At 42.9% G+C, this 143,874-nt stretch overlaps 5 protein-coding genes across 11 annotated transcripts; 3 read left to right on the forward strand and 2 right to left on the reverse strand.

Annotated features, from left to right (window-relative positions):
- Positions 1–7,160: 7,160 nt before the first annotated feature.
- Positions 7,161–9,430, forward strand: ARL11 (ADP ribosylation factor like GTPase 11). The gene has a single exon (XM_030474134.1). The coding sequence runs from the start codon at positions 7,443–7,445 to the stop codon at positions 8,046–8,048; it is 606 nt and encodes a 201-aa protein (XP_030329994.1). The 5' UTR covers positions 7,161–7,442; the 3' UTR covers positions 8,049–9,430.
- Positions 9,431–20,350: 10,920 nt separating this feature from the next.
- KPNA3 (karyopherin subunit alpha 3) lies at positions 20,351–74,031 on the reverse strand. 3 transcript variants are annotated; one of them, XM_030474107.1, is made up of 17 exons: positions 73,813–74,031; positions 54,001–54,045; positions 39,902–39,991; positions 39,663–39,692; positions 39,515–39,567; positions 39,330–39,425; positions 36,894–36,979; positions 33,939–34,025; positions 33,380–33,549; positions 32,227–32,271; positions 29,552–29,683; positions 28,112–28,240; positions 26,926–27,030; positions 26,719–26,790; positions 26,461–26,623; positions 25,440–25,534; positions 20,351–22,925 (listed from the first exon to the last, which is right to left on the reverse strand). In XM_030474107.1, exons 1-17 carry the CDS (start codon positions 73,894–73,896, stop codon positions 22,827–22,829), a joined length of 1,581 nt encoding a protein of 526 aa, XP_030329967.1. In that variant the 5' UTR covers positions 73,897–74,031; the 3' UTR covers positions 20,351–22,826. The 3 variants fall into 3 exon arrangements, with proteins under 3 accessions (XP_030329967.1, XP_030329984.1, XP_030329975.1); XM_030474124.1 differs by lacking the exon at positions 73,813–74,031 and adding an exon at positions 66,909–67,064; XM_030474115.1 differs by lacking the exon at positions 29,552–29,683 and having other exon boundaries at positions 73,813–73,967.
- Positions 74,032–103,310: 29,279 nt separating this feature from the next.
- Positions 103,311–117,170, reverse strand: SPRYD7 (SPRY domain containing 7). 2 transcript variants are annotated; one of them, XM_030474201.1, is made up of 5 exons: positions 117,016–117,158; positions 115,621–115,737; positions 112,412–112,578; positions 110,742–110,844; positions 103,311–106,724 (listed from the first exon to the last, which is right to left on the reverse strand). In XM_030474201.1, the coding sequence occupies exons 1-5, from the start codon at positions 117,119–117,121 to the stop codon at positions 106,693–106,695; spliced, it is 525 nt and encodes a 174-aa protein (XP_030330061.1). In that variant the 5' UTR covers positions 117,122–117,158; the 3' UTR covers positions 103,311–106,692. The 2 variants fall into 2 exon arrangements, with proteins under 2 accessions (XP_030330061.1, XP_030330052.1); XM_030474192.1 differs by having other exon boundaries at positions 106,412–108,198; positions 117,016–117,170.
- Positions 117,171–124,800: 7,630 nt separating this feature from the next.
- On the forward strand, positions 124,801–134,020 carry TRIM13 (tripartite motif containing 13). 4 transcript variants are annotated; one of them, XM_030474166.1, is made up of 2 exons: positions 124,801–124,852; positions 130,120–133,461. In XM_030474166.1, exon 2 carries the CDS (start codon positions 130,123–130,125, stop codon positions 131,350–131,352), a length of 1,230 nt encoding a protein of 409 aa, XP_030330026.1. In that variant the 5' UTR covers positions 124,801–124,852; positions 130,120–130,122; the 3' UTR covers positions 131,353–133,461. The 4 variants fall into 4 exon arrangements, with proteins under 4 accessions (XP_030330026.1, XP_030330015.1, XP_030330032.1 ...); XM_030474155.1 differs by lacking the exon at positions 124,801–124,852 and adding an exon at positions 125,100–125,422; XM_030474172.1 differs by lacking the exon at positions 124,801–124,852 and adding an exon at positions 125,181–125,592 and having other exon boundaries at positions 130,120–134,020.
- KCNRG (potassium channel regulator) lies at positions 132,964–135,919 on the forward strand. The gene is made up of 2 exons (XM_030474181.1): positions 132,964–133,563; positions 135,439–135,919. The coding sequence occupies exons 1-2, from the start codon at positions 132,986–132,988 to the stop codon at positions 135,689–135,691; spliced, it is 831 nt and encodes a 276-aa protein (XP_030330041.1). The 5' UTR covers positions 132,964–132,985; the 3' UTR covers positions 135,692–135,919.
- Positions 135,920–143,874: the final 7,955 nt, after the last annotated feature.

Below are 143,874 nucleotides of genomic sequence, written 5' to 3' on the forward strand. Positions count from 1 at the left end.
ATCCCTGGCTGTGTCCAAGGCCAGGTTGCATAGGGCTCTCTCTAGAGCAACCAGGCCTAGTGGAAGGTGTCCCTGCCCTTGGCAGGGGGTTGGAACTAGGTGAGCTTAAGGTCCTTTCCAACCCAAACTGTTCTATGATTCTATAATTTTGTCTCTTTACAGTTCTGTGTTTACACCTGCAGAGCTAGTACAAGACAGAGCTGGGGGAGGATGCAGGAAAGGGAAGATTGGAGACCAGCCCTCCCAAGAGAGCTCTTTTGCTACCCGAAGTTGTTACCAGGAAATGCCTTCTGCTTTTCTTAATATTTCCTTATTTTCCTGACTGTGCACAGGGTCAGGAGGCAGCTGAGGTTTGCAGCAGGAGGGGAACTGACCAGTCTGGAACATAAAGCAGTAGGGCAGAGCCCACTGGAAGTATCAGTTTATCTTTAGGGGCGGTCAGCATAGGAGAAGGCTGTTTAATAAAGAGATTATAATTTTAAAAAGGGAAAAAAAAATCAATTTCATTACCCAGGAATCAAGTGTGGACGGGTTGCTCTGAGAGGGAGTCAGTGATGCTGAAGAAATTCTGCCCTGGAATATGAGGTGAGGAAAGCACAGCGGTAGGTCCGGGGTAAAAAGAAATGTTCCCTGCCAAATTCCTGCTTACTGCGCTCTCGAGTGACCTTAGCTGGCATCAGGAAGGCACTGCTGAATAGGCTGTGCAAATTCTGGAGCAACAGAAAGAGAAGGCATAAATAAGGAGATACGTTGAAAAGTGTCATCAGAACCTCCATGGGAAGCCCTAAAAAAGCCAGAATGGGAACATGCACAGCGCTTAGTTTCAGCTTGTGTTTGTAACTCCACAGAGGAATCATCAAGAACAACTGCCTTTCCTGACAGTGCTAGGGAATGGTGCGAAGGTGGAGCTGTGTAAACAGAACTTTGATCCTATTTAGTACCTGTAGAACAGACCTGCTTAGTTATGATACACAGAAACCTGGTTGTTTTAGCAAGTACTGGAACACAAGCCCCCAGTCAGGTTTTTTATTCATGTGGGTTTAAGTTTCTTGTTATTAGTTGTCACTAATCAGTTTTTACTGTGTGCAGTAGGGCCTTAAACAGTAGTTGCTGGCAGTTTATACCGTGTCTGAACTTTACAATTGGCTGAAACAGCTAAAAAATTGCTCTGTATGGAGCAGAAGTAATTTTATAATCTCTCAAATAACTAGTTTCAGTTCTTTTTCTTTCAGTTTGGCTTTTTGTAAAAGCTAAGAATAAAAAACAACCTCCCCCCACCAGTTTTTCTTGAAGGAAAGGGATATGAAACCTTATATCCATCTTGGAAAAGTTATGACAGACTGGAAACATTATGAAAGCATTAAATACGCCAACTAGGCAAAGCCATGATATTCAGAGGCAAGTTTTGTGGAATAAAAGGAAATACTGTTAAAGACCATATGAAGACGATGTGTGTAACTCTTGCTGACTTTGGTGGGTCAGCTCAGATGCTGATCCCTCTCTCTTACACTGACAGTCTCAGCTAACATCTCTTTTTGGTAACAGTAGCAGATGACTTTGACGTGCTTTTCTCAAGTGACTGAACTGAGAACATTGGAGATTCAAAATGGACAATAGCTCAGCGTGGAACTACACCCCAAACCTTAATGCAACTTGAATCAGTAGTTTCATTCCAAGTATACATTGTCCAAACTGGAGATCACAAAGGCGTGTGTAGTCATAGATAAATCCAAGTTTAGGAGGATTTGTAATCTTGCCAGTTGTAGATTGAAGGGTCTGTTCTGTATGGGCAGCTCTCTAAGTGACCACAGTGAAGAGTCACGATGGCAACTGTCAGTGACCCGTTAAAGGATATTATAAGAAGAACGTTATTCAAAGTGTTTCTCTCCTCATTCAGCATTATTTTTTCCACCAGTTGGTTAACTGTTTTCACTCAAACTGCAGAGCCCTAGGATACGGTGCCAGCTAAATCTGATACGTAAACTGTCTGGAGCTAAATGCCACCTGCATGGAGCTGGCATCTTAATTCCAACTCTGTTCTGCAGTCCTCACCATCAGCTTTCTGTGGATGTGAAAGAACAGGTACACATACAGCTGTTGTTCAGCAAAACCTCTTTCAAAGTGATCTTGCTGCAAAATGGTTCCAAAGGCCTCAGGGCTCGAAGTTCTCCTCTAATCAAAACAGGAACTCTGACATCTGCCGTTTGGCAGGAGCTGATTCCACTGATGGTCTCTCCATTGAGAAATGTGTGGGATAACATTGACACTCTGTGGCCAGCCTGATAAAATGCAATCTCTGGATTTTCACAAATTTTCTTTGCTTTCATCCATTTTACCAGGTAGTAAAGTTCAGTTTGTAGCTTTCATTCTTGTTGATAATTTCCAGTATCTTTTCAATACCTTTCCTTTATTGTTAAAAAAAATGTCCTAAACATGTAAGCTAAGATAAAAACTAAGACCAAATGATAAAACTAAACCTTGCATCCAGAACCCCTGAATCTGAGGAGCGCTCAGAGTGAGACTCCGCTGTCATTTTGGAACTTGGCAAATTGTAGGAAGTGCATTTTCAGGTCCATGCTTACATCGTTGTCATTTTAATCACATTTTTTTTCCTGTGGAACTGGAATGAGGGAAGGCCCCTTAAGGGGAACTGGATTTGTATATTGCAATTTCCTCCAGACTAATCTGGAGAGATGAGCTTTGTCAGTGTACCTCCAAGCTGTAATTTTTACTTCTTAGAAGTAACAGATATTACCTGTATTATATATAGTGCAGGTAGGCAGTATGGTTAAGCACCATTAGATAGCCCCTGTAGGTCTTCCTCTTGGTTGCAACTGAAGGAATAGTAAAAGAAAACAAAACACCAGTCGTTGGTTCATAGCTTTTACATTCAACAGGTGGAGGAGCAAATACTAAAATACATGAGTGGATGGTTTTGGCACACATAACACTGATACTTTTGTAGATGTACCCATATTTTGCTCTTCTTTTCAACTAGAAACATTAAGAATGATGGGAGAATTGAAATTAAAGCATTTCAAGATAGTCAGAGCTGTATTTTAACTAGTTTCTAATGTGAAAACAGCATATATGCAGTATGTAGCATAGATGAATGTATGACCTAAACTGGGACAGAGATCAGCCATAAGAGGAAGAGCTAATGAATAGTCTCAGAAAAGGGAGCGATGGTGTTAGGATAGGTGAGGAAACCAGAGATGCTCAGTTTTTAATTGCCTCGAGGAGACAAAGCTGAGATGTTAGGATTCAAGGAGGCAGAGACCTGTGAATTAAAGACATAAGAAAAAGGACCTGGAAATGAGAGTTCCAGTGGTATAGACAGAAGACAGAGCATTACCAATTTATATTATATTGTAAAAACTAAACCAATTTTGGTAGCACTTGAATAGATGAGTCTACAGAGAGGACCTGCATCCTAGTAAAATTCTAAACAGCTTTGGAAATGATAAATTCAGAGATTGGAATAACAATATTTATTAAAAATATTCTTCAGTCATATACAAAAGACACGGTAGTTCAAACGGAAATCAAAGCAAGGCAAGTACTTTTCCTTTCCTTATCAGCTGCAGCACCTGCCAGCTAAGGGATGAGAACATGAGGGAAAAGTCTTTGGTCTGTGCTGTATTTCTCCACATCTGCCTCATTGTCAGGGTGCGGTGAGGGCTCCCAAGGGGGTGTCACAGCAGAGTCTGGCAGTCAGGACCTGTCCCGCTGTCCCTAGCCAGGGAGCAGACAGGCTGGGGGCATGCAGGGACAGCACAGAGCAAAGACTTTTCCCTCATGTTCTCATCCCTTAGCTGGCAGGTGTTGCAGCTGATAAGGAAAGGAAAAGTACTTGCTTTGCCCTGGACATCAGGTACCCCCTTGAGCATCAGGTGCCCCCTTGAGAAAGGGGGTGAGCTGTGGCACTCAGTGCCCTGACATCTTCTCAACAACTTTCTCCTCCAGCTGTATGAAGCATACAGAAATTGAAAAACAGGGAAGTGTTCATTAAACAACACCAAAAAAAGCAGGAAACCTTTCCCAGATACCCTGGGAAACATCTTTTCAGGAGGGCTGAGGGCAAACAAACCAATGCCATGTCATGGTCGACACTGTTTCAGGCAGTGCTAGTCGGTCACAATGAGGAGAATATCACACATGAACATTCCAACAGAGACTCTATTTGGACCTGTCTTGGGCTCTCCTGACATTTCCAGGTACCAGGACCAGCTCATTGTGTCTGTTCAACCTGCTGTGAACACTGAGCCCAACCAAAGCAGGAGCTGAGCTTCTGCCGCACCACTGAACTTGTCACAAGCAGGAGGCTGCTGGAGGCCATAGCCACATGTAGGGAAGATCTTTGAGACTGTCCATCCTGTAGTTTTCAAATCCAAACCTGTGATATGGGGGCTGGGGCAAACTTGTGTGGTTGTGCTCCAAGGCAGAGCTCAGAAGTAATAAGCTCTTCTCTTCAGAGTTTAGCCATGGCCAGTTTAGTGCTGCTGGCCAAACACCCTGGGACAAGTGGTAAGCACCAGAAGCTGTCACAGGCAGGGACACCTTCCACTAGACCAGGTTGCTTAAAGCCCCCTCCAACCTGGCCTTGAACGCTGCCAGGGATGGGGCAGCCACAGCTTCTCTGTATCAGTGGTACAGAGAGACAACTGTATCAGTGTCTCACCATCTTCATAATAAAAAATGTCTTCCTTATGTCCAGTAGAAACTTCTTGCAGTTTAAAGTCTCTTTCTTCCTGCTGTCTATGCGCCTGGAGTGAGGGCAAAGTGCTTTGACAGTGAATACAGTGATCAGGACAAAATTCCAGTTACTGGAATATTTAGGGCATGGGGAGGAGGGGGATTCAATACTAGTCCTGATTATTGCTCTTTGTGATGAATACCTAGGAAACAGGGAGATGCATGCCTAACAAACAGCAAACAAATTGACTGAAGTTCTGTGAAATTGTGAAGAGCGTTAGCAACCACTGGCTTTGACCCTGTGAATTCAGAGACATGCGGCAAGAACCTTAGTTCCACCCATGTAAGACGTAGCTGGGGTAGGGGCTGTCCTCATCTCTGAACAGTTTCTGAATTATTTAGCGTATGGTCTTTCTGCTCCAGCAAGAGACTCACTCAGAGCTCATCTTGGCTGCTTTTACTTTCTTTTCTTTCATTCTTTCTTAAACAGACTTGCAATTGCTCCTATGTATTATTTATTGGAGGTACTATGCTTTTATAACATAACTGTGGGTGGAGCAGAGTCTGTAGGCACAATTTGCACCCTACGTTTGGGATAATTGGCAGGAAGAAAGAAAATAGGCTGCAGTTCAGTATGAGAATTGTATGAAAATGTAAAAAAAACCAAAAGACTATAGAGTTGCCTCTATTTGCCCATGAATTACTCTATTCTGTGCCATAGAAAACCCAAAAGCAAAGTTCAGTAAAACTGTATCCTAGTTGCAATCCTTTCTCTGGCTTTATTTCTTCTTTTTATATCTTTTTTTTTACAGAAGCAGCCTACTTCTGTAGCCTGTTAGAGAGCGATGCAATAAAGACTCCATCACATCATATTTCAAATACTCAATTATTCATCAGGTGGTAGAATCTCCACCCTTGATTCCTGTATCCATGTTTTAGTTTACTTAAAAGAAATTACAGTGCTAAGAATGTCTGGTCAGATGAAACAGATGTGTACCACAGCCACCTGTCAAACCTCAGAGAAGATGAGCAGTAGCAAAGGCAGGAGAAACATGAAAAGATCAAGAGACAATTCACTCGAGCTACTGGTACATCAGAAAATGCCAGCTATGTTGATCTTACAGTACCATGCGGTATGGGCAGGAGGGTTTTCCCAAAATGGAGAACAAGCAGATTAAGGAGCCAGATACCAATGTAACTTATTGTAAAAAATGAAGAACGCAGACAAGTGGGTAATCCTTAGAAAGAAGCACACGCTTCAGAATATATAAAGAGTCCCCTGAAGGGCTAGGATATGCTGCACACTGTAGTTGTCTTTTTTTACTCCCATTTAGAGAGTTTTCTGCCCTTTTTGCACTTACAGACTGGTTTTAGAAAAGATCATACGTGGGCATACACTGCATGATGTATCAGATGCATGGTGGTGCATTTATACTGTCAGATTACTCTGCGACAACTGCTGTAAACAAGCATTAGCTTTTGAACTAACCAAAAGCCTGACGATGATAACGTAAGTGATGTGGATGATGGGATCAAGTGAACCCTGATGAAGTTTGCTGATGATCACAAGGTCAAGTTGGACGGGCTTTGAGCAACCTGTTCTAGTGGAAGGTGTCCCTGCCCATGGCAGGGGGGTTGGAACTAGATGAGCTTTAAGGTCCCTTCCAACTGAATCCATTCTGGTTTGAGGTCCTTTCAAAGGTGGCTGGAGAACAGCTCTGCGTTAATGCCAGGACATGAGATCTGCAGCTGCTTTCAGTTCTGCATGTCTCTGAGCAGCCTTTTAGGAACAAACCCCAACCAATAAAGAAGGTAAATACCAGCTTTGCTGAGACTCTGCCTGGCTGCTGCTCTTGCACAAGCGACTCTGGGAGATGTTTCAGCAGCACATTTTTGCCTCTGGCGTGTAAAGTTCAAGCGGTGCTGCCTTGTTAAACATTTTTTCCTTCTTTTAAAGAATTCTTTTTCCCCCTCAGCCACTGACTGACGTGGCTTCACTTACAAAAGTTAAAATGTAGTAAATACCTTGTAGATTTTCACCTCAGGGAAGGCGTTTTGACTAGTTGTATTTCAATGAGACATTAAAAAACCATGTGTGTGTGCATTTTTTAAAATTGCTGTCATTTCTCTCTGCACGACAGGTAGTAAAAGCTGATGCTGCAGAGATTGATTTTGTACTTTTTAACGTAAGACTGGCAGAAAAATTGTCAGTTCTCTTGTTGCTCATGTTTAAATCCACACCCTTAAGCTGTGATTCAGCAAATTCCTAGAGTAACGCTGGTCTGAAACCCTGGTTCCTCCTTGTCCTGTCCTGCCGGGGGTGGATTTCCTCTTGAGAAGCCAATGAACAAAAGCTCATTTGTTTCTGGACGTGGTGAAGGGGAAACTTCCTCCAGCATCTCTCCACCTCTTCCTGCAGAGTCTTAGCTCTCTTTTGCACTGATCAGGTCATGAATGAAAATGGAAGTGAGCGGCAGCAGAGCTGGGGTATAAAAATTGTTTCAAACGGCACTCCCTGGCTCTGTTCCACACCTCAGAAATAATAAGTCTCATCTCATTTTAGCCACGAAGACAAGCAAAAGCAAGCTGACTGTGTCTTTAGCATTTGCTGTGTCTTCAGCAAATCTAAAGTGCTCTCTCAGAGAGGCAGGACTGAGCACTCTCTTATTAACTGACATTACCAAGGAAATACACTTGCTTTCTTCTTTTGGCTGCAATTTTTGCGCCACAGTTGCGACAGCATCTTGATGGGGAAGCTGATCTCCAAAGGCCGGCGCAAAAGAGATGCTCGAGTTGTCATGCTGGGGCTCGACTTGGCTGGCAAATCCACCCTTCTGTACAAACTCAAGAGCGGCCAGGCTGTGGAGACCTGCCCGACGGTGGGCTTCAACGTGGAGTCTCTGCAGACACCCTGTGGTGTATCCTTCACCCTCTGGGACATTGGCGGACAAGGCAGCCTGCGGGCAAGCTGGCCTGACTACCTGGAGGACACCAACACCCTCATCTTCGTGCTCGACAGCACAGACACAGCGCGGCTGCCCGAGGCGGCGGCAGCACTGGAGGATGCCCTGAGCCACCCCAGCATGGCTGGCATCCCCGTCCTCCTCCTGGCCAACAAGCAGGAGGTGCCGGGAGCGCTGGCGCCAGCCGAGCTGGGGGAGAAGCTGCGGTGGGGACAGCTGGCCAGGCGCCGCTGGGTGCTCCGGGGGTGCAGCGCCCACACTGGGCAGGGCCTGCAGGAAGTCCTGGCCATCCTGGGATTGCTGCTGCGGGGTCTGGAGCAGAGCTTTCCATCCCAAGAGCAGCCCTTGACAGGGCTGGTGGGGAGCAGGGAAGCCCCAGAGCAAACCTGAACCTCAAGTGGACCCTTCCCAGTCGTTGCTGCCAGCAAGTTTGTTGTGGAGGATCCTAGCCTCTGGGTACCCCCTAACCTCAGCAGATCTGCAGCTGGCCCGCACCATGGAACACGCAGCCACTCACCACTGAAACCCACCAAGACGACCTCCAAGCAAAACTCCCATAGTGGAGCATTCTTGGCCCCGTCTCTTGGACTCTCACCACCGGCTGCAGTTTGTCTGCTTTTGCCAGGCTCTGTTCATTCATTGTGTGCGTGTCCAGTGCTTCAGCAGGATGCTTTTTGTCAGATCGATATAAACTATAACAGAGATGTGCACAACAGACAGAAGAGGTTTTCTTCTTTCTGTGGCTCCCAGCCCGGATGCAGCTATCCTGATGGGGTGGTCCCCAAAGGGGGGTGTTTGAATGTGTCCCATGCTGCTTCTCTCTCAGCTTGAATCCTGCATTCATCAGCTGGAAAAGCAAACAGCCTCTAAAAGGAATGGCTAAATGGGAGCAGCAGAAGCACAGGACTTGAAATATCTAACAGCTAATTGGTTTTAGTGCAGCATCTACAGGTATAAACTTCAAGCCATGGAAGCAAGTAAGGATTCAACGGTGTAATGCCGTTTGAGGATGTGTATATATTAATTTCTGCATTTCTTGTTTTGGGTCTTTCTTTTCCACTTGTTATTTTTATCCAATACTGATTTAATGGAAATGGTACCTCATTTTCCTTGTATTTTATTTAAATATAAAGATATCAAACCTGACTTGTAGATGGTTGGAAACACATCTGCGTGGCCAGTCAACCTCTAAATATCCTCATGATGGCCTGAACAGCCAAGATGAAATTCCATCTCTCAGACTTTTTGAAACTGGACAAGACCATTCTACATGCAATGCTTGATAACCATTGGCACTTATAGGCACAGGCAGGTTGGTAACCAAGGGGCTCTCCACACTTAGCTGCATCAGGGCAGCTGAAATGCCCCTGGCAGCTCACGACAGGGTTGGGTGGGTCCCTTATTGCAGTGATGGTCTTTGATCTTGCTCAATCTACCGTTGGAAAGACCAGTAAAATATGTGCCCGAGGGCTCCCTGTACCCAAAATGCTGTTTTTCAGGGTTAAAATTAAGAAATGTCATAGTATTCCCTACTTCGTTATGATATGAATGAAAGTGGTGGGGGAAGAGGGGAGAAAGGACACATTTTCAGGCAGCAGAAGTCAGCTGTTTTCAAGGAAGAACATATTCAACCTAGAAACACCAAGGAGAAACACATGACAACTTCTGTTCATACCACAGCATTTTACAGTTGTTAAGGAATTAATCACCCAGCTGTTACTGGTGCTGTTATTAGCCTCATTTCATAGAAGGCAGCAGCTGGAATAGAGAGCTTAAATGGTCATGAAGAAATAGAATCTGACATTTATAGGAAGATCTCAATAAAAGAAATCCTTCCCAATGGAAAAAGTCTTGAAGGTTTTTTTTAGCTGTGTTAGTGTAGAACTGGTATATGCTGTAAAATAGTGCTCCTGTGTTGATCTGTCCTAAGTGATCATGGTTATGGGTATACTTAGCACTGAATTGTATAATTCATTATATGACAAACCTGTGCTCATGGTAAGGAGGACAAATCACGTCTTTAAATCTTTGCAGTTAACATCAGGTTGATCTGCCTTTGGCTTGTTGTAGGTGTTCTTGTTTGTTTCTAACACACAAGTCTCAAATGCACATGTTGAGTTTGACTGTCAGAGCCAGACCAAGCTGGTTTTGTGAGACAAACCAAGTGCTAATACCTACACATAAATGAACAAACTCAGGTCATCTATGCAGCCTGGTTGCTGGTACATGAAACAGCCACATTTTCTCGGTGGCCTGTCTGGCCATTTTGAACACCAGTCCCATGGGCACAAAGCAAAACACTCTTGTGTTGCATTGTCATGCCAAAAAGAAATCTCCCTGCTGAACTCACTGGTATTTTGGTCTTGTGTCTCACTGGTACAAGGTAGAGTATTGTACATTAGCATGGGGGATCAGCAGTAGTTTAAACTCAACACAGACTGAAGGGTAGTCCTGATGATGTTTTACTCATAATTGACTCTTGATGTGTGTATTTGACTGTACAGGACTGTCTGATGGTGGTTAAAAAAAGTACTGAAGCCTTCCCAGTACCCCATGAGTGTTTTTTAAGCCCTTTAAGGAGGAAAAATAGGCTCTTCTCACAGTGAATAGAGGTAACCACCAGTCTTTGGTAGATACCACCAATTAAAAATCAAAATAGCAAGGTAGGAGGTGGGGAAGAAGGGTTTGTTCTTGGCACTGGGATTCCTGAATGCCTGAAACTAATGAAGCAACATCCTGGTTACTGAAAATGTTCTCACTTCCCCTGAAGCAGTAATTTGGCAAAATACCCCTTCTCATGGGGCATCATGTGATTTACCATCCTTGTTTTCTGGAATGGGGTTTTTCTGGACACCCGGTCACATTACTCAGTTCATTTATGCCATTGTTGGAGACTGTCAAAGCGATGATGGGTCTTAATATCTGAAACAGCAACACAGAGTTTACTTCTAATTATTTTATTTTTTCTCCTGCGTTGAAAGCGTGTTAAAGCAAGTCAATCTAATGAGACCTGCACTGCTCTAGTCAACAGCTTATGGGATGCTCTGCAGCAGTACTTAAATGCTTCAGTGTCAAAACTGCTGCCTGGTTCAAAGGGAGCAGCATGGAGATTTGCAGGAAGAAGCCACCTCTGGGGCAGTAAGTTTGTTACCTCTTTTTCCTGGTAATTCTGCAAGAGAGCCTCTGCCACACAGAGCAGTATTAATCCCTTAAACATCTGTGCTTACAGACTCCAGCCAGGAGGGCACCCTCAGACTTACAGTCTCCCATCTTCCATGTGACAGATGTCACAGCCTCTGCGCCGCTTTCTAAAATAACACAGCTTCTCTCTTAGTAGCAGGAAGAGAAAAATCCTTCAGACACTTCCTTGTTTCAGGTTCCTCACAAATTTGAAGCATCATTTGAGTTATTGGCCCCAGAGCCCACTCTGGTTGCTCAAGATCCCCTTTTAGTGGCTTTTCTGGATGCTAACTCCATCATAGAATCATAGAATAGTAAGGGTTGGAAAGGATCTTAAGATCATCTAGTTCCAACCCCCTGCCATGGGCAGAGACGCCTCGCACTAAACCATGTCCACTTGCTATCCCTGATGTTGGCTGTCTCAAAGCCAAAGGGAGAACTTTAGAACAGCAGCCTGTTCTCTTTTATTTCTGTCTTATCTTTTCTTCCTTTCTCTCCACCCCTACCCTGCCCCCAGCAACAAGTATTTGCTTGGGAATAGTTTCACTGCTGGTTTCCCACCCCCCACTTGTTGTAACTGGCATCCCACCTCCAGATTCTGCTAGTAGCTTACTACAGCTTCATCAGCTCTCTTTAACAGAGCTGGTCAGTTTTTAGTTGTTAATGTGGTCTGCTTTTCTGTGATCATGAATCTGGTGGCTATGAGCTAAATGTATTGGCAAAAGCGGCCAACTCATAAGATAGCAAGGTTTGGAAAGAACATCTGGTCCAACACCCTGCTTAAATCAGGTTGCTCGATGCCTGGTGCAGCAGTTTTGAATGTCTCCAAGGATGGAGGTTCAACAACCCAACACTTTTAGAGGCTTTTGCAGTACCAATCTTTACAGTAACATAACAGGAATCCATAACTGTGCATTACTCTTCCCAGCCACCAGTCCACTGAGAAGAGCCGTACTGGGAAGTATCTGCCCTTGCTTGGAGCTGTCAGAGCAGCCACCTTGCCCAGGGCCATCAGCTCTTCCAGTCCTGGGACCTCCCATCCCTTCTCCACCTTGTGGGGATCACTGCAGTGGGAGCTGCTGCCGTGTCCTGCTGCCTCATTGAAAGAAACCGAGACACTTCAGCTGTCTTTCACACTGTTTATGGAATCATAGAATGGTTTGGGTAGGAGGACACCTGAAAGATCATCCAGTTCCAACCCCCTGCCACAGGCAGGGACACCTTCCACTAGACCAGGTTGCTCAAAGCCCCGTCCAACCTGGCCTTGAACACTGCCAGGGATGGGGCAGCCACAACTTCCCTTATGAAAGGGCGTAGCTGATTGCTCACTGATTCACTAACCTTTCTGAGGAGCTGGATTTTAAAGCAGCTTCAACAAACCCTTTTCATGACTCTGAACCCAGCACAGATTTATGTTTGAATTTTTGACAAGAAGTTTTCCATTTTCCCCCAGAGAGAAGGAAACGGTGAGCTGCTAAAAAACAACAAAACAACCACCAGTGTTAAAACCAGCACAGGAAGGACAATTCACCTTTTCCCCTTCCCTTCACCAGTACAGGAAGAATGATTCACCTTTCCCCAGCCTCTTCACAACTTCCATGTTTCAGCTATTCCGTGACACAAAATGGTTTCTCTTTGCACATTAGCTGAATTCTGCTCCTGGCACCATTTCTTTGTTCGTGGATGGACCTACCTGCCACCCGACCTGCAGTTACAGATGGAGCTTCTCTGCTGGGTTTCACCACGGCCTTGCTGAGAGGCCTGAGATCAGAGGGGAACCATGCGATGCCAGGGCTGCAGGGCGAGCGCATGAAAGGGTGACAGTGAACTATTTAAAGAGGGAACAGGCAGTGAGAGAGAGCTGTGACCTGCTGTAACGCTGGGAAAAGAGTGTTAGGGCAGCAGCCAGAGACCTGGGAAGCGCCTGGGGAAGAAAGGGCAATAAGAACTTAAAGAAAAAAAAGCTAAGAAATGCTCTCTTTTCAAATGCAACATGAAAAAAAAAGATTGAAAATATAAACCTTTATTTAGGAGACAGGCTGTATAATGCAGTGGAATGTCTTAATTATCGCTTTAATACACCTAATGGCTGTAAATTAAATTCCTGCTCTTAGAGAAACCCTGAAATACCACCTATAAGGATTCACCACATCTAACCGACCAAGAAAAAACAAGGAGCAAAGCCACGTGTGACACCACATCTTAAGAAACATTATTAGTGTTGCCAAATGCTATTAAAAACCAGTCATGCAATTATGACTGTGGCAAATGACGAACTACAGTTTGAGACACTACCCCCTTCCAGGGGTTAACTAACTGGCCTTCATCTAAACTTTCCAATACTTGATTTTTTCATGATGCATTTGCTTGACTTACAGTCCTGAGCTTGTTGTCCAGATATTGTTAAAAACACCAGGTGAGGGCTGGTGTTTGGGTTAGGACCTCAGCGATGCATCCATGGCTGGGAGCATGTCATTCCCCCACCTCATACTTCACACAATGAGATTGGTGTAAAATTCCTGCAAAAGGAAAAAAAAAAAAGCTAAATCAGCCAACTGCTGTGAAAGGTGACACCAAGCTGATGATGGGTTGGAACTAGATGATCTTTAATGTCCCTTCTAACCCAACCCATCCTGTGATTTTATGATATCAGCCTAAATTTAATAGAAGAAAGATTTGGCCCTTAAACATATGAGAGAAATTTGAAAATGTGAATCCTACAGATTTAGAAATGGAAGTTTGTTAAACTCTATGATTCTTCTTGATGTAACCTGGGGACTGCTTCTCATGCTACAAGTATTCCTCAGAGCCCTATGAGTTTTTGACTCTTACCCTAACCCCAACCACCTAAACAAGGAGAAAAGCTGCAAGTGTTAAAGTGTTAACACTGAGGACTTGGGGGCTCTTTTCTTCTCCCCTCTCAGAAACCATCAAAAGAACAGGTTGCTAAACTGCACCAATGTCAATGTTCCTTCCGAGCTGAGTTTGTGTGGGAGCTAAACATGGTGGAAGAGAGGCAAAAGCTCCTCACTGGGCAGGTTTCATTGCCCAGTGAGGCAATGAAAGGCTCTGTGCCTTGGGTTGGCCTCCCAGGTCAGGCTATTCCCCTCTGTTACAGCCGAGAAACTTACTTAGTGTGTGCGTAACTTCCTCCTGACTTACTCAGTGTGTAGTTGCTTGGAGTTGTGAAGTGGGTGGCTGCATGGAGCACTGATAGTTTCTGTTTCTGGGAAGATCTTTGTCCTGAAGCTACAGCATGGAACATGTATTGCTGTGTTGGCTGCAGCTTATTCCCGTGCACTGTATGTGCTGGGTTCAATTGCTGAATACAGAGATGTGCAGTGCTGGGAACGCATGATGCTCATTCCATAATGCTGTATACCAAAACTAGGTATAAATAAGCCTAAATTCAGGCAGGACATGATGAAATCAAACAGTCTGACACCAACTTCCTAATTTTCTTGAGTCAGTAGTTTATGACTTGAATGAGGCAACCTGGTTTGGGTCTAGCTTTTGTTTTGCAGCTGAAACTTCCTGCACTGTCCTTTGTTTATTGGGTTTGGGGGGATTGTTTGGCTGGATTTTTGTTTTTTTACAGAGGTATATTTGCATTACTGCTTTACTTTTTTTTTCCTTTTTAAAAGGTTTACATGACTTTTAGTGCAGTACTTGTACTAGTGCCATGGGTATAACGCGCTGACTTCAAAGTCACAGCAAGTATGTTCTCAAAAGCTCCTTCCTTGTGCCTGTTTTCTTTCTTGAGGCACATCACCTTCAAGAAAATGGCAAGAAGCTCCATTAAGTTCCAGCACCAAAATGAATCTGAAATCATTTATTTAGGGTGCGTCTCCCATGAGGAGGATGACAGGGGCTGTGTGGCTGGAGCACTGGTGGCCATGGACCGGGCAGCTGGAGAACCGTGTCTCAGCAGACTGCTGCTCACTGGTGATGAGATCAAAGTGACAGGCAGGAGCTGGGCAAGCCAGGGCCAGCCCTGAGGATGCAGTAGGGCACAGCCTGCCATAAGCCAATCTGTGGCGTTTTTGGCTTCTCCCTCTGGTCAAGGCCTTGATCTTTCCCAGACAGTTAACACTCCAAGGTCCTGTTCTCCAGCAATTTTCCTGCATTAGTACTTTCCTGTCAGCAGCAGCACATGAGCTCCCATGCAGTGCTGAACATGGCTAATGGGGTCTTCAGCTCTGCGAGGGGAGGCAACAACAAGGTCATTTGTTACTTCTGCTGATGGTGCTGGGGGGATAAATAGCAATGTGAGGGATTTTTGTTTTAATGTAGGTTGAAAATAGTGTGCAGAAAAGAACAACAGAAATATCGAGGCTGTTTTCTATATTGAAGACAGAGCAGCACCTGATTGAAGGCAGTCACAAGTGCTTCTTCCAGGGAGAAAATTCGGGAGAATAAAGGTCTCTCTAAGGGGAAAGCTCAGTGGGAACCAAGGGACTGAAATAGTGCCTTCCTGCCAGGCTGTGGTGCCCGTACTGCCCAAAGCCCTCGGGTTGCCTGCAGCCATCTCCACCAGGACACGTCCCCAACCCTCCCAGTCATTCCCATGCGCTGCCTTTGAAGAGGTATTTTTCCTCAGGGGCACAGTATATTTTGTCCCCATCTCTCTTGGGCAGCTCTGGAGGCTCAGGACCACTTTCCTGCTCTTCTCTGCTGAGCTTCCCTTGCTTTGCCAGTGACAGGTCCATCCCATCTTGCAGAAATGAGGCATCCCTGGGAATGGTCTGTCATATTTTGCCTTGCTGTTGACCTTCCCGCAGGAAGAGGGGAAGCTACTTCTCCATCCTCATGAAAGCTTCACCCTGAGGTGTGCCATGCAGATACCTTACAACCGGTGCGGTGCTGTAAGGCTGCTCCAGCCCTGTGCTAACCCAAACCTCTGGAACTACTGCCTCTGTTGAGGGATGGACTTTTAGCATTGGTGTTCATTTACACTATTATCAAAGAAAAGGACTACTGTTAAGAGCTGTCAAAAGCCAGAAAATAATGATGTGTAAAGTGCATGCCTGTGAGCAGAACAGACCCTCTCCTGATCCTACATCCCTGGAAAATGAGGGCTCCAGCTCTGCTCTCAGCAGGTATTTTTCTTCCCGAGGAAACCTCCAGTTTGTTCTTTCCAAAGTCCTTTCCCTCCATTTTCACACCTCATGTGGGCCTGTGTGAGCTTGTCCTCTCACTGCAGAAGCCAGTGGCTTCGTTCCCCCACCATGCTTTAGTAAAGCAGCACATATTGCTCCTACATCTAAGACAAAGCGGAGCGTTGCCGCAGAGCCACCAATTGCCAAGCGGTTGTTGTCTGTGCAAGTGGTTGTGGCCTGTTGAAAACAGCCACATTGCCATACCCAAATGTGGTTAGCCAGCGCAGGCCAAAAAAACCTTAATAAAAATCCAAGGCCTAAGAGAAAATGTAAGAACAGTTCATCAGCTCTGGGAGCGATTGTTCCTCACAGCAACCAGTAGACAGGACATTGATGGTGCCAGACTGATTTAAAGCATTAGAGCTTTGGAGGTGACAAGTTTCAGACTGGACTGGAGCAGAAGTTTATGCTTCTGATCCAACCACAGAGAGCCAGGCAGGGGTGAGGGCAGAGGGGGACACCTTCCACTAGACCAGGTTGCTCCAAGCCCTGTCCGGCCTGGCCTTGAACACTTCCAAGGATGGAGCATCCACAACTTCTCTGGGCAACCTGTGCCAGGGCCTCACCACCCTCATAATGAAGAATTTTTTCCTAGTATCTAACCTAAACCTGCCCTGTTTCAGTTTAAAGCCATTCCTCCCTGTCCTGTCACTACATGCCCTTGTAAAAAGTCCCTCTTCAGCTTTCTTTGTAGGCCCCTTCACGTATTGGAAGACTGTTCTAAGTATCTCCAGAGCCTTCTCTTGTAACAGTCTTCCAATACGTACAGGGGGCCTACAAGAAATATGAAAATATATAAAAATATATAGAGGATAAATATATATATTTATAAATATGCAAGTGCTTAAGTCAGGAAAACTCCTGGAGTATCCTAAGAGCTCAGATGTTAACTAAAATACCAAATACAGAAAAAACTGTGACTACTACAAGCAGTGACTTCTCCCCTTCCCCTCAGTTTTTAATATTTCCAGCACAGATCTCTGGTTGAACTCCCCTAGAACCACCTTGCTGGATAGCAACAGCCATGCAGAGCTCAGTGCAGACACTTGGCTCCGTGCTGCTGACACAGAGGTCAGGTTTAAAACCTCAGCAGTTTGATTTACAGGGAGAGCAGGAACATGCTCCTGCTGCAGGAGCAAGATGCCACCTCGCTAAATACTCCCCTTGGACTGCACCCTTTTCTCGGCACAGAGCCCTGAAACACTGAGATTACAGAGCTGGAAGTGAGCGTTATTGCTATGTGTCCAACACAGGGTCTGCACATCCAGCTCCGTGTAAGTGTTCACAAACGAGCTCTTTGGGCAGAATTTTTCCATGTGAGACACAGGCACCAGCTTGTGTTTTAGCAGCAATTGAAACCATTTTCATTTGCTTCCAAACATGCAGAAAAAAGATAGGTTTTTAACCTCTTATTTTTTAATTTTTAATATTTATTCTAAACCAGTAAAGGCAACGGCTCAGAGACATGAAACATGACAGAGATTGAGGGATGCAAAAACCCTTTTTGATGAAGCTACACATTTTCTGGAAATTTTGTATGTATTTTATTTAAACATGAGAATTTGACAAGTCCAAAGACAACTCCTACCCACATTTCATCCCGAGATTTCCTGTGTGCTGCTGGGCTTAAAATGACAAAGCCTGAGACCATGCAAACCATTCCCAGAGAGCTAACGTCAAATACTCTCACAATTACAGGAATGGGGCCTGACCTCACTGTGGTCCTTCCCCTGTAAGCTAGGGTCACCACGGCAAGGGGAACAGAAGGACTTTATCCCTTAGTTTCAATGTAGGCAATATCTAGGTTTCAGGGAGCCCTAACAGGACGCAGAAGTACAAAACGGAGGGGAAACCAGTTGTAAACTGTACTGAACAGAAAGGAACAGCGATGAGTCAAATCCCAGGGCAAGAGATACAGCTTCCCTAAGCATCTCCCTGCACAAACCTAGAACTGAACTTGCTGAAGCCTCTGGCAAAATATTTCAATTTCATCCTCCCTTTTCATGTAGAGAATTTGTATGAGGGATCGTCTGGCTTCATGAGAGAGGGTTAAAAAACCTCCAAAAAAAAAGGGAAAAAGCCACTGAAGATGATCAGCTTGCAAATAACCAAGATGCAGACACAAGCTCCCTTATGCTTCATTTCAGCACATTAGAAAAATCTAACACCACAGTTTTTCTCAGGATTCCATTTAGTAAAGAGGACAGCTAATCCATCCTCCACATCTTCATGCATCCCTGGGTCCTGATATTAACTTACATTGAGCAAACCGAAGGCTAACGTCCTCCTCCTGCAGCTCCCTTGCTGTGCCCAGGGAAGAGCCTTCCTGCAGGATATCTCAATCCTCCATGAAACTTGCTATTTTTCCTGAGATACAGGAAAAATGTATCTCAGGAATATTGTGTGGCGACATTGACCCTATTTTACTGCTGCAGACGAAGGCAGAGCAGTAAAGACTTTAGCCTTCATTTTAAAACATAAGAATCATGGGTTTAGTATTCTTAGGTGCAATACACAAGGCTGTAATGTCCCCAACACCTATTTTAAAAACTAAGGTTGAGAAAAAATAATTCCTATGCTCCTTTATAAACTTGATGCTGCTCAAGAAGGCTGTATCGTGAATGCATTTAAAAAGGAAGCTGCTCGTGGTGCTGCAACAGCAGCTGGACACCTCTGGGTCTAGGCCAGCAGCACAGATCAGACCTGCGCATTACTGCTTCTGCAGCAGGATAACGTATACGCAAACCACAATCAGAAAAGCGCAAAGCTGCTCTAGTTTGTGATCCACATCTTAACACGAGGTAGTTTTCCTGAGCAGTCCGAAGTAATGCACCACCCAAAGCAGGCCTGAGCAGCTCAGGCAGGCCCAGCTCACTCTGCCCGCACTGCTGCTGAGTGGATGGTGGCAATGGTGACAAATCCCTGCAGCAAAATCTCCCAAGGCTTTGCCTGCTGGAGCTCACAGTTTTCTATTTTTTTTCCTTTTCATCCTGAAAAGTGCTTTCTAACGGCTTGGCATAATTTGTTGTCCTACATATGTTTGAATAGAAGCATAATTATGACACAAAAGGGAGTATTTTTTTACACCACAAAGTAGAAGGAACACAAGGCAACTAGGCTGCTTTGGTAGAAATGACTGGTTTGAAACACCCTCAGAATCTAGAGGGGGTTATGGTTCTGATTAGAGTAACAAAATGGGCCCGAACTATCATTCAGGCCGCTGGTATTTTTAAAGGTTTTTAAACAATATGCCTGTCAGTGGACCTTCTTACTCATTTGTTTAGCAGATCAAGCAAACAAAATGAAACTAACTGTATTTTGAGAAGTATGGGGAACATGCAAGATATCCTCTAGGTTTTATTCTAAGTAAGATGTCTCTTAAAATAATGCACTCTTTATTCTAAGGCAGTGCCTGTCAAGCCATCTAGCTAGACCTGCTGGATGATTAACAGGTTGCCAAAACCCACCACCATTCATTTTGTCAATTGAAAACGGAGGGAATCAAAGAGATTGAACTGCTTTTGGAAATGGGAGTTGGGTTCTTCTGAAATCTTTATGCTTTATACACCCGTCAAAGAGCATTTGCAAAGATTTAAATACAGTCCTGGAAGCTCATCTCCATCATCAATGTACCCATGGAGAGAGTGTGATTCACCTGACTGACACGCAGCAAGGATGGCAAAGCCATAGCTGCAGAATCACAGGCACCTTCAAGCAGTTCAAGAAGTTTTCCTCCACTGCAGCTTTCACATAATTAAAGCAGGACTGTACTAATTAGGGGGCTGCTGGACAGTGCAAGTCTATGGCACCTCCAGTCTACCCCTGAGCGTCCCCCTTACGGGATTGCTCATGCCTGAGGTGAGGGATCCCTTCCAGCTATGGAGTGCCGTTGAAGGCCAGTCTCCTGCCTAAAGCTGGTTTTGACGCACACCTCCTCCCAGCACACGCTGGGCAGGAGTTGCTTGCTTGTACAGCATCCTGAGCTTAAAATCAATGCTGGATCAGCACTGGGAGCCTGGAAAGGACATTTCTAGAGGTAGAACAGACTGTGAAAGTTTGAAAGTGAAGTTGCTATTTAATAGTTACGTGGATCAGCTGCAGCTCACTTACCAAAGCCTTGTATACGTGTTTGGGAAACATCTCCCTTAAAAAGTATAAAACTCCATACTGGAACAGTATCCAAAGTTTCAGAGATGACTGCATTAGCGTACTTTATTCATTCTTGTATAACATACTTCAAACTTTGATGCGGAGTTCTGCTAACTAATATCTAGTCAAAGACAAAAACTCCTAAGTCAATCCATGAAGACTAAGCAGTTTCATAACCTTCAAAATAAGTTCTTGAATTTTTTATAGTATTTGATAGCAGCTTTTTATTGGTTACAAAACCTAAGCCCATATACAAAATTAGGAACACATTTAGATGCCTCTTTGAAAGAACGTTTTAGTCTATTTTAACTGATAGTTTAAAAAAATAATAAAAACAATGCAATTTTAAACACTGTTCTGAAAACGTAAAAGTGCAGCAATATACTTTGTTTCCTTTATTAACTATGAAATGGTGCAATCCCAATCAAAAGCTGATAAGGTCACAACAGAAAGAACTGAGCAAATGCTTTGTCCTGCCTTACCCAGTTCTCCGATGTTCACTTTTAATGTAATGCATTGAGTGCAAGAAAAGGATCAAATCTTCACAGTAGTGGAAAACTGTTGTTTCAGTATCAATTTGTATGTCATCTCCAGGATAATAGCGAGTGCAGGCGGAACAGGGTATCCGTCAGTCTATATGGCATACAGGGAGACTAAATTGAATTAGAAGGGGGGAAATATTTGTTCATGTTAACATCTGCTGGAACTCTAATTTCACAAAAACTTTGTGACCTTACCTAACTTTGACTTTTTATTGTTTAGTTTTTTAGCAAACACCACACAGTTTCAAGATTTTTAGACTATAGTGTGTGAATAGGATGCAGTTACCATATGAAGCTTCAACTCAACTTTTGGGAAAAGAAAAAAGGCACAATGAACTTCAACTCAATTTTATGTGCACAAGAGTTGAAAAATCTGAGCCACCTTAAAGAGAAATTGATTCTAAAATTTATAAAACCTATAAATAATCAGAGGCCAAACCACTATATTAAAACAGATTATCTAGCAAGTAAAAATCTTGCAGTTTAAACATACGCTTGTATCCAGTTGAGATACAAGACAACTCACTCTTTAAAGTGGCTCCACCTTGGCAGATATATATTTAATGAATGCACACCTGCTATGCGTTGTTCATCAGTGGAAAAACAGCTGATCCACAAAGCTCTGATGGCATCTGTCCTTATCTTCATCACAGTAAATACAACCCACATCCAATAACTAAATTAGTTTAGATTTTTCTATCCCTTCACATCAATGCATTGGGAAATTACACCCAGTAAACAACAGCAACAAAACCAGTTTGTGTGATAGCTTACAGAATTTCAAAGTTATCGCTCTTCACCCCAGCAATACCAAAATCCCTTTGAAAATGACTGGGTCAGACGATTTTCCAAAAGCAATGACCTCACATACCTTATGTAAAGTTATTTAATGTGCGCTGCACATCAGGTTGATGCTGAATAGCGGCAGCTTCCATACAGCCTCACACGTCAACCAGTTTGTATCTTTTTTTAATCATGTGAATAAGATTTGAGACTAACTTCTGGATTACTCTTCCGATACTCCAAGAATGAAGCTTTTATGACGCTTCTAAGTAGTTGCTGGTTTGTTGCCAACCACATCATCATAAGCACTGATTACTAAGTAAAAAATAGTTTAAGACTAAATTACAGTAAACATGAAAGCTCCACAGTTTAAACCCAATATAAATCAACCATATCCAATTATCAATTTAAAACAAAATATATTGACTACTGAAAGTTGAAAGCAAGATTCTTTTAAACTAATACATTTTTGGACAGATATTTTTCTTTTTCTACAGTCTGGGACTCTTGCTTTCAGCTTAAACAGAAGTTCAAGTCCATAACAGGTTGTAGCTCAGGTAAAATACCATGCACAGCATTTGATTACTTCAAAACAGCAGGAACACACAGGCTGAAGTGAGTGGTCAAATAGGGCTCGCTGTTCTCAAAAATTAGGTATAATGGCAAAAGCTTTACCAGTCCAAATCTACAGTTCATTCTCCAACCCTGGTTTCTGAGGCAGTTAATGAACACACATCAATTACTGATAGCTGAAGTAGTTTTTTGTTTTAAACTTAAGTGTTTAATCAATTGCCAAGTGTTTGTTTGTTTTTGTTTAAGTTACTTTTATTTCAGTTTCACCAATGAAATTCATTTGGCTTGCATTTTTGAATCTATTCTTCCACATAAAGTATATGAAAATATGTTTGTGGAGGACGATGATGGAGGCTCAGAGCAAACTGGGCCCCTGTGAAGTCTTCCAAAATGTATGCATCATACCAAAGTGTCTTGATCCACAGCGCACCGTTTTCCAAAGAAGCTACTTTTCCGTGGAAAGCCAATGTGCCACCACTATGGAATATTCTTAACAAAACTGCAGATTGCGGTTGTCAGCATGTGGCACCAGGAAAAAGGCAAAAAAAGGTAGTCGGGACTGTTAAAAAGAATTCTGGAACAGTTTGAGAGATCATGCATATGCATTTACAGTCCATGTGATAGTGATGTTTGGCAACTGCAAAGTGACCGATACATGGCTTGCTTTAGAAGCATCAAAACGAAGAGGCATGTGTGTCTTGGAGCCTTTTGTTTCTTCACTTGGTAGCCATCTGGTGGTGCTTCATACTGGTGTGGGACAGAGAAGCTGCACTTTTTTGAACTTAAAAATTAAATTCTTTTGTTTGAAGGTTGGCCGTTGGGTCAAAGTTGTAAGTACCTCCTTGAGTGGCTTCAGGAATGAGACTGGGATCTTCGTCGATCTATAAAATACAACAACAAAAACAAATGAGAAGCCAATTCCCTGTGCAGTTCAGTACGTGTAGAAGAGATTCACAAATGCCAATCTTTTTTTCTTTAATATTATTGCAATATAATTAGATCAGTTTTTCAAATTCTATTTCTCAAATATGTTTAAAAAGAGCAACACATCAAATCTGTTCTAATACCATTAGCGAAACAAAACGCTAGAGACCAGGTTGCTGCTTGGTCAAAGCAGTTACTATTTTAGCTGTGTGATTCAATTTTCAATGCCAATTTTTAGTACTGACGGAGTTGGCTAATCACTAGTTGTGAATTCCAAAATCAGTTTTGTACTTTCTCCCATTTTCTTTCAACATGAAAATAATCTATATCAGCAGCTAATAGAAATACTTATATAAAGCTTAAAAGAGTACTCAGTATATCCTATAAGAATCTGAAGGATTCTTACACATTTCAGAGCAGTTTTATATAGCTCTCACAAGCCAATCTGATTTTTTTAGAATCCAAAAGTACATCATTACTCTATGTATATAGAATGAAAGGCATCAGTATCCAACTTCACCCAACTTCCTCAGAGCTGTTAGAATGTAGGTATTTACCACCTCTAGGAACAGCAAATAACATGGTCAGTAATATCAATATGCACAACTTCAAACGTTACCCATCCTCCTCCAATCACCAGCTGCATCTATTCTCCAAACATGCCACCTCTACAAATCAGGCTGCAGGAACCACATGCCGTGTGTCATTCTGAAGAAGGTTAAGAGCCTTTTTGGGGGGGGTCCAAGCTTTCTGAGATCTGACCTTGGAGTAGTGCAGAGTCAGAAATGACTCATCTAAAATCTTTGTTTCTCTTTATTTTGAGTGACAATACCTAAATTGGAGGGTGAAATTAAAGCCTTTGGTGACGGCAACAATCTGCGTGAGTAAGAATGGGGCATGTCATGCCCAAATGAAGATCAAATCTGGTTTCAGAATGCTTTGCAAAATGTTTGCCAGTTGATAAATTAGCACTTCTGCCTTCTGCAGGAGTACTACAAAATAACGTTACCTAAGTTCACATGCCTTTAACACAATAAACTGAAGTCAGGAAGCCGTTAGTGCTGGTCCTTTACAAGGCTGTGCACTTTACAGGGCTCAGCAAAGGAGCAGATGGGATTAAAAGTGAAGGGATATCTAGTAGCCAGCAAAATCTCCTGAGAATACAGAAGATCCTGAAGTGACAGAAGGCAGGAAAACTCCTGGCAGTCAATCTTGACACTGACAAGCAGGATAACATAACCAGGCTCTTACCTCCCTAGGGCAATTTGAATTTTCTCTTTTTTCCCCCCCTTTTCTTTTCCCTAATCCTCAAACAACAAGGGTTATTTTCCTACTTGTAATTACTGCCTGAAAATTTGTCTGGTTTTATGTTTTAACTCCTATCTTCCAGTCATGGAATTTCTAGCATTTTAAGTTTTAGAAGCCCCAGAAAACATGGTAAAAGTATAAACAATAATCTGAAGTAAAGTCTTGCTCCTGAGTAAAGGAGGTAAATTCAGCAAATCAGGCACAGACTAAATTGTGTTAGTTTAAGTAAGAAGGAAACGCACAAAAGGGAGCACTGACCTCAAAAAGGGATATTTTTCCACCCTCCCCAACTAGACTCTTTGGTTTAGCTACAGAAGTCTCAGAGTTATTCTGGAGACTATTAGACATTGCTCACAGAATCAGTGCAAGCATAGGGAACTCTTCACATATCTTAATTTCTGGTGACTAACTTTGCAATCCCTTGATGGGCCCAAGAACTGAAAATTAACAAGTCCTAAAGTTAGAGCTGGTATCTGGAGAGTTCAATTTAAGAGAAGAACTGAAGACATAGTTCTGCTAGGCTGCAGAATGACAGACACCCTGGATGGCCTTTATAATTATTATTTGTCTTCAAATTGCTTGCTGAAATGCTTCTGAGGCACTCACAAACAGCCAGTAGCAGGAAGAGCTAGAACCCAAAGGCTCAAAACACTTAATCAGCATGCAACAAAATATCAGATGGTCGATCAGTCAATTGCAGAAAGTGTTAACAGTTTTGATGACTCTTTTCAATACAGAGTCCAGACTGAGCAATTACAGGCCTGAAATATTGAAATACAGTAATCTATCTGAAACTAGGGATTCACCCCTCCCTCCAGACTGATGTCCGAGAAAGTAAAAAGGAGAGCTGAAGAACTGTTTAGATTCTAATCTCAAGAAATTACATGTCAATTTATGCATCAATGTGACAAAATTAGGTTAGTGTCAATCAATTTATTAGGTGAAACCAGAGCAGTCATCTTGATGTTGTTAAAGAAAATTCTTGGTATCGAGAAACTCTTCAAAGACTTGCAATTAAGGGAAGCTGTACTGAAAAAGGAGCAGGAAAACTGACTTCCCAGACATTCCCTATGTTCATCACAACTGGAACTGAGGAACAATGACAATGTACTTACTAAGCTAACAGCACAGCGCATACACTCGTCAGTCTTTAGCATACTTACATCATCACCAGAGAAATACTGATCTATGATTTCAAATGCTAGTTTATAAATGTCTTCATTCTCATGCTGTTGCAAGGCTTCGATTTTCTCTAACCCTGAATAAAAAGAAAGTGGAAAAGAGTTTTGTAAGTTTAAACTGGAGTTACTGACTACTTTGAAAAAAAGCAAGAAAAATAATGAAACATTACTACTGAAACATATAAGAAAATATGTAGGTCAATCTGCAAATACTATCTACAAAGTAGCTATCTTTATCTCTTACAAGAAACGAGAAGTAGTTTGGGAAACTTTGTATACCATGGAATATCCCATTTTATGAACAAGGGATAATGCAATCTTCTCTCTTTTCAGATAAAACTCTCCGTATTTAATTTAAGACTCATGCATACTGCATAGCTTTTATTTCAGTCATTGTGCTTTCTGTATATCAGCAAAAGAAAGTAGCTACTTTTGTGTGTTGCATAAGAGTTTAAAACAACAAGGCGACAAAATCTCCAACCAAAAGCAACTTAAAACACTAGTCCCACTCTCAAACAGGATATGGAACAATACAAGGGAAAAACTTCCAGTGTAGTAAGTTCTTCAACATCCCTTTAATGTTATCTTACTATAATACATTAATTAGCATGTGCTAAAACTTGGATTGCAGTATCAAGATGACTCCTCATCCTGCTTCGGTTTGTAATAAAATAATCCTAACAACTGCTTCCAAGGCAATGAACTAAAGCAAAAATTGTGTTTTACCACAGAACAAAAGTATATGCAATAATCAAAAGAAAAGAAATACAATTCTCATTTAAATCTAAAGAATACTCAAGCTACAGAAAGTTCCTTCAACAATTGCTTCCAACATGACCATCTCTAAACCAAACTAAACAAAGTAATTTCTCTCATTATAAAAGTCTCACTTATTCGAATAGCCCATGGTAAAAAAATGCTGTAGTAAACATGAACAGCAGCAAGGGGAAGACAGAATAATATCCACCAAATTGAATTTTTTAAAAGCCTGATAAGTACTAACCTCCACACTCCTCTATAATTTCAGCTATTGTGCTGGCCTCATCGCCAGCCATTATCAGGATGTTTTTCAGACCATCCAGCACCACCTGTACCACTTGAGAATCCTTTACTGAGAGTAGATTGCAGAATGGTGGGATCACATTTTGCTGTACAAGGTATTCAACCTAAATAATGAACAAAAAAGTGCTTTCAGCATTGTGCTTCTTACAAATGGCATGTGCAATGTTTTAGTGACAATTCGGAATTCTACTACACATACCTGATCTTTTCTCCCACTTATTGTCAAATTGCTAATTGCCCAAGCAGCCTCCTTTTGTGTTCCAAAGTCCCCCTGAAAAATAAAATTAATAGCTCATTAAAATCAGCATGGAAACATCTGTCAAGCTTATTATTAAAAATCACAGACTCCTCATGTCAGATTTATAAAAAGAGGATGACAACTTGCATAGCTGATAGTTTGACTGACCTTAGCCAGCTGGTGTATGATCATAGGGATTAGCCCAGCATCTATTACAGCTTGAACTTGTTGCTGGTTTCCTGCTGTGATATTGGAAAGGAACCAAACTGCTTCCTACAATTGGACAAAACAAAAAAGCAGAACACTTTTAGCAACTAGTCAACAGATGAAAAAAAAAAACCCTCAAAACCCCATACCAAAAAACCCAAACCCAACCAAACTATACAAAACAACATTAAAACTTCAAATCATACCATGACCAATCACTAAACAGAACCTCCAGGTTTCATCCCCAATAGCACTTCTAGAACACAAACTTTTATTGGACTGTGGAAGCCAAACATGCAGGGGATCAACTGCATGATTAATTCATGGGGCTAGATTATTACTTACACAAGAAGTGTCTCTATACATCAAGAGCAAAACAAATCACAGCAGTTTGAGCTGTCAAAGATAACTTCTTTAGAGCTCCTGACACTTGACAGGGCCTGAAGAAACAGAGATTCCTTACAAACAGATTCCCCCTCAATGGTACACTAAGCGGTGGAACCAACGTGAGCTAAACAGAAACAGTCTCCTCCTCTGCCAGCCCCATCTGTGTAGTGGAAGATGGCACAATGATTGCAAAATAAATAAATGCAAGTAACATGAAGTACAGCTCTGAAAAAGAGGGCACTGATCACTTTCTTTCATCAAACTTCCCCTATTCCATCCAGTCCCTGCTGCAGTGAAGTTACCACTGCCAAAAAAGGAAGGAGAGGAAATGCAGGGAGTTTTTCAGAAAGGGACAGTGGTACTCCCTACTTCCTTGAAGGTGAACATGGACAAAAGAACAAATTCCACTATGAAAAGGTAGAGTGGAAAAACTGGATGAGTCTTATTAAACTCACTGGATTCAATCAAAAGTAACACTTTTAGTTACGAAAAACTATAATGCAGCTGTAATACAAAAAAAGTATCACACTTCACAGCAAAAAACATCAGTCCTCTCAGAAAGCACTAGGCATCAACACTAATGCATGGATCCGCAGTACGGCTGTTTGGCTTTAGTCCTAATGAAGCACCAGGCTCAAAGGCTGTGTCTTTACACAAAATTGTTCACATGCTGGAAATAACAGCTGCAAGAAATCCTTCTGTAATTCTACAGTTTTATTTCGTAAACAGAAAGATCAAGTTAGGAAGAAACAAATCATACCTTGTTTATCTTCTCTTTTGGATGCGTCAGGAGATTTGGGAAATAAGACAAAACATCACAATTGAGAACAACTTGTGTCTGTTCATCAGTACCAGTTACTATGTTGCCTACTGCTCTCAGTGCTGCTGTCTGAATATCCAAAGTGGGAAGGAAAAAAATTGCATGTTAAAGACATTGCTGTTATTTTTGCCAAAACAAAGATCATTTAAAGACGTCTCTATAAAAACACTTTGAAAAATACAATTTAGCTCTTCATCCTCTGAGCTACATCCCCAAAATGGGTACTGTTTCATTAAAACATAAGTACACAGTACAGCATTTTACTGAATAGATGCACTGTAGCTCAACTCCACAAGTGTAAACATTATAAATTAAAAGGATATTAAAACAATAGAAAAGTTAATTCATCATGTATTTGATTCAAGTTACAATTACATGAACTGTTTCTAGGCTTTGACTATGTCTGCTAAGGTTGCTTACTTCTCCACTCAGCTCTCCACTACAATTTAAAAACCCCACAACTACTTTTCTTCTTATTGACTCTCAGTTGACTTTCAGAAATGGACTGTATATAGAACCATAGAATGGTTAGGGTTGGAAAGGACCTTAAGATCATCTAGTTCCAACCCCCCTGCCACGGGCAGGGACACCTCACCCTAGACCACGTTGCCCAAAGCTCTGTCCAACCTGGCCTTGAACACTGCCAGGGAAATGTTTTACAAGTGGCAGAAGAGTGGAGAGACTCCTTTTCATTAAGTGAACTGGTCTGACAAATTTCAAGACAGCCAAGTCTCACCCAAAGTACAAACTAAACAAACATGACAAATGCACAGATACATATAAAAGGTCCTGACTGCAACTGTTCATTTACAAAAAGCGAGCACACATTAACTAACTGTTTCCCTTTGTCTTTGAAACCAATCAAAAAAGCTCAGTTAACCCTCCCCTTTTGCAGTTAATTAGAAATTTACTTTACTAAAAGGACTCAGCATCTGCAAATATTTTAACATTCAAAAGGTCCCAAAATACCGATTTCTATGAGCTATTCAGACAGAGTATGCACATCCATGTGTGCAGCAACAGAAAAGAGCACATGTGACTTACTCTGGAAAATGTAAGATCTATTGTTGCTAAATATTTTAGGACTACAAAAGGAAGGCACCCCAGTAGTCACAGAGCGCAAGTTAAACATTAACTTGTCACTTTACTAAAATTAGACTATATTATTAAAATACTATATTAGAACTGTTTTGCTCAAATTGTCTTTCATATTAATAATCTTTTTTCCCCAGTGTAGGTAACTCTTTTTGTTCAGTTTTACCTGTAACAGATGTAGCTATAAATGTTCACCTCAGTACTCCACTAATAAATACTTTCAGGCACATTTTCTTAGAAAATACCTTAGAGAGGACTATTCAATAGCAACTGAACCAGACTTACTTGAACTTTAACCTCCTGGTGACTCAGAAGAGGAACTAGAAAAGGTACAACTCCTGAATCAATCACCATTTGTATCTGTTCATTTCCACCATCTGTTAAGTAGGACAAAGCCCAAACAGTGTCCACAAGAATCTACAAATTGGAAAGAATATGGTTTATACATTGAACAGTAAAATCCACATAATGGAGGCTTAATTTAGTGATCAACATTCCACGTCGGAAGTAAAGGGGGCGGAGGGAAGAGCATGCAATTTAGTTACAGCAAAACCTCAACTATGATTATGATGAGACCTAACTAGTAAAATTTTCGATTATTATGTACAGCTATGAAAACAGGGGCCATTTGCTCCATAATTTCTGTATGTCCTCTCAATTTTTTTTAATTCAATACCACATTTTGGTGCATAAAGTGACAGCATACATCATCTCACAAAGGTAAACTGTTGGGCTTGATTTGCATTTCAAAAGATAGCCAGCTGAGATAAGTAGTTGTGCTAGTAACTTGCTGAAGAAAATACTAACCCTGCCTCCTACCACTACTGTAATTTGTTACTGTGCTCTTTTGATTACAGAATACCTAAATTCTCCTAGTCTCTAATCCATCTATCTACACCTTAGTATTTCTGATCCATAGCGCAGTTCTGAACTGAAACTGCAAACTCTTCTGGATGTATGCCTTTTCCTGCCTTCGTATTAAAATCCACAGCAAAGGAAAAGAGTTCTTATCCCAGCTAAAAGACTAGCAACTATTGTAAGGTGTCAACTGTTCGAGCAAAGCAAAAACCCACAGAGAAATTACTATCATGCAGGGCAATCTTAGTATATTGAAAACCAAATAAAGACTAAGTCACTGATGACTTGATAAGGATGATTTGAGAGCCCTCAAAAAAAAAAAAGGTACAAAAGATACAGTCATTAAAAGGTAGTATCCAAAGCAGAAACAAAGCCAGCAGAAAGAGGGATATCACATCATTTAGAGATGATGTTAGGAACCACAGGAAGAGAAATCTGAACCCCACTGAGGACATCACCTGTTAAGGTACCTAGATCTACTCTACTTTTAAAACACATACCCATTTAAAATTCCCAGCTATTAAGACAGCTAAATACCATAGTCCTGAAATGTGGGAAGGACTTTGAAGTGCTGACCCACAGGCTGCTTCCACCCAGCTCCTTGGACCAGACAGCACAGACCTAATGCTTTCCCGACACAGCCTGCTGCTGCCCTCACCTGCTAATGCCACGGGAACAGCAGAATGTGCTGCAGTGGAGCCAGTATCACAGCTGAAGCAGTGAGAGATGGTGCCTGACCAGTTTGCTGCCCCATAGCCCTGCTGGTGACAAGAGCAGCAGCCGCCAGAAGCGCTCACAGGACTGTTGGCTGACCTACCTGCATCACTGACTCATCTTCAAAGATAGGTTTGCTGCTCCAGTACAAAGAGGCTGGGACCAGACTGGTACCTCCAAACTAGCACCTGACTCTCAGGATCAAAAAGATGGGCACCCTAATTGAGATTAGTCAAAACCTGGCATCGCATGGTCTTACATCTACTTCGAGAAGCTCTCACACAATCGTTGCCTGCAAAAGTTTTCAAATTTGGCAGGGAAAAAAAGCCTATAGGTTAGATGTATGTTTGGTTTTGCTATATATTTCCATTCAAGTTTGTCCAAATTACGAATTGGAAAGTCACCATTTGCTGTCTCCCACTCACATTACACTGGGAAAACCCTGGCAAAATCCCAGATTAAACTGTTTGCAAATATTTTGTGGAGCCAAGCCCACTTCACCATTAAAAGAGCAGCAGAAACACCACTACCATAGCGTGGAAGTAACAAAAGACAGTTCCACCAATCTTATGCTTTATCTCCAGACCTGCCACAAGGATTCAATCCTGCTTCTCTAAGTTGAAAGATGGCTATAGGGAGCAAGAGTCAAAGACAAAAAAAGTCCTGACAGGAGGAGGAGAAGAGCAGCTCAGTATCCTTTACTTACACAGATCTTTGTTCCTGAAGTCCCAATATAAGACTTCAGGAGGTAAGTCCACCACTCTAGGACTTTACTTAGAAAATGTATGTAAACTCATGGATCAGAAATGTTGGAAGTACTGAAGGTTTAGTATTAAAAACCTGAAAAGTTGTCAAAGGTGCCATAAAACAATAGTTTATTGCTGTTTATTGAAGTATATTTTCATATGTGATTTCCTTAGCTAAACAGGTTGCAAAGTCAGGCTCCCAACAGGTTACAAAAGTCAGATTGATCTGTATGATCACAATATTTGACTGGACTGATACGTGGAATAATATATTTTTTTTTCCTAGACATGCATTACATATCATCTATGCAAAATTGTAAACTGGGTCAGAATTAAAGTGAAGCTGATGGTAAAGCTGGCACTTTAAATTTTTTGTGCTCAATTCCACAAAACAGGTGTTCTTAAAATGTAGTTTCTAGTGTAAAGGATAAAAAAAACCCCCACTTTTAGAAAAGATATTTCAGAAATTGTATTTGCATTTTCCTTTTCATGCATTTACTACAATTATATTATTCTTCATATTAAATTGTGCATTTACTACTTAATTATACATAAATTAACACACAAAACCAAGTTTGCCACTTAAACACAATCTTGCAGCATTCTCTCTCTAGAGAAACGAAAACTTTGGAAATTACTTACATTTATATCTGTATGGTAAATGAGAACACACAATGCTGGCAAAATCTGAAAAGAAGTTCATCAGTCATTATAGTAGAATAAAACTGGCTGTATAATCATGAATCCGACTACTGCAGTCACAAAGCTTAGCTTGAGACTGCATTAGCATATTGCATCCACACACTTTTAGCAGGTCATTTCCTCAAGGTATATACATATATATAATATTTAATATACAAATATACATATATATGATATTTAAATTTTGTAAAAATAGAAGACAGTACTGTATTTCAAAGACACACAGAGGGAAAAGAAACAACCAATAGAGATAAGACATCCCCTGCTATTTTGAAAGCTTTGTTACCACACAGTATAATGAAAATCATTAGCCTAACATCAAGACCCTCTTGGACTAAAGTAGAATTTTATTTTTGTATTCATGTTTGGAGAAAATATAAAACTGAGCCATGATAACACTGCTTAGAACAGGGGTTTCTATTTGGTGAAACTTGTAAAAGCTTCCCTGCTTCATTTCTAAAAATTCATTGAACTTTAGTTGCTAACAATATTATACTTCATGTGGCTTCAAGAACTGTACCCACACATTGGAATTTATCTGAAAAAGGAGAACTTCATGCACATTATAACTCTAGTTCTAGTCAAATAGCATCACTTTACTAGGTGTGCCTGCTTTATAAACACTGCATTTGCTCTGTTCACCAGTTTAAAAGGACTTTCAGATGCTTCTTTTCTCAAGTGGGGACTTGACATTGACTGCATGTTCACAGCTAGTCAAAACACAAACTATACTACATTCACTAATTTATTTTCAGTAAGAATATTTCTATGTACAGAATCACGTTTGTAGCCTTTTTATGACAAAACCATGAAATGCTGAGTAACACACCTTCTAGTGTGTTAATTTTTTTGTTGTGTCCATTTTAATATATGGCTTATCAGTCTTTAGTCTTACTCAGTTTCAGATGTTACAAATATCTTTATTACAGCCTTAGTAAAAAGCATTAAATTGGTCAAATTACCTCCTGTAACAACTGGTAAGTGGCACAAGACAGTGGCAAAAAACATGCATAAATTCATAGTATGACAATGTAAAACATTTGCCTCTAGCCCAGAGTATAAAAAATTATCTGTCTCGTAATTCTTTATTTACCTCCTGAACTGTTTCCATAGGCGGTGGGGGGTCCTTATTCCTGCAGAGATTTACAATGACCCATGTGACGTTCCGAAGGAAGGTGATGGGAATGGAGGGATTGATGAAGGACAGAAGAGGTTTGACAACTCCCAGTGATATGACATAATCTCTACACTGAGGACCATCACCTACAGAAATGAAAATTGTTGTAAAAGAAATTACATTAAAAATGGAAAATCTTGAAATGTATGCAATGGCATGTTGGGATATTGAAATTCTATGTTTCCTCACCAGTAGTCTACTACTAAAAGGTCATGTTCAATTACATATACATAGGTATAGATACGTATGTATATTTTATGAGATACAAAGTTTTTCCTGTTAATATTTGTGTAGCAAGTGATACCATTCTTTAGAAAAATACAATGTACATAAGTAATTCTGGCCACATGAAAAATTATATTAAGCCACAGAATTTAGAGGAAACATAGTCTCATATGATAATGCCAATGTTCAAAAGTCAAATTCTAAAAAGAAACGCTCCCTGAATTCAAATCATTATAATGACAAAAGTTACCTATAATATTTCCGAGAGCCCAGACAGCTTGCTCACAAACATTCTGGTGTGGTGAATGAAGTAGTCTCAAGAAGAGGGGTACTGCATCTGCAGAATGCAAAGATTGGATTTGTTTTTACTGCAACATGGTGTATGCACAACACTTTCATTGATTAATACAAACCTCTTTCTCTACCATGTCTTATACATGTTTCTATTATGAAGAGCATACAAAACCTCAGTTAAACATTTCTATCGTATCTATAGAGAGGGAAAAAAAGACTCGAGAACAAGCCACTATTAAACAATGCTCTTCACATGTAAAGATTTCCACATATTTCTCTTAGTGATAGGCAAGAGCCTCAAGTATGCAGGTGCTAGGTTTCATGTGCTCGTAATTCAGATTTTCTAGTTATCCAATATCACAATACATACCTAAAAGAATGACATGCCTACTTGTGCAAACGTGCTTCAAATCTTGACTTTTAGAAAATAGCTTCCTCCCAAGAGGTGGCTATAGTTAGTTTCCTTATGCGGTGAAGATTTACATCCATCTGCCAGTCCTAAGACACGTTTTAATTTGCTCTTATATAATGCAGGCAACATACCAGATTAAGGACGTGTTACTGATTTTAAATATCAGTCTCTGCTAAATTAAATATGTTTAATAGAGCTAAGAAACCATCCCTTTACTATTCCCATGCACTACTTCCCTTCAAACAACCCATACTGCTTGAAAGACACCCATTTTTAAACTCTATTTATGATCGTACTTGTCCTATAGTCTGAGTGAAGTAAACAGATCAATTTATATACTGTTGAAGGAAGTAAGTTTTTCTTGTATGAAGAGTTTCTCAAGTTTTAAAAAATTGTAACACAATTTGTGAGCAACTATGAATCAACATGCTATTGATAATGTAAGCGATAATAAGCCAAAAAACCCTGACGTATTTTCCTGAAAAACAGAGTAATGATCAATAAAGATAACCTAAAATTCCTTCCCTGGCCTAGATGAGTAATTCACCAATTGCCTATAACTGACAAGTTAGGAGGGACAGCAACACACTGTTGCTCAAGAACACTCTCTGTTCTTTCAACAATCATCTTGCTTCCATTAGCTCAAGTGGAATATTCCAGCTTCTTTCTTAGTGATTATCAAGATTATACTTCAGTCATATGTGTATTCAACATATTTCAGAGAAGAGGGTCAAGTATGTAGTTTTTATTAGACTGCAAACCTGGTATGCTTTCAAAAGCAGAATGAAATTACTTCACATCAGCACCCAGGCAGGAGAACAGTCTGAGAAAGCAGGAGCTGCAGGTTACCTGATCTACTGCTCTCAAAAAATTAATTACTTCTGCTCCAAATTGTCTTCTGACGAGATCTTTTCTGTGTATATAGTACTTCTCTTTTGCTGGGCCTTCCAACTGCCATCTGTCCCTCTTGATTGCAGAAGGGCACCTTCTTTTATATTTAAGCTGCACCAGCCTCTTCTACAGTTGCAAGGGTCTATTGCTTTGTTTCCTCAATCCATCCCTTATCTAACGGGAGCTGGAAAGGCTGTTTTCCCTTAGTCATCTCCCAGCCAAAGGAGCAAGACTTTTAGACTAAACTTCTTCCATTTTCTCTTCAGGAATAAAGCTGGGAAAATACTTTTTGCTTCTTTAAAGTCATTTTATCCATTTTCTTCTTTTCAAGAACTTGCTAAACAGAATCTGGGAGAGACATATCTCAGCCTGAACTGCAAGTAATCGTTCAGGTAACAGCAATGCTCTTTTTCATTCTGAGTTTTTACTTTAATTCTTTTTTCTAGATTTTTTTCTGCAAAGCTAATACTATAACAGCCTTTTCATGAGATTCAATGATAACATTGGAAGAAAACAATGAACAAGTAGGGAAGGATGAAAAAACTTGGGACTAGATTTTCAAAGATATTTAGATGCCAGAAAAGCATCTAAAACCAGGTGGCCAAATCACATCAGGATTTTTTTAAACAAATTTAGACCTTTTTTTTTTTTTTTTTTAAAGGCTTTGGATTTTTATCCAAAGCTCGTTTTGATAAGCATTCTTATTCTATTGCTCCAATAGCTTAACTATACAGAATCTTAAAATTAGTGAGATACTTTATTAGCTATTAAAACATACAAAACAGCATTTTGATTTGAAAGGCAAGTTCATATACTTTAAAAAGAAAAAAAAAACAACAAATAATCAAGTCACCATTTTCCCATGTAAAACCACTGAATATTAACAAGCCAAGACAATTAATATATTTGCTTATCTATTGTCTTGCTGTTTTATGACAAAACATGGTATTTAACATAAAGGTGACTGTTTTAAGATAAGGATGCTGATACATAAAAGCTACATATATAATCCTGAAAAGTTAATTTGAATAATTTATCTTTGATTAACTTCAGAGCTTCTTTCCTATCTCTTTCCATAATGGAAGTCTCACCGTCTGGTTAAGCAAGAAACAAAGGCAGCAAAACAAACTCAGTGTGTACAGGAGATACTAATCATACGGTCAAGCAAAGGATGGTAATTTTAACTTACATAACCCTACATAACTATATGTGTTTAACAACTTCAAACAATTAAAATTTATGAACATATCTTTGAGGTAGAAAGTATTACTTCCTAGCATGTTTTAGCCGTAAGGGATTTAATGGTATAGGATTTCAGAAATCAACACAAGAATTAGAAAGGACAGACATTTTTTGTTATAATATAATATAACATAACATAATATAATCTATTTTCTTTATTGGAAAATGAGGTCTGGGAGCCTTAATATTAATTGTAAGTGACAAACAGATTAATCTTTAAAAGCGAATGTAGAAAATTTTTGAGAAAGAAGACAGACATGCATTTATTATTTTAATGGTTAACAAATGGCATTTGTTACCCAAATATCCCATTTTGCCTTTTATCCACAACATCCACCACCCCCCAAAACAAATTGTAATACTTACTAGACTGTACGACAGCTTGAGTCTGTGCAGAAGTGCCTGATGCTATGTTAGTCAATGCCCATGCAGCTTCAAATTGTAATGAAGGACTGTAATGAAATAATTTTATAGTAATAAATTGAAACATGATCTGCAGATTATTTTATGGTTCGTTTCAGATTACTAGCTGTATCTACTCTGAGACAGACACTTTACATTTAAGCAGTGCCACTGGGCTAAAAGTTAAAAAAAAAAAAATCTAAGCCTGGACATTTCAGGGAAAAAGCTGTAAGAATAAAAAGATTTTACATTCTATAATCTTTTGTAAACCACCCATCATTCTGACTTCATATTGGTAATAAAAAAATACCAAGTATATGGCTTTTATTTGTGAAGCACATAGCAACCAGTGAAGCTGACCACTACTCCAGCCAACTAATTATCTCCTGTATGAAAGATTTTTAGCACCCCTCATCATAAAATTTAATTATGCCTCTCTACTGGGTAACAGAGTTCTTCACATCCAACTGATCCAAACACCATTCGTATTTAATGAAAAAAGTGCAACTGCCTTGCTGCTGTTAGTTCTCAATACATTGACCATGTCTGACCATAACTAATACAAACTTGGCCCTTCTAACGTTACAACCCAGATCAAGTGTAAGCTGGTATACTGGGATAAAGACATTTTCCTGCTCCATCACAGACAGGCAAAAGATCTAGCATCAGTATCAAATGACAGCATCATACCTGTATTAGAACTGACTTATTAAATGCAGATAAAATTAGTTGCTAGTGTTATGAAAGCTGGGGGAACATCTCTTCCAAGATGTCTGTTAGCTGTTGTCTATGCAAACAGCAGTTTAACAAAACAGTTTGCATGAAAACTGTTGTTCAAGCAAATGCTAGTGCTTCAGGGTTCTAGAAGCTATAAACAAGTTTACAGCTTACGGTGGTTAACTAACAGTAAAGTGTCTGGATTTGGGAGGAGCAGAGAATATCTACTGTTAGATGACTTTTTCATTTTCATGCTTTTCTGGGTCTTTATCAATTATGTGTTATACAGTGTGACAGCACCTGCTTCCTTTAAGTTTTTTCTGTGCATTTTAAGGTTTTATTAGAGATGGGATTGGGAAAGAATTTCATAGGAGGGCCCAAGATGCATAAATACGGATGTGTAAAAACAAATAGTACCAGTCAGCAGCTATCTATAAACCTTTACATTCTAGGCTCAAATACATTAAAATTCTAGTTCTAGGTCAGTCCTTTTCTTCCCCTTGTGATAAGCATTCAGATATAACATGAACAATCTGTGCTTTAACAATCTGTTATAGAAAGTCTTTGCAGAGTTTACCTCTACTAAATATTATATAGCAATCACAATTAAAAGAACTGCTTAAGAAAATGTTTGAGTTCAATTTTGAAAGGCTTATTACACATTTACAAAGGTACATCACACAAAAATTAGATAAAAAAATTAAAATTAGAAGAAATTTCACGGCACTAAACATCCTACTTCTAGAGCAGACAGGCATTCATGACCCGTTTTAAAATGATATCTGATTTGAACATCATTGCCAGCTGCCTTCTAAGCAACTGTTTTGTTAAACAAGCTAGAAACAAAGCTGCTCATGCTTCATTTTTTTTTTTGCAACCACCAAATTATACCCAAAATGCCAATTTGCAATTTTGAAGCTTCTAGCCTTTATGGCTGCAGAAATAACCTTGAAATTGAAATACTGTAAATATATTTATAGCTGGCTGAGACCAAAGATAGGCTAAAACATTTACCTCAAATGTGTTAATCCCCATCTATCTGAATAAGAGGCTCATGGATTGTAGGACATGGCATTTTTATTACATGCCATTAAATCCGTGCAACTACATGCTCAATGTTCTCTACCTCCTTTACTGAAGCTCTTGTTTTCCAACAAAGAATCATAACAGACAGCATTCTCATTCTGTTGTACCATCACATGAGGGAGCTGCACAGAGCCAGAAGGAAACCCAATTTGCAGTGAGAATGAAAGAAGCGGGAAACTTAAGCTAATAACCTTAATGAAAAAGATTACAAGTGTATTCTGGCAAAGAGAAGAGGTGTCTTTACAACCAGGCATATTCTCTGCCTTCACACAAATACATAAAATAAGTCTGAGACAAGTTTCTTAAAAAACAGTCAACAAAAAAATCCAAAATATTAAAAACAAATGAGAAATGTAATAAATAGAAATTAAGTTATTTCTCCATTAGTTGGATATGATCATGGAAGCTCTAAAAACTAAAATGACATTTCAGTGGCAGAATAAAGATTCCTGGAGAATTTATGGTTTATAATCATGGAATGTGATCCACTCTGTCGGATTATATGCTGCTATGAATCCTCAGTTTAATTTGAGGTAATGAGATGTGGTTTTGGATGCAATTTTCGGTAAAGGTGAACATTTGTAAAAGTATACTTACTTATCATCCCTTTCTAGGCATTTTACCAGGATTGGTAAAATTCCTGATTTTATTAAGTCATCAATAGGTGGATTTCTGTCACTGGATAGGAGTTTTCTGTGAAATTAAATGTAAAAGTAAAGTAAGTAACTTTCATCATGAAAAGTGTGTGGGAAATACATTTCTGTGCCTTTATTTATTTTTACCTTGCAGCTTGGACAGCACTCAGTTGGATCACCGGGTTGTCACTTGTGGCATTCTGGGGGGAAAAAAAAAAAATCACAGTAAACCCAAAAATGCACAGAACATGCACTTCTAATTAAAAAAGAAAAAAAAAAGTTAAATGTAACATACCTGCAGGATAGCTTCTAGTGTTACATTTTGCTTGAAAAGAAAAACAGAGATGATTTAGCAATTTTGTTGCTATATTCTTTTTAAACATTTAATCCAATCAAACTCATTTCAACAGTGTATAAATTCATAATCTTGCTTTCTCATAACTGCAAGAATTTCAGTGTTGAAGTAAACCCAGAACACATTGTTTTGGGACACCACCAAAGTTTTAAAAATAATTCAAGAATCGAAGAACTTACTGCTTTGAAGTCAGCATCAACATCAGAATCTTCTAAACTTTCTTCTTGGGGAACATTTCTTTTTTTCAAAAGATGTTCGTCTCTTTTGTTCTGGAAAGGCATAATGACACATAAAGACCCTTAATGCTTGTTAGTATCAGGTGACAATGTAACGGCCCCTTTCTAAATAACAGTTTATATTAGATTGCTTTTTTTTCTAAGGCATTTGTAACTGCAAATAGAATTTGCAGCATCTCAGATGTAAAAATTCAGCAGCTTGCTAATCGTAGACAGAACTATGATAATTCATGACATTTGAATGAATTAAAACTTACAGTTTGGGGATCAATTTTCTAACAGACATTTACAATACACAAAGATCTGCATGACATTAACATTTAGCCATACATAACAAATTATTTTCCAGTGTAAGGATAGTTTTCAGCTAAACCTGCTTCAAAGTTCCCCGGTTACATGTATTTTCATCTTGTGTGTAAAGTAGCATGCTCCATGTACGCTGAGACAGGTAGTATTTCCTATTCACAGGGTTAGCTTAGCCTAATTTCAGATTTAAAACAAAGCACCCTCCAGCCTTCGCTCCTTTGAGGAATAACTGAAGAAAAAATTACCTTTTCTCTGGTAAAATACCTAGTTAACATTTCTAGCTTGCTTAATTAGAACATTTGAACATCCAAAGCCCTAATTTAGAAAGGAATAAAATCGCCAATTGTGACTGTATCCAAATGCATCTTTTGACAAATTTAAAATGTATTAAAAGTATTCCAAAAGTATTCCAAAAGTATTAAATGGTCTTCTCTAAATTTTAGACTTTATCTTTTGTTCTGTATGTCTAGAGGTACAATAAAAAGCAGTAAGGGCAATGGAAGATGATGATGCAGCACGTATGTCTGAAGACCTTCTTGTGTCTTTTTGTTTGTTTTAATAAGCACATTAAGATTTCAATCTCTAATGAAGCAAAACACTGAAAAGGTGCAACAAACAGCTACAACACCTAAAACAAATCTATTACACAACCAAGGAAAGGCAGGCTTTTCAGTCTTCAAACAATTATCTGATAACCAAGCAGTACTGACTATAGAGAGTGTGTTATATCGTGCCCTGCTTGTCATATATGAAAACGCCTCTGAACAGAATCAGATTTTGAAGGAGTCCCCAGTACATTTCTAACATGTTTTTTTCATGTTAGAAAAAAACAGCAATCTCAGGTCCAAAATTTCTGGGACTTCCCTATGTTCCTTAGACATTTTAAAAAGAATTCAAAACTTTTCCAGTTTGAAAGGCTCCCAAGCAATATTATTTTTTTTTCCCAGATAAGAGGATGTTAATCTAAAAGCACCAAAATAACCCTTGAATGCAGAAGATGACATTCCACAAACTTAGAATAGTTTAATTTTTGTCACGTCTAAGTACAGGAACTAAATCCTCAAAGAGTGCACAAGATCACCTGGATTAGCTATGGCAACATCTCCAGAGCTGTACAGTAACAGCAACATACTCGGAGCACATCATACAGACAAGCACTGAAGGTATTTTGTTGTCAAGTGTTTTTGGAGAGAAGGAGGACAGAAATGAGCAGGCAGCTAAATGCCGAAAAATTAGCGTTATGCAGACAAACTGCATCAGGCAGGCAGCTGGATTCACCATACAGACCTATATATTTCTCCTATTTTTCCGCACCACATCCTTGGCACTGCAATTTTAAGCAAAGAGCAAACATCATCCAACCCCAGTCAATCTGGCTTTGCCCAAGTACAATTCATTTTCCTACTGTTTGTGTAAACCATAGCCTGTATTTTGGCAACTGCAGGGACTGGACCCAGTTTCCAGAGGGCCCCTCTCCATGACCATGTCAGCTTTTCCCCCCAGTGCACAGCTACTACACACATCCATCTGCAGAGGAAGCAGTTCCTTCCTGCCTCGGATGAATGGCTCCTGGATCAGTTGAGCTGTTATGGTAAAACGAGCCAATACTGGGAGAAGGAATTGAAGCTGGAGGAAGGTCCTGATGTCTTCAGCAAACTGTCCTCTTCCTACTCTGAGGTGTCATCACAGATCATGGTGGTGAGCAAGTCCACACATGCATGTACAGGGAGACATACTCAGTTACGAGGGTGGCAGACACTGGCTCAGCAGATTCCCTGACTTCAGAAAAGATGCATCCTGAAGGAATTGGGGTCTTTGTGCAGAACTGTTGCCACGGTCTGCTGGAGCAAGTTAAATGTTTCAAATCAAATAATTTCCTGGGAAAGGTAAAGTTTCTTTGTCACTAGTGGCAAACTACCGGGGTACAAGGCAAGGGTTTTCCAATTCTGTTCCTTCTAAAATATCTGGTTGGATTTTCTACATCTCATGCTCAGAAAATTCAGGGAGGGTTTTTTCTAAAATATGTATAATGTTAAGAATTGTTATCCACACCGATCCACTTGGTGATATCTACTTGTTTTACAAACAGATGATTCAGTATCAGTGGCATTCAAGCATTCAAGTATGTGTTCTGCAACATCTTGCAATAAGGACAGGTGATCTTTACTTTTAAATTTATGTAAAAATGCCTTTTAGATGCAGGCCTCTTGCAGATCCTTTTATTTAAAAAAAAAAAAAGAAAAGATGAAATACCTAGAATAGTCAAGATTCTAGCAAACAAACTATTTTTATTGCACTTACTGAAAAGAAAATTCTAGTTAAGAAATGTCACATTACCTCACTTGTTATTTTTTGAAGTTTCTTCTGCCAGTAAAAAAAAGATAAAGCTTTTTAAGAGTTCAAACAGCAGATTCTCCCATTTAAGTGTTTCACACCACTGTACTAGCAGATTCCCCCACCACTGAATCCTCTGACCTTAAGGAACTGGCCTGGTATCTGGGGAGAGAAACTGGTATGTCACCATTCCTCATTGCTCCCCACAAAAGCATCTACACTGGCACAGAACAGATGCACCTCAGACAGCTTTGACTGAAACCCCTCCAAAATGCAGAGGGTATGCAAAAGCCTTTTAAAGTCATATTACTGCACTGCTATTGTAAGTGAAAACTTAAATAAGACTAAAATCTTCTCAACTGTGTTGACATTAAATAGATAACATCCACTCGGAATGAAGTTCAGAAATAATATTAAGTATTCACACACACATAGGTAGCATCTATCATACACATTACTTCTGCCTGCAATATTCTTCCTTCCAAAAACATATTAATAAGAAACAGTCAAAACCACATCATGTGTTTTCTAGCTTGAAAGATCTAGAAGTTTTGGGATGCAAAAAGCCAAGTCACACTGCAACGACTGTGGTACGGAATGTGTATCCCTCTATGGATGTGTGTGTCTCTTCAACATATACAATTACATCATTCTGAGCGATCAACATTTGTTAGGGTTATGCCTCCACTACAATATAACATAGGGGCTATGGTATCCATTTATTCCAGAAAGCAAGAATTAAGATGTATCTTGAGATGCTCTATCAAACCTCCTGAAACATTAGGACGGCAGAGGCTGGAATACAGTAGTGAATCACAGAATAGTCTGGGTTGGAAGAGACCTTTAAAGTTCATCTAGTCTAACGTCCCAGTACAATACAGAGTATATAGCTGGAACAAAGTGAGAGTCCCACTGTGGGTGACTGAACAGCATCTTCACAGACTGGCAGGAATGAGCTGCATGGCCTTCAGCAGCTGAATAACTGGAAAATCACCTTCCACAAACACTAGGCAGTAAGTCTAGAGCATGCCAGTGGACAAAGTACTGGATTATTCCACGGCACTTCACCCGAAGAACTTCACAAAGTCTATCTGCCTGTAACCCTTCTTCAACACACACTTCATGTTTATTCACGGTGAGCGCACTTCTGTAGAAGTACTGTTAGCTGAAATAATTTGCTTGAATAGTATTTAGAGGAGCATGCACAAATTCTCCCTGCTTGTGGTCACAGAATTGATGATGAACACTTCTAAGTTCTTCTAATTCCCTAGAAATACTGCCGGGACTTGGCCAAAAAGGAAAGGAGGGCACGTGGTAAATAAACACATAGTTAGAAAGAACAGTAACAAAGCAGTAATTTGTTTCTCTCCTAGAGCAATTGTCCATGCATACATCGATGCAGTGGGTATCTCCAAAAACTCCATTTACCTGGAGGAGAGTCCCATGAATCCCTAGATGAACAGACACAGAAGGACTGTTCTAATGGTGACAACATGCCCATACAACGGACTCCACCTAACTGTACAGCAGATACCAGGAATGGAGATATCCTGCTGGGAGCCACCAATGGAGAAGATGGTAACAAAAGAACAACCTTTCAAATTCTGGCCCATCATATACACATAACCTAGGTTTAAGCTCAACTATGGGACAGGGTCTCTTGAGAAAAGCAAAACTACATCAGACTAATCAGAAATCTTGGTATGGTAAAGCTGAGTAACAATGAAAAGCCTTCCACTTGCAGCTGCATGTTAAAGAAGGCCATAATATACACCACAATTATGCTAACCGAGAGCCTAGTTCCCTCCCATTCCAGCACGCAAGTTAATAGCTCCTTAGAGAGCCTTTTATACCTGCACACAACTATCCAATTCCTTCGGCAACATGAATATGCCTAAGAGAATGCTTCCTAACGTTAAAGTTAACCAAAATAAGTATGAGTAAGCTTGTAGACATTAATGCTGAGAAATTCTACGCTCCTTAAGTCAGAGCGCTGAACTTTATAGGTCATAACTGACCGCAGGTTGATGCTACGGTTTCTGTGAATGCTGAAATTGCACCAGTCATATGGTGCAATAGGCTCCAGGGAAAATTACCTTAGCCAGGGAAAGTAAGTAGAAAGCAAGAATGTTCCTGTAGCTACTCACTGTTTACAGATGGTTGGGCTGAAAAACGACTGTCAAGAACGTATATAGAGGAGCTTCCACAGCAGCCTGAAGCAGAAAGGCTAGCACTGAGAAGCACTAACAATTTCTTAGTAAGAAAAAGCTATTCTTACTAGCATTTCTTATAAAGTCAAAAGTGTTCACGGAACCTTCTGGTCCTAAAAAGTGGCTCTAAGGCTATTTGAAACAGCTCTGTCCATTTGCAAAAGCATCTAATTCCTAGACAGCTAAACCACTGTAAACAGTAATTTGACAGACCAGTAACTCTGCTGCATAAGGTAAAAGGAACCTGATTTGCAGCTTGGCATGACCTTAAAATGCCTGCATTTTGTCCTACTGTGACAAACTGAAAAGTTTTTGCCTAAATCATAGCACCAGCCTCTTCTGCAAGCTCCTGTGGTGAAAATGAAGAAAAATGGGCATACCTGGATACAGCTGTCCTGTTCAAAGCCTGGTGAAGTGCCCTTTCAAAGGCTGGAATCCCTGATGAAGGGTAAGACCTTGCCATCAACAAAACTAAGCACATCTTCAAAAGGGAGGATCCTTAATCACTGCCTGAACCATGTGTACTATGTACAATAAAGTCCGATAGTTTATAAACAGCAGCTATCCATTGGTTTCCAGCACGTCAACATTCTGATAGAGATCCCACTACAACCGATACCCACCGTTTGCTTCACTGACAGAGGGAAGGTCAGACTGCACGAACAGTAAATACGCAAATCCTGCAGATCCTGGTCATTCTTGTTTACCTTCTTGGAAGATAGCCACAGGATTCAAAAAAATTGCCTATCAATGCAAACAAGTTCCAAAGACAGCATGACTAACTGCAGAAGAACTCTTGTGAGCAAAGAGGATGTCCATAAAGCTCTGTGCTGCATTCCACTTAGTACTATATGACATGGCCTACAGGATACTCCAATGGAGCTGTGAAAGGTGTTAAATATAAATTTATACATGCTTCTCAGCATTTGATACACAGGAGAACTCTACAAAGAGTCTCAACTCTGTTGGGAAGCTTCAAGGTCAAAAGAGAAAAGAAATAAACAAGAAAATCTTTGCCCTCAGGTAACAAACACCATTATGAAATGTTTCTTCAGGTCAGGGAAAGTTTTAGGAACTCAGCAGCTAGTAGGAAGTTCTTTCAGCATGAAAGTTAAGATATTTGTGTTTGAGTCCTCTGGGGACAAAAAGCAGAACATCAAGAATATCTCAACATTAGGAACTGGAGTGCTGGCTGGCATTAGCTATACTCACAGACGACATCAGCTCTTTCCTCTGCTCTTATACCCTACGAAAGACTACTGGGTTAGGCCAGTGATGGAGACAGATTCCGGTCACCTGGATGTCTCTTTTAGGCTACCACTGTTGTGACAGACTGAGCTGAACTTCTAGCTTTCACTTACATGTAATCTCCAATTTTGGTTTTGGGGCGTGAGGGCACCTGCCTTAGTCCATCATGAAGAAAAAGAAAATCTCTACCACTCCAACCTTATCGTGTTCAAGGGAACCTCTGAAAACCTCTACTGAATATCCTCTTAATGGAAGTTTCCTTAAGAGGGCTATCTAGCCTGACTGAATTTCTATTAACAGCTCTTGAATATGAACCTGGGGGAAGATTTAATTTCTTTAATGGTTGAGAAAGGACCATTAGTTGGCTCTACTCGCTGTCTCAGAACTCATTAACACCTAAAGAGATTTAATGAAAACTCCTGTAAACCTGTAAAAAGGCTGAACAGGTCACCTGATGATCCTGCAATCACAGATATCAAAATTATATCCTGCATGCTTAGTGAACTAGGTCTCTTGCACCCAAAGGCAGTCAAACAGATTCCAAGACTGTTCTTCAGATGTAGAGCATAGCTAGATATGCGGTTAGAAGACAAAGGCAACTTTTCTACCTTTGAGTTGTGCTAACTCATCTTTCTGAAAACAGACAGCATTGTGCCAGTTGCACCCACCCTGATGGAAGAACCATTGAGCCCCAGTACTCAGTAATAAATATATCTGCTGACTCCGGTCTCTGAAGAAATATAAAAATATATCTGCTAGTTCTAACAGATATCTGCTGACTTTGGTCTGGCTCAGGTAACCACAAAATCTGCTGATTTCGGTCACAACAAGGTTGCACAACTTGCTATTCCTAGACCCACACTTTGGTCAAAAGCCAAGAACCCTCGGACCGTATTTTTGATCACAGATCATATTTGACTATGGTATAAATGGGGTCCTGCCAAAGGGCAAGAGTTGAGTCAGTCCTCCTCAGAGCAGCAGGTCTGCAGCCAAGGACTCTCCTCCTGAGTTGGGATACTGCCCAAGGTAATTCCTCGAGGCCAGGAGCCCTCATCTTGACTTGTGAGGTAAACACATTTTGGGTTAATTCCCTTTAAAACTTAAGCTTAAGTTAGTTGTGTAGTATTTGATTCTGCCTGGTATCTAGAACCTGTACTTTGCTAATGTTATCGGAGTATTAAATGATTTTTCGTTAGAATAAATTTCCTCTGGGGCTTGTAACCTACCTAAGTCAGTTTTGTGGGCCTTTGCAATAGTGATTAAATAGCATGCTAAACTCTGAAATCTTGACTAAGTGATACAAAGGTTTGATTATGCATATATATGTATTCCTTTAGACAAAAAATGTTAACAGTCTGGGACTAGGAGTGGATACAGTCACACCTAAACTCCCCTCTGAGAAGGAGCTTGAAAGCAAGGAGGCCCTCTCTGAATCTCATGACTCAACAGCAGGGTCTCCCTGACAGTTTCACCTAACCCTGTCCTCTATGCAGTAAAAAAAAAAAAAAAAAGTGAGCTTTGCCATCAAATCACATTGAGCCACTGTCACATTTACCACTGAATTTTGTTGTATCAATCTATTGTTGCTTCTCTCTTACAAGCTAAGTGCCTGACCCCTCTGCCACATGCAGTCACAATGTTCCTGTTTGGTTAGTGCACATCCTTCTCAGGTTGACTGAAAAATAAGTAGACATATACGTGTACGCCAAGTGAGTGGCCCAACAGCCCCAAGCACAGAGTGCAAAGACTGAGGCCTGTTAAGTTAGGCTCTTACTAAAATGGATTCAAGCAAGCCTCCAAGGAATTTCTTCATAGCCCTTTTCATCTAGGTTGCCAGAAGAATACATTAGGAATATAATTTTCCTCCTAAAGCATGGATTTTTTTGTTTGATTGGGTTTTTTTAATGAATCAGCCAAGATAGGGCAAATGGAAGTTCTGTCCCAAGAATTTGCACTACTAACACTGGATAGGGAAGCCTCTGGCAGAACATACTAAGGGTGCTTCAGTCTCCCTGTGGTTGTAGCTGTTTCTTGGAAGTTGGTAGACTTACACGTAAAAAAATGAACTTTAGAGTGAATGAAAAGCTATACACTCACACTGAACTGGGAAACATGTGAAAGGAAGCAAGTTTACTTGGATTTTTTTGTTGTTGTAGTTTTCTTTTGCAGTCTCAGACTTCCTGAGAACCAAGAAAAGGTTCTTCCCCACTTTAGGTCTCCCAGCAACATAAAGACAGCCTTCTTTCTTCAAGACTCACTACTTTATTTAAGAGCTATTATGGACATAAGCAATCTTATCTAAGAAAGATCAGAGTAGGGACAACAAGTACAGTATGCCAGAGAAACAGGTAAAAAAGACATATGCCCATGGCTTTTGAATCCACCACTTGTTTAGCAAATAATTGCTCTGCCTTGCATCAAACTTAATTGGCAATTAGAGCTTTCATGAGGCCTCAGAGGCAGCTGAGTTTGCCAAGGAAGTCAAAAATAAGCCTTGTGAGAGATCCTGGAAGTTCTTAGGATTCCAGTTAGTTAGCAGGCCTTAAAGATGGACAGGATCCTCTGTTTCTGCTGGGGTCAGGAGTATTAAGGCTTCCTTTGAAGGGTGGCATCTAACTCAACGACCATAGCACTGACCCGGCAAAGGACTACCTTTCTTAAAGCATAGGCTTCATTTAGATACGGAACCTTAAACTAAATCCTAACCATGACCCATCTGTGTCACTACCCTTTAGGGTAAGATTAATCAGCTAAGTTAGTCAGTTAATTCCAGGGTCCCTGTTGCTAACACATCAGCCTTTGGGTTTCTGTGATGCTGAAATTTAGTGATAATAGTTCTAAATCAGACTTTGACAAAACACTACATTGAGACCTTTAAATTCTAAATCCTAAATCTCCATCACCAAAAATTGCATTATCTTGTCTCTCTAGAAAGAGAGATGGCTACTTTTTAAGCTCTCAGGACCACTGCTGTACTAACAATACAGCCAGAGACCAAGACCATCTTTCCAGAAATGTAGTAGGTCCATTCCCAAAACACATAAAACACATGTTCAGCAAGGCCAATATGGAATCAGAAAAGGGCACCTGACCATCAGGAATGTCATTTGACTGGCTCACAGTGCCAACCATGTCTCAGCCAGAATTCTGCCAGATGACTGCTACCCTTTTATATCACAGATAGCTTTATTAGCTCAATTCCTAAACAAATAAGTGATTGGGAAAAGAAAAAGGGGAGGGAGGGGGTGCCAGTAAAGAAGTAAAGTTTCCTTGTGAGTAAGAGCTGTGATGTGAAGATAGTGAATCCTCACATCACAGCAAAGATGTGAAAATTCGTTTCTTCACATAATAATAAAAATAAAATATTTTTATTTCAAATAAAATATTTGCAATACATTCTTGAAACACAGAATGTGTTGCAAATGCACCTTGATGTCTAATCTCAAAGGAATAAACACCTCACACTAATGCATGCAGAAATTGTTTACTACTGTTAAAAGCTGTGATTTTTTTGATTTATTCCATCTTACAAAACAGAGATGTAAGCAACTTCATCAGATCCATTTATTTAATATTTATACACATGATGATTCAAAAGACAACCCATGACTATGTAGTGCTTCAGAATATGCTCAATTTGCCCGTTTTCTTCGAAAGCCAGGTGTACACTTAGCCTGTAGATAGCTGGGAAAAAGGGAAGATACCCCTTTGCTTTGAAGAGGCACCAGTGGATTACTGGGGTCATGCCAACAGGTATTTCCTGAATTTGGTATTCTCATGCTAGAGTAGCAGCGTTAGCTGCAGAGATGAAGACAGAGGCAATGATACTACAGCTTATCCTTTCCACTGCTGGAGGTTAATAAAATATATCCCTTTATATTTCAGTCCCAATTCTGTACCAGAAGCAATGGCCTCATATCTGCCACAGAGTTCCCACAGCAAACCAGCTGCCCACCAGCACCAGTTCAGTTGCTGCAAACCACCAACTCGGACACATGCTGAATCTCTCTTTATAGCAGGTTTCTTCTGGTCTCTGCAGTAGCTAATGTTTGGCAAACACACCAGAAGAACACAACTTCCTGCATTTAAGAGTTCTGCAGCTGCTGATCATCTTGATTTACAGTCTGATCTACATCCAGACCTCAGGCTTCTCTAAGTATCTAACTGATCTTTGCATGTGCAGTTTTCAGTGAAAAGTCAACTAGGAGCTCACAGGCTTCCTCTTCCTCATTTTCACTCATGTATTACTGGCACATATAAGATTCCCTCCACACAGAACAATCCATTGCCTTAAGTGTATGACTTGCTCCCCACCATGTTTCTGTAACAAAATGGCCTTGAAACTGTGACCTCTTATAGAATCATAGAATAGTTTGGGTTGGAAACGACCTTAAGATCATCTAGTTCCAACCCCCCTGCCACGGGCAGGGACGCCTCCCACTAGACCACCTCACCCAAGGCTCTGTCCAACTTGGCCTTGAACACTGCCAGGGATGGAGCATTCACAGCTTCCTTGGGCAGCCTGTTCCAGTGCCTCATCGCCCTCACAGTAAAGAACTTCTTCCTTATACCTAACCTGAATCTCTCCTGTTTTAGTTTAAACTGATTACCCCTTGTCCTATCACTACAGTCCCTAATGAAGAGTCCCTCTCTGGCACCCTTGTAGGCCCGCTTCAGATACTGGAAGGCTGCTATGAGGTCTCCACGCAGCCTTCTCTTCTCCAGGCTGAACAGCCCCAACTCTCTCAGCCTGTCTTCACACAGGAGGTGCTCCAGCCCCCATATGATCCTCAATGATAAAAATGATATGGCCTTTACAAAAACCAATTATGAGAATTAAATTAAACTTAAAATTTTCACTTTGCACTGCAAAGCTCTCTCCAAGGACTGCACTGGAATGCTCATGTGCGGTTTCAATTTAACAAGATGCATGATGATATGCTGCATTAGCTAAGCCATCTTTTACAGCATTGCTTTGCTTGCTGGCATAGCCTGCCCAAGTGCTATGAATGACTCTTCCCAGGACAGATCTCAGTTATACAGCGAGTTTTACACTGAGTTAACACACTAGTTCTGAACAGAAAGGGTCTGTAACATGTCAGCATCATATTCAACTGCTGATAATTCAGTTACCAAAATTAACTACCTGAATCTTGTTTTAAGCAAAAACTGGCCAATTTCATTTTTCACTTGGTACCTGTCACTGTATGTAAAAGTAGCTTTCTCCACACCCCAGACATCTGCCAGTACTGATGAGGCCACAGTCAACTTAAGCTACTTAACACATTCAGACATCTTCAGCTAGTTTCTTTGATTAGGAAAATAAGAAAGCATTAAGCAATTTTTAGATGACACATCACGCTCCTGTAAGAACTAAGATTATTTTTTTTCCAGTCATCTGGGTTCAATTAGGTTTCTTTAACCAGTTCTTATAGTCTCTGGACGAATCTTACGAATACTTATTTTTTATATTGTAATGAGATACAGAAGTTTTTCTGTAAGACCTAAAAAAAACCAAAACCAACAACCCCAAAACCAAAAAAAGTCTCTTTTTTAAAGAGCAGAAGGATCCCTGGAAAACACTAGCACAAGATTTTTGGTAGCTCCTACACAATCATGTGATAAGTGCAGACAAAATTTCTGAAAAACAAGTCGAGCTAATTTCTATCAACATAACTTGTATTTACAAACCCTTCACTTTGATTTTAGCAATGCTTCTGTCTTCTCTCTGTTTGCAAATAATGGAAAAAAAATTGAGATGAAATTTGGTGGGTGTACACTCCTAAGCAAGCACCACTCAGACTGTCCATGATCCAACTGGCAAACTGGAGATGTGCATCAAATAGGAGACCCAAAGGAGGTTAGCCTATATCTAGAATGTTCAAAGCAAGCACTTCCGTCCAGTCATTCATGAAAATATTAGAAAACATGGGTGATACTAAGCTGAGGAGGCCTGGAAGCATACTTGGGAACAGAATGGGAATTCAAGTTAGGAAAGCTTGGGAAAAGCAGATGCAATTTAAAAACCAAGAAGCAATCATGTTTAAAACTTCTGCATTTATTTAACTATGCAAATGGAGAAGATAAACAACTACCATTGCTTTCAGTTTTCCGACGACACCAAGCTGTGCGGTTCGGTTGATACACTGGAGGGAAGGGATGCCATCCAGAGGGACCTTGACACGCTTGTGAGGTGGGCTGATGCCAACCTTATGAAGTTTAACCAAGCCAAGTGTAAGGTCCTACACCTGGGTCAGGGCAATCCCAGGCACTGCTACAGGTTGGGCAGAGAAGAGATTCAGAGCAGCCCTGCAGAGAAGGACTTGAGGATGTTGGCTGATGAGAAACGGAGCATGAGCCGGCTTCAGTGTGCGCTTGCAGCCCAGAAACCAACCGTATCCTGGGCTGCATCAAAAGGAGAGTGACCAGCAGGCCCAAGGAGGTGATCCTGCCCCTTTACTCTGCTCTTGTGAGACCTCACTTGGAGTACTGCGTACAGTTCTGGTGTCCTCAACATAAAAAGGACATGGAGCTGTTGGAGCGAGTCCAGAGGAGGGCCACGAGGATGATAAGAGGGCTGGAGCACCTCCCGTATGAAGACAGGCTGAGAGAGCTGGGGCTGTTCAGCCTGGAGAATAGAAGGCTGCGTGGAGACCTCATAGCAGCCTTCCAGTATCTGAAGGGGGCCTACAGGGATGCTGGAGAGGGACTCTTTATTAGTGACTGCAGCGTAAAGACAAGGGGTAACAGGTTCAAACTTACACAGGGAAAGTTTAGGTTAGATATAAGGAAGCAGCTCTTTACTGTGAGGGCGATGAGGCACTGGAACAGGTTGCCCAAGGAAGCTGTGAATGCTCCATCCCTGGCAGTGTTCAAGGCCAGGTTAGACAGACCCTTGGGTGACATGGTTTAGTGCAAGGTGTCCCTGCCCACGGCAGGGGGGTTGGAACTAGATGATCTTAAGGTCCTTCCCAACCTTAACTATTCTGATTCTTTGTGGTACTGCAGGAAGTGTCCAAAGGATATAACACGATATAATGTTGTTGTGTCTGTCAACATACTCAATATAAATAGGAATACTGTGTTAAGAATTGGTTTTCACTGTCCCACTTAAACCTCAGCTGCGGCCTGCATCCTTCTAGACTTTCACACTTCCAGAAAGATACAGGCAATTTGGATCTGAGGAGCAGCAACAAATCTAATCTAGGAAAACAGAATGTTCAAGGAAAGGGTGAAGAACTGAATTTGTCTCAATAGCATAAAACTAAAGGGGCCAGTATCAGTCCTCAAATATACCGAAGGTACCCAAAGGCAGATAAAAGTTTACTCCTTCTCTTCACATAAATCGTCCAAGAGTAGTTTAGCTTGTGAATATGTCCTCTAGCAGCAAGCCTTTGAGGTGCCTAGAAAGGCTGTTGGAAAAGTTATGAATGATAAGGGTGCAACGAATGCTGTATTTAGGCAGAGCACTGAACTAGATCATCTCTTATGCTCGTGATCTTCCCAGCTATATTGGCATTTACCCAATATAACCAAAATCCGACCCTAAAATTAACTCCCTCTATAGCACAGAAGCAGTAATTTCCAGAAAACAAAAGAACAACCACACTTTCTAAATGTTAAAACTCCCCCTTTTCCCATTTGGAGACTTTAAACATTCGAACAGCTGACAGCTCTGCTGTAATAATATGGGAACTGGTACAGAGACTGAATATGGATTATTTCCAAGCGATTCACTGGAGTAAAGCAGTCCTGTTCTGCTGTACTGAGCTTAACGAGTTGGAGATTAAAACTAACATTAGAATCCATAGTTAGCAGTCTGCAAATTTACAACTTTTCCATGTAAATTTAGGGCCACAAAGAAAAGCTTATGGCAAAAGATTTTGCTAATAATCTCGGGTGTCTTAGCTAAGTAACACAGCTGATAAATAAAAGGAGACTCACCTTCCGCAATTCAATTGTAACTTCATTTCTGTGTCTTCTCATAGTCTGTAAATAAAAAAAAGAAGTTACTTGTATGTAATGAAAGTAGTATTTTGGTTTGGAATCAGTTGTTTCTAGGTCAAAAGTGCAGTTATTCATCAAAAGATAAGGAAAACAGTGTGCATAATTTATAACTCAATCTTTCCTAGCTAGACGCACAAGTTGGTTTTTTGTGGGTTGGTTGTTTTTTGTGGGGGTTTTTTTTAAAGACTGTCTATCTTACAGAAAGCTTTGTTATAAACCACAATAAGTATCCCAGAGGCAGAAAACATTGACTTCCCCATGGAGTTTCACTGGAATGACTCTCCGGCTGTTGATACGTGCACATCAAAAGAAGCAGTAAATTGAGGTTAGACAGTCTCATATTCACATATGATCATATTCACAACCTAAACATGTAACCTATGCCAGTTACCTGGCCAAAATCAACCATGAGTGACCAAAGATGACTGAGCTGAATGCAAACAAGATTAGGCTTGTGGCAAAAGGAAACAAAGAAGTACAGTGGTATTGAGTTTATTTCAGACCTACAGCCTGAACACTGTAAAGGAAAATCAGCCTCTCAGCTCCTTAAAGATACAGGGCACTCAGGACACATTCCCTACAATGCTGCTACACCTCTTAGCTAAGAGAGGTTCAACGTTTAACAAAGAACAATTTTAGCCTACTGAAGGCAGTCTCCCTTGGTTCATTTTACAGTCAGTGGAAAAGACATGTACCATGAGAATGCAATTCAGAAGAAATCAGGACTGGATGATCACTGGCAGCCTAGAAAGATCACCCACACCAACTAAAATTAGCCTTTTAAAATACTTTCTATGTCCTATCCTTGCTACTGACCTTCACTGCCACTATCACGTTCCTTTTGAGTTAGGGCAAATAACATCCCTGAGCTAAAAAGTATCAGCAAAGACCAGCAACACACAGAAAACACCACCCCATGAGCCATCAAAGGAAATACTGAACATGCTAAAGCTCCAACACAGGTAAATGAAATGAGCAGACAACACACCATGACTCTATATACAGGGCACAGTTCCAGTGCTTAGAACATTATCTTAGCTTCACTGTTCTCAACCAGTTTGCATTTGTATTTGTATTCATTTAATTACCTTAGGTTGACTTGAAAGTAAGGAAGGCTTGGTTTACTGTCCACTGCTTGATCAACCAATTCACTCAAGTAAGCATAGACACAAAAGTTCTCCTTTTACTTCTACAAGCATGAGCTACTCTACCTTAAACAAAGCAAGTCCTCATCACAGCAAGAGGACACTAGCACCACAGCATGTACCAGAATTACACTTCTTCCCCCTGCTCCATTATTTTGCTAAATCATTTGGTTCTTGTGCTCATCTGAGCCCACTGCAAAAGCTCAGTATGACAGGACTGGACTGCTGGGGAATGGGAAGGCACTGGGTAGGCAGGGAATGGACAGATGAAGAAACTGAGCAGTCACTGCAACTAACAAGACCAGTCATTCTAGCTTCTCATTCTATTAGAATTTAATGTTTGAATAATCTTAACAGTGTCAAATTTAAGGGCACTAAGTATGCCCTTAAATAGGCTAAAAATGTTTTTCAGTACTTCTCTATGATAACTTGGCATTTCAATGGAAGAAAGACAGGGCTGCCTTGGATTTCTGCTGTAATACCTCCTCTTCTTGATCATTCTGAATGGGCTACACACTGATGTTCTTTACAGAACTTTCCACTAGTAACACCTACTCCTTAAATTTAATCTTTTATTCCTACTTATCTTAAACTTTAAGAGGTACTCCATTATGTTACAAACCAGTTAACCCAAGTGTCCATTAGCATTTTCTCCTTAAAATCCAGAATTGTACATGCCAGATTTGACATCTCAGTGATTTAACTGATGCAAAGCACAATTTACTTTTAAATTTACTCTCTAGTTAATATACTCATATGTTTTTTCATTTATCAATGTGATAACACTCTAGAATATTTTCTATTGAGCAGAAACATCAGACTGTATCTGGAGCTCTTTAGGGGTCAACCATAACATTTGCCACCTACCATTCTTCTGGAAGCAAGGCAGATTAAAGTATGACTATATGCTGTGTTCAACAGTTCAAAAGCTTAGTATTTTTGGTTTAGGAAAAAAACCAAATACAGTGCAGTCCCACACGAGACATTACTATTTATTTCATCGATTTACTCTAAAACCTTCTCTAACAATGCTTTGACTACAGATGGTTACTCAGAGTCAGCCATCCATAAAGGCTCTACTGGGAAGACTCTAAGTTTCTTTCTTTAGGCAAACAATTCACTCAAGTTTTCAATTAGGGGTTTATCTTGTTTCATACTTCCATTATTTCAGCCCCACTGATCCTACCCTATTACAATTCTGTCTCAATATTTTTTTACTAGTTTTTTGCTTTTATCAAGCTGATCTTCAAAATATGACTACTCCATTATGGTTTTACATTGAATATGCAAGAATCTCCCAACTTCTCCTAGAGAGCTACCACTCTTTAGAAAGATTCTTCAAGAAAGGTCATCAACTATGTGGACATTTTTGCTGACTTGTAGCATACATTTTCTGAGCTTTAATACTCTTAAGGCATCCTCCGTACTACCTGGGGTTTACCCTTTTAGCTGTTCTTTTGCATTTTCTTTTGAACTTACTATATGTAGTTTCTCGTTCAAAGCAACTTTGGTACATTTTCTCTTTTTCCTTCCTCCCTCAAAAGGCAGAATAGGCAGTACTCACCACTAAGTCCGGAGCTGCTTCTCCATTCACAGAACAAGTTGGTTGACAACTGGGGATATCATTTAGCCTTAACTTCACAGAACTGATGAGTGCTATCTGGCCCCCACTGAACTAAGTGCTCACAGTCTTGCAGAGTCTCCTGCTGACACAGCATCTTTAAAAATTCAGCCTATGTTGGTGTCACCAGGATCATCCAAGAATCAGCAACAGTGTTAGAGCTAGAGTCTTCCTACAAGTATATGAGACTGAAGTTCCCAGAGCCTATGGTGCATTCTGGCAGTTAAACTTGGTTGCCATGGTCTCATCACGGCCAGTGCTCTCAGCTAGATGTATGCTAACATTATTTCTAACCTGACAGTTTATGACCCCAATAAGAGATGATATATTTACAGCTTATGTTTCACATGAAACATTTTAGAAATACAGTAGATCATCAGTGCCTTCCTAGAGCCTCAGAAGTAGTAAACATACTACAAGCCAAAAGCATATAAAAGAAGCAGTTTAATTATCACTACAAGCCTTCCTTTAAGGAAACATTACCACTGTAAGCAGAATACCACACTTTTATACTACCTGCAAGCCCCAGCCTGTAGGAAAGCAATAGGCATTAGGTCGTAGAAAGGTTGAACATTTTCCCCAGCTAACATAGGTCAGCTAAGACTGAGAGAAAAAGTTCTTCTGCAACTTAACCCCGCGGATTCATTACCAGCTTTCAGGCTGGGAGGACAACCATCTGCTAAAGTCTACATCTGCAACAACAGCTGAAGCCTGGTGCGATGTTACCAATGGATCTAACACACTGTTTTACACCTACAGCATTTGACTGGTCACTTCTCAGCTTAACGTACTCAAACTTAAGTAACTTCATATCACACTGAAACAGCTCATCTCAAAACGACCCCCAACACAAACTTGAACTGTTCCACTGAATAAAATAAAAAAAAAAAAAAAAAAAAAAAAATTAAAAAAAAAAAAAAATCATGCCCAGTCTCAGAAAGGGAAAATTCAGCATAGGCAAAATCCTACAAGTGATGGCAGTTTATTCTTGCAGAACCTGAACTGTGAGGCCTCTCGTAAACACAAAGGTAGAAAGTAAAAATGAGTACTGGTCGGCATGTACTATTATGACATAAGAACATAGAACACTTACCAAGTTGTGCTACAACATTACATCTCAATCGTTACACACTACTCAAGTCAAACTTAGGTTCACCAAGCTTTTGTAACAAGACATTTCTTCTCCCTGGTTCACCATCTGTGAAGAACAACTACTTACCAGTGTGTTTGACAGCCTGACGCAACCACAGTAATGCACCACATACCCTAACTCTTGTTACAATTCAAAATTAGATGTTCAGTAGGATTTCTAATTTCAAGTTCCTCAGCATTTTTGTTATTTTATACAATAAACCAGGGAAAAAAACCCAAAAGATCTATGAGATGCTGTTAAATAAATTAGTGTTCTCACTTCTACCCTGAATTTCTGAATACTCTTCCAAAGCCAGTTACAAAATGTTACATGCCAAGAACCTCTCCCTAACACCTTTCACTTGAAAGAAAAATACTCCCTAGTTCCCTCAAAGTTATCAAAACCAAAATGAATTTTAAATGCCAATAAAGAAGATCATCACACACATTAGGGCTGTCATGCTAAGGGCTGCAAAGGAACCTTGTTTCATGGTGATACACACAAATGTAAACACACAAATGCTAATCTTACAGAAGACGATATTTAAGAGACACCAGACCTTGAAAACAAAGCAAAGCCTCAAGTTAATGCCCAAAGTAAGGCTTTGAAGAATGCCACAGTCCCTAAAAGTGCATTTGACACACTCAGTGGACAAATGCAACATGGAATACAGCCATGCTCATCAGATCAGTGTTTCAGCTCTGGCACCTCTCTTCCAACAAGAAGCTGACAAGAAACTCAAAAATCAAGTGCAGAGCTGCCTGTGGAGAAGGAAAGGTTTTCCTGATTTTTCAAGTTGGTATTTGATTTATGACCACCACAAAACTGTATACAAACCTCTTGATATCAAACAGCAAAGGCTAAAGATAACCCCATGAAATTCTTTATTATCAGCTTAACAGTAACCCTTACCACCAGCACATTCGAAGAACTATTTTAAGTGACTTAACATTTGGGACCCTCTGGCTCATCCACACATACTTCACAAGAACCATTTGTGAAACCCTGTACAAAGGCACCCAAGATGCTCACCACATGTTAAAGAGCAAGTATCATTGCTGTAACACTATCACCTGATGTCTTAAGGCAGCCCATGCACATCTTCCTGGCAAACAAGCAACAAAAAAGGATTACCTTGAAGTTTTGAATAGCATTGAGATTCTAAGGAGAGAGTTAAGTCTAGCAAGTTTCTCTGGCTTCTTGAGCCTTTAACATAAAAAGACCCATTTAAATGCTGCCTAAAAAGGCAACTCGTATAGCTTCTGTAAACTAAAAATAAATAAATAAATTTCAAATAATCCCAAACCCAATCATGTCTAATGTAATAGGAACAAGACAACATTTTCCAAAACCCTCTGCAGCAGATACAGAATATAACGCGTTTTTCCTGGAATGAAAAAAACCAAACCAAACCAAAACCAAACCAACCAACCCCATCAAAACCCTACCAAAGTTTATACAAGACTACAAGAAAATTCAGGCTAATTGAAAAGGACAAAATCAAATTTGAGACAAAGCGGTCAGAATAGTCCTTCTATTTATGAAAGAAGGATCTAAACATTGGTACCACTTGCAGCAAAAGAGATCTCATTCACGATGAAATAGCAGAACTAGTCTTAGGGTTTCTGTTAATTTGAAATTTCTACTTCATATCTAAAAATCAATCTTAACGGATTATAAGCACTTTAAAGTCCCTTAGTATATCATTTTCAGAGACAAGAAATTCTGGATACTTGATAAGATTACTTCATTCCCAGTTACAGTACAAATCTGAAAACCCAAACTATTTAAATGTATGAATGATACAACTAGTGAGAAGCTCATGTTATTCCATTCCATTTGTTATGCTAGGATAAAATCTTCTTAAATGAAATTAAAAACTAAGTTTCGTCTACAAGGTGTTTAATAATGTACATTCTCTGTACAGGAAAAAATTGTCAAATGTTGCAACAGTAAGTGGTATGAATTTTAAACATTTTTAGCTATAGCAATTCTGTCGGAGGGAAGATTAAAGCATAACCATCATTTAATGACTAAAAATCCATCTACCATTGTAACAACGAGATCTGGAGCTCAGTGTGGTGCTCACCCAGACTAGCCACCTCATTAAGTGGGATACCTGAGGAGTGTCATCTTTTAATCAACACATTTACACCACTTCCACTGCAACAGGAGCAAGCCCAGAAAACATGAGAGATGGAGAGGCAGGAAACAGATGTGTTGATGCCAGGCAGCGTACCGATACCGCCAGCACGGCTGGCCTGCCAGCTGCTCCACAAGCAGCTAGCTGGCTGCCCCTGCTCTCCTGCAGCCAACCAGCATTCATCAGGCTGCGGCTAGCCCACCGAAATGGAGAAGCCAGGCTCACCTTGATAGGATGAACACCATACACCAATGCCAGTTTCGGCTATTCCGCAGATATAAAAAGATACGTTTTCAGGAACTTTGGTATGATGTGCATTTAGTTGGTTTTGAAAATCCAGCTATTAAGTCGAAAAGAGAGAACGAGTTCACTGACTGATTCTAATTTCTCTGCATCTACAAAACTTTATTAGAAGATAACTGTCATTTAAATTCCTTGTTTCTGCTCTTGCGTCTCAACACTACAGGAACCAATCTGAGAAAACCAGAAGACACATGCTTACAGGGAAAGAGCTACCCTGAATACATATCTGGGATAGTAAAGTAGCTTGATTAAACATAAAGAGTATCCGAAGAGCTTAGCATTTGCAAGTCAATTCCAGACTACTTCCACCTGCCTAACTGAAAGAAAAAATCTGGCCCAGTTCCAACAGCTGGATTGGATTTAAATAATACCTCCTCTCTTGCATATGAGCATACTCTAGAGTATAGTTTACAACATAGGTATGGGTGCAATACAGTGAAAGAAGAAGGTGCTTGCACTGGTGAAGTAAACACTGTTCTTCCTTAGAAATCACTTTACTGGCCTTTTTTCCTTATTCCTTCTCTCAAACCTTTTAACAAACATGAAATGCTGCAATGCACAGGAAAATGCAGAAGCCTCAGGAGCTGCGCTGGTTGTGGGCAGAAAATGTGCCTGTTTGTATACAATAGTTGAGATTATTAAGGTCATCAGCTGCCCATCTTTGGTTAACATTAGAAGTTAAATATTCCATATTTGCATAGGAATATAATTTGTTAGTATGCATAAAGTTGAAGCTTGGACTGATGATATTGTTCTACTTGTTCTGGTACAGCTGGCTTCAGCCAAGACCTAAGAGACAAAGGGACACTGATAGAAGATGATACTGCTGTTCTACCTGTTCACGCTTTCAAAGTGCATATAGCTTACTCCAAGAATTGCAAGCAAATCATAATACAGGAAGGAAAAATTCTGGGACTACTGCATTGAAATTCTGGGACAGCATCACAATGGTCTGAATGCAATGACTTAATCACAACTAAAAGAACAAAAACCAACAACACTGCACACTGATCCCTTCTATTTCTTTTGGGCATGCAGAAAAGATTTTACATCCATGCCAAACCAGTTTAGTCAAAATTAACCTCTCCTGCTAGGTTTATTCCCTTAGTTACATCATGGATTATTACCCAGCCTTCCCCCTCGCACCCCCATGTACGTTCTAGGCAGACTCTTCTTCCCCACACCTAGTTTTGAGCTTTACCTAATTATGAAGCTTTATTCCCAATAAAGCTCCAAACTGTCTAAGAAAAACTAATTTCCCTCACCCCCAGTCATACAGACTACAAAGTTAGAACAACTTCACCTCTGGCTTTGTTATCACAGTTCCGTATTAAATTATGCTGACCCACTTAGAAATGCAGGCAGGGGGCATGGATTCCACACTAGAAGCAACAGATCTACCAAAGCAGCCCAATACACTTACAATATGCCTGTACCCTGACCTGAAATTCCAAGGGAGTTTTATTCCATTTGATTAATATTTGACCTGAAATGTATCTCCTCCTCTTTTAGGGAAATATTCTATTATTTCGCAGAAAGTATTAGAACTTGGTTCAGATTCTTCGTATGCTGCAAAACCTCAATACTATAAAGTTTCCTTCTGGCTTGTAACCTTTCATGCAGTACTAGGTACATTAGGAGCAGAGTGCAATATTTACACTACTGTATTTTATGCCATAATCTGTCTGGGACACATGTTCCTCAGGGTTAATAAAGATCCACTTTAGTGGATCTGCCACACCATTTTATTTTTCTTTAATCCCCAGTTTGGGGCCCCTAAAATGAATAGCAGCTGCTTTTTGTCAGCCAGTCTGTGGCAAAATAATTCAAGTATCTGAACCTGGCTACTCTCAGCAAACTGGATGCATGAGATATACACTGTGACTCCCTTACTTCATGATGGGTAATGACTCACTGAAGTCAGACATACATGCCAATGAGGAAAGCCACAAGCCTCCAATTACTGTTGCTCATGGTGCTGACTCACCTGAAAGCTCTATGGAAGCAGACGAAGCTGCCCATCCACATTATATACTTCTGCTCCAAAAGATCTTGGCAGAAAAGCAATTGCTAAGTTTATTTCTTACCAGCTGTTTCATAAGCATATTCTTCGAGGTCCTGATATCCTCTCTGCATTTGTTTAACTTGCAGATTGAGCTACCACTGGCAAGGGAGCAAGATGTGATCACTCATGTTTTTATTTCCATATACCAGTTTACAAGTACAGACATATCAAACAATCCTCAGGAGACTGGACCTGAAGCAATTTAGCTGGCTGCATTCAACACAAATTGAACCAATACTGAAGGACACAAAGCAGTCCAGAAGACAAACAACATGTTATCTGCTGGTTTAATAGAAAATATAAGAGCTGGAATTCTCTACTCAGTATCAAAACTCAACTGGGGGAAGGAAGGAAGCCAGAATCTAGTAGATTTTCAGTTACTGCTCTTGTGTGAATTAAGGACACTATACCTAGTCAAAAGTTTTACAACATTTCCATTCAGATGTAGATCTTAACAGTGTTAATCACGCCTTTACTGACATCAGACCAAAGACCATAATGTAGCCGTATGGGCTCCACTTGAAGTCAAACCAAAGTTCCCAGGTAATCCCACAGCACCCCAAGCTAACTCATTGCAGCACAACAGTTGGTCTTTGCAGACCAACAGGCAGGCAGCAAGGATCACCAACTAATTGAAAGTTCTCTTTCTGTCCTATGGTCCTAACAGAGCAAGGAACGTGCCCATGTAGCATTCCAAAGAGTGGTGGCAATGCAGTTACTGCTATCCCCAGTTTGACAAGGGTCCACTTTGAAGAACTTAATGGTGAAGCGTGATCACTTATGCTACCGCCCAAAAGAAACTGGTCTGAAGAATACCTGTATCAAGTTTGTCTTCTTTTCCTGCACTTCTTGGAAACAGAAAGGCATCCTGAATTTTACAATGATGCCAGCTCTGCCTTACCTGAAGCGTGATATGGCAAATAAGCACCAAGAACACTGACTAACCAAGATAGCCTAATTACAAGTGATTCCTGCTCACGCTTTTCCTTTTAAGTTAGAAGATTAAGGCTTCTTGACACACTCTAGACACATACAAGGATTTGAAATTTGGTTTAATGTTACAGTAATCCGCTTTTGCTAGTACACAAATTTCTATTTAGATGTGTGAACACTAAAAAGATACTTGTTATTTTCCTGTATTGCATGAGTGGCGTAGCGGATGATTTAGAATCTCCTAGAAACAAAAGTTGATCCTCTCCTTGAGGGACAACAAGCAAAGCATCTACGTGACTCCTTGATCTCTTCCAACACATGACACCAACTCTGTCCTCTCCTAGAATTTCTAAGTAAGCGTCCCTCCCATTCCCTTACTCAGTAAGGCAAGTACACCGACCTGTCTAGTCAAGCAGAACAGAGCAGCTGATTGCCACTGCAAAAGAGCAGGAGTCCCTTTCCTATTCTATAGTCTAGAAGACCCCAATTCACAGGTATAGGTTCAGGTTTTTTCTAACAGATGTCACCAGAAAGCAAATTCACCACCTTTAATGCCACCTGGAGGCCTGGGAAGAATACAGGGACATTGTCTGGGAAGCTAGGGATCAGCTCAGGAAAGCTAAAGCTCAGTTAGAATTCAGTCTGGACAGGGAGGTCATGGATAACAGGAAGGGCTTATATAGGTATGTTGTAAAGACAGACTAGGGATAATATTGGCTCTTTCCGGAAGGAAACGGGAGAACTGGCTACCCTGTATTTGGAGAAGGCTGAGGTTCTCAATGACTTCTTTGCCTCAGTCTTCACTGGCAAATGTTCTGACCACACTGCCCAAGCCTTGGAAGGCAGATACAGGGACTGGGAGAATGAAGACCTTAGGCCCACTGTAGGAGAGGATCAGATTCAAGACCATCTTAGGAACCTGAATGTGCACAAGTCCATGGGACCTGATGAAATCCATCCACGGGTCCTGAAGGAGCTGGCAAATGAAGTACCGTCTACACTTGCGTACCAAATTCAGAGCTATAGGTTCAGGTTTTTTCTAATAAATGTTACCAGAAAGCAAATCCACCACTTTTAATGCCATACTTCACAGCCAAAATACTGTCTTCACTTTGTACAGGACATGAAATCAGAAAACAGCAGAACAAAATTAAGATGACTGCTCATAGTAACTTGGTGCAAACATCAGACTAAAATTTTGATCTCTGGATCAGCATAAAGACTTGTGTGTGTGTGTGTGTGTGTGTATGTTAATGTAAAAGCTTTTATAAATTGTAGATAACCACTTTCAAGAATCTAATTACAAAATGAAGTGTTTGGTCAGAAAGGCCTCAGACCCTCAGACTTCTGGGGCAAATGCCACACAAGACCAGACGTTCTTCAGTTTGCCAAATATTTATACTAGTTTCCCCTAGGAAGGAAAGAAAAAAGAAAAAGAAAACAGAAAACCTACTAGGCTAAATACTAGCCAGATACCTTCTTGTGCAATCTATGTTTGAACAAAGACACTCCCTTTCCAGATACTTAAACAGTCTTCAACTGTAACATCAAAGTACCTCAGACAGTCATTCTATGATTCTATGATGTATTTTTACAAGCACCTCCCTGTGAAGTGAGGAAAAAAGTCCTATTATCCCATCTATAAAATGGGAAACAAAAATTGCAATTGGCATACATTCACAGGGTGCCATGAAAAAAACACCCCAAAAAATCAAGTCCCTAGAGAGTTAGTCTATGTTCAATCACAGCAAGCTTTTTTGGTATAATATTACATAGCTTGAATGAAAGCAGATTTTTTTTTCTATTTTTTGAAAGATATAATCAAAAGGCAAAAAAAGATTAAACATGTGCTAGCTGCCTAATTAAATCTATGAAGAGATCATTCTGCTCAAGATGCAAGAGAAAACAACAAACCCAGCTGACAACCCAGAAAGAAGATGGAGCATTAGGAATTAGAAAATACACTCCAGCGACATCCCACGATCTTTTCTGAATCCAGTCATGTCAGCAACCTTCCTGATTTAATCATTTCAGTATCATGAATTTTAGATGCTTCTACCTCACTTTCATAATGTGACATAAGCCTTAATTCCATGTTTCTGCCATTCAGACATTTTGGGTATCATACATCTCTCCTTGAGGATACCTTCAGTTTCTCAAAATTCCAATTTATACATCCTTTCATAAGAAGGGTATCAGCTAGTCCTAAGAAGTTCCTTAGACTACAAAAAGTGGTCTGGTTTTGATAAACAAGGACCAATACAAAACTCCTTCAAACCTCAGCTATAGGGTCCACCAAAACACAGGTTACTTCGAGCACAGAGATACAGTGAGCCATCCCCCTATCATCAATGCGCATGGCAAGAGGGTACTGCCAGACTCTCAACTGCTAAAAGACGCCCTCACATTGACTGCGTGTGTCAGAGCTCCTTAAACATCTCTTCTTGTCTGGAAGGTTGCTCTTCACTGCTGTTTGTTCGGTATTATGAACGTTACCCACTACAAGCCTACGCTCTTCTTGCATTCCTGATGAACGAACAGTGGTAAACAGGATCCTGCTGACTCCTAGCAGGGCTCTCTCATTTCAGGATTTTCTCTTGATGTGGAAAGCCTTCTGTATCGGGCTGCAAGTCAGATTTTTGGTGCAGAGAAATCACTACCACTGACTTCGCATCTAACATTTGTGGGCATGAAAAGAAGCAAGAGAACCTGATGCCAAAAAGCTGCATGCGAAGATAGCATCTGCTGGTTAGGGTGACCTCTGCTTACCTGAGAGGCACGCACAATGTCTCTCTGCATAATCTCAACTTTCTGACTTACGCTGTAGTTGACTAAGAAAAAGGACCGGGATGTTCTGAGAACTGCAACTGGCCGGGAATCCCTTACTGCACCTCTGAAAGCCTGGCCACAAGTCACCCTAGCACCCTGCCTGACCGCCTTCTACCTACCTTCTCCTCATGCAGACAGGCTTTGACTAGGTTCCACACTAGCAAGTTTACAATGGGGTTTGAGCACTCATTAAAATACATCACCATCAAGGCTAACAAGCCAAACTATGAGGAACCCATTTCTCCAAGTTGATTTTGCTAATCACCTATCACCACCCCCAACATCCAACTGTTACTGACTCTGACAATAACCAAGGTTAAAAATGCACCAGAGACCCTCAGCTGGTCAGACATGACAGAATATGAGGGAAACGAGACATTCAAGTAAGTGTTTGAAATGCGAAGATACGAATTTTCTCTCCTGTTCCACAGTCATTCATACAGTATATATTCCTATTTCTACCTGCTGTATTTATTAAACACACACAAAATCAAGTTTAAAACTGACTGCAACATTTGCTTAACCTCAGAAAGGACACAAGTGTCAGCTGACCCATAAGAAACGATACAGAGCTTCCCCAGCAGACTTAATAGTGTTAATCTGACTGTGAAGGGACAACAATCCAGCAGTTAAGTATCATTAGATAAGGTATACCTTCTCCCCTTCACACTGACCTCTTTGAGCCACCGCTGGTCTTCTCCAGATCTGAAGGGCTGGCTCAGGAAGCCAAGGGAGAAGAAAACTAAAGAAACAAAGAACTTTGCAACTAGTTCACTCCAAGGCACAGACAGTTTGGATGCAGGACTAATTTTTTGGAAGAAACAAGCTCTTCTGACTACTCATGTCAAATTATATGAAGTGGAATGCAAAGCCCACAGCTTCTGCTGTTACAGAAGTAATCAGGAATATAAATTCAGTATCAGAGTTTCACAGTGCTGCATATTTTGATAGACAACTGATAGACTATTCTTGGAAAATCTATACGTTTTACATTTCTTTTTCAACTCAGTTCACTAGTAATTTGTCTTTACTACTTGAAGACACACCAGCAACTTCAACCAGTTCATCGCTTCTTCTAGCCTAATCTTATAAATTAGATGCCCAATTCCACTTCCAATCCCACAATAAATACAAATCTGATCACTCGTAGCTGGTATATCCTCCTAATCGCTGTCTTTTCAGATAACACAGTTATAGGGAACAAAACGTCCTGCTTAGATTTGTGCTGGAACTGCACAAATATTATGAAAGCCCCAAAGAACTTATGTAAAAATAGTTAAAGAGCTCTTAAAGCTAGTATGCTACTGCTACAACTTAGACCAGACTTCAACAGTTTACAAGTTAAAAATGAATCCTTTAATAGAAGAAACTTTAGAGATACCAATCTCTAAAGTAGTGTTAGAGTTACACAAGTAACCCTAGTTAGATACTTGTAGTGTTAGAGATACACAAGAATGAAGAAAAACAAATGCTGCAATTACAGGGAGATTAGCAAAGGCTTGGTATATCACAACAACAAACAAGCAATAATTTGGCCTCAATACAGCAAGCACAGATCCCAATCAGCTTATGAAGATTATGTTCATCATGAGATGTCATCTCCAAATTGTTTTCTCCACAGGTATTGCCAAAATCAACAATAATCTCCTAAGGTGTCTATGTCTTTAAACATTTTAAAATGCAATGCATTCAACTGATTTTGAACCTCAGAAGGAAAATCTAAGACAGTATATCTCCACGGACTTATTAGGTGTTTGTTTTCTGGCAAGAGTCACAAACATTTCACAGCATATTTACTTGCAGACTAACTAAAGTTTGGAAAAGTCTGTAGCAACAGTAACAGAGAAGGCTTCCCACATTACCTTTTTCTTCCTACCCACGTCATTCTTTCCAAGGTACAAACATATACACCTGTATTCTCTCAGGAGTATATATACTGGCCTGAAAGGGTAATAAAGCTGCAGGAGTCAGAGCTTAGAAACTCTGCATGAGAGTACTGGATCATATATTCAATCCAGTTCTCAACAGGAACCTACCTGACACCTGTGTTTTCACTTAAACTACTGAGATTCACGAAGCCAATGAGGCTATTGAGACAGCAGGTCCACAGTACCTTAAACCAACCTAAATCAGACGTTGCAGCCCTACTGCCTCCCAGGCGTTCTTTTACCAGTATGCATTCCTGTGCCAGCAAAGTGAAAGGCAGAAAGCTGATCAATCTGCAAAACTCGACTCCTGAAAGAAACTGGATTGCTGCAAAGTAGCTGGGAGTAACAGGCTTTCTGGGATTGCTACAAGGTTTATTTGTTTCAGGCAGTGTTTGAAGGGGAAGTACAGGAAGGCAGCAGACTAGTCAGTGCACAGAAAAGCATCAAGAAATGAGCTGGTACCAGCATGTCTGCTCATTTGTTGCACTGTGCAGATATTGTACCTCCACTGCAATAAGCTTTTGACACTTGACAGGAACATGGCTTTAAGTCAATCTATACCTTTCTCAGACGCCCAGAGACTGTACAGATTTGTACATTCTTGCCTCCACAGAATGGTATTCCTCTGCTTGCAAAAAAATTCATAGCAGCATGACAGAAAAACGTGAGTAAATTCAGGCAACCTCAAGAACTAGATCCACACTGTTAGCAAAGCAGCAACAGTAAATACACTGAACCTGCCAGAGCGGATGATGAAGAGCTGGGATAAGCCCAGGTTCTTCCTCTGCCTCAGCTGGGGTTGGGATGCTGAAGGCAGAAAATAAAAATGGATCCTTGAAAGTCCCTGGACCCAAAGGTGATACAGAACAAAAGGTGATACAATTGCCCCAAAAGAAACTGTAACTGAGGAAAAGACATCAGTGGCCAACAACTCTGAAGCTTAAAATCAAATAGAGCAGGAGTAGATGAAGAACAGCAGAGTGGTCGTGTCTCCTTTTGGTAAACAACCTTCAACAAATTTCAGGAGGTTAATCCTATGGCCTAAGCAACACAGTTCAAGGATTTGTGTCCTTCTGACTTCTGATAGGGGTATGACAAGTAAACAAAAAAGGAAATTTTAATCCCAGTCATTAAAGTGTTTTCACAGAAGGTTATTTAGGCTCTAACACACTAACTGCTCACCAGTTTGGTGGTGGGGTTTTTGTTTCGGCATTTTTTTTTCCCTAAATGAGTGCACATGGAGCTTTACTTTTGATCCAGTAAGCATTTTGCTAATTACATGACCACACAGTCTCACTGCATCACACACAAACCCCCCCAGTGAAGCATGCAGACAGCCCTACAAATCATAACATTCCCATTCATCAAGAATTTTCCCTCAGTTTTAGTGAAGGATGCTGATTAATCCTGACAAAAACAAATAGGCTGAATTATTTGATCTGTCACCTTAAACATCAGAACAGTGAGTCAACATAGGGTACCTGCTATTGTAATAAAGAATAGGTAACACTTCTAGACCAAGAAGGTGGAGGAGTCAAAAAGTTTAAGGGTGTTACTAGGCTGAAATTCAGCTGAGGAACTGCAAACAGAAAAATCAGAAGGTTCAAATTAGGTTTTCTAAAAGCTAGGCTAGGTTAGATGTCAAGATAAACAAATAGAGCAGTTACAAGGGGCATTACAAATTAAGTGATTGCAACTATTTAATCTTGTCCTACAAAGCTTTAATTGTATTGGAATAATCAGTGCCATACATTTAGAAGAAGCCCACAGAGACTGAAGAAGACTACAAGCCTACGAGCAACACTGGAAAGCCTTCTCTTCAATATATGGGACAAATTAAAAAGCCTTTTCACATTCCGGGAGAATAGAAAATCGAGAAGGTTGTGAGGAGAAACTGTTCTGGCAGTTGTATGTCCAGATGAAGCCACTAGTGTCTTGGCTCCTTATCGCTCAGCTCTGCAGGTTCAGGTTAGCTCTGTCTGCTGCTAATCACATGTCAGTACCTTTAAAAATAGAAGAGTCTCACTAATAAAAGCAAAAGTAAAAACTCTTATTAAGTGATTAACAATTAGCTTCTGGCATTTGATTTTGCTATTATCCCTTTTGGGGGCTAAATACTTTTTTGGAAGTATTAATACCTCAAAAACCAGAATTCCAGTTCTATATTCCCAACACTGCCTCCTTAACAGAGGAAGCCAACAACAAGGTAAGAAACTTCCACCAAACCTGAAACTAGGAAACGTAGGGTGAGGCTATGCAGGTCAAGGATTCAGAAGTTTTGACTTCTGCTCTACAGATCCATTTTTTTGCTCTTAGAAAAAGAGCACAGTGAGAAGTTGCAGGGGGTACTGAGGTCTGTCTTAACATAAAACTAAAGTACTTATTCACCTTTTGTTTCCCTTGAAGTTGCATTAACAAAAAGCAAAGACAATTATATGGCCTAGCAAACCCAGTAATAAAATATGAGTTAACTACAAATTAAAGGAGGGAGTATTTTGGTCTGCCAGAAGAGTCTGTACCCAGAGGGGATCAATAATAACTCACGGTATTTATTAGAAGCCAAAGGAAGATTACTAAAGAATGTGTTCAAAGGCAGTGACTGTTTCCAGGCAGAAGGTGACTCAAATGCCACTGTTTTCAAACTTACGGCTTTAATATTTTGGACTTTCCAAAGGATATAATCTAGATTTCAGACCATGATTTATTGCTCCATCATACCAACCACTTATTTTCTCCTTGGTGGAATTTGACAAAATGTGTAGATGCAGATCAATGCCAAGGATAGCACTGATGATGCCTCCTGGTTTCCAAATCTAAGTACAGAAAATTGGAGGCAGGATCTTTACATAAAACTCCTTATCATAGCACAGGGACCAAAACAAGTGTATGTTATTGCTCACAGTTGGGAATTACAGACAATATTTGATTTAGAAAAGAAACATTTTGTGGAGAACTGATAACTTTCACTAAACAAAGACAAACTGTCCAATCAGCAGGTCAGTCTGTGTCCCAGTATCTCAAGAGAAGCAGGGTAAGTAATGGCAACTATATAGCACTGCTGTGCTCTTCTGCTCTCCACTACAGAATCACAGATTGGTGTGGGCTGGAAGGGGCCCTAGAGATCGTATGGTTCCAACTCCCTGCCACCGGCAGGGACACCTTGCACTAAACCAGGTTGCTCAAAGCCCCATCCAACCTAGCCTTGAACACGGGCAGGGATAAGGCAGCCACACTTCTCTGGGGAACCTGTTCCAGTGCCTCAACAGCCTCACAGGGAAGAATGTCTTCCTAATATCTAATCTAAATCTAACCTCTTTCAGTTACCTTACATTGTTTTACTTCTAGAGACTTAAGATAGCTACAGTTCACATAGAAGGGTACCTCTAAAACAAACTTTAAATAAATACCATAATCAGAAGGGTCAAAAAGGTAGAGAGAAAACTTCAAACATTTAATACAAATTGTTTTAAAAGACACTGACACATTTCAAAAACTTTACAGTCCTTTAAATGAATCTACATTTCATTATAGGATATTTCAATAAGTGTCCAACTTCTGCATGTTTGTGTTTCATCTCTTTGCTGCTACCAGAAGAAAGATGTTTCTTAGATTTTAACCATTTTCAAAAGCAAGGGTGAAAGCTTTAACCACACTAACACTGATGGAGCTATCTACTGAACAGTCTTAGGCTCAGCCACAAAAGGAAGTCAGTCAGCACACTGGAAGAAAACCCCAGAGGATATAGTTCTCTGTAACAGCAAATACCCTATTCCAAAATAATTGCTCCTCCTCAGGAGGAAATGAGAGCTAAGCTACCTTAGCTGGTCTGGTATAACTAATTTCAGTCAAGCTTAGGTAGTCAACTCCCTTCTTCCCCGCCTCCAGAGAGGCAGATATTTAATTCCCCTAGTCTCGGGCATGCTATAATATAAGCAAGTATGGATGACAGATCAGTTCACACTAGGCATGAACATACCTAACCTTTCCCTGTTTAGAGCTCTGATGGATTCAGGCCAATGACTAAGAAAGCAGCAACAAAGCCGGTAACCAATACGGGGAGATGAGACAAGGACAAAATGAATGAGGAGCAGCAGGAAGAGTCTCACTGGATGAGAAGGGGAAAAAGAAACCCACCACGCCTCCTCCTTACCCTGAAAAGCAACTGCTAAACAGAAGGATGGGCAATTTTTAGTTCCTTTCTAACATTTACTAATGTTAGCCCGAAGTGTTGAAGTTACCATACTCTTTACATACAATATTTTCTGTGAGAAAGATTAACTGTCACCAAGTTAACCAAAATCTAAGATAAAGATTATTTTACACCGTGAATGTCATCTTAAAGACACTGCTGCTGCTCAGCCTGACCTGCATTAAATTGTCTCCACCCAAACAATAGCAGCAGAGGTGTGAATTCTGCTATATTACAAAACGTGCTTTCAAAGGACTAAAATTCCAGTCCTGCTGATTACAGAAGTGAATTTAAGTGATAAGATCAAGAGAAGCAAGGAAAACACCCTCGGGTAAAGTCAAACTAATCCGACACATATTTAGGTTTTCAGTCTAGCAAATCCTAATCCGATTCCAATCCTAGTCTGATTTCAGAACAACTCCCTCCTCCTTTCTTTCCTCTAACAGAAACTTAAACATAAGGTTTGGGATTTCCTCCCTTTTCAATTGCGACTAGAACTGAATATGTCCCCGGGAATGACACACAGATTCAGAAGACCTTCGGAATACCTCCAGGGAATAAGCTTCTAATCACCCAGCATCTCTCAAATTTGGGGGAGTAAACTACTACCCCATTAGCCTTAGCAAGCACCGCACTCCTTCCCGATTTAGATGGAGATGCCCAGCACACGATTACTGATGTGCCTGCCAGCATTTAAAAAACAGAAGGGGTGAAAAAAAAAAAGGATTGATCTAAGGCAGTGCAAGGAGAAGGGGCCAGCCCAGTGCACTGTGTGAAGGCTGATCGGACCGTGGGAGCGGCTCCCACCACCACCAGAAGCAGAGGCCCCCGTGCGCGGCAGCGGCTCAGCGGGGCACGGCCGGGCGGGCAGGGCAGCCCCTCGCCCCGGCGGAAGGGCTGTTACCGCCCAGAGGGGCTGGCACAAAAGGCAGCCGGCACCATTGTCCACCCCATCCGAGCCCCGATCCCGCCGAGCACCGGGGAGGGGGCGGCAGGACGGCAGGGAAGGAGGGCGGCAGCCGGGGCGGGAGCGGGGAGCGGTGGGGAGCTCACGGGAGTGCATCCCGCCGGCTCGGCCCGGCCGCAGCGGCCGGCGCGGGGCCCACCGGGCCCTCCCGCACCCCGGCGAGCCGCGAAGGGGGCGCGGCGGGGCCTGCACGCCGCTGGCCGGGACCGCGCTCGGCCCGGCCGCGCCAACCCTTCCCCCCGCCGCCGCCTCCTCCGCCCCCCGCCGGCCGCGCCCGCATGACGGAGGAGAAAAAAAAAAGGAAAAAGGGGGGAAAAAAAATCCCCGCGGGCGTTTTCCCTGCGCCGCCGGCCCCAGCCGCCGCTCCCCGCCTCCTTCCCGCCGCCCGCCGGCGGCGCCTCGAGCGCGGCCAGGCCCCGGCCCCGGCCCCTCCTCTCGCGCCCGCCGGAGGCGGAGGCCGGGCCCGGCCGGGTCCCCGCCGGCCTCGCACCCACCTCCACGTCGCGGCCCTTGTTCTTGAAGCTCTTGATGCGGTGGTTCTCCAGGCCGGCGGCAGCGGCGGCGGCGTTCTCAGCCATGGCGGCGGCAGCTCCGGGCAGCGGCGGCTCCCAGCTCCTGCGAGGCGGCTCCCGGCGGCTCGCGCGAGGGGAGGACGGGGGGGAGGAGAGGGGGGCGGGGGGAAGCGGGACGCTCCGTGACGAGCCGGGAGGGGGGGGAGGAGGGCGGGGGACCGAGCGCGCGCGCCGTTGCTGAGTGACGGGGAGTGCGGCCGCGAGCGCACGTGACGCGACGGTCGCGCTCCGCCAATCGCGGCGCGGCTCCTCCGCCTCGCCCCGCCCTGCGTAGCGACCCCGAGGGAGGCCCCCGCGGCGCCGGCGGTTGGGGACTGCGCTTCCCGCCCTGCACCGCGGCGGCGCCGCGCTGCATCCTGGGAGCCGTAGTCCCGGCCGGCGGCGGCCTCGCACGTGGAGCGGGCGGGAGCGCGCCCTGCAGGGCGGGCGGCGACAGCGCCGGCCTCCCGCCTCAGCCCCGGTTCCGCTCGGGTGGCTCCAGCTCAAGGCTGAACGTCGCGGAGCTCCGAGGGCGGCGGGGAGGGCCTGGCAGGGCGCGCATAGGCTCCTCCGTGGCCTCGCGCGCCTGAGGGAGCCCGGGGATCAACCCTGACAGGGGGTTGCAGCGGGCTCAGGGCCACCCCGGCCTCCAGGGGCCCCCGCGCCCTGGTTAGCTGCGGGTTTGTCCCCCCAGGTGCACCGCGCGGTGACCTGGCTGGCGTGCCTCACCGTGAAGCTGTCCTTGCCAGCTTCACCGGCCAAGGGTGCGTCAGGCGCCTGCTGTGCGCCTCCCTCTGTGTTCCATGAGTGCGTTGACATCTCTGTATGTCGCCTGGGAAATGCTGCACAACAAGCGTCTAGCAAATCCAGATATTTTGGGAAGCTCTGAGTCTCCTTCAGCTCACCTCCCGTGCAAGCAAGCCCTAGCTGGAAGGCAAATCCACTGCGTTGCAAACACACCGTCCATGCCACGTGTGCACACGGCAGAAGTGTGCATCCCCAGGGTATTGTACCTATTGTAATGGTCTCTTGTTAGTCCAACAAATTCTCCCCACACTGTGAAAATCACTGCACTCACACCCCCCCAAGCTGTTGGTGTGGCTGTGGTGGTAGTTGCATACGCTGCAAACAGACCCAGGACCTTCAGATCAGTAGTAGCCTGGGCACAGCAGATTGGGTCAAACTTAGCGCCTCGAAGTCACACCGCGTATTTCTAGGCTAGTGAAGAGGGTGTGTGGGGGTGATGTAATTGTAGACAGTGGTCAGCAGTGACCTTAAGACCCTCCACAAAGCGGAAAATTAGTTCTTTGGAAGAAAATTATCCAAGAACCAAACCCACGAAATAACAAAACCATGTAATGTTCATATCTAGCTCATCTTATACCACATCAGGTTCTGCAACAGACCCTTATAGCTATATATAAGCTTTTCACAGACTTCTTTCAGACTCTCTCCCTCTAATTGACAGCTCGGCTTTTTAATTGCCTCCCCCTAGCCCCTCTTTATATCATTCAAATGTCTGTAACTTGTAACTCACAGTTCTGGCAAAACAAGGCTTGCAGCCTGATGGAGATGAATAAAAATCTGGAAGACTAATGCTCTTCTTCACTGTCGTTCAGCTGTGTGCCAAATGTTCTTATCTGAGGGATCAATGTAGCACTTCCATCCTTCTCGTATCCAAGTGGTTTCAGCTCCCAATGCACATTCCTACATGCCTTTTCCCAACGGCTTTGTCTGGGTGTGCTGTACCATTATTACTAGCAATGGAAGAGGAGGAGCCAGAAGCAGAAAAAGCCCAAATGGCATGACCGATGTGACTGGTGTTTGTCAAGATCGCTAATGTCAGAGATGGCTTCTAGGCTCTGGCACTTACTCTTTTGAAGGAGAATTGGATCCAGCTGTCCAGCTGTCTTCAAGAGAGGAGCTAGAGCAGATTCAGTAGCTGAGAACTTTGTTTTACCTGCCAGAGAAGGTGGCCATAGCTGCCAGCTGTGGCTTACTTAGGCCTCACAGGATATCTGAGCAATGCTGATCCGATCCCTGCCAGGCAGGGGTGTTGCAGTTATCCTCTGGAGGAGGTGCTCACCATTGCCCAAACAAAAGAGCTTTGTTCAGCTCCATCCAACATAATCTCTGAGGCAAAAGGAAGACTTGCAAATAAAAAATTAAGGTCTCCAGACTGGGACAACTCAATTTACCAATCCATAAATCTACACCCATTCCACTAGATAGGATTTATAGATACAATAGTGGCGATGTCTTTTCTTCCTGATTTTCTCCTATTCATGATATAAGCCTTTCAGAGTTTCTACAGTGCATTTCATTAGTCTTAGTAGACACTCAGGAATTGAACGACTCTTAGACAGAGCTACATGAAAGTTTGATTAGTTTTACTGCCTGAATAAAGCTTCTTGGTGGAGCTCTTGACTAGATAATTAAACTTGTATGTACTCAGAAAAAACATTTTGATATAGTTAAGCAAATACTACTTTTTGGCACTGTAATTATCAGACAGCACTAAAATATAAGGAGCGAATACTTTGCTACTTTGAAACTGAACAAACTGTATGGTTCAGGGTGACCATTCTTCCTCACCATATGAGCTTCGTATCAACATATTTTTGTCACCAATACCTGTGAAATATATGTCAGGGCTATGAGCACATTAATAGGATTTACTGGGCCAGAGCAGGCTCCCTGCACTCTATTTCAGCTCCCTGCTGTAGTGATGCTGCAGCAGTGCTGGTCTCCAGCTCTACCGCAGCCCTGGCCTGGTTGCACAGGCTGATATCCCGGTTAGGGTGAAATGAGGCTTGTGGGTGATGGAAAGGGGTGAAAGGGAGAAAAAGAGGCTGGTTAGGGCCAGTGAGGTCTTTGGGTACCTTCAGTGTCCTGACAACATACATTTCATTGCTTAAAGCTGTGGGGAGGAAAGATCTTTCATAATTCAAAGATGTGAGATGATAACAACTCTTTGGGTGTCCTGTTACTGAGCAGAGTTGAGCTATGCTTGTTTCTGGGATGACCTGTTGGCTTCTGCAAAACAAAATGAACCCAACAGGTGATATTGCCATATTTTGGGAAGTGCACGTGGCTAGCTCAGAAACCCACCTGCAGCTCCAGAGTCAGAGTCCACTACCACTGTGGCAGCCAGCCACTTGTTCTTTTGCAGTCAGCGATTTTGTCTATGTCCACTGGTCAATAGAGCTGCAAGAAAACTGGCAAGTAAAACAAATGTAATGAACCTGAGGCTGCTGGCAGTCCCTCTGAGAAGGACTGGGGAGATTTAGGTGCAGTACTTCAAGATGCTGCCTGTTGTCAGTCCCACCCTGCTAGTAGATTAGAAGGTACAGGAGAGGCAAATAAAACATGTCAGCTCCTCAGTCTGTTCAGAGCCGTGAGCAGCTCAAGCCAAGACCTGTGGGGTGAAGGAGGTGAGGATGCCTCCCCAGCAGAGAAGTGAGGCAGTTGGCGAGGTGCTATCATCTTAAACTACTGCTGCTGGCTTGGCTGCAAACCACCCGTCAAGAACAGCCTGTAAAATCATGCAATTTGTAATAACAGAAAGGTACAAGGATTGTTATTTAGGCCATTAAGTTAACCTAAACCACTTATGGGTCTTGTGTCTTGCTTGCCCATCTCAAAATGGGATGCCTGAGCATCTCTGACTTGGGTGACATGACGGCTGTAACCATGTATTACCGTTAGCATGGCAGAGTGAGAGGAAGCTTTTCCCTGCAAAATTTGCCACTTTTTGTGTGCTAACTCCTAGCAGATGTTAACTTTCATGCCTTGATTTCTCGTGTCTGTTAGAGGCAGTGCGACTAGTACAGCCTTACTTAGACACGCATGTGGCTGGGGTCCCTGCCTGGATCACCCTGTCCCCACCACATGTATAGCTCTCCAGCAACCGGCTGAGCAGCATCTCATCAGATGTTGCTCTCTGACAAAAGGGCTGAGTAACGCATAAAGTAAACTAAGGCAAAGTCCCCTACAAAAAATGCCTTTGACACCCATTTTCCTTTAAGATACATGTATCATTTCAGTGAGACTGTTAATGCATGTTTGCAGTTCTCTCCATCACTGAAGTAAAAATTTGTCTTCATAGGAAAAGAGTTATGTTCTTACCTCATGGTAACTAAGGCTTTATAATGAATGTGAGATAAATCCTGGTAAAGACTCCTGCTTTGTCAAAGTCAGCCCTGAAATACTGTGAATGCTAAGAGGTAACACGCGCTCAAGGAGAGATGAGATAGGTCCACCAAAGAGAACCCTATGGAAAGTTGCTGTGTAAAAACATCCATATGCCCAGGTCAGGAAACCCCTAATCTGAAAATGGTTGGAAGCTGGGAAAGTGCTAGGGGAAGCATCACTTTTTTTTCCTGTTCTTATGCTTTTCTTGAGAAATCCGTTTACTAGTGTCTGTTGGAGATGCAATACTGAATAAGACAGACTTTTGGTCTGACCTACAATAGTCCTTATATTTACAGCAGAAAACTAGTGCTCAGTGAACTACATCACTATGAATTTGACACCCGAATACTCTCAAGGTACAGTGTGGTCCGCCAGTTTCAAAGCAGTAGGTTATGGATGTCACCAGTCTTTCCACAGTGTCTCCAAGGAGCTGGCAGTCTTAAATACCTCTCTGAGCAGTACACCATATCCTGCATAGACAGCATAATGAATGGCACTTTGCAAATCCAGGCAGCTCCACTGGGCTCTCAGGAGGTGTGGGGGCTAGTACAGAGCTCAGTGAAATGAGGACCCTCCTCAGGACATCTGTGCCAGGACCAGTCCCAGAGAGCTGCCCTTGCTGCTGCGAGAAGTCACTTCTGTGGGTGACACAAAGAGCTGGTGAAGGAGCTGGTGTGAGGCTGGCTTTGGAAGAACCAGTGAAGATCCCAGGGTTGAGATTTATACATACCTCGTTATCTGCAGACCAGGAACAGAAGCATTGAGGGAGCAGCTGGCTGGTCTGCTAGTGCTTCCAGAATCTGGGGGATGTTGTTAGTGAAGGAGGAACTGTAAAACCTCTGGTTATTCGTAGGCCCTCTGTGCTCAGTCTGAGCCAAGTTGCTGTCTCAGCATTTTTGTCCACGGTTTGACTGGAAGGAGAATTAGGGGAAGCTCCTCCTGGGACAGAGCATCACTTTCCTCTTCCGCTATTCTCACAAGAAACCCCAGAGTAAGTACACACTGGTTCCTCACCTTCTGCTGTTTCCCACTGTCAGGCAGCTCCACACAAGAAGGTGAGCTGTGGTTGAGGGTGACGGCAAAGTGGGCATGGCGGGGGGGCTTCATGGACAAGGGTCTGCTGCTACAGTATGCAGAGAAAAAGAGCTTGGTTGGGTGATGGTAGCTGAGGTCAGTCAAAAGCCCAATCACCAGGTAAGACCATGGAGATGAGGCAGGTGCCAGCTCATGTCAGGGTCCAGAGTGATGAGTCACATGGCCATCTACAGGGATAGAGGCAATGTAGCTCAGGCAGAGACCAAGGGCAAGAGCCTTGCTTAAAAGTAGTTCCTCAGATAAGCGGAGTGAATCCCTGCCAAGGCTCCTCACAGCTTGTGCTCAAACAGCTCTTTGATTCAAGGCCAGGCAGCTGCACTGTCAAAGCTGGCCCTGGGCCCAGGCAGCCCAAGCCCCAGGAGGAGGGGGATGTGCTCAGGGCTTGGGCACCCACCTGGGGCTGAAGACATCCCTTTGTACTGATGCCTGAGCACCAGGCTGCCGCAGAACCAGAGGGGTCACAGAGGCTTACAGGGTCTGGACAGCTTTCCAAAATTTAAGGCAGATGGTAATCAGGAGCCAGAATGCCCTGCTGCCCAGAACTTCAGCAAGCAAAGTGCCTGAGATACTGTTTGCAGAGCCTCCTAGGTTTTGGCCTTGGGATGCAGGTGCTTAGGAGGCTGGGCTGGGCTGGGCTGGGCCACAAACAGCAAAACCTGATGGCTTGCTGTTTTTTCTGGTAGGAACAACCCCAGGCAGTCTGCTCCATGGCCCAGAGCCTTCAGCATAAGCAGCCTGGGGATGCATGGCTTGAAGCCCAGCCCCAGAGCCAAAAAGGGCCAGGAAATCCCTGGTGCAGACTATGCTGCACCTGAAGGAGATATTGAAGAGATGCAGAGTTTACAGGAAAAGTCCCTGAGGACCTGGGAGTGACTGTCTGCAGAATAGCTCTCAATTTATATTTAGAAGTGGATAATTTAATTGGCATAATTGGGAATTTTCTTCTTTTCATTATGGATGTATAGAATATGGTAGTAGAGACAGCAAGAGGGAAGCATGTCTGGGAGGGAGATAACTGCAGAAGTACTCTGCAACCAGGTAAAAAATGTCATCCTATTTGGGAAACTGCAGGGGTAATAAAGATCTCCTTTAAACATGCAAGTCACAGGGTATGGGGTGCCACATTCATAACCCTCTGGAGCAGGAGAGATTTTCTTCATTGTCATGGTAAAGAGGAGGGGAGAGCCAGAGCTCCTGGGTGACATCCTTAATGGTGCAAGCCTATGTATTATAACCCTGGGGGTATGGTGTAGGTAGCGCTGTGCCAGCTATAAGATCACACATGGCTTCCCATGTGTCTGTTCTGGCCAAGAAACCAGGCTCTTTAGCCACGGCATTGCCAAGCTGTGGCATCGCTGCCAGGAGAACCCTGTCTCAGTGCATCCTCTAGGCAAAAGGGATCCTCAAAGTCCTCATGCAAACTGTGGAGACTGCGGCAAGGTGTGTATTGTCACAGTAGGTAAGGAAAAGCCTCCTTTGGAGCCCTGGGACTCAGCCACCCAGAGCCCTCTGTACTCCATCCTGCAAGAGTCATGGCTCAACTGAAGGTTGCTGCTTTCCATCTATGAGGAAATGGTCACTGGCCTCATAGGGACAACTGTCATCAGCCACAGTGTGTATTTCAGCCTATAAGCTCTAGCATGAAGAGCAACCATCTGTCCTCTTCTTGAAGATTGTGGGTGAGCTTGGGGCAATCCTCTATGGTCATACCTCATCAGCAATGAGGGTGATGATACTGCATATTCTTATGTGGTCACAGTGTGCGCACGAGATGGTCAACGTGGAGCTGGGTGTGCTTGCCAGGCCTGATGTTGGTGAGGTTCAGCAGTGGACAGGCAGCTCTGCTGTCACCACCTACTCCTGCCAGCTGACAGGGCACGCATCCATGGCCTGTCTTCACCAAAGGTATTGAATCTCCTGCAAACCAGCCTGTATGCCCATCTCAGGGCTATGGTTGAACTATGAAACATGGGAGTGACCTGTTTGGCTCTGGTTGGTCTCCCAGAGGCGACCTAGACAAGACAACCTCATTTTAGTGAACACTTAAAATGTCTGTGGAGTTCTGTGGTCTGCAAAGATGCAGACTAACAAACCTCCTTGTGCTGACAAGCAATGAGAGTGCATCAGACAGTTCTCTCTATTTCAGCAGTGCAAGAGTAGAAGACAGCTCTTCTCTTGCAGCCTCTGGTTTGGTGGATCCGTTTGGAGGATCACTTCTGGGGTAACCTAACTGCAGGTTTGGAGCTCTGTGGGTGGAGTTCCAAATCATAATGTGAAGCCATACTGCCGACTTCCTAAACACCATAGTGCTGTGACACTGCTGTTTTGAACAGGTATTGAGTGATACACATCAACTGACACATGTTAATGTCCATGGATGGATGGGGAAATGATGGTTTGATCCACTGTAGTCAGATGTATTTAGCTAGCACAGATATGAATAGCCAGCATGTTACCATCTGTATTGTGTTTGCACAGCAAGGTTTTGGTAGCAGGGGAGCTGCAGTGGTGGCCTCTGTGAGAAGCTGCCAGAAAGTTCCCTCATGTCCAATAGAGCCAATGACAGCCAGCCCCAACATGGACCACAGGCCAAGGCTGGGCCCATTCAGTGATGGCAGTAGCGCCTCTGGGATAACCTGTTCAAGAAAGGGGAAAAGTTGCTATGCAACTGGGCAATTGCAGCCAAAGAGAGGAGTGAGAATATGTGAGAGCAACAACTCTGCAGACACCAAGGTCAGCGCAGAAGGAGGGGAGGAGGTGCTCCAGGCGCCAGAGCAGAGAAAATCGGGTTTGAAGTTGATCTCTGGAAGAAGGGAGGGGTGGAGGGAAGGTGTTTTCTGAGATCTGATTTTATTTCTCATTAACCTACTCTGATTTTATTTGCTGTAAATTAAACTAATTTCCCTAAGTCGAGCCTGTTTTGCCCATGATGGTAATTGGTGAGTGATCTCCCTGTCCTTATCTCAACCCATGAGCCTTTTTCCTTATTTTTCTCCCCCAGTTCTGCAGAGGGGAGTGATAGAACAGCTTAGTGGGCACCTGGTGTCCAGCCAGGGTCCACTATACCATCACAAAGCATGACGACCAGTCTCAGATTTTGGCACATGTTAGCAATACACTTTTTCCCCTAAACACAGTCACTTAGAGCTGCAGGATTAGATCCGTACTGCAGAAAATAGGCCTATTTTTTTTATCAGAAGTTTCTCAAAATGGACTTGCAGTGACACCAAAGTATCTTTAGTGCTCACATTGTTAAAGGTTATCACATACAAGTGTTAACTTGTATTTGATCTGATTTTGCTAACTCAGATTAATTTTTTTTTTTGTATAAAATGACAATTTAATGCAAATAATTACGACAGACAAGGCAAAGATTTACTGAGGTGGATCTGGGGGGCTTCTGGTTTGCCTCGCTCACCTCAGTCCATCAACACAACATGCATTGCCATGCTGTGTGCATGTTGTGCAACCAGTGCCTCCCCGCACCCACCCAGAGCAGGCTGTCTCCGTCCCTGGTTAATGCAGCCCTGATTATAGCATCCTTAGAAAGGCGGATTTTGTTTCGTGTTCTCATATCCACGTATTAAGCTGCCCTGACATCACTTCATTTGCCAGAGCTGGCAGCACGGCCTGAGGTCACTTCACTGCAGAGATTATGCAGAAATAGAGGCAGATTCAAATAACTTCTGTTCCGCAAAGCAAGTTTTAGTTACTACTCTGGTAGAAGTTTATATACATATATGTAGATATGTATAATAGTTTGTTTTGTGCAGAGGTAAGAAAGTCACAGATGCAGTGCTATATGAATCTGGAACAAAGGACAATTCCCTTTGTGTGCCTAGATGGAAGAAAGCTCAAGTGTAGTTATGCTTCTGGTACCATCACAGACCCACTACAGCTGGCTACTGCCACCATCTCCTGCTCGTTTGAGGAGATGTTCTGCATATTTAAAGCCTGCAAATAATTATATATTTGGTACAAGGCTGTTATGAACAACATATAATATTATTATTGTTTCAGTAACTTCAATTTGTAAGAAGTCACCAAAACAGCAAGTCCCCACGCTTACACATTGAAGCCGGTTTCACATGATTATTGGCAGAAATGGCAATTTTATTTTAAAACCTCCTGAGATCTGATCTCAGGATCTATTTGGATCTTCAGTCCCCATGGCAATAGCTTCTCAAATCCTGAAAATAACAATGTGTGCAGCTATTTTGACTGAATAAACCAGACGCCACACATGCGTAAGGCTGAGCATATGGGTGCGTGCTTGCAGGGAGAGAGTTTTGTTTTGGTCATGTAAGTAGCTATTTTCCAAGCACATGTAGAGATCAGCTCTATTTGGTCAGATGTGTCAAGCAAGGGAGTGCTATTTTTACATTATCACTTTTTAAAACAGGCCTGCATGCATCCTTCTGAATAGCTTTCTAATGATACCTGACATGGTTCATGTGCACTGGAACCCCTTAGGCATCGCTCTTCGCAGCAAAACACTGCTGAAATTGTGCCACGGAAGAGGAGAGTCAGGAAAGTAGATCCTAACCTCATTTTGTATGTTCATGTGTTCCTCTTTGGACTGGAGCTGTTAATGGAAACGGGAAGCCTTGTGTGTTGTTTTGGTTAAGCATAGGAATTAGTTTTCATCTTTGATGCTACCTTAAGTGTTTGAAGATAAGGTGTGATAAAGGAAGAATCAGCTACACAGGCAATTTCTTTGCTCACAGCTTTCTGCCTTTCAGATGGGCCCTGTTTTGGTCCTGTGAGGGTGCTCCAGGATGAACCTCTTCCTGCAGGCCACCAGCTATTACATGGACCTCATCTCCTGGTTGCTCAGCTCTGCATCACTCCTGGAGCCTGCCCCCTATGTGATCCCAGTGCAGGAGTGCCAGGGGCTGGTGGGCACTGGGTCCTGCAGGAAGATGGGAAGCGTTTGCTTCCCCCCACATTGTTGTCCAGAGGATGTTGAGTCAGCTAGACCTGCACAAAGATTTATTCATGGGAATCTATAGCTGGTGGTGTGCATTGACTCCAACATAATAGCTGCTTTTTGGGAAAGATGTAAAAATGAAAGGAGAGAAACAGAGGGAAAGGAAAACTCGCCCACATGGTCAGCTGGGAGGAGAAGGAACAGGAGGTCCTCAGAGAAGTGTCCTCCCCTGAGCATCCTCTCTGGTGGTGTGGGTGCCCTCCCTGCAGGCAGATTTCCTATGGTAACTGTATGTATCCTTTTTTTCTTTTACCTCCTCAAACTGCCTGTTGGTTGTTCCTCCTTTCAAAGCTGTTAGCCCTGATGGGAGCACACACTGATGGGTCACACTGCTTGGTTGTGAAGCTTTGTGCATGCGTTTTGTCAGGTCCCCTAGTGTAAGCTGAGAGCAACAGCTCAGGAACAGGAAAAGAGGTGGGAAAGGAAGGTGATTCTCACATTGGTGGCCATCAATTCTCATGAGAGACCATCATAACAGGGCTCGCAGGTGCAGGGCTGTGAGAATAAGACAAAACCAACATGGTTTGATGAGGGAAGCCCACTGCTCAGCATCTCTAGAGAAGCCAGCAGCACGGTGGGGAGACAGGGAGCAGTGAGGAGGCTGCAGAGCTGCAGATAAGAGCTCTTAGTGTTGCACACTTCAGGCTCTGCATGACACAGAGCAAAACCAGAGCATGGCTGAGAGGTGCATGCAGAGCCAAGAGCTGGGAAACACTCCCAGATGGAGCTGTACAGCTCTAAATTGTCTCAATTATTATCACAACCAGCAGAGCGGGTGACAACAACCACTTCCTACAATGGCATCTCACCAGCTGCAAGGGAGCTTGCTTAATTGCAAGTGCCTTCAGCTCCTTGCTTGGCTCTCACAGGCCAACTGGCACAAGGGCACCCTGATGTGTCCCCATGGATCTTGGCTGAGGCACCCAAGGGCCAACGGCGCACTGGCCAGGATTGGGCAATGCCAGGTGCTTCGCCAGACTTGCCAGGGCCCTGCTGAAGGAAACTGGGGTTGGTCACCTCTGAGCTTAGCATGGGGTGTCTGGCTGCAGCCCAGAGGCACCGCTGCAGCCGACTGCCATTCCTGTCCTGGCATCCACTAATGCACAGGGACATCTGACCCGCTGGTGAAACAGACTCACCAACCGCTCTTTTCCAGCAGTGGGCCTTGAGCTAAGCCATTCCTGAGTTTGGCTTTGTCTTCAGGGTGAGCCTGGCAGGGATTTTTCAGCTTTTCTTTATCCTTCCCAGTGCAAGGAAAAGGGAAATATAAGGGGCGAAGCAAGGAAGGAAAAGTCAAGGCAAAGAAATGAGGGTAAGGCAAGAAGGTGGCAAGACAAAAAAGAAGAGGTCCGAGCAAGACAAGACAAGAAAAAGGAAAAGGAAGGGAAAGCAAGGCAAGGAAAAAGAAGAAACAGGCAGAGGCAAGAATAAGGAAAAATAGGCAAGGAGAGAAGAGGGGAGAGGAAAGAGGAGAAGAGGAGGTGAAAAGCAAGGAAGGAAGGAAGGAAGAAGGAAACTAATAAGGAGCACTTCGCTGTGTGTCTCAAGCTGCAGTGGGTTTAAAGTGCAGCCTCAAACACTGTGAGTGTTGGCAATGCTCTATGTAAGCCAAAGCACAATGATGACAACATAACACGAAAAATAAAAGTGAGTGTGGAGTAACTCTGAGGGGAGGGAGCTCTTTGTAAGCATTTGTTTGCAGATAGTTTTACGATGATTCAACGTAGTTGGTGTACAATCCGGCTGAGTTGAACTGGGTGTCAGCCAGCCCCGCGTGGCTACTAAAATTTAGCTGAAACGGGTATTTTATACCAATTTTTTCAGGTGAGGAGAGGGGTGCTGCCTTTTGGGCAGTACCTCTCGTGCCAGTCCAGCCTCAAGGGCTGGTTCTGCTCCGGAGGCCTCCACCATGAGCCAGTACGGGCAGTTGGCAGGCTGGTGGTGAACCAGGTCAGAGAACGGATCTGCGGGGAAAGAGCAAAAGGGAGAGAGTTTGGGGATTTGGTTTTTCTTTTCCCAGGCTTTTTTTATCCTGCTCTTGGCCAGCGACTAAGTGAGAGACCACCAGGGCCTCCCAGAAGCCCTGCAGTGGAACCTGCAGCAACATGACTCAGTGTTTCCCCTTCTGCCAAGGTAAATGCAAGCAGGGAGGAAAAACAACAGTGGTAAACCCCAAACCCCTGCAAGACTTCTTCATCCCCTTTGAAAAACGATAGCAACAGGGGCCCTCATTTGAAGGGACTCCCGGGTGGGTCTCCTTCAGAGAGCTCCTTGGCAGACTGCACTCCCTCCTGCCCCTCCACTCTGCACATCGCCACGTCCTTTGTCAGCACTCAGCACGCCAGCATTAAAACAAGAGGGAGGCCAAGTGGAATTGAAACTGAAAGCCACCCTCCTGGCTACGGGGAATTCCTTCTCTGGCAGAAAAGCAGCACCGGCTCTGCCAAAATTCCCGCTGGATTTCTGTCGTTATAGGTAATAAGTGAGAGTTCAGATAATTATGTCAGTGCCACAGATTTTAATTATTATTTTTTGAATGTTATATAGAGCATACTTGGTGAATCCCCGGCATTGCTCTGGCAGTGTAAAAAGAATATTCCTTCCTTGTATTTGAAGAGATAACAGTGCTCCAGGCTACAAAAGATAGATAACTGTGCTTTTTAATTTAAACTTACAGCCATGACAGCAATACAGGGGCCCTCTCTGCTCCAAAGGTTCTCAACCTGCACTGACTGATGGCTGTTATATCCAAAACCTGGTAGGTTGCTACGGGGAAAGTTCCAGAATGAACATCTCTGCTTACTACAGATGCTCAAAAGACTGAGATGCAGTGAGATGTAAATGCCTGGTTTGATAGCTCATATGTTTGAGGTTTTGTTCAGTCTCTCATTAGGTGCTGCTGGTGGTATGCAAGTAATTACAGTTACATTTTTGAGTGGTATCAAACACTGGGAATACATGTTGGGGTCCTGATGCTGGAGGGGAAATCAAAATCCACACATTGTGGATTATGAGGGAAGAAGGCCACTTACTCTCACCTTCACATTTAACTTTCATGTTTAACAGTTGAGGTAGAAATGATAAGATTTTTGTGAAGATCATTAGAAACCCATATTGGTAGGGAGAGAGTGAAATACGATTACACTTTGTAAATCCAGTAGAAATGCAATTCAGGAAGATGGATGCAGCTATTAAAACGTCAAGTCTTAGATATATTTTACCAATATACACATGTTATTTGGTGCTGTAGCTTTTGTAAGTTACTTATAGGATTAAAATAGCAATAAATCTCTCATAGTAAGTATTATTTAGCACCTACATTTCAGTTCATTCCCCAAAAGGATGTCAAGAAGTGAAGCAATGAATTAGAGGGCAGATGCCTTTCATCAGCTCTCCTTAATTGCTGCCCAGGTTGCATTTCTGGCAGGTCACCAGGAGACCTCTGCAAAAGTCTGTCATGGCAATGAAAGATGCCACAGTGATGGACATGTGGAATGCCGCAGCAATATGGATAACTGTCACAAGCATAGGTCCAAACCCGTCTAATACAGCAATGACTTCGCAAGGTACCAGCCCTTTCCACGACTCAAGGAATCACTTGCGAGAAGCCAAAAAATGGGGAAGAGACCCACAGCAGATGCGTGCTGCTAATGGAGCAGGGGTCACAAGTTGAACTGCTTCAGATCTAGACTGGTCACCACCTTTCCTTCTCTACATACCCTTCAAAATAATGGGTAATACTGTGTGAGTCCCTTTCCAAATGCTGCCCCATGAGTTCTAACTATATTTTGGCTTTGAAAGCATGGCGCCTGCTCTGGTCAATGATCTTCCCTGCACTTGGTGGCACCAGGGACCTTTCTTTGTCACTTTGGCAGAACCCTTATGCTTGCCATTTTCATCTACAGTATTTTGCTTGCAGCATTCAGCAAAGCTCATGCCCTGGTCCTGCAAATCTCTTCTTGAGAAGAGGGGAGAGCAAAGAACCCAGTTAAGGCTCAAGTAATTTGTTTTCCAAACATCATCTTTCATCTTTAGTTTTAGCAAGCGCAAGTCCTGTAAAGGGTGTTGGTGGCTGGTTCTGTTGCACAAGGGTTTCTATATAGAGAATTCAGCTGGTGTGGGGTTTTTTTTGACCATTCTGATGGGGCCCTTAAGCAGGTTTCCCCAGGAAACATGGGAATGGCTTTGTTGCTGTAGGACCATTGTTTTTCTCCTGCCTACCCTTCCTTTCTTCAAGCTATCCTTATATGAGGAGGTTTTTATGTAAGAAACCACATGCTATGGTGTAAAAATGCCTGATCTCAACTCAGTTTACACAGATCAGAAGCGGATTTAAGCCAAATCCCAAGAGTATCGACTCTGCTTTTGGTATCTATTTAAACTGGGGAGAAAGTAGGAAGACGAAAGATCATCTCCTGTAGCCTGCCTGAGCGAGTGTGGGTGGTATGGGCTGTACCCATCACCTTCAGCCTCTTAACACAGACACGCATCCTCCATGGCCAAAGACTTCTTAAATGCAGAGAAGCACATATAAACGATGAAATTACTGACCATGAATCACATATTCATTATTTTAAAGAGAAGACAGTGTCCTTGGAAGTTGCTGAGGGATGCGAGTCACCCTCTTAAAATCATTCGCAGTTCTTGGCACAATGCAGGATGAAAAGGTTAAATGAGCAGCAATGCTTGTTGAATTATACGCCAAAGCGGTTTCACAACAGCATGACTGTTTCAGTGTACTGAGTGTCTCGTGGTGATGGACATGGCAAACTGCTGACAACATCAGATTTTAGGTGAGCTTACAAGGAAGACACTGAAGTACAAGTGTTGTTTTTGGTGCACAGCAAACATCAGTGTGTCAGGGAAAGAAAGTGGGGAAAAGCTACTGCATTTTTGTGCCGCTTCTGGGTGACAAAAAATGAATTTATACAAAATCACATAGTTTTACCATATTTTGATAACTATACGCTATTTCGTCTATCTTCAATAAACTGAGAACTTGTGGCTTACCCAAGAGAAAAGGACCTTCTCCAGGTTCCCATGCTGCTGTGAGTTAAAATCCTTCCTTGGATGCTGCCTTAAAAAGTATTACCTCCTCCTCTAAAGTTTTCTCCCTGTGAGTGCTGGGACCTCTGCCCAGCAGAGGCTCCAGCCATGTAGGTCTCCAGGCAGGACATGGACCATAAATCCCATCCCAGGTCTCCATCAAAGTCACCCTGTGTTGGGAAGGGAGCCCATGGCCCAGACTGTATCTCTGCATGCACGCATCTGGCAGCTGCCTGGATAAACCTATGAGCTCAGAGTTGTGTAATGTGTTTCCTTGATGGATCATCCTATAAACACACCAAGGGATCCTGAGGCAACCTGACACCTGTAATCGGCTGGAGGAGCAGATATTGCTTTGGAAGGCAACTTGGCAGGGGAGGGCAGGGTATTTCTTCCCCCCCACATTTTTTCTCTCTGCCTGGTCATGGCAGGTTATTTGACAGTTGTTTAAATTGGCTGGAGAGTAATTGTTTTCCTTTTTAATAAAGCTGAAATGAAAGAAAGTTATATGATGTTAAGGTTGTGGGGTAGAAAGGAGAAGTAGAGGGCAGGGCTGTGTAAAATCACACTCAGAAAGTCACAAGGATTAACTGCTTATGTCCATGTTAGCCTTGTGCTGAAGGTGGGTCTGGTTTAAGGTGGAGGAAGGTCTCTGCAGCCTCTGCCATTGTAGGGAGCCTGGAGCACCTCCTGCCTGGCTGATGCTTACAGGGGTCACCCAGTGCTGCGCTGTCCCGCTTGTTCACATGGCTGGTTCCTTTGTCCCCTCCTAGTCACCGTCATTTGGATGCAATGGAGTCTTGCCCCAGAGCTGGGCACCTCTGTTCTCAGTGCTCTCTGTCCTCTCTAATGTGCCAGGGATGAGGGTCAACCCTCTGGGGCGGCCAGTTTTAGGCCAGCATGGTGGCCTGGGATGTGGCATGTTGGCTGCGATGTGCCTCGTGCCTGTTCCCAAAGGGTGCTACTGTAGCCTGCTGCAAAAGAAGATGATGGGCAGAGCTCAAGTTGTAAGGGAAAACATGGATATCCTGAGCTGATGTGCTGGGTCATGCCAGGTTGCAAGATGCTGGGTTGGGTGAGCTAAGACGGGTTTGTGCAGGTACGAGAAGCATCAGTGTAGTGTATAGGGCTGTGGATTTCATGCCAAGAGCCAGCCAGGCCCAAGAAAGACACTGGGACATTTAGTGGCAGGTTAATCTCTTACAGGAGCTGGGATTGCACAAGTAATTCAGGAACCTGAAAGCTGAACTCAGATGACATCAGTAAGGCCAAAGAATCCATAGTCAGCCCATGCTTTGGCAACGCCACATTGCAGTGCTCATTTTAGCTGAGGAAGAAAAATCTCTCTGAGCCTGGATAAGCTAACATCAATCAATCTGTACTGGAGTGCTTGATTTAATGCTTGTTTGCTATTTTACTTCAAATATTTTGAAATAATTAGCTAGCAAGTTATTTGTATCTTTTTTACACCCTAAATGCAGGAACAAAATACTTCTGTGCTGATGGATTTGTAATTTAATCTGTTAGTTTAATTCTTTCTCAATATTAACATTCCAAGAAGCAAATGCAGTATCAAGACAAAAAGCAAAAAGGCTGAGTGAAGAATATTTACACTATCATTTGCCATGTGTTAGTCTTCGCATAGCCATCACCCTCCTTCTTGTTATGTATAATATGATTAATCATTAGCCGTGCAAGGTCCATCTGCAGGAATGTCCTGAGCTTATTTCTCAGGCTTCCCTTCCACAACTGATGTGTCCTGGGGAGTTAATTGCTGTGAAATTCAGTTACAGATGATGCATGGAAATGTCAGAAAATATGGAAATGAACTTCAGAATTCACAAGGGATAAGGACGAGAAAATGAGGAGTGGGCAAATCAACATTTGGTGAAGATAAGGCACTTCTGTTAGTATTTTATTGTGACTTTCTTCTTCTGGAGGGAGTACAGACTTAAGATGTCCTCGTTAGTATGTCTGCATGCTTCAGAAAACAGAAATTGCAAAACTCTGCTATTTCAGTTCCTACATTTTCCTCTCTTACTCTCTGTTTAGGGTTTTCATCTGCCTCTATGAACTCTAGCAGCCTTAGGATGGGAAGGCTGGTTTAGCACAGCTGGCTGTGCTCTCAAGGCTCAAACTGAAGGTAAAAACCTTTCTTAGATACCTGGGTTTATTTTTGACTCTCATGACTCAGCAGTTTTGCTGATTTAACACAGGTGAGCACATAGAATCACAGAATCATAGAATTGTTTATGATGGAAAAGACCTTGAAGATCCTCTAGTCCAACCGTTAACCCAGCACTGCCAAGTCCACCACTAAACCATGTCCCTGAATGCCACATCTACACACCTTTTAAATACCTCCAGGGATGATGATTCCAACGCTTCCCTGGGCAGCCTGATCTAGTGCTTGGCAACCCTTTTAGTGAAGAAATTGTTCCTAATATCCAGTCTAAACCTCCCCTATCACAATGTGAGGCCATTTCCTCTTGTCCTATCACTTGTTACTTGGGAGAAGAGACCGATCACCACCTCACTACAACCTCCTTTCAGGTAGTTGTAGAGAGCAACAAGGTCCCCCCTGAGCCTTCTCTTCCCCAGACTAAACACCCCCAGTTCCCTCAGCCGTTCCTCATCAGACTTGTGCTCCAGGCCCTTCACCAGGACCCGCTCCAGCACCTCAATGTCTGTCTTGTAGTGAGGGGCCCAGAACTGAACACAGTATTGCAGGCATGGCCTCAGCAGTGCCCAGTACAGGGGGATGATGGCAGGGGGGTTGGAACTAGGTGATCTTAAGGTCCTTTCCAACCCAAACCATTCTATGATACTATGATCCTATGATCACTGCCCTGGCCCTGCTGGCCATACTATTTCTGATACAGGCCAGGATGCTGTTGGCCTTGTTGGCTGCCTGGGCACAAGCTGTCTCATGTTCAGCCGTCAATCAGCACCCCCAGGTCCTTTTCCTTGAGCAGCTTTCCAGACACTCTTCCCCCCAGCCTGGAGTGTTGCATGGGGCTCCTGTTGCCCAAGTGCGGGACCCGGCGCTTTGCCTTGTTGAACCTCATTCCACTGGCCACAGCCCATCAATCCAGCCTGTCCAGATCCCTCTGCAGACCCTTCCTACCCTCCAGCAGATCAATACTCCCACCCAACCTGGTGACATCTGCAAACTGACTGAGGGTGCTACTCAGTCCCCTCTTCCAGATCACTGATGAAGATATTAAACAGAACTAGTCCCTATACTGAGCCCTGGGGAGCACCACTTGTGACCAGCTGCCAACTGGATTTAACTCCATTCACTAACACTCCTTGGGCCCAGCCATCCAGCCAGTGTTTTACCCAGTGAACAGTGCATCCATCCAAGCCATGAGCAGCCAGTTTCTCCAGGAGAATGCCGTGGGAAACAGTGCCAAGGGCTTTACTGACATCTAGGTAGACAACATCCACATCCTTTCCCTCATCTGCTAACAGGTCACCTTGTCATAGGAGATCAGGTTAGTCAAGCAGGACGTGCCTTTCGTAAACCCACGCTGACTGTGCCTCATCACCTGGCTGTCCTGGACATGCCGTGTGGTAGCACTCAAGATGATCTCCTCCATAACCTTCCCTGGCACCAAGGTCAGGCTGACAGTCCTGTGGTTCACTGGATCCTCCTTCTGGCCCTTCTTGTACATTGGGATCACCTTTGCTAACTTCCAGTCAGCTGGGACCTCCCCAGTCAGCCAGGACTGCTGATAAATGATTGAAAGTAGCTTGGTAAGAACTGCCAGCAGCTCCTTCAGTACCCTTAGGTGGATGCCATGGTCAGCTGCCATGTCACACACAATTCCAGGTCCCTTCAGAGTCCCACAGCAGCTAGTGGTTGTCTTGCAGTGGAAGGTACTTTTTGTGGCACACTGCACCAAGGTCCTGCTTCAGAGGAGGATTTAGTGGCTGTGGTTAGCTCAGTCCACACCTCCCAAGCCTAAATCCAAAGTTGTGAACCTCAAAATCCTGCCCAAGCTGCTGCTGAAGTTTGAAGAGGGTTCAGAGTTGAGGACATGGCATCAATGCACCTCACACTTAGAAAGCAGAAGCAGCAAGAGCCAGAAACCTGCAGCCCAGCCAAACCTACTGTGGAAGTCCCGGGGCATAGAGACTTGGTTTGGGTGACACTCATTGTGCTGAGCACAGCTCATTGTCCCACTGGACATGGTCCTCCTGTGTCTTGGTCAGATCTGGGATACCAGAAGGTTACCATAACCTGCACAGGGACAGCTTCAGGCACCAGCAAGTGGTGTGAACTGAGAAAGCACCTTTTCCCCATACATAAGGGACATGATCTAAAGCAAAGCTCTGGGCCTGTGCTTGCTAAAGGTCTCTCTGCTTACTGTGTTGAAGCTCCTGCAAGACCCTCTGTCCATTCCCATCTGCAGTACCTGACCCACAGACATCCACCTCTGGGCACAGGCTTCTCTTCTCAGACATGTGGGAAAAGGTCAGTTTGAAAAACATCTTATTTGAGCTAAAACCACTGACTCGAGTGCATTGCATAGTCATACTATATCTTTATAAATGTAAATACATGAACATAGTATAGAAGTGTAGATTTGTGTTTGTTATTATATAGTATCAGTATGTTTCATATATAAATGCTCCACATGTATATAGATTTATACAATCTATATAATTTTTGTTTATAGAGACACATTATATATGAAATATGTATTTGTTTATGTTACATTTTGTGGTTTATGTGCCTAGTGCTATTTTCCTTTCACTTGTGGGTGGAGAGGCTTTGACGCTGTGAAAAGTGCATCTTTGAAGCACTGCGTGCTGAAAGGCAAAACACAGCCCAGCTCCAACGGGTTTAATCCACACCGAGGGACGCTCCAAATTCCTCCTGAAAATGTTGTTTTAAGGTTTCGATAGGAGAAATGCAGAGGTTTTGTGGAAGATGACAAAGGTCCAGCTTTCTGCAGGAAGGAGGGGTGGTTTTGCAGCATGTTCCTAGCAGAAGGGGAGAGGTAAGCAATGGCGAGTCTGTGTGTCCATGCAGTGGGGTTGCCTGGTTGCTGGATGTGCTCAGCCCATGTTGGGAGACACAGATGTTTGTGGAAGAGGAGAAAGGGCAAGGGAAGATGCCGAGGGAGATGTAAGCATGCTGGGGCTTGGGCAGGGATGGGATTCCTGATGATACAACCCACCTGCTACAGGATGCTGCAAGTGTGGGGGGGCATCACAGAGGTGCCACAGGGAAGGTGGCCATGCAAGGTTTGGGGCTGCTTGGAGATGACCATCCTGCTCCCCCTGACATTTGGGAAGCCAGATTCCCCGTTAGTGAGGTCAGTGCTCCCAAAACAACAGAAAGATCATGGCTTTGTTCTGGATCAGAACAGAGGGAGGAAGTAATTTAAAAACTGGGAGTATCATAGTACCATATAATAGTTTGGGTAGGAAAGGGCCTTCAAAGGTCATCTAATTCAACCCCCTGCAATGAGCAGGGACATCTTCAACTAGATCAGGTTGCCCAGAACCACATCCGGCCTGGGCAGAGCATGGCCAGGAACAGCCAGGTCTGGCCACAGAGAGCCCATGTGGGCCGTGCTGCTGTTAGCAGAGGGAAGCCATCAGGCTGAGACAGGGGAAAAGAGCCTGTGGCTGCTGAGCCATGAGCCATGTGCGAGGTTCCCCTCTGTCGTGTGGAAACTTGCCTGTGCAGAGCTCTTTAGGAGGGTTCCGCTGTGCTTGGAGGGAAAGAGCAATTATCTTCCCTGCTAGTGAGTTCTCAGGTTTATGTATATCCCCGCGCCTTCCCCTAAACAAGCTTTCCATACAGAAATTGCAAAGCTGAAGAGATCCTCTGCAGTTAGGGGAGAAGACATCACTCTTTCAGCTAACACGAGGAAAAGAGGCGAATGAATCCCTGCATTGTTATCACGCTTCGGCTTAGTCACTGGGGAGGGTAATAAACAAGGCAGACTTGGGTGGGATAAAAAAAGCGTCGAGTATGGTGAGATTATGAAACAATAGGTACTGATAGAGAGGCAGCACAGAGCCAGCCGCAGAGCAGAAGCTTTACTGAATGCCTGGGTTTGAATGAATCCTAATGATAATCATGGGCTACATGGCAATTCGTTTAAATAATGTGCCTCCTGCTTCCTCCCAGCCCGGCAGAATGAGTCCGTACATGTTAATTGCTTCATTTTGAAGAGAAAGCTCCTCTCTGTGTGGCAATGTTATATATTTAATTTTTGCTGTTTGTTTAATCTGCCCTTCTTGAAGTCTTTTGCTGGCTATAAAGGCATCTGCTGCTGCCGTTTTGCATTTTGAACAAAGGTGTTTGCATCCAAGCTCTGAAGCCATTACATGGAAGTTCACAAGGCTAAAGTGGAAAGGACTGATTGTTGCCCAAGATGAGGCAAATTTCAGGAGGGAAGAGGAGTTGGTGAGCCAAGCACATCACGGATAAGAACCCCAGCACTGCAGGCTCTCCGAACTTTGTGAAGGGTCAAGGCAGGTTGCAGCTCAACCCTCGCAAGTGTCCCACTCCTTCTCAAGCGAAAAAATGGTGTGAAAACTTGAAGGACACACAGGAATGTATCACTTAAGATTAACATAATAATAATAGTAATAATAATAATAAAAATAATAATAATAATTTGTTAGGATAAGATTCCTCAGTGATTATGTGCCATTTCATTGCTGAAGCAGAAGTGTACTCCACAATGCAGCTGCACTACTACAATATCAGTGGGAGCAGAATCAGAGGCAGTAGCACCTTTCTGGGCATCTGTAGCCAGACATCTGGTGCTGCTGCCGGACTTAAATCCTGCCCCTGTTCAGTTCCCCCCAAGACCCTTTCTCGAAGGGTGATTAAGCCATTATCGCTGCAAATGTTTTGTCATGACTTTAACTTTGAAAAAGGACTGGGGAATTGAATCCCAGCTGCTTTTGCACCCAGTAGTTTATAGGTGTGAACTAACATCCACTGAATTGTACTTTCTCTCATGTGGCCTTTGTTCCCACCTGACTGCAAGTCTGTCCTCTCCTGGGGACTGCTACTTTAGCTCATTTCATTTGCAGAGGTTTTTTAAAAGGTTTTTATGGGGCTCATCTCAAAAAGTGGTTGTGAGGGTCACCCTCTCCAAAAGCAGCCTATTCCTCAGAACACTTGAAACTCAAACTTATCATTTACTTTGGATATTTCACCTTCCACCAAAGCTTGCTGATTAAAATGCCACTACCACACTGTGGGATATTTATGAAGGGGTTACCATGATTAAAAGAATTAATTAGAATATACTGGGAAAAAGCAGGAATGTTTCTTGCAAATGCAAATAGTGTTGCTAGTAGATATTTTCCCAGATCTTATGACTTATCTGAAAGCAGACAGGCTTGCTATTTGTTTCCTGGAACTAAAAAGAAAGAGTTTTTCTTCTTCATTACCATCATTGATGCCATAGAAATCGGATTTCAACAGCAACATATTCAAAAGGCATCACAGACCTATACACAATACCATTTATGACTATTAGATATTAATTAGAACAATGTCTTTGTGCATGGTAGGGAATGTTGGTGGCCCCCACAAGGAGACGGAGGGAGCTGTACACTGGCGGAGCCGTGCTTGGGGAATGGATGAAGCTGGGGCCTTACATGATTTAGCTGCAGCCTCATGTAGTAGCAAAGTGCTGGAGAAGGAGTAAGTCCCTGCATGCTGCTGTCACTTGCCATCCCCTTGTGAAGTTGGCAGGAGGACTCGTACTCCAGGTCACTTCCAGGCTGTCTGCCTGCACCACTGGAGAAAAGCTCAGTGTCATTGTACGGGTGATTCCTGAGGAGGGGAAAAGGACCATTCTCTGTGTCGGGTCCAGAAACTCATTACCAAGTTTAGCTCTTTCCTAGCCACAGGACTGAAGGTGGTCCACAGAGTTGAATCCTCCCTTATCCTGCACAGCCCCAGTGTTCAGACTGTATTTAAAAAAAAAAAAAATATAATCAGTTTTGGTTCCAAGTTTTAACAAGCTTTCAGCTATAACTAATGAATGTCTTTAAAAGGATGCAATTGCACCTGCATTGGAGTCCCTTGGGTTTTGTGTGGGTTTGTTTTCACTTCTCAGTGAAGAAGAGATGGTTTTACATGGCTTACAAGTCAGACGGATGCATTACATGACCTACCACAGTCGTTCTGCAAATCTGCAAGGCAGGTGGCTTGCCCCTGCTCCTTTTTGAGATGAAAGATGTGGCCACGCAGCTAGGCTTCTTGGAACCGGAATTAGGAACATTTTAGCTTCTCAATAGATTGAAAAGCAAAATGCCTTCAATTGTAGGACCCTGCTCCCTCAAAATGCATCAGAAAAGGAATTACCCAAAATAACAAAAGCTCTCTCTGCCATGGATTGACAGCCTAGAATTAGTCTGAAACATGTGGCTCTGCAAAACTGTTCCCAGATTGTAGTGCTGCTCCTGACAGACACTCAGGCCTCGTTCAAACACAAAAGTTGTTTCACTTTCATTCTTCTAGTACTATATAATCCCCATGCCTCCTTCTCTTGCTGCTGAGTGTGGAAGCAGATATTCCAGCCAAAATGTATTAGTAGTGTAACTTACATCCATGAAAAAGGAGGAAATACGTTATTATGCCAAAGTACCTGTACAGGCCACCCAGAATTACACCTCTGTGTGCGTTTCAGAGGGAAATTCCACCCCTCTCCCAAACCCTGTAGTTTTTTTCTTGAACAACAGAGAAGCAGTGAACAGACTGGGCTTTAGGCTTCTGCCTAGGAAAAGAAAGACATTTTCTTTCTTTCCTTATTCCCCTCAGAACTGACATAGCTGCTGATCGTGCTTTTTTCCCAGTGTTTCAAAGGCGAATCTGTTCCCTGGTCTGGACAGCTTGTGAGACTTTACGGAAGCCTAATGCCAGCATGAGGAAGAGGATGAGCATGGACACCATTATTGGAGCCAGTGTGGACTTTTAAGTCAATTATGTGAATATTTCTTGAGTCTTACGAAAAACTCAAGTTAATTTGTGTGAAATTAACTGCACGAGTGCTATATACCCTTGCCTGTTTTCCGGGAATTGGGATTGAAACAGCTATTCCCTCTGCTATTATCCAATAACTTTCCAAAGACTCCCTTGGGAATGGGCCAACTTGGGAAAGGGGAAAAAGCAGTTTTGCTGCCAGCTGTTTGCTACTGACTCTAGCTGGCACCAACCAACCATTGCCTCATGGCACCATCCAGGTTCACTAAGCAATTAATCATAGAATGATAGAATCATAAAATCGTAGAAACAGAGAACAGTTAGGGTTGGAAAGGACCTTAAGATCATCTAGTTCCAACCCCCTTGCCATGGGCAGGGACACCTCGCACCAGACCATGTCACCCAAGACTCCATCCAACCTGGCCTTGAACACTGCCAGGGATGGAGCATTCACAACTTCCTTGGGCAACCTGTTCCAGAGCCTCACCACTCTCACAGTAAAGAACTTCTTCCTTATATTTAACCTGAACTGCCCCTGTTTAAGTTTTGAACTCATTACCCCTTGTCCTATCGCTACAATCCCTGATGAAGAGTCCCTGTCCAGTGCTAGTTTGCAATGCATTTAGGCAATTTTCAAGTTCATTTTTAGTGCCTGAACATTGTGCTACGCAGGGCACTGCTTGCAGGACTTTGAATATTGCTATGGTATGGGTTTTGGTAACAAACTGGGAGAGAGCACAGATAAAGGTTGCTGATAAAAGGCACCTTTTTCAAACACCTACAGACCGAAAATCAAAAGCTAAAGTTCTCCCAATTAAAATAACAATAAAAGGCCTTGATGAGACATACTTAACAGCAACTGTGTCTAGAATTTTTATTGATTACTGATTTACACTATTGTCTAATGCACTCTTCATGGGATCAGAATACATCATGCGCTTCACAATGCAGCCATGGCATGCCTGGATTTGTGCAACCATGTTTCTAGAGCAAGCTGCCCTTATTTTAACCTGCTGTGGCTGGGAACGTGTGTGGCACAGGGAAAGGGAGCCCACACCGGGCAAGTGGCTAACTGGCTGGAAGATGAGCTATGCGTGGATCAGGGTTTGCTTTTCAGCTTTCTTGCAGGCCAGTTTTGACTCCTCCTGCTTGTTCTTCACAAAGTGCCATCCTGCTTGTAGCTCTGCTCTGTCACTGCAATAGTAGCATCTTTGCATATGGTCAAAACAGTTCTGCTGAGAAATCAGGACTTGTGCTTGTTCCTCTCCTCAGAGGATAAGGAAACTGGGACCAGGTGGAAGCACTGTGACTAGGCAGGGCATCAAGCTAACTAGGAGAATGTGTTATATTTGCTGGAGCACATGGACACAAAGAAGCAGAGCCTGGCTCCAGGCCAGCACAACTCCACAGAAAGAGAAGATCACACAGATTGAGAGAGGAACCACACAGCAACCACTGCAGCCTAAGTTACTGTAGTGCAAAATGACTCCAGGCTCTAGGAGGAGTCCAAGCCACCAAGAAATTCACCAGTCAAGCTAACACCAGCAACTGCAGATCCTTCTATGTCAGTGCAACAGGGTTTGCACTGGTATAAATACTGTGTGTCACTGCATTCAGAGACAGGAAAATATGGAAGGAAGAGAAACAAAGGGCAGAAACAGAGATGGCCCTAAAAGGGAACTTACTTTCTTACAGAGCAATCCTGAAAGCAACAATAAGGTACTAAACAATGAAGTACAGCTAAGCAGATCATTGCTACACAAGGTCACAGCCTACCTTCCCCCACAACCGTCCTCAGTGGGAGGCTCATTGTGGAGCAGCAGATGCAGAGCCGAATTGGCAGCCGAACCTGGGGGATCTGCCCATTTCCCTGGGGTGGCTCTGACATCCCTGGCTCTTAGGATGAAGACAAAGGGTGAGGGAACAGAAATATTATGATTGCCATTCTACAGAGGAGAAGGAATAGGAGCAGCATTAAGGCTATCTGCACAACAGGACAGCTTTATCAGTACCGGAATAGCAGCGTGCTATCCTGCAAGGCACGTCTAGCGAGGACAGAGCTATTTCAGTGAAACTGGAATATTTTTTTTTAGCAGGGTAACACCCTCCTGAATGCAGTGAGGAGTGATGCAGCCACAAGCAGCGCTTTTGACAGTTTAACACTCACTAGCCCAGAAGCTCCTTCCCACTTGCACGGCTGTGTTAGCTGGGGACAGCAGCCCTTTCCTCTCCTCACTGATAGAGCTGGATTGGTTCACCTGATTCAGACTTTCTGTGTGACCTGGGACAAAATATTTAGGGTAGAGCTCTACCAGAGCGCTGCTGGAGTGGGAGAGGTGTGCTTTCCCACCAGTTAGTCACTGAATCTTCCCTTCCCACATTACCAGGACAGCAGCAAATGCAGAGGATTTTGGTTTCGTCCTCACCATTTGGACCAGCTCTGGCTCCTCTCTCTGGAGTCTCAACTTTCAATGTGCTGATCCTGCTGAGAAGCCTCCAGGCAGCTCAGTTTGCCTCCTTATCCCAAGTAGCATGGCTCTGCAAGGAAAAGCTCCAGCAATACATGGAGAAACGGAAAAAAGGCCATCTGTCACAACTGCTCACTCTGAGGAAATCATTCAAGCAGCATCAGCAGAGCTCTTTTGCTGTCTGACATACATCTCCCGCAGGGGCTTTAGCCGACAGGATTGTGTTGACCATTGCTTTTTAAGAAGAGACTAAGTTTCCCAGAATTTGGGAATTGTTAGCCTGCGACAAAGAAATGGCTGGCATTTCGCTTGTTTTAATACCAGTGGGAAAATGGGCCTTTTTACAGCAGATGAAGAAAAGATTATGAATTAGATGAGAAGAGAGGAAACAGGTTACAGGCAGCTCAATCCTCTCCTAAAGAAATCTGTGGCAAAATACAGACTCTTCAGATAATGAGATGGCCCTCCCTTTACTGTAATGTCTGAAGGTGTGTTCACACCCCCTACTCGGGGAGCTTAATTTAGGAGTTAGAACTACTACATTCAAATTAGTCATAAGTGATTCAGACTGTTCAGACTTGCTTCCTCAGACAATGGAGAGATGGAGCTGTGACAGGCATTAGGGTACGAGCAGTCTGAACACGGCCTCACACTCCCTAGATGTGTTCTTCTGACGTCCCCCCGGAGTGGGAAGCACCGTTTCCACCCACAGACGGGAAAAGATGCCTTTGTCTGGAGCACGCTACCAACTTGCATGAAACAAGCTGCTTCCACCAGCTTATCTCGATTTTGCCAGAATTTACTTTGGCCCAGAGCTGCCCTTTTTCCACACAAAACTCTCACTGAGCTACTGCAAGCATTATTCAGTGTAATTCTTTTTCACTTATGAAAAGGTCAAAAGCCATCTTATACTGATAAGTGCAGATATTTTAAGGCAAAAGGGAATTCAGATTTCTCAACAATGGGGATTTTAACATGTACTGCTTGCCAATTTAATGAGCGCATCCGAGAAATATGGCTCAAGTTTTCATGTTTCTTGAAGCTAGGAACTGTCTTGTCTGCTAAACGTGCCAGAGTTTTCCATGGATGTGACTTGGCTGCTATTTTTGCTCTCCCTGCATTATCTTGAATTAGATTGCAGGCACAATGCAACCTAAATACATATACACAAAGATATAATTTTTTTTCTTGGCATGTTCTGGAATTAGGGAAAAGTGACCTTAGTTTTACTTATGCACTTCTTTTCACACTGAATTTCTGGCATTTTAGCAGATGGCTCCCCACAAGAATGTTCTTTCAATCTCATTTAATCCCTAGCCCACCTCTCTTGACTGCAGCAAAGGAAATTCCAGTGTCTAAGCAACTCTTCCTCTTCCCTGGAAGTGTCAGACGTTTGGGCCACGTGGGGAGATAAAGAGCTCTTCTGCTGACTCATTTGGCAGCCAGATCAGGTGGGTTTCCTTAGGTCCAACACATGGCTAGAAAAGGGGCTAGGAAAAGCTAAAGTGGGGGGGAGGAAGGGGGAGAAAATCAGGGCTCTCACAGAAGCCAGTTCAGGAAGGAACTGGTCCTACTATTTGTTCTTGCAAATATTCAACATGCAGAAATTCAACATTCAAGCCACCAAGATTTGCCCCATCAGAGAGCTTACATGAAGGACTCAAGAAAAGGAAAGGTCAGACACTGTGCATCTAAGAATGATCCCTGGCCCTTTGAGCTTTTGCCTAGAAATCCATTTCCAAGATGTCAATAACCTGAAAAGTATTTTATTGTGGAACTAGGCAAGGAAAGGAACAGTGGAGATGCACTTAGGTTTATTCCAAATCTTCTGTCACAGGCTTCCTGCACATACCTTAGTGGCACAGTTCTGAATCTATTTATGCAACCAGGTGCCTCACTACAGCAAGAGGTAATAGTTAACCCCGTTTCCAAAAGCAACGTTGGCTCTTAACACATTAGGTATCTTGAGGGGGCTGGATCCTTGGGCCTTAAAGCCTGGATTCAGAGAGACCGGTAAGAATCTGTTTTGCTGATTTGCTCACAGACCTTTATGAAACCTTACCTCAGCCACGAGCTTGATTGGTTGACAGTATACAAAGCAACATAAACACAAACTGATAACAAAGATGAGTAAGTACTACAAAAATAAACTAAGAACTCACTCAGATAAAGTTACGAAATCCACATCAACTACTAGGACCCCGTTCCTTCTATTGTTTTTGCACACAGCTGTATGCATGGCAATGCATTCCCAAGAAAAGGAAAACCAACAACAATACTCATGGAAGTCTGTATTCTCACGAACATTTGTACCTGAATAGCAGATCCTGCCATCTCTGAATGCTCTTTGTAGGCCTGGGAGTAGAACTGCTCTCAATGGGATTTAAGGGACCCAATACACACCACAAAGTTTCTCTTTGCAGGACATCTATGTTACCATATCCTGGCATGATTCTTTTGTGGAAGAGTACCTTTTCAGGCACTTCTTGACAGGTATTTCTAGCTTTATATTACCTAAGTAGGATTTTAAGCTCATTGGAATAGTACTACCTGATTTCATCTATCCCCGAAGCACCACAAACCATTTCAGTATTACAAAAATAATAACTGATCTATATGCAGCCTGTACTACGTGCCCTGTCAGTTCTATTGTGGATGCACAAATGAAGACTTCGTATCTTGCTGCCACAGTATAATCTCAAAAGCACTCAGAAAACATACAGGATTTGACAATACAAAGTTTTGCACTCAAAGAAATACAGTGTCTGAATTGTAACATTCAAAGATGAAGAAAATATTTGGGTACAATTAGTGGAAATACCACAACCATTTCATTGGGAAGCATGATTCTTATTAAAATGAATTTGCTACTAATAAACATACTGCTAAATCTTAACAGAAAGCTACTTTCTGGTGCAGCTTTTAGTACCACGTATTGCATCTCATTCCTCTGGGCAAAGATGGGACTTGGAACACACCTGGTAAAACATCTGGGTTTATTGCCAGATACCGAAGTGACGTGCTGAGAGACAGGTTAATTCACATTCTATTTCTATGGTCCATCTTCTTATCTGTGCAATGGACCCTTGCTTCTCTTATGAACGATCACCACAAAACTGACTTTCAGGTGAAAACTGTGCTCCTTTCCATTTCGATAAATAGATGGTAATAATCTTTTATTCACACACATACCCCTTATTTTATAGAGTCTCCCTCTGTCACCAGTTACAAAACCAGAAGTTTTCTGATTCTTACACAAGAGGGGTAGTTACATTGTGTGGTATTACAAATGCGTATCTCTGTTTAAGATGAAAAATGAGCAACTTTGAGCTATAAAAGCAGGCTCTTTCCATATTTTTGGTGAATTTAGCAGCTATTTTGAATATTCTACATTTATCAAAATATTTTCCATTTCAAACACGAGCCTTGAAGGAGACATCCTTCTCTGAATTTTAAAGCAAGTCTACATTAAGCTCAAGGTAGCAGCTTCTACTGTTAAATATTCTTAAACACAGCAGACTTGAAAAAAACAAGTTGTTTTCTGGATGCAAATAGATAAAGTGATAATAATATCCTTAAATACTTCCTCCTTTTCCCACAAACATGGGAAATATCATTCCACAAGAAGCACTTTCATCTCAGAAGTCTTTCATGGCAAAGAATCACTGTTGCAGGCATTGTTGAAAGGTAGCAAAAGGAAAAAGGACACATGCCTTCCCATTCCTTTTACATATCTATATCTATGTATTCATATATAATCAGTTCGAGTTTGAAGAGCTGACAAACTTGGTGACAGAAACATTATGGTATATGGCTACTAGTACAGCATCACTTCAAGGAAGAATCACAGAATGATTGAGGTTGGAAGGGGCCTCCAAAGTCATCTGGTCCAACTGCCCTGCTCAAGCAGGGCCACCTAAAGCCAGTTGTCCAAGACCATGTCCCGATGGCTTTTGAGTATCTCCAAGGATGGAGACTCCACAACCTCTCCGGCCAACCTGTGCCAGTGCTCAGTCACCCTCACAGTAGAAAAGTGTTTCCTGATATTCAGAGGGAACCTCCTGTTCCAGTTTGTGCCCATTGCCTCTGGTCCTGTCACTGGGAATCACTGAAAAGAGCCTGTCTCTGTCCTCTTTGCACCCTCCCTTCAGGTATCTATATACATTGATCAGATCCCCCTGAGCCTTCTCTTCTCTAGGATAAACAGGCGTAGCTCTCCCAGTCTCTTCATCATATGAGAGGTGCTCTGGTACCTTCACCATCTTTATTGCCTTCTCCCGACACTTCACAGAGGCATTTCAGCATGTTGACTTCCTAGAAAGGGCTTGGGGATTTCTCCATAATGGTGACTTCTACGCACTTCCTTGCTTACATCCAAGTGCTGGAAATGACCCTGCTTAAGACCTATTTTGTTGATTTCATGATCCCCTTCCATCACACCCCCCATGCCCTTTGCTCAGCTAACCTGTCACTCCATCCCTCTGTCCCTCCCCTGTCATTCTTGGTTTAAAGCTCTCCTGATGAAATCAGCCATCCTATTGGCAAAAATAGCTTTGTCCTACATAGTGAGGTGGATCACACCTCTCCCAAGCAGACACTTATGTGCAAACAAACATAGAACCCAAAACCCTGTTGCCAACACTAGTTCTGCGGCTAATTATTGGCTTGTCCTATTAGCGCCCTCCTCCTCACTCCCTCTCCCCTCACCAGCAGGACTGAAACCACCACCTGGGCTCCCATGCCCATGGCTGTATTTCCCTGGCAGTATCATTTGCGCCCACATGGAATAACAGCAGGAGGCCATAGTCAGAGGGCTGGATGAGCTTCAGTAGTTCCTCTACAGCATCCCAGATCCTGCCTTCCAGAAGGCAGCAAACCTGCCTTGATAATTGGCTGGGTTGACAGATGCATGCCCCTGTCCCCTGCAGCTGGGAGTCACCCATTACAATGGCTCGCTGTTTATTCCTGGTAAGTCTTGCATGGTTTGGGGTTAAGTGGATCATGTTCTTTGCTTGAAGGCACATCTAGCTCCTCGTCAGCACTGAGAGAAGTGAGCCTATTTTGCAGTTGTGTTAGGTGGGGCAGGAACCTTCTTGCTGCCAGAAGCCCCTAGCTTCCATCCTTCCCCTTCTCCAGAGGTTTTGTTTACCTTAATAGTGCAAGGTAGACACTGCCCCTGCTTGCAAGATGGGCTCTTAGGCTTTTTGAGCTGTTAAGTCCCAGAGAAAATCCTGCCCTTTCATATTCTCTGATGTGGTGCAGGCTGCCCACTGCCTTCTGCAACTCCTCCATTTGGCAGCACAGCTTCTCCAGGACAGCACCCCTCCTGAAGGACAGAGGGACATAATTCCTGGCCTCAGAGAGAGGTCCCAGCCACTCCCTGCCAACCAGGATTTGGAGGGCTGCATCGGCCACCTGAAGGTCAGTCTGTGTGGAAGCAGTATTGGGTTTGCATGGCAAGGTTTTGGCAGTGGCAGGCCTACAGGGGTGGCTTCTGTGAGAAGCTGCCAGAAGCTTCCCCCATGTCCAATAGAGCCAATGCTGGAGCAGTCAGTGAAGAACCCATGGGAAGGACTCACGTTGGAGAAGTTCATGTCTCCTATGGCAGAGCCCCCATGCTGGAGCAGGTGAAGAGCGTGAGGAGTCCTCCCCTGAGGAGGATGGAGCAGCAGAGATAACATGTGAAGAACTGACCATAGACCCCATTCCCTGTACCCCTGCACACAGGTACAAAATTTAGATGTTAAGCCCCGGAAGAAGGGAGGCGTGTGGAGAAGATATTTTAGGATATGGTTTTATTTCTCATTATCCTATTCTGATTTGATTGGCAATAAATTGAACTGATTTCCCCAAGTCGAGTCTGGTTTGCCCATGACTGTAACTGGTGAATGATCTCTCCCTCTCTCCTTATCTTGACCCATGAGCCTTTCATTGTATTTTCTCTTCTCTGTCCAGCTGAGGAGGGGAGCGAAAGAGTGGCTTGGGTGGGCGCCTGGTGTCCAGCCAGGGTCAGTCCACCACAGAAGCCCCTGCCCTCGCAGGGGCAACTGCTCCCATGTCTACTGGGAAAACGAAACATCTACTGGGGAAACTGAAACAAAACACAGGAATGTTTCATTTAACTTAGATTATGTATCCAACCACAGCAAAGCAGAACAGATTTCAAGAGAGATGATAAAATTGCACTCCTGAGCTGTATACCACAATGCTGACAAGGGCATCATTCCTTTCAGGTTGAAAAGTTCTATCCAACACGGTCATTTGATAGAAAGGCTAAAGGGAAGGAAAACATGGACCATGCCAAATGAAAAGACAGATGCAGAAAATGGTAAGGTGAAAGGCTTTGAGAAAGCTGTCTGTATTTGAAAATTTCAGAATCAAGTAATTTCTAAAAATATTTAAATAAAATCATTCATTTATGCAAATGCATTAACCCAGGAAGAGCAAAAACCAAAACACAAACATTCAGTATGAAGACTTTCTTTACAATAAAAATTCTTTTAGGAAGTATATTAAATACGACAAGAGGAAAAAAAAAAAAAGCATCTCATAATTTATATTCAAGGGCATCACATTTTAGAACAATGTCTTAGCCATCAATCGTTCATAAATGATTCACAAAGAAATTAAATATGCTATTCTGTAAGAGAATAATCTAACTTACAGTTGAAGAGATAAGGCTTCACTGTAACATCTCCTACCCTTCCCACCTGGCTCTTTGCATACCCAAGCTGAGTGATCTGTACTTGCTCTCCTACCAGAGTAACGCAGCGTGGTGGTCCTCAAACACACAGGCAGTGCTCAGGTTTCATTTTCAAGGTTCAACAAAAAAGTATTACTGGAGCGCGTCATTATTATTTGCGACAATAAAAGCAAATTAAAAGCTAGGAGAAATAAATAAGTTACATTTGCCTGTCTAAGACTGACGGAATGGAATCAATTATACCTTGCAAAAAAAAGTATCTATCTGCTAGTTATGCCACTGTATGATTAGTCATTGTGCACAACTGCGACACCACAACTCCAAATCACAGGCTGGACACACAGTGCTCCCTTTAAGCACATAACTTCTGGTGACAAAAACTGGGGGAAAAAATAATCAAGAGAACCATCCATCTCCATAGCTATTGTATGCGTAAGAACTATTTGCTTTACAGAGCTCCAGTTTATTCAAAATACTGAACGTAATACTGATGACAATAATTTCCTTATTATCCTTATGCATCAAGTACAAATCGGAGAAAAACCCTGCTGCAAACACTCATTTTCAACTACAAACCATTGCCAGAAATCTCATATTTGCAGCACAGTTACCTGGTGTTGCAGTGAACACATTACTTCTGCAGACCACAGTCACAAGTACTTACTTAAAATACAGATATGGTTCCTAAACATAAAGTGAAGCTTTATTTAAATTGACAAAGCTTTTGTAACAGTGCAGGGTGCAAATTTTCAGTATGAAGACATTCAGAAGATTTGCTGCTCAAAAAGGATCTTTTCAAACCCTTGTGGAGGTGTGTGATAAAATTCACTGAACTGACAATCCAGAATGGCACTGTCATCAACTGCAGAAGAGAACCAAAAGAAGGAATTAGAGAAGGAACACTTACATGTTGATCCTTTACTACACTTGTCTTACTAAATTATACACCATGCCCAAACCACGGAGAATATTCTCCAATTCATCCATTCTGCTAAATTTGCTAAACAAATTTGCTAAAGCCCTACAGACATACCCATGCAGAGCAAATCATCTCTCTTTTCTGCTGTTTTCTTTAGTCAGTAATGGTCCTTGGTGCAGTCAATGGGAATGCTACCTCTGATTACACTGTAAGCATTAGCAGGGCTTCAGGCCATTTCCTTCAAATCTTCTACTCTATTTCTCCAGAAATCTCCAGACTAAGGACACTGCTGACACACATGGCAGGGCTGTCACCTCCTCAGCTGCACATTTTTCTGTCCACTTCCTAATTCTGCTGGAGCGTCAGCTGTGCGCAACGATTTTTCTGGAGATTTACAAGATTTCAGATGTCTGCAATGGTTGGTGTCAGACCATCTGTCTTAGCATGTGATCCAAAGAGAGCTTCTTTGCTTCTTCAAGTTGGAAGTTAATTTTTTTTCACAATACCTCTCCCAGTGTTGGATCCTCTGCATAATCCGAGACAAAAGTGTTTCTACATTGAATGTAGTATATAGAAAAGGAACTGCTGAGGATTTTCAGAGCAAAGCCTTCATATATTGCATTAGCAAATGGAAATACTTAACCAGTCAGAAAAACAAGATCTCCTTCAAAGACAACTTCCTTCCAAGATGAACCTGGTACACTAGCAATATTAAATCAAAACAGAAAAGCTTCACTTCTGTATTTTGGCTTAGAATTTAGGTATCTCAGAGCCAAGGTAGGAATTTTCCCCTCCTAGGCTCAGTTAAAACTCCTAGTAGTGTATTTGTTCAGTTCTGCAGTACTTACGCAGTGTTCGCATCTCACTTCCATATATGTGCTGCTGCAGGGAGCAACCTTTAAGTCCATATTTCTGTTTTATAGTCTCAGGCTTGATACTGTGTTTGCCTGCCCAACCATGTTTCTTTTTAAAAGGTATCTGTAGTTCTGGTCTGAATTATGGATAGAATAAATGCTAGAGAAATTCTCTATGGTCAAATCCCTTCACATGATTAGAAGTAGCTCACATTAAATTAAGAACATCTACAGTTAAAGTTTATACTAAGTAAGTACCACAAAAAATTATTTGCAAGCTGCAACCGTTATAGCTACAAGTAGGGGACATGATAATTATGATGAAATTATGCCCACTTGTGGAAGACGATAGTAAGAGCCTGGCAATAAAAGGTCAGTGCATCCTCCAGGCATGGAACTTCTTCAGTCAGAGAAACAGATGATTTACAGTAGGCTAAAATGCCACCAAATGTTTCCTGAAAGCAACCTGCACCCTTCATGCTATGTAACACCACTTCCAAAATATAGGGAAGATGCAACAACGAATTACCACACAGCAACTCTCCGCCTGCTGCTCACGGAGCGTTCTGCACAAGGAGATCCTGCAGGGCAGTTACTGTCCGCCAAAGCTTTTTAGCAGCGCCATCATGTGGCTTCAGAACACATCACAATGACCACACAAAACAATTCCCACTCTTAACAACTTGGAAAGATAAAATTTCTCATGTACATTTATAGACTTCAAAGGCTCTACAACACACCTAAAGCATTTTATTCCTGCTCATAAAATTCAATATTATGAATGTATCAATAGGAACAAGACCACACTTCATTAGGAACCAACCACGAAAGCTAAAAATTATCCACATCACATGGCTAATGGTATCCTGGTGGAGGCTACTACTTAAATGAAGCTCACACAGGAATAAAGATACGCTGGAGATGGCTGTAGGTGTAACAGAGGGAATCCGAGGAGCAGTTATCGTTTGCTGGAAGTTACAAGCCACAAGTGTAGCTTTGATTACGCACTGAGTTGGGGGAAGTGCTGCCTTTCAGATGAGATGTTAAACAGAATTCTGACTACTGGGGAACTACAAAACCACCGCCAAGTTCTGGAAAAGTAAATTGTTAACACATGTCTTGGCCAAATTCCAACTTCCATAATTCATAAATTCTTTCTTAAACCGCCTTTGCAGGGATTAATTCAATATGGTATTTGTTTCGTCTTCAAACTGCTGTGCTGTATTGATGGTTGCTAGCAAAACAGCTACCACGATCTGCTCACCAATTGCTGGATTTCAAAACTGGGCATCGGTTTGGTACAGCAGCTAGGAGCTGTACCACTACACAGCAGCAGCTGTACTAGTGCTACATTAAAGTTATTACTTCCAGAAGAAAATACAAACAGCAATTTAGTATCTATTTGCATTTAACGCTGAATGCATTTATGAAGTATGTGAAATTCATAGGCATAAATATCAAGCTTCAGAGAGAAAGCGGATTAGCCCACAAGTCTACATCAGTTCGAATTTGTTGTTTTTCTTTTTTCCATCTGCTTCACAGTTTCTTCACCTGGCAATTTTCAGGCTGAGTGCAGTAACTCCCAGCCTTTTGGACCCATACCAGGGAACAGTTTGAAAATCTCTGACTTACCATAGACCACTGGATAGACAGTCCCTCGAATTCCTGAAGCTGGACAATGCATGTTCTTCCCATTTAAATATACATTTAATTCTACATGGTCGTATGTAATGCCCTAAAAGTACAGAAAATTAACAAAAATCCCATCAACAACTCTATACACGTAAGACTGCTGCTTCATTTAGCTTTCTTAGCCACAGGCAACTTTTACCACCATTATGCAAACCGCAGCATCCTAGAAAACCTCACTTGAAATTATTCCTGCAAAGGACTAGAAGTTAATAAGTGACCAGTAACATTTGTATTTGCAAATACTCAGGATTCCTTAACGCTTACTCAGTTTGGATGCAGCACAGTACTGCATACCGCATCTCACTGAGTTTACAAAACAAATTTCCGAACTATTCTTCACCTTGTTAAAGAAACATAAAATTTTCAATTATTTCAATATTAAGCAGTTTGTGGTCTTCTTGTTTATATCTCCTCATGGAAATAACTTTAGTAAAGTCCATACTTCCATATGAAAACCTCTCTCAGCACATTTGCTCTGCCAGCAGCATGGTTTCATACACAACACTATAAATATGTCAATGACAGAGCAGAAAGCAAACACTAACAAGGTAATAAATTACTTGTTAGGTAAATGACTTTTGTCACTGTTTTGGGATGGCTGAGTGCGACAATTTGTGTTGTCCCTCAGTACTTCAGAAATCTATTTTTGTGACATAAAATAAACGAAAGCTGGGGAGTTAGCAGTAATACATCAGCTACTTTTCATAGAATCACAGAACGGTTTGGGTTGGAAGGGACCTTAAAGACCACCTAGTTACAGCCCCCTTGAAGCTGGTCAACATCGGTTGACCAAATGCTGAAAACAGTCTGCAACCATCCCAAAAAACAATTTCAGAAGGGGATTAAAAGAATAACATAGTATCTGAGGGTAAAGGACAGAGGCATCACATAGCTGCTTGGGACTTCTAAAGGTGAAATTTCTAACCATGGCTACAGGACACTGATAAAACGACAGCAACAAAACACAACTCTTTGACCAAAGTCACTTAAAGATTGTTTGAGAAACCTGGAATAGTGAGGTACAAAAAAATCTTAAGATTCTGCATTTGCTCTCATTCTTAATAATTTTCCCAGTGAGCATTACTCCCCTCCCCACTGAATATCTCACCTTCCCTACAAAAGTTTGGCTAAAAATACAATTCATTCATCATCCAGGACCTATCTCTGCTCAGCTCTGTCCTTCTAATCATTAACCAGTTAGCTACAGGATCTTGAGTTTGGCTGGGCACGGTGCATAGCTCTGTAATGCATTCTAGCACATTATTTGTTCAGGAAGGTCCCATCTCAAACACCGTAGGATCCTTGTGATGGGAGTTATCCATCAGGGAGGTACTGCAACCAGACTGCAGGAGAGCATTAGAGGCTACTTTTCAAACACTGGTAAAGTCTGTCCCTCATTCAGAAATGTATCAGTGAGAACGAAGACAGCTGAAGTCCACTGATATCCAAGCTGCTGATCCATCCAAACACAATGGGAGTTTGTATCAGCACTTCCCAAACTGGGAGATGCAAGCTGAATAATTGTACTGAAATGGTCAGTCTGACCACAGAGCTGTAAATAAGAGGAATCTGGGAACATCCGGAAAGTAAATAAGCCTTAAGGAACTCACCACCACATCACCTTCCTGAGGAAGGTTGTTCGCTGGTAGTCTGTTTTTCTCCTCATTGTTATAGTAGAGAGCTCCATCATTTCTCATCACCAGGCTATGGACATCTCGACCAAGTGGAATTTGATTCAAGTTTGCTTTCTGGGTTGCAACTCCAATACCCCAAATCCCTAAAATGTGACAGTAACATGGTAAGGAAAAAAAAAACCAAACAACCCAAAAATCCACATTATTTTGAAGACTGACTGAATCAGGACAGCATAAAGAATGTGTTTTTAACTAGTGCCATGGCCTACTACTAAGTATCTCTTGGACATAACAGGACTATTGTGGGTTAGCCCTGGGAGATTAGCCCACGAAGCCACTCACTCACTTCTCCCCCACAGACCCTAATGGGATGGTGGAAGAGGGAAGGAAGACTAAAACCAAGAAAACTTTTCTTGTGGGTAAAGACAAAAATTGTTTAATAAGCGAAGAAGAAGTGGAAGAAAGAAAGAAAACAAACCAAACCAAAGCAATGCAATGGCAATCACTCACCACCTCCCATGGGCAGACCAATGCCCAGCCAATTCCCAAGCAAAAGATGGCTAACCTCCCTAAATCCTCTCCTCTCCCTTTTGTTGCTTAGCATGGCAAAACATGGCATGGAGGATCTCTTTGGTTAGTTCAGGTCATCTGCCTTGTTGTGTCCCCTCCCCATCTCTTGTGCATCCCCAATCTTATTTGCTGGAGGGTCAGAGTGAGAAACAGAGAAGGCCTTGATGCTGTGTAAACACTGCTCAGAAGTAGCTAAAACATTAGTCTGTTATCAGTATTGTTCTGGTCACAAATCTAAAACACAGCATCACAGGAGCTGCTATAAAGGAAGTTAACTCCATCCTGGCCAGACCCAGTACAAGCAGTCACAAGAGATAACCAGCATGTACCCTAAAAAAAACTCCAGAGAATTGTAATCACTTCGCTTAACTTCTATTCCCAGAAAAATATGAAAATAGACTCTGAAATTGTAGGAGGATGTAAAAAATAAATCAAACTAGCATGGATTTGTGAACAACACGACTTCCTTCTCCAGCTGGTTAGACTACTTTTAGGGAAAAAGAAAAAATTGTAAATATGATAGATCTTGATTTGGTAATGTTTTTGAAACTCATATAACATTGAAATAGTCAAGATTATGAAAACATGGTCTAGACCTTTACAGCAATATGAATGCACAACTGGTTAGAAAACTGTATTCCAGGACTACTCATCATGTCAAATCAAATCAAAAGAGATTATTCAAGTGGGGTTTGAGGTTTTGCAGTGAATGCACAAGGTCAGACACTGTTCCATATTCACATCAATGACTTGGGTAACGTGATGATGTGCTTGTTAAATGTGCTGCCTATATCAACCTGACAGGACTGCAAGCTCTTCAGAGGCCCCTCAAGTTTTAAATGATCTTGACAAATCCATAAGAGGTCTGAAGTAAGGAAAATGCATTTGCTTTTTCTGAATTATGAAGAACAGTACAAATAGTAAGTGGCACAAATACAATAGTGGCTTGGCAGGCAGCTCACGGAATGTAATACGGGGGTTATCACAGACCACATGCTGAGCGTGAGCCTGTGCCCTACTGTTGTGAAAAACTTCTGGACATATGGCATATATAAAGCCGACATACTGTATGTACAGCAGATGAAGGATGTCAGCTGGAGCAGAGCATCCATTTTAAGCATCATGCCTCAAGACAAATCAGGTCAATTAGAAATACTCTAGAAGAAACAACAAAACCAATCAAAAATGTAAAAACATCACCTATAAGGAAACAATAAAAAAACCCAACCAACCAACCTGGGGCTGTTTAATCTGAAGAAAACTAAAATGAGGCAAAAACATGAGAAAATTCGTTTCAAAAGACAAAATTGCAAAGCAATTTATTCTAATTCTTACAGGCCCAGAATTAAAAGGACAAGAGTGTGAACACGATTCAGATTACACTTCTGAAAACTTTCCAGCAGCCAGGGTGGCCTCACAGATGACCCCTAATAGACTGCTCAGGGACACTTCTGGGAATCAAAGTTTTAAGTTAAGTGATCTACAATCCTCCTGCCTTGGGGCACAAGAACAGACGAGACACAGCTCATAGGGACCAGGGGAGTTTCTTTCCTGTGTTTCTCAAGCATAAGAACATGGATATGTATCTGTGTGAATAACGACCATATGAGTAACAGCTTCAGTGGATTCTTCCCCAACTAAAATTGCCAAGTTAAGATTGATCTGGGGTTTACATACAGTTTAAAACTAAGCAACTGGTTTGACTGCAAGGTGTTTTGGACAGATTTGTGTTCATGCTGCCTGCACTCCAATCCAACTGAATGCAAACAACCCTTACCCAGAAAGTGCCAGGTTCAAGCTCCAGCTGGTACTGTAAGGCCTGTCTGTCTCTGGACTAACACTTCCCTTCTTCCCTCTCCCTATGTGCTTAGGGAAAGAACCGCTTCATTTTCACAGTGTCTGTTGTTTTTAAAAATACAGGGTAACTTTTAATGTCAGAATACAGGCAAGCCTGGAGTGCACTCTGTACTAGTGAAGTTGATTGTATTAGTAAAAGCATAACGCTTCCAAATTCCATTCACTTTCAGCTGCCTTGCACTGTATCTGTGCAAAACAAACAAAGAAACAGGGTGCTCAAAGGCTCCTCTTGATAAGGCGGTGTTGGATTAAGGGCTGCACGTTTGATTTGAAGAGCAAAGTGCAGCACAAGGAGTGTTACCCTTGCTTGGGCAAATACGGTGCATGCTAAAAGCAAACGGAGGTAGACAAATAGCTATAAATATTGCTGGATAAACTGCACTAGTTAAAAAAACCCAAAAAAACCCAACTTCATAGCTACAGTGGTTTATGTGGTTATAAGCATTTATTTACCAAAAAACATTTCTAACATCTGCTAACTGAAAAACATGCATGTAACAGCATACAGAACGACATGGTGTTTTAGTGTGCGCACTCTCTCAGTAATATACTTACCATGCTTTTTAATATTTCAGAGCCACAACAAAAAAGAGAAAGAAATTTCCCGTTACACAATGTCAACTTATAAAACTCTCCAACATTCACAAGTTCAAGGATGCAATGAGAAAGATGCATGTGCTCAGCACTGGAGATACGACCACCCGCAGGCAATCTGACATACCTTCCAAGTTTAAAGTTGGACATTTTTGCTGACTAACCTGTGGACTGGATTTTAAACTCAAAATAGCTCTTGTTCTGATGCAAAGGTGCATTGGCTAAGCAGCCTCCCGTGCCACATATTCTTCTGCCGTTTTTAACAATCACGACATCTGTTCCTGCAAGAAGAAAAACACCCGCAAAACTTCAAAACATTTTTAGAAGCCTGGAAGCAGCCCTTAAAAGCCCTACACATTGAGAACCGTTTTTGTTCTTTCTGCCCAAGTAAGAGCTTCATTAGTCTGTGAGAATTATGATGATGGGCCACACTTTGAAGTAAGAAAAGGAAGGCTGTTTATGGGCTAGTTCATCTTTCAACTAGGGTTTATTTACTTAAAATCTATACACTGCTCTAATTTCGCCTCTTGGGTTTCACGGCACCATGCTGATTACAACCTTTGCTCAGCCACATCAGAAGCATAACTTACTATTTAGTCAGAAACGGTTCACTGTGAGACCAGAGCCCTGTACCCTGTCTCTATGCACTGGAGGAAAAAAAGTCTGCAAAGAGAAAAAAGGGCACATTGGGTAGAAACGTTGGATGGAATTGCAAGGTGGTTAATTATTCTCTGAAAAAAAATCCTTTTATTAGAAACATGCCTGCCAAACAGGATCAAAAAAAAAGCCTCCTGCCAAGTTTTCCTTCTACCGTGGAACGCTTCATCTTTAGGCACTGTTGTCATGGTCAGGAATACGGGAGACAAACAAAGTTCACTGATACAAATGAATAAAACCAGGCTAATAATCGTGCTTGAGTGGTGGGCCCTGGATCGGCCACACCGGCCTCGCCCTAGCTCTGTCCCCTGCAGCTGACCCAGATCCCTTCTCTCCTCACCAACGCCCAGGCACAGCTTTGTGGACAGCTCATCCTCAGCACGTGGTACGGACCAGGCCCCCTTGGCTCATTCTGCAGGCTCACTGCTGTAACCTTCTGCTCTGAATCACCACCCCTTGTGGGATGACCAGGATCTTCAGCCCCATCAGGCTGCCTTCCCCCCTCAGGGATCCCCTCTGAGACTGAGGTGCACCCCTACATACTCATTCTGCCGATAAGCCTCAACTGAATTTAAACCAAAGTGAGACTTTTTCCTGAAAACTCCCAAATCCTTCCAAAGAAGTAGCCTCAAAGCGACTTCCGCAGCGCACTTCACTGGGAGAAGAGAGGGCGCCCGGGGCAGGGCGCATTCCCCCTCGGGCCGGTACGGTTACACCGTATTGACACAACCCCACACCACACCGCGCTCAGGCCTCCCGGGGCCAACCCTCCCTCCCGCCTGCCTCACGGGTCAGCCCCGCCGCGCCGCCGCCAGCCCTCACCCTCCGCTCTCCCTCCCGCCCCACGGCCCGTCACGGGCGGCTCAAGGGGGGCGAGGGGAGACGCGGCCCCCCCCGCTTACCCATGCGCTGCGTGTCGAGGTGCACAGCCGGCATCTCCTTCAGCGGGATGTGCCCGGCGCCGCCATCCCTGCACCAGGAGAAGCAGCACAACATGGAGGCGGCCATGACTGGCCGGACCCCACGGCCCCGCGCAGGCGCAGCAGCAGCCAGCGGGGCGGGCGGGGCAGCGCCCCTTGGCGGGCAGGAGGTAGCGGGGCGGGCGGGCGTCCCTTCCCCTCTGCCCGCCCCGGCGCGACATGGCGGGAGGCGGCGGGACATGGCGGGCCGCGGCCGCCCGGGGCAGGCTGAGCACGGGGGGCTCGTGAAATCCAGTGCGGCGTGAAAAATAAAATCCCGTTAAACCGCCATCTGTCCTCAGGAGGTGAAAATTTAAATGAAAAGGAGTGCGGAGGGAAACCCGCTGCCTGTCTGCAGCTGAGGAGCTGCGAGTAAACGTGGTGGTGGCTTGAAGTGCCTGTGCGCAGCTTCTGCGTGCAGCCACCCAAAGGACAGGTTATACATCTATATATGTATATGAAGGACAATTTATATATGTATATATGAAAGAGCAAACTGATCATGATGGGCTAATGGTGGGCATCACATCAACACACTTAATGGTGCCGGGCCACGTGGAAGGGACTCCTTCATGGAAATGTCCTGGGCAGTTATTTCTGTCTCCAAGTAACAAGAACTCCATTTATCTTCTTCGGGTTTGGTTTTGTTTTGTTATATTCCCATCCCCCTCTTTATTTTAATTCTTTCTCAGAACAGTCAAGAGAGACAGGACACCTCCACACAAAGGTTTGTGCAGCCGGGCCCAGCCACCTTGCTGTCCCAGGGTGTCTCCGCCTGCCTCCATGGCATCTGCTCCCTGTGTGTTTCCTTTTCTCCCTGTCTTCCAAACCTGTCTGGTTAGTGCGTGTTAACTCTTAACTTTTTGGGTCCCGTTTGCTTCTAGAGCACCTCCTCATTAGTTCAGAAGCTTTGGTAGAGTGTGAAACTGAACTGTAAGGACTACTGCAGGGAAAAGCCAGCATGCCAGCGTTACACTTCACAATGTTTTTGCAAAGCACGCTTTGGGACCACCGTTATGTCCCTTTCATAGAGGCAGAATGCCACTTAATTAAAAAAGCTGTAGCTTTGCTTCTGGCCTCAGGTTAATCAAGTGTTTCTTTAGCAAAAGCCCTAGAGCTGTCCCTACAGCATCCACAACAGGCGCCACAAACAGGGCTCCAACAAGTATAGCAACTAGTGGTAACACGGCTATAGAAGCCCACCTGTATCTACTTCACATTTTTATTTATCTACAGGAAAATATCCAAGAAACGTTGTGCCATAAATTGCTGATCTGGAATGTTTTGCAGATAATTTAAATACTTATATTTAAAGGTCTGTTTCCTTCCGAACCAATTTGGGATGAAACTGTTGTTTCTCATGATTTTGTGGCATTTCACCTACAAAGCTCACTTACCGTTTTATTACAGTATATAATATGATGCAGTTAATGTAACCCATGTGGTACAACGTTATCTGTCTTCAGGAGGGGAAGGGGTTAAGCGGATATTCAAAAACCCGTGTTAAAAGAAATCTTCATGGCAAAAAATATCGTATTGGTCTGGATGGGCTGTATCAGTCACACTTACCCCATTACTTGAAACATGAGGTGAAACACTGTCTTCCTCAAAATTGTGCCTAAAACCAATCTGATTTTAAGAGCAGCTTTAAAATATGCTTCCTTTCTTTTATTGGACTTACTGTTACAGCCCATAAACATTTGGGGTCAAGAGCTCACTTCCTTAAAATATCCCAAATGGGATTAGTCTTGAACTTCTAAGAAGTACATATTAGGTGGAAGCTGATGTTTATTTATTTCGTATGGAGGGCATCATGATTCTCATTGGTGGCTTGTTGTTCACATAATTAGTCCCATTTAAGTCACTGCGGGATTTTTATTGTCTGTCACACACTGCGGGTTTGTTACAGTAAATGCTGAAAGACAAATGTTAATATAGTTAAAAAAAACCCCAAACCCCAAACTTAGAAGGAGACTCAAACTGCAGATGATTCCCCATGTCATTTTTTTCTCTGAGCCCCAGAGTCCTTTCTTCCCCAAAACGAGCACTGGAATATAAACACATCTCGCCACATGAAGTCAGCATTGCCAAGTCAGTTGGACTCCAGGAGCTGGGGCTTTGGAGAGCAGCGGCTGGCTGTGCCTTCCTGCCAGTTTCCTGCTCCGCTTCTTTCTTAACTTGAGAGGCTGGTTTTACAGGTGAGCAGGCTGCAGCACTTGTGGGGTAAAGTGCGTGCCACAGCTTGGAAAAGTTGCCGGTGCTTCTTCGGAGCACACTTACTCCAGTGCTGATGTGCTCGGTGGGCAGGAAGCCTCAGAGGACCAAGGTCAGTGCAGCTCTCATCCCTGCGCCCATCCTCTCTCCCTCCAGGAGCAGAGCCCGGCTGCTGAGCACCCTGTCAGCAGCTGGTGGCACAATGAATTGTGCAGGAACAGCAGCAAAGATGTTTGGGAGGGCTCCAGCACTAGGCAAAATCAAGCAGATAATAATACTGGTCCAGTGGAAGTAAGGCAAAATTCAGCTGGTAAGAAACATGGCTTATCCATATACCTATCTTGGAGGCTGAGGTAGGCAGTTCTAGCAGGATAGTATCCTATTTGTACATGTGCTTGTCAGCCTGTTTGGAGCATATGTGAACATTGAAATTTTTACACTGCACGAAGCACAGCCCCAAGGAAATGAACATCTGGGCTCCAGTATTTAGAAGTCTAACTGTGCTTGGTAATGAAGGGTTAATTCAGCTTCTGCCTTTCTTGAATGTGCATTTCTTTCACTGGGGAGGCCAAGTATTTAGGACCCTCCCACACTGGAAGCAAAATTATACTCAGCATGCCTAAACATGTTTGTTGCTCACAGGGTTTTAACTTTATTTCCTTGAACAGTAGCAGCAGAGACATTTTGTCTGGGAACCATGTTAGAAGAACAGGAAAATGACCGGTCCCATCCATTTCACAAATGCAGGCGTATATGGAGGTCCTGCTGAAAGAAAATGGTGGTCATTGACTTGTGTTGTTCTCTAGCTCAGAGCTTCATTCAGAAAATACAACTGTCTCTCATTAGCCCCGCAAAGTAGATCTACTGGTTGCAGACGAGTGTGTTCCAGAAAGGTTCCCAGATACCGCCAAATTTGTGGGAGAGAGGGAAACTCTCACCCATTGTTTTAATGTGTAATACAACACAATGAACCAGTTCTCAGAAAAATAATTCCTCTTCATCCTGTGAGTGAAAACCTCTGGGACTTGCTTCTCCGCTGCCACAGGCTTTGCAGAGGCACTTACACCTGTGCAAACCAGTGAAAAAAATAGTGATTAAATATGCTGGAATGGCTTTAGGAACATCTCCATGCAGCTTGCACAGAAGTAAATGATGGTGCAGGACTGGAAAATCCAGGTTTGTTTATTGAAAGCAGTCCTTCCACTCCCAGGGTCAGGCCTGTGGTTTGGAAGATGATACAGACAAGGTCTCAGATGAAAAACAGGTTGTGTTTGTACTTTTGAAATCTTCATTATAATGTGTTCTTGTGAGGATTAATGTTCTGTAGGAAGTCTTCTGGTTTATACAGCTAATCTGACGCTTGCCAAATCATAGAAGAAATTGTATATGAAAATTAATTTTGTTCTTCGTTGTTCTATTTACTTTGGAGGTCACTGCTCCTTTCCTCTTTATGCAATCTAAGCAAAACCCACCGGAGCAGAGCTTTGATCTCCAGGCAATCACAAACCTCATTAAACCTGACAGGCGCGCTGGCCGTGCTTTGTTCAGGAAGGAGCAATTCAATTCTTTTATGGCGTAAGACTGCTGAAGACTGGAAACCGCTGCCCACGGCAGAGGGCTGCGTGGCCAAGCGCTGGGATGAGCGGACTCGTATGAGCAAGCACTAATTTGGGGAAAGTCAGAGCCGTTTCTCGAGGGACTGCTCGCGGACGCGGCAGCAAGAGCACAGATTGGTTGCAGCTGTGTTTGCCTGTGTGCATGTCCGGGGCCGGAAACACCACGCCAGAGCCAGCAGACAGTGGGAGAAGCAGTGGTGTATGGCCCTGAGAAAAAGCCAAGGGACAGCTTCTTCTGGGCAGGCATCCTGGCTAGAGCAGCAAACTTGGACTGCCGCGCAGCACTCCCTCCCATTTGCTTCCTCTGCGTGCAAGGAAACGGGACGTGGCTGTACATTCTTTGTAAATAAATAGGATTACGCTAAGGAGCTAACTGAATTCATCATCGATCCCCGCTCCCACTCCTCCTGTGAAAATCTGGCAAAGTGCTGAATATTAGTCAACTGTGTGGGTCAAAGTTCTGTACCTGAAACTACAGAGCTTTCCAGTACTGCTAAAATAGTCACCGGGGACCCTGCAGGTATCAACACAGTCTCTGAAATTCAGACCTCGAAACAGCAGTTGCTCATTTCCATCGCTGATTACCCTCATGGATTTTTAATGCCTGCTAATTCTACAATGCATATTAAAAGTAGCTTTTATGGAACAATAACAAGAAACTGTTTTCTCTGATCCCTCGTTTGGAGTGTCTAATATAGTCCAGATGTATCTGTTGAAAAGAAATGTGGTCAGATATGATACAGTTGTGAAATATTTGTACATGAGTAAGGTGTTTGATACACAGCTGTTTTGAATAGTTTCTTTATTTGTGTTATCTTACAGTGTCTTCTTACCAAGCTGCTAGCTGCATCAGAGTTCTTGCAGGTTTATGTCTGTATTTAGGTCCTCACAGCAACTGCATCATACATGTCTGATTGTCCCTCTCCGTTTGAGGGTAGGCTCACACCAGCACAGCTGAATAAAGCAGCATGCTTCAAGCATGATCAAGTTGAAGATGCTCATGCTCATTGCAGGTGGGTTGGAGCTGGTGACCATTAAAGGCCCCTTCCAACCCAAACCATTCTATGATTCTGATTTTATGTAGTCACTATACAGGAGTGTGCTCTTGACAACTCTGCAATGGGATGTGAAGCCTTAACCTCCTTCAGTGGGAAGTAAAAGGCAGACTTGCAGCCAAGGATAAGACTGGAAAATGTCCCCAACTCATCTCTTTTCCTTGGTGTTTCACTCTAGGAGACAATTACAGTCTGACAGGTCTTTGGTAGCATGGCTTCAGAGAAGCCTTACTGATGGGGAATACAAACCTGGGAGGAGAAAAAACAAAAAGCACAAAAAAGTTGCTTTTAACTCCATCTACATTTATCATCAGTTTTGTGTTAGACATCTCCAGCACAGCACAGGGGGTGCCTGGGGCCTGGAATGAGCAGCTGGTGTGGCCGAAGGGCAAGGCTGTGTTACTTTTGGCAGCAGCACCAGCAATAGCTGGCTGGAAGCAGTTGTGAAAGTATGGCCTGTGGGGGCACTTGTGTTTTATGCTGATGTGTGTGCCGGCGGCCACCGAAACAGGCCCTCTCGCTGGCTCGTCCTGGCACTGGTGTTTGCTCGGCTGCGGGATCAGCTGGCTGCCAAAATTGATCCCACTGAAAACTTTTCTTTTGTTTTTAAACTGGATTAGCTTTCAGCTCTGTTGGCAAGCGGATCTAGCTTAACATGTGGCCGCATGAATGTTGGAGCCAGCAGAGAGAAGGCATCAGGAAAGCATGACTAAGGGAAGGGAAAAGGATGGAATGATCTCTTTTGCCAATAGCACAGTCTCAGCTTGGCTTAACCCCCATGAATCTCCCTCTCAGGGTAAAATTACCTGTTACAGCTTGAGTCACTTTAATGGCTTGCTTCCACAGAAAGGGAAAAATCTTGTTCCTCTTTTCCTCACTCCTCTCATTTTAGACCTGGTGATTTTCTGAACTGGTGTAACCCACTGAATCAGCAGAAAGCTCACCCTGGCGAAGAAAAGGGAGTAGTGTTCCGCTGGCATAGCGGGTGAATCAGCTCAGTAACACATCTGCCGAGGCTGCAGAGCTGGTACAAGCAGGAAGGGCAGCAGCAGCCGGCCCTGAGGCCGCTGACTGAACGCAGTGCACAGCTTCAGCCTCAGAAATCCCTGTTGTAATGCTTGGTAGAAGAGCCACAATCTGGGTTCTCTCTGCAGTTTACAGGGACAATAGGCACTATCCCTTTGTCTTACAACAAATGTGGTGTTTTTCTCATAAAGCTGTAAGTTGCCACTGGTTTATAATTCCTTCCACACTCCTCCCTCTGTATTTTCAACCCACCCATGGGTGACATCTGTCCTAACACTTCCCTCCAAGCAGGCCTCTCCTTTGAGCCTTGATTTCCCTTGGGTTTGTTTCCTTATTAGGTAGGGAAATATTGACACAGCTCTACTAATGCTCTTTTTCATCAGCCAGAACATTTCTCTGGAGCATCAACAAATGGCCCTGATGCTGCTTTGGGAAGACATTGTGCTCTGAGTTGTGGGAATACAAGCTCATAAGCAAGCTGCTATCAAAAAACCTCTATAAACAACAACTGGTTAAAAAGAGTATAGAAAGATGGACTCATGTGTGTGTGAAACAGGTGATTATGTGCAATTCTAGTGGTCAGATAGTGGTAAAATGCCCAAATTACATTTGACGTGCTCAGGACAGCCATGGTACACTTAAGCACGGCGCTGGCTGGGCACCGTCTTCGTGCGCTAAAACCAGAAATTCCATGCTGTGTTTGCCCAAGTTTAGGCGTTCATCTTTTGAAAGAAGGAAGCCCAGACAAGGAGGGACTAGAACATCTTCAAATGAAGAGGAGGTATCACAGGTGGGCAGGTGTCCAATCATGCCCACACGGCTCCTCTTCTTTTATAAGGGGACAGAGTAGGACCAGCGCAAAGAATTAGTGGTGAATAAAATGTACTCTAAAAATACATCAGGAAAAAGGTTATATGAGAAATGTATGAACTTAGTAACGAGTGAGGAATCTAAAATGCCGTATTGTTGATGATGTCTTTAACCATAAAATTACAAAGATTAGTAGAATCAGGAAGTTCTTGATATAAAAATGGCTGTTGGGAAAATGTAGATAAGGGGTACTTGGAAAACGTGAAGTACAAGCACTGGGATATCACTTGAACATGGTTTGGGTAGCGGAGGAGTGGATTAAGCTATCACTTTTCAGAAACTCAGATGACTTGATGATGGACAGATGGACAAAGAAGATGATGGACAATTAGAAGAAACAAGCAGGATGCTGAAGAGCACCTGAAGGTCTTGGTTGCTTTTATGTGGCAGCTCTGCCTTCCAGGGCTGCTTTCCGGTGGATGGTGGATGATGGATGAAATACCCCAGTGCGTGAGCACTCTGAAGGGGATTTTCAAAAATACGTGTCTTTGATCCACCTGTTTCTGTTAAGCTCAGCTGGGAGGGCAGGCCAGGCACCAGGAGGGAAGGCGAGGAAGAGGAGAGTTCTTCCTCTTCTGGCTGCAGAAAACTGGGGAACCACAGCTTTGGCGTGTTATTGAATGGGTTTAAAATTCCAGATCCCTAAACAATTGGCAGAACGATGTCAGCTGCATGAGGGAACTCCGTCTGAGAGAAATACAGTCTAGCCTGTGATATTACTTGTGTGGGTAGTCCTGAATGCGAACAGACTCTACCGTGCCGATGAGTGATGTGACTGCAGTGGGTGAGTGAAGAGTAGGGGAGTGACAGGGGTGCAGGAGGCGGAGTACGTGCATTTGGGAACAGCTTTCGATGTAGTGTTTCACAAAGTCTAACTGGGAAGTTCGGTTTGGCTTTGATGTGACACTTGTTGACTGAGAACAGGAGGACTGCAAAAAAGACACAAATCACAAAGATCCTCTGCTGTCTCAGCACTTCCAGCTGCGGTTTCACAGTCTGGTAAGCTGAGGGTCCTTCCAGGCAGATGTGGGATCCCCCGTGCTCATCTCCCTGGGACTAGCCTGTGTTACTGCAGGAGACCTGCCCAGGTTTGACAGGCCGTGGTACTCTCCAACGGATTCACTGGTAGGAAATGGTACAGCCAGTGTGTTAAAGCAAACAGGAATGTGTCTCCATCCTTTTATGAAGCACATAAGGATACCTGGCTAAAATTATGTTAATTTTTTAATGAGTGCTTTCAGGAGGTGGAAGATGCTCGGCCGGTCGCCACCCAGCAGCGCTCCTCCTTAGGCTGCGCAACGCGAGCTGGGGAGCTATAGCCCCAAGTTTGATTTAGCGGGGTTAATAAACAACAGAACCCCACCAATATCTCGGCGGAAGCACAGGCAGCCTGGCCACCGGCTGAGGCAAGCGGCATCCACCGCCTGCCCGCCAGGCCGCCCGTTCCTCCCTGCCTTCCTCCCTCCGGGCAGCCGCGGAGGCTTTCCTTGCCTCTCGCCGGCGAGCGGAGGAGGAAGAGCCGCCGCCGCAGCGCCTGCCCCGGGGCCGGATCGGCGGCCGCTGGCCAAGGTGGGTGGGCGCAGCCGGTCCGGGGCTGCGGGCAGCAGCTCCCGAATCACCGATCGCTTCTGCAGAGGCCGGGGCCGAGGCCTGCCCACCCGTTCCGTGCCGAGCGGCGGCGAGGAGAGGCGTGCGGCCGGGCGGACAGCGGGTGCCGGCCCTCGGCATCGCCCGCCGCGGTGAGAGGGGGCGCCGGGCCGCGCCGCGCTGGGCCGGGCCGGGCGGGTTGGCGGGAGGCGGGAGCGGCGGGCTGGGGCCCGGCGCGGGGGCCGTTCTGGACGCGGCGCGGAGCGGGTGCGGCGGCTGCTCGCGCTCTCCGCCTGCCCCGGCTTCTCCGCGACCCCCGGCCCGGCATGGTGAGTAGCGGGTGCCGGCGGCGGTGCGGCCCGCGCCCGGGCGGCAGGAGGAGCAGGCGCGGCCGGGCGGGTGAAGGCCGCGCCATTGTGCGGTCGGCGGGAGCCGGCGCGGCCGTTGTTTGGGGCGGCAGCGCTGCTCCCGCCTCGGCCGTTCTGTGCCTTGCGGGGAGGGCCCTTCCCCGAGCAGCGGTGCCCGGCGGGGCGGCTGTGACCCCGGGAGCGGGGCCGGGAGCGGCATAGTGCTCCAGGCGCGTGTCGGGGATCCCGGAGGAGCAGGGCTGTAGCCGCGAGCAGGGAGAGAATTCCTGCCTGGGGACGAGGGAGCGAGCGCGGGAGCGTACGTTGGCGCTGCTCGGTCGGCATGATGTCAGACCCTGTGGAGGACACGGTATGCTTGGGGCTGCAGCCGCTCTGAACCAGGGTTGCTTGTTCCTCCAGGCCTTTCTAGCGTTCTGAAGGCTGGACGTGTTTGAGCCACCTGGTTCTGCTGGAAAAAGCTTTGGCAATGGTTTAAAGCATGGCCACTTTCCTCAGCTCTTTGTCCGTCTGGATACCCACTGCACCCAGGGGTCAATAGTTCCATGCTTCAAGTGTCTACACTGGCCCTCCATTAGGTTGTAGGTCCTCCTGATGCTGGTTAAGATTGTTGCTGCTGGAAGGAGGAGCTCCCATCACCATTCCTCCTACCTTGTCTGTGCAAGACCTTTTTCAGGGCTGATTCAACAGACCAATCTGACAGAAAGCTGGGGAAACCGCTTGTAGAAGGCCTGACAAGGACCGGGGTCCTTGCAAAGGAAGGGAGACAAGAATTCTCCTGACTAGCTCAATTGCTTGTGGAAATGCAGCCTGACATGGTCAAGTTTTATTTAGAACACACTGTAGGAAGCTCATAATTCAAGAGCTACCTTTTTGTTTTGTTTGAAGGTTGGTGAAATTTTGGTTTTGCTTTCATCCTGCTTCTAGCTAATAAACCCAACGTCTGTGCTGAGAAGCACGCAATATGAATGTCTATGAGTGTTCCTCTGGAGTGTGGGAAAAAGCTACTGTGGTTATTTTTCCATTTATGTTTTGATTTCTTTGGCTATTCATCTTCCTAATGATAAACTGTGCAAGTCGCTCTGTCTGAGGTGGTGACATCTGCTGAGTTTGTACCTAGAGAGTTTATGTAGCTCAGGTGAAGGAAAAAAAAGCTGTGCCTTTTGGGCCATGTGCTACATGTGGAGAATTCCAGGGCCATCCAAACCTGGATCAGAAGTTACACAGAGAAACTCCCAGTGGAGAAGTTGAAATGTTGCTGTGGTTCCTCACACAAATACCAGGTTGCTAATACAAAGGGATGTTTCAATCCACAGGCAACTTACTCTCTGAAATTAATGTCCTAACGAAGACGGAAGTTCAGCTGCCCCAACCAGTCATACAAGTTTTCAGTATTGTTGGTTTGGTGTTAGTGGTGTTGTAAGAGGGGGAAAGAAAAATCCAACCTAGTAGACTTGCCCATTTCCTTTTTTAAAATCCGAGGGTTTTAATGATGTCATATAATGGTTTTGAAGTTCAGTTATATTTATAAAGCATAATTATTTAATGGGATAAGTGGGGTTGGAATGAAACAGGACAGTTTTATTTGGATCCTGAAACCTTTTTGTGTATCTTTTTTTATATTTTTAGGAGCATGAAAGTCTTCAGTGTTTGTCCGGCAATTTTACTGGAGCGTGTTGTAGTAAGCATTTTCTGCAGTGGTTTGCAGTCCTCACTGTCAGGCATGCAGAGCTGCTTTTCCAGCTCCCTAACTAAGAAGTAAAATCCTTCCTGCTAAAGGAGGTGGAGCAGAGCAAATGTTTTCTGCAATGTGGATTTCCATTTACTATAAGATGGAGAACTGACATTTTAATAACTGACATTTGTAGTTACTACCCTCTTAACACAAGCCAAACCAATCTCTGTGCTGCTACCATGGCTGAATGCTGGCAGTACAAGTGGGAAAGAAAGTGCTATTTATGAAGAGGAAGACTCAAGAGTATAGGGCAAAATCATAGTCTTCTCATCATCCCCTCCTATTTAGCAGTAGTAAGAGGATGGAAGAGAAGCATTGCTTATTCTGGTGTTGAGAGGTGCTTCAAAATCACGCTCTCACAGAAAATGAACTTATTGAATGGGATCTGTGGTCTTAGAGGAAACCTTAGGTAGTAAATGGGGTCCTTAGAGCTTTTCTCTGGGGCTTTGTCCCTAGCTGTAATGGTTCTTTGGGCTTCTTCTGCCCGATGACCTTAGTCCTGAGGTTGAGTAGAAAAGCTGGCAACTTTTTCAAACTCTCCTTATTCCAACAAAGAAATACCTCCTCCTCATCACTGGAAATGCATGTGAGGTTTGCTTACACCTCTTGAGAATGGCTTTTACTGAGAAGTCTCACTGTGACTGTATGGGTCCTCTTGTAAAAGAAACTCAGAACTGACCTTGCTTTTCTTCCCTGGAGTGATCTTTCCTTGGATCACTGGTATTGATTTTATTCTTCTCCTGTGCAGCATAGAATGGTTCGGGTTGGAAAGGACCTTAAGATCATCTAGTTCCAACCCCCCTGCCATGGGCAGGGATGCCTCCACTAGATCATGTCGCCCAAGGCTCCATTCAGCCTGGCCTTGAACACTGCCAGGGATGGAGCATTTACCACTTCTTTGGGCAGCCTGTTCAGTGCCTCACCACTCTCGTAGTAAAGAACTTCGTCCTTATATTTAACCTGAACTTCCCCTGTTTCAGTTTGAACCCATTACCCCTTGTCCTGTCACTACAGTCCCTGATGAAGAGTCCCTCTCCAGCATCCTTGTAGGCCCCCTTCAGATACTGGAAGGCTGCTCTGAGGTTTCCATGCAGCGTCTCTTCTCCAGGCTGAACAGCCCCAGCTTTCTCAGCCTGTCTTCATACGGGAGGTGCTCCAGCCTCCGTATCCTCATGGACTTCCTCTGGACTTGCTCCAACAGTTCCATGTCCTTCTTAGTGTTGGGAACACGAGAACTGTACACAATACTTGCAAGTACTGTGCATGTACAAGCATGGATCTTCTCTTGCAGCTCTCCTCTTGGCTCCCATGTTTTCCACTTCATATTTCTTTGAGGAGACAGAAACCTTAGTAGTAACATCAAAACTAGTTAAAAGAGCTCATTCATATGCCTTGCTGTCACAGCAGTACTTTGATGCTCTTTTTTTGTGATACACTTTTCAATTTATAAAAGGAATTTTATTACATATCTGTATTACATATATATGACTACATATTGTGTAATATGGAAATAATTTGTGCAAGGGAAGCATCTTTCTAATTATAGCTTGAAACTAAGTATTTGAGAGTTCTGGCTAATATAAATTGTCACCCATTTCGGTCTTTATTAGCTATTTGTTTTCTTACAGTGTGCTGGAAGTTATAAGGTGTCTGCCACTGAGCACTTGGCTTTGGTTATAGGCACTGTAAGGGTAAGGCACTGGGTCCCTTCACTGAGATTTTCCAGTAGAAAGAATTACATGATAAATCCTCTTCCCGTAGGTCCTGTCCACAGAAAGAAATTGCTGAGGTGTGAATGCCTTGAGAATGGAATTGGAAATAGAGATTGCAGACGAGCAAAAATGGTGAACAGCTTTGTTTCCTGATGAATTATCAGTGATTATGGGCAGCTGATCTTGGAAGTATTTTAACTTTTGGCTGAATAGCCTGAATAACCATGTTCACTTGGTTATTTAAGTATATTGCAGGAGCAAGAGGAAAGCTAACTTTTTAAGTGCGTGGTGACTCGCCTTTGGCTTTGCAGGTAGAACACAGAACCACGTCACATATTCTGTAGCTGAAGAAATTCTCAAGCTGGGCTTTTTCAGACACTTTTAATGTTGCCTTCTTACAGTAATCGTGCATGGGGTTTGAAACTGTAAGCCTTGGAGGAGTTGAGCAAGTAAAGTGTAACCAAATCTTAGCAAGGCGTGTTGGCTGGGTATCTTCTGTGAAAATCCGGTTTCTGTGTATTGCATCAGTGAGGAAAGACGTAAGTCTTGAACTGTTGTTATGAATACATGAGCTATTTTCATTCAGAGTCCTTGCTGGGTTTGGCAAGCCTTTTTTTTCCAGCGTTTCTAGTTGGGAGTCCAGAAATGGTTCTGCCTGAGCACGAGCTGTTCTTGTGCCTGCCATCTGGTGGCCAGCTAACTGGGCTGGCTGCAGACCCCAGCTGAGGCTCTGTCTTAGGGGTACTGGAGAAAAAAGTAGATCCTTTTCTCACTGAGCTGTGTCTCAGATGGAGATTGGGTTTTGCATGGTTTCCCTAGAGGAGAAATTCCCTAAGTTCCTGTTACCATCTTTCTTCTCTTTCCTAGGATATGATGGAGCTCCTAGAGGAAGATCTCACCTGTCCCATTTGCTGTAGCCTGTTCGATGATCCTCGTGTCCTGCCCTGCTCCCACAATTTCTGCAGAAAGTGTCTGGAAGGTATTCTTGAGGGAAATGTGCGGAATGTGCTTTGGAGACCATCCCCTTTCAAGTGCCCCACGTGCAGGAAGGAAACTCCTGTTACTGGCATCAACAGTTTGCAAGTCAACTACTCCCTGAAAGGTATCGTGGAGAAGTACAACAAAATCAAAGTAACTCCGAAAATGCCCGTGTGCAAAGTGCACAGCGGGCAACCCCTTAACATCTTCTGCCGGACAGACATGCAGCTGATCTGTGGGGTTTGTGCCACCCGTGGTGACCATACAAAGCACGTTTTCTGTTCTATTGAAGAAGCTTATTCCCAGGAGAAGCGGGCCTTTGAAACCCTCTTTCAGGGCTTTGAAACGTGGCGTTGTGGAGATGCCCTCTCGCGGCTGGATACCTTAGAAACCAGTAAGAGGAAAGCTCTGCAGATGCTGACCAAAGATTCTGACAAAGTGAAAGAGTTCTTTGAGAAGCTGCAGCACACGCTGGAGCAGAAGCGTAATGAGATTCTCTCTGACTTTGAGACCATGAAGCTTGCAGTGATGCAGGCCTACGACCCGGAAATCAATAAACTGAACACCATTCTGCAGGAGCAGCGGATGGCTTTTAACATTGCAGAGGCCTTCAAAGATGTGTCTGAGCCTATTATATTTCTGCAGCAGATGCAGGAGTTCAGGGAAAAAATCAAGGTGCTCAAAGAAACTCCTTTACCTTGTTCCAGTGTGGACATCAGCCCTACAATGAAGAGCTTTGATACCAGCCAGTGGAATGGCATAAAGCTAGTTGATGTGGACAAACTTTCCTTGCCTCAGGAAAACAACACTCTTAAATTCAAGATTCCCTCAGTCTTTTCGCGCAGATTTGTAGTGAATTCTCTTATTTGCTTGCTTATTCTTGCTGTCACCAGGATGTCCTTTGTGGAGTCAGTTGTTGACAATCTCCAGTGCTGGAGATCTCAATTCTTTGCAATTAACTTGTCCTATTTGGCAGATACGGTGGAGATAGCAGATCACGCAGTCTTTTACTGGGAACAGATGACAGATGGAGCTTCACTTCTAAGAGAAAAGTGTAAAAACTATACATTGGTTGTACTGGATAATGTTGCACAGTTTGTGTGCAAGTATAAACTGTTGTGAAGTAGGAATAGAAGAAGTAAGAGAAATCTGGTGAAGAAAACATAGAACTTCTCAAGATTAATTGGGTTTTCAAGACTTCCAGTGAAAACATTCCAAGATTCAAAATGTTTCCAAAACATTCATGCTATTCACACAGTTTGAGTGCTGATAAACTGGAAGATGAAATGGAGCTTTGAAAAACACATTGTTTTGGATTCTTCTTTTAGTGGTGATTATGGGAATATTATTCACTGTAAATCATTCTTCTTACCAAAATATAGGGCAAAAGTGTGTATGTAGTTTAATGTTAATTGTAGAATAAGATAAAAAATGTCACTTCCTCAGAGGTCACAGTTAAAAACACTTACTGTTTTTTCCTAAATGGGAGGTGGTTGGGAAAGAGGAAGAAGAGTTGTGACTGAGAAGAGCACTGTACTGAGAGGCTGGCTGCGGACTGCCCTGCCGCTGCAAAATAGAGCATGCATCCTTCACGTTCTGGAGCCACTTTCTATCTGAGGATGTTACTTCTCTCTAGAACAGATACATGTACTTTTTTGTATAACCAAATGTTGTGATGATCCTGTGCATTCAGATTACTGTAGGTTATTGTTTACATGTTCTGTACAAAAAAGTATCTTCAGGACAAGCATAAATTCTAGAGTAAAGAGAAATCAGTTGAGGTTGGTAAGAGAAGAACAAGCTAGAAGGTAGTACATGCTTTGCAGATAGTACAAACTTTGCAGTCTACTTTTCCAACATCAAATCGCAGGGATAACTGAGCTGTCTTACTAAATCCATGTTTCTCTGAAGCCACACTTTCTTAAAAAGTGGCCTTAATGTGTTGAATTTAGTGTGGTGAAAGGCATGCCTGGGTCAGCTGCTAGTGCTCTAGCCCTGCAAAGGTGGCAGGTAGAGCAGTTTCCTTCCTGTCCCTCTCTTGACTCCAGATCGTCATTCCAAAAGCCAGGAAAAATGATGGGATGATTCCTTGGAACAGAGTGCATAAAGTGACAGGAGTATGGATGTTGTTAGTGCTTTAGCATTGGAACATATATAGGCTCTTCTAGTGTTACTATATTTTTGTGTACCTTGTTTCAGGAGCTAGTTGAATTTTCTGAGTGTATTAACTTGGCTGTGGGATAACAGTGATCTGAAGTGAACTGTAAGCTTGAGTTCTCTGAAGTGCCCTTCTTTAAGAGCGTACAATACTGAGATGTATTGCTTGAAGAGCATCTAACCTCTTTTTGCAGTGGTCCTATGAACACCAATATATAGAATGAAAACATGTAGTTGAATTTTCTGCGAAACAAACATGAAGTGTGCCATACTTTGGGGATATTCATTAGCTTCTCTCAAGGTTTAATAAGTTATGACGGTCAATTCACTGTCTTTGCAAGCTGTTCATTTCAAAAATGAAACATTAAATTCCAAGAATCAAAGTTTCCAAGCAACCAAACCCTGCAAACAAAACTATTGTACATGATATTTACATCTTTGTTGCCTGGGAATACTGTCGCTGCTCCACACCTCACTCCAAACACTTGGTAAAAGCACTGAATGGTTCTTGCAGCTGCAGATGCCTTGCAGTTTAGGAAAGATCAAGTCACAGACACGTAGATCAGACAGTTACAATTTGTGAGTGGCTGAAAAAGCAATGAGTAATCGAGAGGTGGTAGTTGTGAGTGTGGGAGGGGTGAGATTTGTAACCCGGGCTTCTACCTTGCAGCAGTTCCCTGAGTCCAGGCTGGCACGGATGTTGAATGATGATGACCGGGAATTTAAACTGGTGAATGGAGAGTTTTTTGTGGACAGAGATGGAACTTTGTTTAGTTACATCATGGACTTCTTGAGGACTCTCCAGGTCTCCTTACCAATTGATTTCTCAGACTATCAGAGGCTGCAGAGGGAAGCAGAATTCTATGGGCTCTACCCTCTGGCTGACCTCCTGAGCCAGGAACACTTGCTGAAGCCAAGGCTGGAGATCTTGGAAGTGCGTTTTTCTCTCCAAGAGATGCAGGCCTTTTTCCGGATCTTTGGTTCCTGCAGTGCCACTGTTGAGACACTAGCTGAGCAGATCACGGTGTTCATGGGGCAGCAGTCAGGACAGAGCTGGAACAGCCCTTTTCCTTCTCAGAAACCACTTGTTCCGCTTCCTTTGGAAAGACCTTCTCATCATGACATGGTTTTTCAGTGCGGTACTGACTACTCTGCTGGTGACCAGTTTGTGGCCAGGTACTCTCCCTAGTGTGACTTCTCATTATGGAGATGTCTTTATGACTTGTAGTTCGTAAAGTACATGCTACGTGCTAGTAAAGCTCATTTTAAAGTAGCTATCAGACAGCTGTCTGAGAGAAATGTTTCCTTCTTTCTGCTAGTTTAATGTTATCTTTTTCTAGTTCTGAAATACTCAGTTTAATTTGCTACATGGATTTGCCTATTCTTCAGCTTTCTAAACGCTGATCTTGATGTTTGGGTTTGTGTTCAGTTGGGTCTTTTTCTCCCTCTACCCTTTCCTTCTAACTCGCTCTCCCAGGCTTTAGAATTCCATGGCATCAGTGACCTTCTAGAGGACTTGAAAAACACAGAGTAAAATCAAGCAAAGCAAACAAAATAAATAAGAAGTGAAGTACTGGGGAAGCCTAAAATCTCTACTAGCTCATGGTCCAAAAGACTTTCATATGGAAAAGGGTAAAAAGAGAACAGCTGAACAGGGTTAGAGACACCAGCGGAACTAAGATGCCAATTTGGGAGCTGAAAGCTTTTGTAGAGCCTTTTACTAGGAGGCGGGAGAAGGGGCAGATTATTAACTCTATGTTACACAGTGGCTTTTCTTTCGATTCAAGAGCCAGGTTCTGTTTTTATTAAGATTACTGTATGTCAGTGATTTTTGTGATAGCAGTATTGTATTCTAATGACAACTTACATTTTTTAAACAAGCTTTTGCTGGATGCCTCTATTGTATGGAGACACGTTCTTACTGTATAAGAAAACATAACCTAATTTGTCCTCTGTGGCTGTTAGAACATCTGGAATTTTATGGAAATTTTATTGAAATATTTCCAAAAAGGTTATTCTATCTGCATATGTGAATCAACACAGCAGTCTTTTGATTTATAATAAAGTTTATATTCTAGCTTCCTTTAGCTAAGCAAGTAGAAGAAAAACTACTTTGCATTTGCGAAGCAACATACATCTATGTGCCAAACCTTAACTTTATAATGCATTACCCATTTGAATGGACTAACGGTTGAGTAGGTTATGGCAATTTAAATAGGGGAAAATATTCTTGATTCTTTCCTTTATTTCTTTAGACTTGGTAAAAGTATTCCTCTGCAGAATCTTGAGTAATGAAACAAGTTCAGTTTGATTATGTTGCCTGCTGAATTTCTATTGACTTATTCTTCGTGGTGGCACAGACTCTTTTGCCTTTTTTGTGCTTTCTGTGATAATTTGTTGTACTTTCCTCTGAACTGTGGAACAGTTTCACCCTTGTCAGCTTATGTATTTTGTAATAGTATTTTTACCTGACTTCTGTTCCTCACGATGTCTGGATAGATTCTTAAACTGTACTTTATATCAAGTAAAATCATTTGAGGCAATGTGAAAATGATTTTCATATTTGTTACCACAAGACCTCCTGTACAAGGTAATTTTGCAATAAATGTCACTGTTTGTAGAGAGAGATCCTGTGTAATGAAAAGTGATGCTGTTGGGGTGAATGTGACTTTACTGTCCTTTCCATCATCTACCCCTACCTGAAAAACTGTTGTGGCATGATGTAGAGCGTTACATAAATGAAATGAGGTGGAGATTATCAATCACCGCTATTTCCTAAGGAAGTAAGTTTTGGGGTGGGGGTGAAAGAGAAGTGCTTCTTCCCCAACATGTAACTGGATGAGCTGGGAATTACTGTTCTAATAATGACGGGAAGACTTAAATTACCTTCAAAGGAGGAAAAAACTACGTGGAACCTTGGTTGCTGTAAACGCATGCAACTGTGCTGACCTGCAGCGTCTGAGGCCTGGCTTGTTTTTAAAAAAAGATCTATTCCATCCTTCAGGAAGTCATTGAAGTGTGTCGTAACTGCCTTTTTTTTTCTCATTTTAGGTATGTTTCCATAAAGCCAGATAGTAGAAAGCTGATTAATGGTACAAACGTGCTAGGCCTGCTGCTTGACACTTTACTCAAAGATGGATTTCGCCTCATAAGCAGCAGGACAGTCTCGGGTGAAGACAAAGTGGAATGCTTCAGTTTTGAAAGGGTGAAGAGGCCAGCAGGCCTTGCCCTCACGCTGAAGAACACCCCAGGGAGCTCTGGGGTGGCACAGGCAAAGAGAAGCCAAGTGCAGAAAGGGAAATAAAGGCTTTTCTTTTAATCTGTTGAAGGTGGAAGAGGGGTGTGTCAGTGCCAGTGGCCTTTTTTTGACTTGTTTCAAACTGCAACTATTGAGGGAAGGAACAAACAAACAACTTGTTTTTTTTTTCTAGTATTCGGAAGGAAAAAATTGCTTTCCTGCTTTTTACTACTCCACCCTCTTCAACTCTAAATAAAAGAACCACAGATTCAATACGAGTCTTGTGGACCAGAGTCCAGCGTTTTCAAAGGTTGTTTTTGTTTTTCTCTGTGGCTAAAATTTGTATTAGGACTCGCAAAAAATCAACTGTTCCTGCTAGAAAATTGTTTCTATATCCTGTGCTAATCTGCAAGTAGATTTTAAATACATGATACTATATGAGGAAATAACAGATTGACACAACTGTCATCCCAACAGTTTGGAGAAGTGGCTGGAGGAGGAATGCAAACCTCAACGACTGAATATTGCTTCTGCTTTCAAGAGATGCACGTATACTTGGCTCTCTTGCAGTTCGCTGAAAGCAATGTAAGGGAAACATCCCAGGTTGTATTGCTGGGTGGCTCCAGGAATGAGAAAGTGGCTCTGTGAAGCCACCACTAGTGAGTCATGAAATAACGTTACTGTCTCTTGCAGAATACTCCTCTGTCCTCTCCTCCCACTCTGAAGGCATTAAGCTGCTCTTCAGTGCTGAGAATGAAATGGTAAAGGTCTTTGTGAACAAAGGGTCAGTTGAGTTTTAGAGCTATAGAAGATTTTTAGAACTATAAAAAAAATGAAAATGTGATAAACAGTCCTTCAGATGGGAGAGTTAGTACAATTTTAAACAAAATAATAGTACAAAGGATTAAGAAACTTGTCAAGTGCAAAACATATTTAGGAGGAAGGCTTGGCAGGAGTGGCTTTAAGAGCCTTGGGCATGTTAGCCCTGTACAATGCTTTGTAAAGATGCCAAAATTAGCTCAGGTACCAGGAGAGGTAAGTTAATGAGGCCTTAGAAATTAAGAATCTTTTGTCCTCCCTTCAAGACAGGGAAAGAAGACAGCAATAACTTCAAGGGTTCGTTATTTGAATCTGACTTTTGATGTTGATAGAACACCATCTTTCCAAAGTTACGAACAGCCAAGTAGAGTTTGTTTGGGCTGTTTTGGCTGACTAGTTAGGCCTGGCTTTTCATTAGCTTCAAAGTGTGAATTTATAACTTTATTTGCAGCACTTAAAGATGGGGTGGGTGGTGGGAATCACCCATCTGTTTCTTGCCCTTAGGAGTTTCCATGAATTGGATTTTCCCAGGCTGGTGGTGCTGCTGTCAGACAGCTCTTTTCTTTTGCAGTGCATTTTAGCTTGACACAAGTTCACAAGTTCAGTGGCAACAATGAGGTCTTCTTGTTCCAGAGCTTTCTCGGTTGAGAATAACATGATTACGGGACTACAGCACCTAAACTGCTTACAAGTTTTATAATGAAATAAATGTTGAGGAATGTTACAGTGGATGCTTTCCGTTCAAATGGGATTTTTTTGTCAATAATGTCGCTATGTTCATCTTGATACATTTTTTTTTACTGTGAGAACCGTCATTCACTGGAACAACCTCCCCAGAGATGTGGTGGAGTCCCCATCGCTGGAGATTTTCAAGATGTGGTTGGAGAGGGTGTGAGATGATCTCTCTTGGGCTTCTTTTCCCACCAAAGGCTGGACCAGATGACCATTTGAGGTCCCTCCCAGCCCAGCCTGTGGTGGCCTTCAAGGGCAGTCTGCTGAGGGCAGCATTTGGGTGACACAGCAGACTGCCCTGACAGGTTGCTGTACTACAAAGATAACACTACCAGCTTTCCAAGTTCATTTTGATGTCCATGTACTGACATTCCAGAAAAGTTCCCATTCCTCAGCTTGGGATAAAATTGAAACCAATATGACAACTATTAAAAGGGTCAGTGACTGTGAGTATTGGTGAAGAGACCAGTCATAGTGAGAAACATAAGATAGAAGTGACAACTTCCTAGAGGGAAAGGCAAAAAAAAAAAAGGGGCTTGAAGCTGTATGTAAACACCACACCTTCAGCGATCGCTGATAGCAGCAATGTCAACTGAGAATAGTTTCAGAACACCTTGTAGTAACAAAATTAAGCTACTTCACTGACCACAGAAATAGTGAGTTTATTTTCCTGCTGCAGCAGCCACTTTGAAAATTGAAGTTTAGATTACTTTCTTCTAAATACAGTGAAAGAAAATAGGAAATATTTCAATTTTTAAAAGCCCTGGAGTTTCAACCTGTGCCATCACTCATGCTCCATGGCTTTGGCAAAGTGACTATTTGGAACAACCATTTCAGGAACAGCTTGTGATGGGCTAGTGCTGAACACTTCATGGTTCCCCTCGTGGGTTAATTTTTATTCAGCACAAACATCATCCTATGAATGTAATATTTTGGCTCTGGAAAAATGTTCCTCCTTTGAAGGAAAGCACCTTCCTGGATTTCTTTATACAGAAAGTGGAAGCAGCGCTGGTAGACCTACAGTGGTGTAGCTTCAAGCTATAACTAAATGGCAGTAATCATGGAGGAAGGGGTGAAAGTATGTTCATTGGCAGACAAATATGAAAATAGCACCAATTTACTGTGAGGATCCTCAGCTGGCCTGAGTAGCTGCTGCCTTCCACCTTGCAAGATTATTTATGTTACTGTAGAGTGTTGCTGAACCAGGATGGCAATTTTTTCTGTGTCCTCTTTGGAGTGTTATACAGCATATCCTGCAGGCACTGCGGCAGTTATTTAGAAGAAACACTAACTCTAATAGCTCTAGTAACTCACAACAGGATCTCTGCTGTATGGGAAGTTTTATTGTAGGTGGCTTGGCCATGCTTTTACGTGTGACAGAACAAGAAGCTCTGATTGCTCACATCTAGGTCTATATTTGATTAAATAGGAATAGGATTTTGAAACATTTAGACATTTTTTTCCAATGAGGTGGAATTTGGGATCCCTGACATGATTCAAGTCATTGCCAACTTTATCAACAGAATTCCTTTTTCCTGGAAGGTGCAAGATTTGCTGATTTCAGTAAACTTACTGCTGTGTTTGCCTTTTTATTCTTCCTTGGATTCTGCAAAGATGTGCAAACTGTACTGCTCCCTGAGATGCCGTAGTGCTGGAGCGCAGTCCTGTCGCTCACTTACAGCAAGCAGTGAGCCCTCTTCTGCTTTCTAGCACACAAGGGGATTGCCAGAGCAGTGAGATGACTAGGGGGAAAGGAAACTCAACAGTAAAGTAACACCATCCCTCTGTCCTACACGGACCGCAGGTTTACGTGGCAGAAATAGATCATCTAAAAAGAGGTGATAGTTTGCTGGATTTGCAACGGCAGGTGATTCAGAAAGACAACACTTCATTTGTCTTATATTTTCTTTTTTTTATTTTAATCACTTTTACCTCATTTATAGTTGGATTTCATCCTGTATTTCTATATTCAAGGCTGCCAGCGGCTTTATCAATAGTCTTGTGGTGCCTATTGGATATCTCAACAGTATAAAGACATGGCGCTTTTTCCATCCCCCTTTTCTCGCCCCATGTTGGCTTCTTTTTGTAGTGATTGGTTACATTTTTGTGCTTTTAAGTAACTTTCTGTCTGCTTCTTCACACCCCAGGAAGTTCTCCTATGTTCTTCTTATCTCTTTGGGGGCCATGTCATTTATTCACCACCTGAATTACTCAGTAATTTGCTGATACCAGAAAGGAGAGAGTCTGACATGAAATACTTCCCTGTTCCTTGGGTATTGATTTCAATGTTGATTTATGATGCGTTTTATTCTTTTTGGATGTACAGTCTCTACATTCTTTACAGATTCTGCACTCAGTGCTCATAAGATTGTATAATTGATTAAGAATAGATGTTTAAATAAAGCTATTGCAATCGACACTACATTTAGACTAAAAAAGACTGATCTCTTAGTGCTGACTGTAGTACTGGGAAGTTTCTCCTTTACTAAATAATTCCAAGCCATTTTTCACATCCCTGCATAGTTGAATCTCACAGAAATAGTACAAGACTCCACCCTAAGGTGCAGTGTATGAGGAACTAATAGCCACAGGGCAAAAGAATGATGCTGGAGTAACTGCATCCTGCCCTGCTTCAACAGGCTGGCAAACAGGGGTGCTGACTTTTGTTCTGACTTTGAAGAAACTTTTCTCCACATTGGGCTGTTCCCACTTTTTACCTGTAGGCTGGTTTCCAGTTTTCCAGTGCACAAAAATAACTCCTCTAGTCTGAGCTGAGCAAGGCTCATGCGCTCGTATCTGTCTCTGGAGGGGGTGAGTTGAAGGTGTATCCAACACACAATCTGGGTGACTTTGTTTTGATTCACAGCTGAATTCAGCACCAGGAAGCCGCCAAAGTGGATCAGAATTCCTGTTGGACATTACAACAAAGTGTTCAGAGCTTTGATTTTTTAATTTTTTTATTTAATTTGTTCTCAGATCGCTGGAAAGTGTTACTGAATATTCATTGGGAAACAAGCCGGGAGCTATCCAAGATGGGGAGGGAAACTCATTGCCTCTTACTCCTTCCCTCTGGTTTGTGCCGAACCATTGCCAGGCTCTAGCTTTACAAGGTTTATTTTTATCGATTTTCAACAATAAACAGTGGGAGGATATACAATAAAAGATTTACAGTGCATCATGAGGAAATACAACTTCTTACCAAATATTATATTGATCTATTCCCAGATGCTACTGAAACAGCTTATAAAATCCCAAAATGAAGTCCAGTGATGGAGAACTTCCTCTCTCTAGTGACAGATACATATGGCTGTTATGTCTTAAGAAAACAATAAAAGGGAAGGGAGTGACTCTGCTTCTCTGACCATATCTTCAACAGCCCAGTTAAATCTGTCAACTCAGTGTAATCCACATAAATAAAGAATTTGAGAATCAAGGGAATTGCTAGTGCGTCTGAAGAGTCCCACTCTTTGAAGCTGCCTCTCCTGCTGCAGTCAGGGCATAATTAGTCACAGAAGGCCTTGTTGTGACTAGTAAATGGATGGACCAACAATGATTTGAATAATCTGGAACCGGCTGGAGGTATGCCTGGAGCCCTGAGTACTCTCAAATGGGTGGGTGGGATGTAAATCACTAGTCATCATATAAAACACAAATAAATCTGACTTCTATTAAAAAAAAAAAAGGGAATGTCAGTTTTCTAGACCATCGTGTAGCTTCTGCTGAAATAACCCCTGAAGTGTGATCTGATGTGTAAATTTTTCCAAGAGTCCTTCCTCCAGTTCTAGTCCGCTTCCATTCTAACACAACAGTTCAATAATTGGTGGCTTCTTTCTGGTCAGAAGGATGATGAATGTAGCCCTAAAGGCTGGAAACACTAATGTGTGCAAGTCTGCTGTAGAGAATGAAGTTAGGGCTTTGCTCTCTAAGCAAGTTTCTGCTATACCAGTCAGCTGAGTGCTGGCTGAAACCATGAAGAATTAAACGTTGCAACATTGTTCCATCCTCATTCTCCATTGGAAAAAAAGGCAATAGATTGGAAACATCCAGTCTCGGGTTTTACTAGTACTTTGGAGATGGCAACTCAGTTTTCTTTCAATTCCAAAGGCAGTTTGTAGCTTTCATTGAGAGCCTTCTGAAAAGCCTATGTTTTTTGTTTTTGTTCCCCAGTGATAACTAAACTGAGTAATAAAATAATTGCTGACATACCGTTTTATTTACAGTGTTGTGTTCAGCAATAAACAGAAGGCGTGCTGATCCTTCCATCCTTTAATCTTTGTGTCTTTATACTGTGTCTTCAGCTCTCTCCTTAGCCAGGTCACTGGTGGGATAGAGGAAGAGGCTATGTGATAAGGGCAGGCAGAGATCCACAAAAGGCAGCAAATTCACTTCTTGCCCATCTCAAAGAGGGGGTTAAGAAATAAAATTTGGCTGGATAGAATCACTGCCTTTGTGGGACCAAAGAGACACAACTTATTGTATTGAAGGGAGGACAGTTAACAGAGCTGTCAGAAATTTCAGCGCCACCAGACAAGGAAAAGCAGATCTTATGAGGGTGAATGAATGGGTGGGTGATAGCTACTAAAGGAACATAGAAAAGGTGCAGAATGGCTTAGATGGGAGACTTAAACATTCATGAGACTATAGGGACGTTTTATTTTTTCCCCAATGTGATGAGTAAGTGGATCTGCAGAACATCTTATGTCAATAGTTTGCGTACCTGAAGAACAGAATTTCTCTCTTGGATGTCCTTTCTGCATCTGTGCTATGAAGTGAAACATTGCAGGATCTAGACATAACATGGGTTAATCATGTCGATACCTCACATCTGGAAACAGAAGCTAAGCTTTTGGTGGCCAAACAGACAAACTGCAGAGCAGAACAGCAGCACTGCTCTGGCACCACTGGGGTTATAAGCCTCCTGGATATGTCCTGTTGGTGGCCTTGTTTCAATTCCAGGTGCAGTAGGGTGAGCAGTAACTCTATTTGTAAATTCCTAATTTTCCATGAACTGGTAACCTATCTGGACAGACTGGTTTACACTTTTTTCCCCATTTGCAAATCAATCCTTAAGCCATGTAATTTTCCTTTGCTACCTACAATTGTTCAACAGATTGTCTTCTGAAGAGGGTTCAGTAAACTGTGCATCCCTCGAACACGTTAATGGCTTAACGATTACTATGGCCATGCCAAGAATGTAAATGAAAAACTGTTCACTAGTGCTCATATACAGTCCCAAGATCTCTATGGATATATATGGAAAAGGATGGGCAAAAGATCATCTTTTTGCTAGGCTCATCTTTCCTTTCAGAGATTCTCTGCAGAACATGGCTACAAAAACAGGCACAGGGACACTTGTGTGACTGCCCTGTTGTCTGTAGGTTGCCGTTACAAGAGCTGTACTGTAGCAATCTCTTGTGCTTCCCTTTTGAAAGCCTGACCCGTGCTCTCACTGAACTTCTGAGGTAGGTTTTGAATGGAAAAGGTGAACATCACATGAAGTCCCACAAGGCTAGCAGAACATTATTCTGCTATGGTTTTGATCACCTATATTCTGTGGACGGATCTAAACTTATTTCTTGTCTACACCCAGCACCAAGATACAGCCATGAGTGGAGGATATAATAACAGTTCTTAGGAGATAGCACCTGGAGCGTTCAGAATATGAATATGTGGATTTCTGTTCTTCTGAAACAAGTGGTGACAGGGACACAGGTCTTCTGGAGGCAATGACTCCTGCTACAAAGACCACACAGCTCCTTCAGGCTGGTCTACATCTCTGTGACAGCTGGTGGGCACTAACCTGTTATAAAACCACTTCAGTGGTTGAAAGGAAAAGGTAGAACTTAAACATCCTGAATGTTCCAGCTCAAACAGCGAGACAGTCTGTCATGTTGATGAAAGAAGCAGGTGAACTGCTACACACAAGGAAGTTGGGTTTTTCCCTCTTCCAAGTCTTGTGCTGCTTTCCTGGAGGGCATGTAGGTCTGTGTGGCTGGAAAGCTTGTGCTCTGTGATGCCCATGCTTGGGAACTGGTGTTTAGTCTCTTGAGGGCCTCAGAACAGTGTGCACAACCTTGTCTATACAAACAGACCATAAGGCTGCTTGTACTTCAAAAAACCCATAAAGAAGTTGTTCTCATAAAGATATCTCTGGAAATGTTGCTGTTGCCATAAATGATCTGTACTGCAGCACATCTAAATTCCTCCCTAGATGCCTGTGGCAAATCTTACCATTTGAAATTAGTATTTGCAATATTGATTAATAATATCCTATTTGGGACCCTCATTTTCAGAGTGTAGCTCTTTCTGTAGTAGTGATAAAACATCTTTTTGCTCTAGGTGTCAATTTTTGCTGTTATTGGAGGCAGCTTTCCTTCCAGAGGAGGCAGCCTTCAGGCAATGTTCTAGTCAAACGGTATTCAGTAATGGTTTTGGTATTTGGTAAAACTGTCCTGTCAGCTGGATCTTTGAAGGCTTTATACTCCCTGGATGCAAGCAGCAAGTCAGGAACTGCCTTGTGGTAAGAAACAGAATGAAATGTGGACATGGATGCTACTATGATAGCTGGTGGCATAGCAACAACAGGCTTTCACCTCGAAGGTGGTAATGACTTCACCTTGAAGGCTGAAGCTGAAGGTCTAGATTGGCACATCAAGGACACTTGGCATTTAAGAAATGTTAATGAGAATCTAGAGATG

The sequence above is a fragment of the Strigops habroptila genome, chromosome 2, assembly GCF_004027225.2.
Source record: "Strigops habroptila isolate Jane chromosome 2, bStrHab1.2.pri, whole genome shotgun sequence".
NCBI classification, from domain to species: Eukaryota; Metazoa; Chordata; class Aves; order Psittaciformes; family Psittacidae; genus Strigops; species Strigops habroptila.

What these genes read in the sequence shown, in the direction of transcription:
- ARL11 (XM_030474134.1), top strand. Translation starts at nt 7,443, where the DNA reads ATGGGGAAGCTGATCTCCAAAGGCCGGCGCAAAAGAGATGCTCGAGTT.
- KPNA3 (XM_030474107.1), bottom strand. Translation starts at nt 73,896, where the DNA reads ATGGCTGAGAACGCCGCCGCCGCTGCCGCCGGCCTGGAGAACCACCGC. An exon ending in ACAAGGGCCGCGACGTGGAG is followed by an intron (nt 54,046 to 73,812) that starts GTGGGTGCGAGG and finishes TTTTATTTACAG; the next exon opens with ACTATGAGAAGACACAGAAA. An exon ending in TCATACACCAGCTGGCTAAG is followed by an intron (nt 26,791 to 26,925) that starts GTCAGTCAAACT and finishes TTTATTTTTCAG; the next exon opens with GGGGACTTTGGAACACAAAA.
- SPRYD7 (XM_030474192.1), bottom strand. Translation starts at nt 117,121, where the DNA reads ATGGCCGCCTCCATGTTGTGCTGCTTCTCCTGGTGCAGGGATGGCGGC. An exon ending in CCTCGACACGCAGCGCATGG is followed by an intron (nt 115,738 to 117,015) that starts GTAAGCGGGGGG and finishes TTCTTCTTGCAG; the next exon opens with GAACAGATGTCGTGATTGTT. An exon ending in GTTTAAAATCCAGTCCACAG is followed by an intron (nt 112,579 to 115,620) that starts GTTAGTCAGCAA and finishes GTCACATTTTAG; the next exon opens with GGATTTGGGGTATTGGAGTT.
- KCNRG (XM_030474181.1), top strand. Translation starts at nt 132,986, where the DNA reads ATGAGTAATCGAGAGGTGGTAGTTGTGAGTGTGGGAGGGGTGAGATTT. An exon ending in GGTGACCAGTTTGTGGCCAG is followed by an intron (nt 133,564 to 135,438) that starts GTACTCTCCCTA and finishes TTCTCATTTTAG; the next exon opens with GTATGTTTCCATAAAGCCAG.